This window comes from Heterocephalus glaber, unplaced genomic scaffold (genome assembly GCF_053883595.1).
Source record: "Heterocephalus glaber isolate CG9 unplaced genomic scaffold, H.glaber_assembly_v1.0 deba00001790, whole genome shotgun sequence".
In the NCBI taxonomy this organism is placed as follows: Eukaryota; Metazoa; Chordata; class Mammalia; order Rodentia; family Bathyergidae; genus Heterocephalus; species Heterocephalus glaber.
In genome coordinates, this window is record NW_028258473.1 from 3,634,843 (window position 1) to 3,779,021 (window position 144,179).

Genomic DNA, 144,179 nt, shown 5'->3' on the forward strand with positions numbered 1-144,179 from the left:
ACTTCATAGCTAAGTAGTATTTCACTATGTAGAGATATCACATTATCTTTATCCATTCATCTGTTGATTGGCATACATGCTGCTTCAGGATTTAGCTATTATGAATCATGCTGCTATCCACATTTGTACACATGTCTTTCTGTAATATATGGTCTTTAGCTCTTTGATTAAGCTATCCAGAAGGGAAATAGTTGAGTCAAAAAATTTCCAATTTGAGTCCTTTGAGAAGTCTCCATACTGATTTCCATAAAGATTGCACTAGTTCACATTCCTACCAACTATGTGTGAGGGCTCCTTTTGTACTATAGTCATGGCAGCATTTGTTAGCATTTGACGTCTTAATGGTTGCCATTGTTTCTGGTGCAAGATGAAATCTCAGTGTCATTTTAATTTGTGTTATCTAAAAATCAAAGATGTTGAACACTTTTTCATATGTTTTGTACTCATTTATACTTCTGAGAAGTTTCTATTCATTTTTGATTGGGTCTTTTAGTTTGGGTAGACTAATTTTTTGTGTTCTTTGTATATGCCTTGTATTAGACTGAGAAGTAGCTGGATTATTTTTCCTATTCTTTAGCTTGTCTCTTCACTCTCCTAATTGTTTCTTTGCTGTGCAGAAACTTTTTAATTTGATATAGTCCCATTTATTGATTCTTACTATTGATTTTTTGCTCATTTGGAGTCCTCTTTAAAAAGTCCTTGCCGGGCCGGGGATTTAGCTCAGTGGTTCCGGCGCCTGCCTCGAAAGCGGAAGGTCTCGAGTTTGATCGCCCGGTACCAAAAAAATTTTGGGGCTGGGGATTTAGCTCAGTGGTTTCGCCGCCTGCGGTGCAAGCGCAAGGACCCGAGTCCAATCCCCGGTACCAAAAAAAAAAAAAAAAAGTCCTTGCCTACACCTATAACTTAAAGTTTTTACCTGTTTTAAAATCCAGTAGGTTTCTTGTTCATGTTTTAATGTTTATATATTTGACCCATTTTTATTGTAGTTCAGTTCATGTTGAAAAACATGGTTCAAGCTTCAATCATCTGCAATGCACTGCAAATTTTCCCAGCACCATTTGTTATATAGGCTATCTTTCCTCCAATATATATTTTGATCCCTTTATCAAAGATTAAAGAGCTGAATGTGTCCAGGAATGTTTCTATATTCTCTATTCTGTTCCTTAGATCCGCATATCTATTTTTGCATCAGTGCCATGTAGCTTTTATCACTGTTGCTTTATAGTATAATTTGAAGTCAGGTATTGTGATATTTCAAGTTTTGCTTTTGTTGCCCGAGATTGCTTTTGCTATTCTGGGTCTCTCCTGGTTCCACATGAATTTCAAAATTGCTTTCTCTAGTTCTGTGAGTAATGCTATTGATAACTTGATTGGGATTGAATTGAGTCTATATATCAGTTTGGAAAGTATAGCCACTTTTATAATGTTGCTTCTGCTATCAAAGAACAGGTGATATCTTTCCTTTTTTCTGATGGTCTTTCATTCTCCTTTTTTCAGAGTACTGTAGTTTTCAGTATGAAGGCATTTCACTTCCTTTGTTAATTCCTAGGTATTTAATTTTTCTGAATGCTATTGTGAATGATATGGTTTTCCTAATTTCTCATTAAGTTCATTATTGGTGTACACAAATGCTATTAATTTTTGTGCATTAATTTTGTATCCTGCTACATTGCTGAAACTTATTAATTCTAAGAATTTCTCGGTGGAATTCTTTGGGTCTTCTATATAGAGTATTATATGATCTGGAAATAATGATAGTTTGATTTCTTTCTTTCTTACACATACCCTTTTTTATTTGTCTTTGCTTTTGGTGCTGGCTAATGTTTCAAGAACTATGTTCAAGAGAAATGGTGATAGTGATTATACTTGTCTTGTTCCTCATATTGAAAGGAATGCTTTCATGCATTCCCCATTTAATATGATGTTGGTCATTCATTTGTCATAAATAACTTTTATTGGATTCAGATATGGGCCTTCTATGTCTACTTTTTTCATTCCTTTTTATCACGAATGGGTATAAGGTTTTGTCAGAAGACTTTTCTGCATATATTTACATGATCATGTGGTTTTATTCCTCACATCTGTTTATGTGGTGTATTACACTTATTAATTTGTGTATGTTAACCATCTTTGAAACTCTGAGATGAAACTTACTCTGTCATGATATATGAGCCCTTAGATAATATGTTGCATTCTCTTTGCTTGTATCTTGTTGAACATTTTTCATCTACATGCATGAGGGGGATTGGACTATAGTTTTCTTTGGAGTTGGAGATTTGTCTGGTTTTGGATTTAGAGTGATGCTGGCTTCCACAAATGTGTTTGGAAGCACTCTTTCCATTTCTGTTTCACTCAAGCTTGAGAATCATTGGTGATAGGCCATCCTTAAAGGGTCTGTAGAATTCAGCAGTGAATCCATCAGGTCCTGGGATTTTTTTGTTTAGTTGGTAAGTAATGTATTACTGCCTCAACTTCATTGCATTATTGGGTTGTTCATTACTTTTGGTCTTCTTGGGTTAGCTTTGATAATTTTTATGACTCTAGGAATCTGGCCATTTCTTCAAAATTTTCCAAATATTTACAATATAATTTTTCATTGTTGTATTATGGTCTATATTTTGATGATGTCTTTTGATTTCATTCTTTTAATTTCTGATTGTATTGATGTGATACTTTTCTTAATTTCTTTGGGCAAGTTTAGGTGTGGGTAAATCTATTTTCTTTTTTTTAGTTCTTTTATTGGTACATTTTAGGTATACAATTTGTTTACATTTATCATCGGGTGTTTGGACATGTACATGATATATCTTGGTTCTTATTTTTTCCCCATTACCTGTGCACCCTTCACCCCCTCCACCCTTCCCTATTTACATCGATTTCATTTCCTTTTTTTTTTCTTTTCTCATAGTTTTTCCTTTCCCTCTTTTCCTTTCCCTTTCCCCTTCCTTCACTCCTTCATCTTTGGAACATTTTTACTATTTCAAATTATCAATTATTCATTTTAATTATTTTAACCCTTGTTTACACTATCAGTTTCTCACACTAGAGAAACTATTCGGTATTTACACATGTGGGTCCTATTTATTTCACTTAAGAGTATGGCCTCAATATTCATCCATTTAGCTATAAATGACTCTAGTTTTTCATTCTTTAAGGCTTAGTAGTACTCCATTTTATAAAAAAAAAATCACTTTTTCTTTATCCAGTTTCCAGTTGATGGTCACCTGGGCTGCTTCCAAGCTTTAGCTATTACAAACTGTGCCGCTATGAACGTGGGTGCACATATATCATTGTGGTATGATTCTTTTAATTCTTTTGGGAAGATACCCAGCAGGGGAATAGCTGGGCCAAATGGGACCTCTAGTCCTAGTTTTTTGAGCTATCTCCATACTGCTTTCCACAGTGGTTGCACCAGTCTGCACTCCCACCAACAATGGAGAAGGGTTCCTTTCTCCCCACAACCTTGCCAGCATTTGTTATTTGTTGAATTCTTGACAGCAGCCATTCTTTTTTTTTTTCACCATATAGAACACTCAACTTTATTCGTTTTATTTATATATTTAACAATTCTAAAGTATTTACCTCTTGCTTTGACAAAAAAATGAAAAATATAGGAGCACTGAGTCCTTTTTAGGAGAAAAGGGTTACATGTACAGCTATGGAGAGTTACGGTTCCTCCTTTATTTATAAAGAAAAATATTAATAAAAAAGTGCTTCATTGATCAAAAAAGGGCTAAAAGCTGCAAGCATTTATTCACACTGTACATCAGACCCAAGAAACCCATGTCATAACCTCTTGGCACCTGTCACTAGGAACTGCACAATCTTTAACTATACTGATTTCTCTCTACCTGCACAAAAAGACCACATAGAGTGGAAGAAGAACTACACCCTGTTTCACTAAACATGGACTCTTGAGCAACCTGCTGTTGTGGGAGTCAGGGTCATGCTCAAGATGCTCTGGGATTTGCCTGGACTGACAGTGCCAGGAAAGGTGTCTGGGCCACATGTAACCATACTCAAGGACATGTCGGAGCCACCTTCCTAAGACAGCTTGCCCTTGGCTACGGAACTGCTTCCAAAGGGGAAGAGTACTGGGAAGGGTGGAACTTAAGTGTTTCATGACCTCACACCCACCACCTCACCATGATCTGACCTGTTACCAGTTTTCACCAGAGCCAAGTGTGGCCCTTCCCCAAGAGCGAGGGCAGGCACAAAACATGGAGCCAATCTTACAGAGCACTAACCTAAACTTCTCTCCACCCTTCCCCATACTCATTTTCACCGCAAATATTCTTGATTTAAGGCTCTTTTTGGACCACATGAAATCTCACTGAGGACAGGTACCCTTAATCTCCTCCAAGCCATGTGCCTTCTCTAAGAAACCCTGCAAAATCACCAACTAACACTTCACTGCTGGCCACCAGCTAGTGGGCACGTGCTCACTCTGGTAGCCAGGAATAGGGCAGGGAAACTACTGGGCCCCTTTGTGCTGCCAAAAAGGGAAGGAGGAGAAAGGCTGATTTTGTGGGGACCTTTCTAACTTTAAAGGATGATTCTACCCCTCAAATGGGAGATCCATGATTTGTTTGGTTTGGGAATAGGAATTTTTGAAACCCTGAGTCTGGGTTTCCCTGTGCTAGCTGAGGAAGAGAGATTGTTTGAGGGATCAGGCCCTGGAATGCGGCTCTTGGGTAGGCCTGGGCTCAGGGGAGGCCTTGGCCATAGCAGCAAGACACCACATTGTGGCCAGACTGCACTCGTGACTGAGGAAGCACTACTCAGCCTATCCAGGGAACAGCCCCCTGAAAGTGAAGGGAGTCCTAGACAATGTGAGTCAAGTTTAAAACAGGATCCCATGGGGAACAACATGCTGACCACCCATCCCGAGCCCCTCTCATGTGCCTCAAAGAGCACACCCCTTCCTTCCCAACCTGAGTTTGGAGGTTCCATGCACTATGTGTTGCTCCCTCCAAATGCCATTCCTGTGTATCTGTGAGAGAGGATGAGCCCAGCCTCTCTCAGGAGGGAGAGGCACCAGGGGCAGTGTTCTTGGGAAGATGCTTCCAGCCTCTACAGCAGCAAAGGTTTCCCAACAAGTCTGATGTGGTGGTGGCGTGAGAATGGTCACAAATATTGGTACTGGCTTTCTTTCCTGTTCACTGTCTCAGGCCTCTACTCCTGGTTCTGACCAGTCTCCTCCACCAAGAAGTATCATGCCATCCCTCAGTTTGCCTGACAGAAGGCAGACAGCAGCCATTCTTTCTGGGGTTAGGTGGAATCTCAGTGTTGTTTTCATCTGCATCTCTCAAATGACCAGTGATGTTGAACATTATTTCACATATTTGTTTGTTGCTTTTACTTCTTTGTCTGAGAAATGTCTGTTCATTTCAGATGCCCATTTTTTGAATTGGGTCTTTGAATTTGGGGGGTCTGCTTTTTTTCAATTCTTTATATATTCTAGATAGTAGTCCTTTGTCTGAGGTACAGCTGCTAAAATATTTTCCCATATTGTAGGTTGTCTGATAGCTCTGTTGGTGGTTTCTTTTGCAGTGCAGATGCTTTTTAATAAGATGAGATCCCAGTTGTTGATTCTTTCTGCTACTTCCTCTGCCACTGAGGTTTTGTTCATGAAGTCTTTTCCTATGCCAATGTCATCAAGAGTTCTACCTAACTTATCTTCCAGCAAGTTTAGTGTTTCTGTCTTAATATTTATATCTTTAATCCACTTTGATCTTAGTTTAGTGCATGTTAATAGGTATGGGTCTAGTTTTAATCTTTGGCAGGTTGAAATCCAGTTTTACCAACACTATTTATTAAACAGGCTATCTTTCCTCCAATGAGGGTGGTTGGCTCCTTTGTCAAAGAAGAGGGGGCTGAGGATGTCTGGAGTTGTTTCTGCATCTTCTAATCTATTCCACGGATCTTCAGGTCTGTTCCTTTCCCAGTACCATGCTGCTTTTATCACAGTAGCTTTGCAGTACAGTTTCAAGTTGGGGATTGTGATACCCCAGCCATGTCTCTGTTGCTTAAAATTGCTTTAGCTATTCTAGGTCTCTTTTGGTTCCAAATGAATTTTTGGATTGTTTTCTCTAGCTCTGTGAAGTATATTGTTGGAATTTCAATTGTCATTGCATTGAATCTATACAGTAGTTTTGGAACTATGGCCATTTTCACTATATTGGTTCTTCCTACCCAGGAGCAAGGGATGTCTTTCCATTTTCTTGTATCCTCTTCAATCTCTTTTTTCAGAGTGCTGTAGGTTTCAGTGTAGAGGTCTTTTGCTTCCTTTGTTGGATTGATTACTAGATATTTCATTTTTTTGGATGCTATTGTAAAAGGAATTGTTTCCCTAATTTCTCTCTCAGTGAGTCTGTTATTTGTGTATAAGAAGGCTATTGTTTTTTGAGTGCTGACCTAATATCCAGCTACTCTTCTGAATCTGTCAACTAAGTCCAGAAGTCTTTTGGTAGAGTTTTTGGGTCTTCTATGTAAAGTATCATATCATCACCAAATAATGAAAGGTTAACTTCTTCCTTTCCTATCTTTATTCCTTTTATTTCTTTCTCTTTTAAAATTTCTGTGGCTAATGTTTCCAGAACTATATTGAACAGGAGTGGTGATAGTGGGCATCCTTGTCTTGTTCCTGATTTTAGAGTGAAAGTTTTCAGTTTTTGACCATTTAGTATGATGTTGGCTGTTGGTTTTTCATAGATAGCCTTAATCAGGTTGAGATAAAGACCTTCTATTCCAATTTTCTGTAGGGTTTTTGTCATGAATGGGTGTTGGAATTTGCCGAATGCTTTTTCTGCATCTATTGAGATGATCATATGGTTTTTGTTCTTGACTCTGTTAATATGATGTATTACATTTATTGATTTATGAATGTTGAACCATCCTTTCATCCCTGGGATAAGTCTGACTTGGTCAGAGTGTATGATCTTCTTGATGACCCTCTGTATTCTGTTTGTCAGTATCTTGTTGAAGACTTTTGCATCTATGTTCATTAGGGAGATTGGCCTGTATTTCTCTTTTTGGGTTGGGTCTTTCCCTGGTTTTGGAATCAAAGTAACACTTGCTTTCAGGAATGAATTTGGAAGTATTGCTTCCCTTTCAATTTCCTTGATGAGTTTAAAAAGTAATGGCAATAGTTCTTCTTTAAATGTCTTGTAGAATTCAACAGTGAAGCCATCAGGACCTGAGCTTTTCTTTGTTGGGAATATTTTATTACATTTTCAATTTCACTCATTGTAATTGGGGTGTTTAGAATTTCTGTATCTTCTTCATTTAACTTTGGCAATTCATATATATCTAGGAATCTGCCCATTTCTTCTGTGCTTTCCATTTTATTGGAGTAGAAGTTCTTGAAGTAGGTATTGATGATCCTCTGGATTTCTGTTGGATCTGTTGGGACTTCCCCTTTTTCATTCTTAATTGCATGTGTTTGTGCTTTTTTTTCCTTTTTTTGATAAGGTTGGCTAAAGGTTTATCAATTTTATTTATTCTTTCAAAAATGAACTCTGTCATTCATTGATTTTTTGTATCGTTCTCTTAGTCTCCATTGCATTGATTTCTGCCCTGATCTTTATAATTTCCTCTCTTGTGCAGGCTTTGGATTTGTTATTCTCTTCTTTTTCTAGGAGTTTGAGGTTCTGCATTAAATTATTTATCTAAGTCCTCTCTGTTTTCCTAATATGGGCATTCAGTGCTATGAATTTCCCACATAGAACTGATTTCATTGTGTCCCATAGATTCCTGAATGTTGTACTGGCATCATCATTTACTTGTAGAACCTGTCAAATTTCTTCTTTAATTTCCTCTGTGACCCATTGGTTGTTCAGGAGGGTGTTATTCAATTTCCAGATGTTTGTGGGAGTTTTGCAGTTTCTCATGTTATTGATCTCCAATTTTTTTGCACTGTGGTCTGATAATATACAGGGGGTAATTTCAGTTCTTTTATATTGACTTAGATTTGTCCTATGAGCTAGGATGTGGTATGTTTTGGTGAATGACCCGTATGCAGCTGAAAAGAATGTGTATTCTGATTTTGTGGGGTGGAATACTTGGTAAATATCTGTTAAGTCCATTTGTTCAATAGCTTGGCTCAGTTCTAGAATTTCATTGTTAATATTTTGTCTAGATGATCTGTCTACTCGTGATAGTGGGGTATTGAAGTGCCTCACTACAATTGTGTTATTTTTTCTTTGGTCTTTCAAGTCCATTAATATTTGTTTTGTATAGTTGGGGGCATTCGTATTTGGTGCATATATATTTAGGATTGTCATCTCTTCCTCTTGGATTGTTCCTTTCACAAGGATGTACTGACCATCTTTGTCTCTCTTAATTAGTTTTGGTTTGAAATCTACTTTGTCTGCAAATAAGATTGCTATCCCTGCTTTTTTCTGGGTTCATGTGGCTTGGAGAACTCTTTTCTACCCTTTTACTTTCAGTCTATGAATTTCGTTTTGAGTTAGGTGTGTTTCTTGTGTACAGCATATTTCTAGGATTTTGCTTCTTAATCCATTCTGTCAGTCTGTTTCTTTTGATTGGTGAATTGAGGCTATTGACACTGATAGTCATAATTGGCAGATATTGACTCATCCTTGTCATAATGTTTTACTGTTGTTGGCTCTTATTTCTTTTTCCCCCTTTCTCTTTAGTTTCTTACCTTGCCTGGTGGCTTCCCTCTGCTGAGCCTCATGGAGTTGGGACCTTCATTGCCTTTTTCTAGGATATTGCTTAGAATTGTTTTGCATGCTGATTTGGTGTGCATGAAATTTCTCAGGTGTTCTTTGTCATGGAAGTATCTAATTTCCCCAATGATTTTGAAAGATAATTTTGCAGGATACAACAGTCTAGGTTGGAAATTATTTTCTTTTAGGGCTTGAAATACTTCACTCCAGGATCCCCTTGATTTGAGGGTTTGTGTTGAGAACTCTGCCGTGATTCTGATGGGCTTTCCTTTATAGGTGATTTGTTTTTTTTCTCTAACTGCCCTTAGGATTTTTTTTCTTCTGTTGGGTTTATGGGATCTTGACTATTATATGTCCAGGTGTAGATTTTTTTTTGTCATGGCTGGATGGAGTTCTATATGCTTCACTTATCTGTACGTCCAACTCTCTACCTCTGTCTGGGAAGTTATTTACTATTATTTCTATGAACAGTTTTTTTATGTCTGTTGTACTTTCTCCTGTTTTTTCATGGACTCCTATGAGTCTTATGTTATTCTTCTTTGCACCATCTAGCAGCTGTTGGATTGATTTCTCATGGTCCCTTACTATCTTTAAGAAATCTCTGTTTTCATGGTCCTTAACTGCAAACCTGTCTTGTATGTTTGATATTCTGTCTTCAGATTCTCTTAGTCTGCTTTACATGCTTTCAGTGGAGTTTTTAATCTCCTGAATATCTGTTTAAATCTGTTTCATGGATTCCATTTCTTTCTTATGCTGGGCATTCATGGCTTCCAGCATGTTTCTGATCTGATGTATTTTCTTATCTGTTTCTGCTCTAGAGCTTCTAATCATGTCTTTCACTCAGCTCACCATGTCCAAATTTATCTGGGAACATTTCTGTTTTGAAATTTTCTAGAGCCTCATGCATCTGCTTCGTTACTTCCTGTGTTATCAGTTCAGGGTGTCCAGGTGGTTGATTATCAGACTTTTGCACCTCATTTCTCCCAGAAATTGCCTTTTGTGGGGTGGAAGTCTGGGTTTGTGACTTGCTTAAATGCCTTCTTGTTTTTGTTTTTGGTACTGTCCTTGGTTTAGTTCCTGGGTTGATATTATGAAGTTTTTTTATTGTAAATATCTTTGTTGATCAATTTAAAACCCTTATGGAAAGATTGCTTCTCAGAGGTGTCTACCAGATATAACTGGTCTTTAGGGTTTGAGTGTCTAATGACTCTGAGGCTATCTCATTTTCATTATACCAGGAAGGAAAACTGTTTAGATCAATCACAACACCTTAGCCCAAGTCATACAATCAGCAACACCATAGCATCAAATACCTCTTAAAGAATGACAATTTGTGGTCATTATTAATCTATCACCTTTAAAACATAAAGGACCTCCTTCAAGGTGTGTCTCTGCTGTCATAATAGACAACGTGGGCAGCAGTGTGCAGTTATAAGTCAATGAGTCTCAGTAAGCTAGTCCCAGACCCATGAGATTCAGGCAGATTTCTGGTTGCAATCTCAACTTGAGCTACCTGTCCTCCTGCAGGGTTGCATTCTATAAGTTTCTACTGCAGGTTTCAGCTGCTTTTCCCCTGAAGAAAGTCCAGTTTCTGATGGGAGCTGATAATCCCTCCAATTTACCAATCATGGTGGCCTGCTGTGCCTTTATTACAGAGATTCCCTTCACTTTTCCAGTGGGCTTGTTTTCATTAGGGAGCCTGAGAGAGGCACTCTCTCTGTTGTTCACTTCTGTAGCTGAGGACAACGGCTTTTGTCCCCCTGTGCCTCTGGAGTGTGTAACCAAGTAGCTGCACAGCCAAAAGGCCAGAGGCGGCAGCAGTGGTGGTGGGGTAATTGTTGGAGGTGCCCGTCAGCTGGTGGGCCTGCCCGGGGGGGTCCTCCTCACCCTGTCCTGGTGACTGGTGGAAAGCTGGTGGAGCAAGCCAGAGCAAGCAGGTCCCAGTCAGCCTGCAACCGCTCGTCCCCACTGGGCTCCACTGGCTCCATTTGGCCCAGCTGTCAGCTGGTGGGCCTGCCCGGGGGAGTCCTCCTCACCCTGTCCTGGTGGCTGGTAGAAAGCCTGTCCTGGTGACTGGTGGAAAGCTGGTGGAGCAAGCCAGTCTTTATATATTTTAGATGTTAGTACTCTGGTCTGAGGAATAGATGGCAAATTTTTTTCCTAATCTGTAGGTTGTCTCTTCACTCTTGGATTTTTTCCTTTGCTGTGCAAAAGTTTTCAATTTTGTATAATTTCCTTTGTTGAGTCTCAGTATTATTTCTTGGTTCACTGGGTTTCTGTTCAGAAAGGCCTTGCCTATGCCTCTCTTGAAGAGTTTTATGGGTTATATCTCTCAGCAGATTAAAGGTTTCTATTTTATCACAGATCTTTGATCTATTTTGATTTTAATTTAGTACATGGTGTGAAATATGGGTCTAGACTCAACCTTTTGAATGTTGATGTTTAATTTCCCCAGCACTGTTTATTTTTAAATTAATTTTATTGGTACATTTTAGGTATACAATATAATGACATCATCATTGAAAATTTTTATGTTTACATAATCTATCTTGGTTCTTATTTTTTCCCATTTCCCCGCCCTCCTTTGAACCCCCTCACCCCTCCCTATTTACAAAGATTTTGTTTCCATTCTTTCATTTTCTCGTGTTAATTCCATTCCCTTTCTTCCTTTCCCCTACCCCTCCCACTTCCCCTTCCCCTTCCCCTTTTCCCCTTTTCTTCCTATTTCACCTTATTATACCATTTGGCCCTTTTTTACACTTTCAGTTTCTCACACCAGAGAAACTATTTGATATTTACACGTGTGTCCTATTTATTTCACTTAGGAGTATCACTTCAATGCCCAGCACTCTTTATTAAAGAGAATATTTCCTCCAGTATATGATTTTTTTTGTCCCTTTGTCAAATATTAAATAGTTGAATGTCCCTGGGTTTAGGTTTGCTTCCTCAATTCTGTATCATTAATCTATATGCCAGTTTTTTTGTTTGTTTGTTTTTTTCAGGATCACACTGTTTTAATCACAGTACCCTTGTAGTATAACTTCAAATCTGGGCTTTTGATATCTCCTAGTTTGCTTTTATTATCCAGGATTACTTTTACTATTCAGCATCTCTTCTGATTCCATGTGCATTTTAGGATTATTTTCCCTAGATCTGTGAGAAATAATGTGGTATTTTGATTGGAATTGCATTAAACATATATATATATATATATATACACACACACACATATATATACACACATATATACATATATATGTGTGTATATATATATGAGTTTTGAAAATATAGCGATTTTGAATATATTGATACTACCTATACAGGAAAAGGGGAAATATTTTCATTTTCTGATGTCCATCTTGATTTCCTTTTTCAGAGGGGTGTAAGTTTAATTTTAGAAGTCTTTCAATTTCTCAGTTAATTCCTAAGTATTCAACTTTTTTGATGCATTGTGAATGGTATTCCTTTCTTAATGTCTTTCTCAGTGAGTTCAATATTAGTATATAAAATGCTGTTCATTCTTCTGTGTTTATTTTGTATCCTGCTGCATTGCAGAATTTGGTTATTAATTCTAGGATTCTTTTCATATAATATTATGCACCTTGTAAATAGAGGATCATGTCATCATCAAATAATGATACTTTGATTTGTGCTTTCCTTTTTTCTTCTTTTTTGGGTACTGGGGATGGAACTTTGGACCTTGCACTTGTGAGGCAGGCAATGGCTCCACTGAGCTACATCCCCAGCCCAATTTGTCATTTCTTATATGTATCCTTTTGTGTTTCTTTTACTTGTCTGAATGTTCTAGCTAATTTGTTGAGGACCATATGCAACAAGAGTTGTTATAGAGGACATTCTTTCCTTGTTCTAAATTGTAGAGGAAAATTACCATTTTCCACCCTTTAATATGTTGCTGGGAGTAGGTTGACCATAAAGGGCTTTTATTAGGTTGAAATAAGGTCCTTGTATACCTGTTTTGTAATTATTTTCTTCAGGGTGCTTATTATGAATGGATGTTGGGGTTTTTTAAAGGCTTTTTGTGCATCTATTGAGATGATCATATAATCTTTGCCCTTGCTTCGGTTTACATGATGAATTACATTGCTTTATTTGCATATGTTGAACCAACTTTGCATCCTTGGGATGAAGCCTATTGGCCTTCCTAATGATTTGTTGCATTCTGTTTGCCACTATCTAGTTGAGAATTTCTGCATCTAGGTTCACTAATGAGATTGGCCTGTAGTTCTCTTCTTTGGTTGGAATCTTGTTTGGTTTTGCACCACAGTGGTATTAGGTTTCAGAAATAATTTGGGGAGCTGGGTGAACACGTGCAATCCCAGCATTCTGGCAGCCGAGGAAGGATCATCATGGTTTTGAGGCCAGCTGGTGCTACATAGTGAGTTCAAGGCCAGCCTGAACTGCATAGTAAGATCCTGTCTCAAAAATACAAAACAAAAAAAGAATAATTTAAGAGTATTCCTTCCCTCTCAATTTCTTTGTAAAATATGTGGAGTATTTGTGTTAGAACTTCCCTGAAGTTTCTGTAGAATTTGAAAATGAATACATCAGGTCATAAGCTTTTCTTATTTGGTAGGGTTTTTTTCTATTACTGTTTCAATTTCTTTTGTCTATTATTGGGTTATTCAGAATTTTTCTTTTCTTAGTTCAGTTTTTGTTAATTCATATGTTTCTAGGAATCATTCCTTTTTTTTCTAATTTCTCCTATTTTTGGTACATAGGCTTGTGAAGTTGTTGTGAACATTCTTCAGGATTTTGTTGTATCTCTCACTTCTTTAATTTCATCTCTGACCAATCAATTATTCAGCAGTATGCTCTTTAATTTGCATGTGTTTGCATAATTCTTGTGGATTTTTTCCAAATTTATTTATAGTTTCATTGCACTGTGATCTGATAATATACATGGTAAAATTTTAATTCTTTTTTATTTACTTGAGCATGTTTATTAGATAGTATGTGGTCCATTTTTTAAAAAGTTCTATGTGTTGTATTGTAATGTTGTTGGGTAGGATACTTTATCTACTAAGCTCATTTGTTCAAAGTTTTGTTGCAACTCTGATATTTCTTTGTTGATTTTCTTGCCTAGTTGATTTGTCTATTTGTTTTAGTGGGTTATTGAGGTCCCTTACTATAAATGTATTGTTGTTTATCTCATTATTTAAGCCCATTAGTCTCTGTTATGATGGGGGGTGTACACCATAGTTTGGTGCATATGTTTATAATTTTTAGCTCTTCCTGTTAAATAGTTCTACTCTGCCTCTTTTGATCACCTTTGGTCAGCTTTGTCTGAAAATAGGTGGCTTATTTAATTTTCTCACTGCTAAGACAATATACTTGACACTCACAAGTTAAAGGAGGAAATATTTATTTCACTTCACAGTTTGTAGAGGTTTTCATCCATAGTCAGCTGGCTCTGAGTCAGAGCAGCATAGCAGAGGGGCATCACAGAGGAGAAACAGTTCATGATGGGGTAGGCAGCAACCACCAATCCTGCCTTCATTCTTTTTCTCTTATAGTCCATATAGGTTATAAACCTATGGGTTGGTGCCACCCAGGGTTAGGCCTCCCATTATCCACACCCAGAACTCTGCTAAGCCAGTCAGTGTACTAATTTAGTACCATATACTCTTAGTCCCATTATCACACACTCTAGATTCACCTTGTTCTGAAAAGCCCCACCTAAGAGTGTAAGCGGCTTTGAGAGGGGGGAATCTAGTTGCAAGCCATAGCAACAGGTTAGCTACTCCTGCTTGTTTTTGTGCTCATGTTGTATAAAATAATACATTCCATTCCTGGATTTATTTTATAAATTTTTAGGGAATACATGCATTTCTTGTATACAGTATATCATTGAATTTTGTTTCTTGATACATTCTGCTAATCTGTGTCATTTGATTCATGAATTGAACATTCCCATTGATAGATACAACTGATAAACATTGACTAATTCCTGTCATTGTATTATTTTCTTATTCTGCTTTCCTTTCTTTCCTTTGTACTTAATGTCATATCCTAGCTGACACATTAATCTTATTTGACATTTTGATATTATTAGCTTTATTATACTTGATTTTTTTTAAGTATTGGTTTGGTGACCATGAATTTCTTCAAGTGTTCTTTGTTTTGGAACTATCTTATTTCCCCATCAAATTTGAAAGAAAATGTTGGAGGATTTATCAGTCTGTGTTAGATGTTATTTTCTTTTTCAGCTTGAAAGATTTACCTTCAAGTTCCCCTTCACTTTAATGCTCATATTGAAAAGTTTGGTGTCATTTGGATGAGTTTATTTCTGTTCTCTAACAGCTTGTTAGATTCTCTTATGTGTAATTTCTTGTATTTTAACTATGATATGGTATGGAGTGGTGTTTTTGATCATGACTATTTGGGATTTTATATATGCCTTGCTCATTTTAACTTCTTTTTTTATGTCTGGAAAAGTTTCTGCTATTTATTCTATAAATATACTTTATATGCCCTTTGTGCTGTCTTCTGATTATTCACCTATTTTACTTACTCTTAGATTCATCTTTGTATCTTCTTTCCACTATCAGGTACATTTTTCATGTTCTCTTGGTGTTTTTAAAATATCTTATTAACTCGTCCCCAAGCACAGCTCTAACAGATGTGACTCTGTATTCACATTTATTGCTTATGCTATCCACACTTCAATTTCAATTTTATATATATATATATGTATATATATATATATTATACAGTTTTTCTTAAATTTTTTATTAGTACGTTTTAGTTATACAGAACAATTACATTTTTCATTGGGAACTTGTACCTTTATATGATGCATCTTGTTTCTTATTTTTTCCCCATTCCTAGCCCTCCATTCACCCCCTCCACCCTTCCCTATTTACAAAGACTTTATTTCCATTTTTTCCATTTCTCTTCATTTTTCCTTTTCCTTCTTTCCTTTCCCTTGCCCCTCCCACTACCCCTACCCCTTTGGAACTTTTCTTCCTATTTTGCATTATCAATTATTCATTCTAATCATTGGTACATTTTAGGTATACAATATAATGACATTCATCGTTGGAAATTTGCACCTTTACATAATCTCTCTTGGTTCCCATCTTTCACCCTTGCTGAGCCCTTCTTTCAACCCCTCCATTCCTTCCTATTTACAAAGATTTTGTTTCTATTTTTCCATTTTATCATACTAATTAGATTCCCTTCATTCCTTTCCCCTATCCCTGCCACCTCCTTCCCCTTTGCCCCTTTTCTTCCTATTTCACATTACCTATTGTACATCTTAATCCCCATTTCCACTTTCATTTTCTCACACCAGAGAAACTACTTGGTATTTATACATGTGTGTCCTATTTATTTCACTTAAGAGTATCACCTCAATGTGCATACATTTAGCTATAAATGTCTCCAATTTCTCTTTTTTATGGCTGAATAGTACTCCATTTTATTTTTTTTTAAATTTCTTTATTCAATCTCAAGTTGATGGGCATTTGGGCTGTTTCCAAGTTTGAGCTATCACAAACTGTGCTGCTATGAACATGGGCGGACATATACCATTGGGGTATGATTCTTTTAATTCTTTGGGGAAGATCCCCAGGACTGGAGTAGCAGAGTCAAATGGAACTTCCAGGCCTAGTTCTTTGAGGTATCTCCACACTGATTTCCACAGTGGTTGCACTAGTCTACACTCCCACCAGCAGAGGAGCACGGTTCCTTTTTACCCACAGCCCTGACAGCATTTGTTATTGGTTGATTTCATGATAGCAGCCATTCTTTCTAGAGTGAGGTGGAATCTCAGTGTTGTTTTCATTTGCATCTCTCAAATGACCAGTGACATAGAACATTTTTTCATATATTTCTTTGCTATTTCTACTTCCTTGTCTGAGAAACGTCTGTTCATTTCAGATGTCCATTTTCAGATTGGGTCATTAAATTTGGGAGGTCTGATATTTTTAAGTTCTTTACAGATTCTAGATTGTAGATCTTTGCCTGAGGAAAAGCAGGTGAAGATGTTTTCCCACATTGTGAGTTGACTTTTCACACTGGTGGTGGTTTCTCTTTCTGTGAAGAAGCTTTTTAAGAAGAGGTCCCACTTGTTGATTGTTTGTGCTAGTTCAAGGGCAGCTGATGTTTTGTTCATAAAATCTTTTCCTACACTGATGTCTTCAAGAGTTCTACCTAACCTCTGTTCCAACTGGTTCAGTGATTCTATTTTAATATTTAGATCTTTAATCCATTTTGATTTTAGTTTGGTGCACAGTAAGAGATACAGGTCTAGTTTTAATCTTTGGCAAGTTGAAACCCATTTTTTCCAGCACCATTTATTAAAGAGGCTATCTTTCCTCCAGTGAGGGTGTTTGACTCCTTTATCGAAGATGAGATGGCTGAGGGTGTCTCATGTTGTTTCTGCATCTTCTAATCTGTTCCACTGGTCCTCAGGTCTGTTTCTTTGCCAGTAACATGCTGTTTTTATCACAATGGCTTTGCAGTAGAGTTGCAGGTTGGGGATTGTGATACCCCCTGCCATGTCTCTGTTACTTAGAATTGCTTTTGCTATTATGGGTCTCTTCTTGTTCCAAATGAATTTTTGGATTGTTTTCTCAAGGTCCATGAAGTATGCTGCAGGGATCTCAATTGGAATTGCATTGAATCTATATAGCAGTTTTGGAAGTATGGCAATTTTCACTGTATTAATCCTTCCTACCCAGGAGCAGGGGATGTCTGTCCATTTTCTGATATCGTCTTCAATCTCTCTTTTCAGAGTGCCATAGTTTTCAGAGAAGAGGTCTTTGATTTCTTTCATTAGATTGTTTCCTAGGTATTTCATTTTTTTGGATGCTATTGTGAAAGGAATTGTTTGCACTATTTTTCTAGCAGTGAGTCTGTCATTTGTGTAGAGGAATGCTGTTGATTTTTGTGTGTTGACCTTGTAACCAGCTACTTGCCTGAATTTGGTTATTAAGTCTAGGAGACTTTTGGTGGAGTTCTTGGGGTCTTTTATGTAGAGTAACATGCCCTCTGCAAATAATGACAATTTGACTTCTTCATTTCCTATCTTTATTATTTTTATTTCCTTCTCCTGTCTAATTGCCGTGGCTAGTGATTCCAAAACTATATTGAACAAGAGTGGTGATAGTGGACATCCCGGTCTTGATCCTGATTTGAGTGTGAAGGATTTCAGTTTTTGACCATTTAGTGTGATATTGGCTGCTGGTTTTTCATAGATGGCTTTTATCATTTTGAGGTAGAGACCATCTATTCCAATTTTTTGTAGAGTTTTTATCATAAATGCATGTTGGATTTTGTCAAATGATTTTTCTGCATCTATGGAGATAATGATATGGTTTTTGTCCTTGGCTCTATTGATATAGTGTATTACATTGATTGATTTGTGTGTGTTGAACCATCCCTGCATCCCTAGGATGAATCCCACTTGATCAGGGTGTATGATCTTCTTGATGATCTTCTGCATTCTCTTTGCAGTTATCTTATTAAGGATTCTTGCATCTATGTTCATTAGTGAGATTGGCCTATAGTTCTCCTTTTCGGTTGGGTTTTTCTCTGCTTTGAGGATCAAGGTGATGCTTACTTCCAGGAATGAATTTGGGAGTATTGCTTCCCTTTCAATTTCATTGAAGAGTTTAAACAGTAGTGGCAGTAGTTCCTCTCTAAATGTCTTGTAGAATTCAGCAGTGAAGCCATCAGGGCCCAGGCTTTTCTTAGTTAATAAGTTTTTAATTACATTTTCAATTTCATTGGTTGATATTGGGTTTTTTAGGGTTTTTATGTCTTCTTCGTTCAACTTTGGTAATTCATATGTATCTAGGAATCTGTCCATTTCTTTTGTGTTGTCCATCTTATTGGCATATATTTTCTGGAAATAGGTATTGATGATCCTCTGGATTTCTGCTGGGTCTGTTGTAATTTCACCCTTTTCATTCCTAATTGCATGGATTTGGGCCTTTTCTTTCCTTTTTCTAATAAGGTTGGCTAAGGGTTTGTCAATTTTGTTGATTGTTTTGAAGAACCATCTCTTGGCTTCATTGATTTTTTGTATTCTTCTCTTAGTCTCCATTGCATTGATTTCTCCTCTGATCTTTATAATTTCCTCCCTTGTATGAGCTTTGGGGTTGTCCTGCTCTTCTTTTTCTAGAAACTTGATCTTCAGCATCAGGTTGTTTAATTGGGCTCTTTCTGTTTTCCTAATATGCATATTCTCTGCTAAGAATTTCCCGTGGAAGACTGCTTTCATTGTGTCCCATAGATTCTGATATGCTCTATTGTCATTGTCATTTAATTGAAGGAACTGTCTGATTTCTTCTTCAATTTCTTCTGTGAGCCATTGGTTATTCAGAAGTGTGTTGCTCAATTTCCACGTGTTTATGAAATTTTTCCAGTTTCTTTTGCTGTGGATCTCCAATTTCATCTCACTATGGTCTGATAATGTACAGGGGGTAACTTCAATTCCTTTGCACTTACTTAAATGTGCTCTATGTGACAGCATGTGGTCTATTTTGGAGAAAGACCCATGTACAGCTGAGAAGAATTTGTATTCTGATTTTGTGGGGTGGAAGACTCTCTAAACATCTGTTAAGTTCATTTGTTCAAGAGTTCAATTGAGTTCTAGTATTTCATTACTTATTTTTTGTCTAGTTCATCTATCTATTTGTGACAGTGGGGTGTTGATCTTCCCCACTACAATGCTATTAGTGCATATATGACTTTTCATATCCAATAGTATTTGTTTTATATAGTTGGGTGCACTAGTGTTTGGTGCATAGAAATTTATGATTGTCATCTCTTCCTCTTGGATTGTTCCCTTTACAAGGATGTAGTGTCCTTCTTCATCTCTCTTAATCAGTGTTGTTTTGAAATCTACTTGATCTGCCAAGAGGATAGCTACTCCTGCTTTTTTTCGGGTTCCTGTGGGATGGAGTATTGTTTTCCATCCTTTAACTTTCAGTCTGAGTTTCATTTTGAATTAAGTGTGTTTCTTGTATGCAGCATATTGTGGATTTTGCTTCTTGACTCATTCTGCCAGTCTGTTTCTTTTGATTGGTAAATTGAGACCATTAACATTGATGGATATAACTGAAATGTATTGACTTGTCATTGCCATGACTTTTTCTTTTTGTTGGGTTCTCCCCATTTACATGTAATTTCTTGTCATGCCAGATGGGTTCATTCTGCTTTGCTTCCTGGGGTTGTGATCCTCAATGTCTGTTCCTAGGATATTGTGTAAAATTCTTTGGAGTGCTGGTTTGGTATTCACGAAGTTCCTAAGGTGCTCTTTGCCATGAAAATATCTTATTTCCCCATCCATTTTGAAAGATAGTTTTGCAGGGTACATCAATCTGGGTTGGAGGCTGTTTTCTTTTAGGGCTTGGAATATGTCACTCCAAGCTCTTCTTGCCTTGATGGTTTGTGTTGAGAAGTCTGCTGTGATTCTGATGGACTTTCCTTTGTATGTGATTTGTTTCTTTTCTCTGCTTTTAGAACTTTGTTCTTCTGTTGAGTTTCTGGAATCTTAACAATTATATGCCTATGTGTAGATTTTTTTTGATCAAGGCTATTTGGAGTCCAATATGCCTCACTTATGTGTATGTCAAGCTCTTTTCCCTGCTTGGGAAGTTTTCTGCCATTACTTCTGCGAAGAGTTTTATTTTTTTATCTGCACTCTCTCCTGTTTCTTTATTGAGCCCAATCAGTCTTATGTTATTCTTCTTTGCATCATCTAGAAGCTGCTGGATTGATTTCTCATGTTCCCTTATAATTTTGAAGCATTTTTTCTTTTCCTGGTCATTAATGGCAATCTTATCTTTTATATCCGAAATTCTGTCTTCACATTGCCTCATTCTGCTGTGTAGACTTTCAATGGAGATATTCATCTCCTGGAAATCTATTTGCATCTGTTTTATGGATTCCATTTGTTTCCTATGTTGGGATTCCATCATGTTCCTGAGCTCCTCTCTAGATTTATTAATCATGTCTTGCACTAAGAGCACAATTTCTCCTTTTATCTGAGAAATTCTTTCTGATTTCATTTTTTCCAGATCCCCTTTTGTTGACAGTTCAGTGGGTCCAGGTGGTTGAGTATCAGAGTGTTTCATTTCATTTCCCTTTGGTCTTGCTGTAGGTTATCTGGAAGTCTGGTTTTGAGACTTATTTACATGTTTTCTCATTTCGACTGGGGGGTGGGGGGGTGTTGTTGGTGCCCGTGTGACTCACCTCCTCTGAGCTGGGAGAGGTGGGCCAGGGGCCGGGAGCAGTGGTAGTGATGGTGGCCCAAAATCCCTTTCCTCTGGGCCTGCAGTGGAAGGAGGGATGTTGGCCAGGAAGCCACTTCCTCTTTACCAGGAGCAGTGGGATGCCAGCTCAGAAGCCCCTACCTCTGGGCAGGAATTCTTTAAATGCTGAGCACTTGATTAGCTCCAGTACAGTGGTCTGGTGGTCTGGAGTCCTCTGCGTCTTTGTAGTGTGGAACCACGTGGCTGTACAGAGGAGATGCCAAAGGATCTGGGGGCTCCAGTGGATTGCTGCCAGGGCGGAAGCTGATTCGGTGTTTTCAGCATGACTGGCCACCTCGGGACCACGTCTGCAGACCAACCTGTCTGCAGCAGGCTTTTGGTGTTTTCTGCGTGACTGGTGACCTGGGAACCTCGTCTGCAGACCTGCCTGTCTGCAGTGGGCTGATTTGGTGTTTTCAGCACAACTCAATATTTTTAATCTATAGTTCTGTTTGTTACTTTTTAGTGGACTTCTATTCTTTTCTATGTTCGTCATTCATGGTTTGTATTCCTTTCTTTAGCACCACTCAATTTCTCTTAGTTTCTTCTCTAGACTCCCTGATCATTTGTTTCACTAGGATCATTATCTGTGTAGTTATGTATTCTTTGAATAGAACAACAATCTTATCAATCTGTTTTTTACCTCCATTGATATCCTTTTAGACATTTCTGCTCTGTGGCTTTTGATTCTCTCCCATTTGAGATCCTTTGGATTAGTCTGGGTGGAGCAGGTTGTTTGGGGAAGCATTTTTCTGCCTTGTCTTGCCATATTTCTATTGTTTGTTTATTTTCTGTGCTGGTGTTTTTAGGTTTATTATGGTGGGTAGTTTTGTTGCTGAGCTATCCTCTTGGCGTGGCTAATATTTGCTTTTCTTTTGTCCCAGGATCCAGCTACTTTCATTTGTTTGGGAAGTGATGCTGCAACTTATTTGGTCCAGTACATGGTTCTTTGGGAATGAGCTACAGTTTTGATTTTGACCACCAGACAATCCATATTTTAGCATAAAGAGAATATCATTGGAGAGGAACAATTATGTCATCTTGGCCACAGTAGTAATTTCAGCAACAAAAACAACATTGCCTAAGTATCACACATGACCCACTCTTCACCAAAACAGAGATTTATGATTTCAGTATAAATATTTAGTAACTACTGCTCACCCCTAGATGTAGGCAGCATTGTGGGAATGCAAACAGATCACTGGACTCAATGTCTTCACCTTTAGATGCAGATTCTTCTGAAGATTATACTCACAAAACCTGGCCTTATCACAGAATGCAAGCCCTGTGACATCTCTGGTTTGAGTTTGAACTTCTCAGAAGATCTTAAGGGATCTATGTATAAATCTCACTTTTTCCAAGTATATCTCCTGTGACTTGGTCCCCAGAGTAGGGTAACACTTGAGTCATGAACTGAAATTGTCATCTGTAGCATTGGTCTCATATTCAGTGATGTTAGACATTTGTCTGTCACCTCTCTCTCCCTGTGGTGATGGGAACTAAGGTGTAGAGCTGCTAGGAGTTGATAGTTTGACCCCAGTGGAGGTAGGGCAGGTTAGCAGGCTCCTTTTGCTTTCCACACAATATTAACACTGCAATGGTTGGGCAGGAGGCTCTTCTTACTTATCACATGGAAGGCTCCTCCTCCTACCTGTGCATAGTGAAGCAGAAGCCACAGGACAGGTGGAAGTGTCATGCAATTGTTTAATCTCTTTATTGAGTTCTTCTGTGACCCATTGGTTGTTCAGAAGTCTGGAGTTGCATTTCCAAGTGGTTGTAAATTTTCTGTGGATTCTGCAATGGTTGATTTCTCATTTTCATGCACAAGGGGCTGAGAGAAAATGTGGGGTGATTTCAATTCTTTTGTATTTTTAAGCAGGCTGTGTGGAATAGTATATGATCATAAAAAAGCTCCATGTGCTGCAGAGAATAATCTGTACTCTGCTGTAACAGAGAGAACACTCTTTAGGTATTTATTAAGTCCATATGTTCAAGTATGAGGATTGTCTCTGATATTTCTTTATTGATTATTCATTTAATTGATCTATCTCTTTGTGAAAGTGGGGTAAAAAGATCACCCACTATGATTGTTAGTATTTATTTGATCTTTTCTATCGAACAATATTTGTTTTATGTATATAGGTGCTCCAGCATTTAGTGCATATATATTTACTAGCATTATCTCTTCTGGTTGGATTATTCCCTTATCTAGGTTTTTTATCTCTTCTTAACCATGTTTCTGCTGGTTTCAACCACAGTGGTGCATGCATGACTGTCCCACTTGGTGAACTGAGCAATTCCTGTTCACCCATTTATTCTCTATCTGCTCAGGTTGGAGGAGAATCATTTTTTAGTGAACCCTGGTCTGAGTGTGCTATCAGGCTACAGAATTCCCCAGTGTTTGGATTAGCCCTCATATGGTGAAGGGACTGGTATATACAGAATCCAAGTTCAGTCTATGAAACACTCATTTCTTCAGTTCCTCCATGAGGTTACTTGGGGTGTTCTGTAATGGCTGCTTCCTGGAGAAGCAAAGGGTAGAGAGGTGTAGAATAGTTGCACTGGCTCATATTCCTCACCAGTAATCCAGATATTAGGTTTAATCTACATGTATCATCTTTACAATTAATATTCTGTTTCAGGGTAAAAGATTCTCCTTTAGTACAGTGTAACTGTGGGCTTAGTGAGTCCTCTCTGAGCACCACTGACATGATACCTCCTCTAGTCAGCTATGTTGGATCTCTCTATGTGACCTGTTTTTAAGTTTTCTGATTATTCCTATGCTTGTTCTAGTGTACTGATGAACCCTTCTATTGAATTTTCTACTTCAGTATTTTTCTTCTTCAGCTCCAAAATTTCTATTTGGTTCTTTAAAAAATATTGCATAACTTGTTGAAATTTCACTTTGTTCATATATTTTTCTTTTGAATTTCTTGTCTACTTTATTGTTATTTTGAGTTTTATCAGGTAATTCATCTATCTATGTTTCATTAAATTCAGTTTATGGAGTGTCATCTTGTTTCTTTATTAGGGTTGTGTTTTCCTGTTTTATCACTTTCCTTGACTCTGTACTAGTACTTATGTTTAGGAAAACAAAAACCCAAATCTCTCAATTTTCAAGGATTGGTGTTGTTCTAAAGAAAACCTTAATCAGTCAAACCAGCCCGAGAATCTGTGGGCCATTTATACCTTTGTACTACTTTAAACTGCTGTGTTAGTTCTGAAGAGTCCCAAGCCATCTACAAGATACCTTGAGCATTCTATGATAAGTGAGACAAGTCAATGTTTTGTACAATCCTTAGGAGAGTTGGAACATGTTACATATGGACCAACCCTTTCCCTTCTCAGGAAAAGCTGGGATCTGGTATTTTTCACCTAAATTTCTTGTTGAGCCATCATGAGTTGCTATGGTAAGTGCCTATGTGCTAATTTAGGTCATTATTTTTTTCTTTGTTGGCCCTCCTCCCCAGAAGTCTAGAATATTCTGGGTTCTGTCATCACACCAGGAAAAGCAAAATAGAAGTCAGTTGCTCAGGGAACAATACAAATTAGAATGTTGGATATGCGGTCCAACACTTCCTCTTTTCATGGAGAAACAGAAATGAGAGTATCATCGTGATTATATGGTAAAGGGCCAGGTTTCAAGATTATGGTGCAAAGGTGCCTTCAACTTTCTTACCAGTTTCAATGAATGTTGATGGTTTCATAATCACCTACAGGTGCAGAATCTTTTCAGTAATTTTTTGAATTATTCAAAAGTATTTTGTACATGTTTTATTATTGAATCATTGTGTTCATGGGGAGGCTATAGAAATACTATGGCTTTCTGTTCTACCATTTTTTTTCACTTCACTATTGTTAACTGGTTAAGGATTGTTTTTATTCTTATTAAATGAAGCATGCCAATTTACCCTCCACCTTTCTAAATTGTGATACACACACACACACACACACACACACACTGTGGTGCATTAAACTAGGATTCTGGCAATATACAATTTCACACTGAAGTACCTGTAAGTCTTTCATTCATGGAGCTTCATGAAATTTATTCTTAGGAATGATTTTTCTTAGTAAATCTATCTATTAGTCTCTCCATTCACAAAAACTCAATCCATCTTCCACACTGGACCGAGAGTTCCCTCCACAAGTAAAAAATCTGATCATATCACTCTTGCTCTAAATTCTTTGATATACAAATTATGTGTATGATAAAGTTCAAACTTCTTAGCTTTATATACAAAGGCCTTCATATTCTGACACTATTTATGGTCCCATTTCTAGCCAGTATGTGTGAAACTTAACAATAACTGTGATGTCTTAGATATATTTACATCTCTCAGCCTTTATATGTGCTAGTTCTTCTGCCTGATGAAATCTTAACATTGTGCCAGAGATTTAGCTCAGTGGTTCTGCTGCTTACCTCGCAACCACAAGGTCCCAAGTTCTATCCCAGGTATCAAAAAAAAGAAAAAAGGTAGAAAGAAAGAAAAAAGAGAGAAAGAAAGAAAGAAAGAAAGAAATCTTAGCATTGTAAAATCTAATATTACTTCTTCCATAAAGACTTTATTAACCTAAATCAGAGCTGGCTATTTTCTCTGTTAAGTATCTGCAGCACTTTCACTGTAACTCTTTTGTAAAACTTATTGTAGTTGTAACTCATTTTTGCACTTCTTATCAATATGTATGTCACATAATGTCATATAATGTTTCTTTCCCTTTCTTTTTCTTGCCTACTCAAGATGACCTAAGTATCTCCAAAATATGGTTCCCCACATTCCATAGGTATTTTTATGTATTCTAGGGTGTACCTCCAATGTTCCCAAACAAATCTCCTACCATGTCTTACTGTAGTTGTACCAACCTAGTACATTTCCACTGGCTGCTGTTGCTCTCTTGGAAACAGTTTCTTCTTTGTATACTCCACAGCTCTGCTCACACTTAAGTCATCAGCAGGATTACTACTCTATTGAACACCACTCTCCAAGTATTGGGACACTTGTGAATTTTATCTGAGTGGTAGTTTACAGAAGACTTTAACTCTGTGAAAAAGCTTTCATTTTGGGGGAGAAAAAAGCTACAATTTTAAATTTAAAATATTTTTATTTTAAGTCATTCTTTCATAGGTAGTTGCAGAGAAATATATACAGAGGTCCCATTTACTCTTCTTTTTTATTTCTTCAATTATAATATTTTATCTAAATTTAAAACAATGTCAAAACCAGACAGTTGTCATTGGTTCAATGTGTGTGTATTCTTCTACTTACTTTTTTTCACATGAGTAAATTCAGTTGATCATGGTAATCAAGATATAATACTATTAGGTTACCACAAATAATTCCATAGTCTTAGCACTTTATAGATATATCCACCTCTTTCTACCACAATGTCCTTAAACTCAGGAAAATACTATTCTGTTTTTATCTCTAAATTTTTTATTGTGACATACTATATAAGTGGAATTATTGAATGTGTGATAGTTTTACATTATTTTCCCCCACTCAGGTAATCCACTTGAGACCCATTCAAATTCCTCTATTCTTTATGTTTGAGTAATATTCCATGGTATGTATGCACCACAATTTGTTTAGCTGTCACTTATAGTAGGGCAAATTAATTATGCTTTGGGTTGATTTATCCCCCACCAAATAAGTTGAAATTCTAAACATTACTACCTCAGAATGTGACTTTATTTGGAAAGAGTATCTTTATAGAGATAACTAAATTAAAATGATGCTGTTAGCATAGGCTCTAATTCAGTATACCTGGTTTTCTTATGAAAGGGAGAAATTTGGTCATAGACATGCTCAGAAGAAAAACTATGTGAAAAGAAATAGGGATAATACAATATGATTCTTGAGAGGTGGAACAATGCACCCACAAGCCAAGGAATGTCAAAGATTACCAACAAATCTTCAGAAACTTGGAGAAAAGCATGGAACATACTCTCTGTCATAATTCAATATCAACAACCAATCCTATTGACACTTTGATCTGGGACTTCTAGCTTCCAAGACTGTGAGAAAATAAATTTCTTTTATTTTAAAATAAAAGAAATAAAAGCAGTTTGTTGTAATTTGTTATGGAAGCCCTTGGAAACTAATTGATACAGGTTGTTTTCAGTCTGGGACTTTTAGGTAGTTATTCATATGCAGATTTTTGTGTGGATATACATTTCCATTTCTTTGGTGTAAATAGCAAAAGTTTAAGTAGGAACATTTCCTCCAAGATGCTAGACCACTTTGAAATGATTCAAGTATGGTAATCTTGAACATATTGTTGCTCCTCCAATATAGGAATATTTCTAAGCCACCTTGGCCTCAAGAGCTGAGGAACATTTATCCCCCTGGTCAAATATAATAATCATTTCTAGGGATATGAATTTCTGGCAGTTCAATGGCCAAATGATGACAATAATTATCATGATTATGTCAAACAATTAGAATCCGACATGCCCCAACACAAAGCATCCTCTTTGGAAGTTGCTGGGGATTTAGCTCAGTGGTTCCACCACCTGCCTTGAAAGCTCAAGGACCCGAGTTCAATCCCTGGTACCAAAAAAAAAAAAGGAAAGTGGTGAGTGGTTTTTTCAGGCTTTTCAAAATTTAAGCCATCTCTCAGAGAATGAAAATAAGGAACCATGGGAGTTGGAGGCCATAGAAATGCAGTGGGACTACTTAGGTTTAAACACTATGGGACTCAAGGCTGTCCTTCCTAACCAGAACAAATATGGTTACATGTTGACTTTGTTTCTGTTTGGAGTAAGAACCTTCTCCATAAAGTAAATCCTGCATACCCTTATCAGTTATGTGCAATGAAGTCATCTTAATCTTCAGGCTGAGCTGGAGCAGGGGTTGCTATACAGATGATGTATGTCAGCTAGAACACTCTGGGTAATAGTAGCATTATAGGAGAAGGCTGGGGTCTATTATTCTCACACAGAGAGCCTATGCACCAGACTTGATTTGAAGAATTCTTGAGGCAGTTTGGAGTAGATGTGAAGCTACCAGGAAGCCCTGAAATATACAGTAGTCAGAGAGAATAGGAGCTTCATGAAAATCTTTCATTACTTAGACCCCTTAGCAGAGCCACTTTAAAAAATTTAATTGTAGTCTTGCCTCTGTCCTACCAGGTGACCTTCAGCTAATTTCATTTTACATATAGTAAAAATGCCACATATACTCTTACTTCTTAGTCAACAGTATTTTATGTATTTTCAAATTAGTGGGCTCTATTAAAAATTCCCCGACAATACAATCTCTTGATTTTTCTCACATGTATATCCCCACATTTCATTACTTTTATAGATCTTTGTTCTTAGTCAAAATCCACATTATCAACCAGTATTTTTAGTGCTCCATTACATTTCTATGCATTGAATGATGGCTCTGAGACTTTTTAAGAGGCTGAATGGTGCAGTTACATGTCAACATTTCTTCAGCGGACATCAATTTCTTGGTTTTATGTAGAGGTAGTAGTTTTGACAGCATTAATTCAGTGATGTCCATCAGAATCACTTAAGAAGCTTATAAAAATTTTTAGATCCCAGAGGTACACAGACATATTAAATCAGAATCACTATGGCTGATGCCTAGACATATATATTTTTAACATGATCCTCCAGTGATTCTGATGCACCACAAAGTTTGAGAACCACTGATTTAATGAACTTGTTTCTTGTTGTACCATTTTATACAAAGGAGAAATGAGACCCATAAAGGGAATATGACTTTTTCAATGTACAAATATAAGCAAAGGAATGTTCAGAAGGAGAAATGCAGATATCATTTTAATTTCTAAAAATCCTTTCTGCTTAAAAATTACTTTTTTGTATGCAAAGTTATATTTGATATATAATAGCCAGTTGAATCAGACTTTTGTGGCTTTGACTCTCAAATAAATCAGGCTTGGTCACAAACACATCAGGTTTTCATAATACCAATGCTATAATAAAAATGGAAATGAAAGTCCCAGGTTAAACTACTTCAGCACTAAAAAAAGTTAGGGAATTTAGTCTGAGGAGGCCCAAGGGACTTAAGCATTTTCCTCCAGGTAACCCCTGAAGCCACAAGCCAGTTAATGGCTCTGGGGATTAATTGAGCTAAAAATAAAATACAAATTGTGCTTGAGGTTTATACAGGGTTTGATTAAAAGATATATTTCATGAAGAATCAGATTAGATCTGCGTGGGATTAGATAAAAATGAATAAGAATTTTCCATTCCCCCTGTAGCTCTCCAGCTTCCTCTGTAAAAGACATCTCCCAGGGCTTGAGCCTTGAGCTCAGGTTCTTTCAGAATTTTGAGTGGGTTCAGATATTTTTGAGATGGGCTTTTTCAACCATGTCAGAAGAACAGTTTGGTTCCTTGGTTCCTCTCCAAGTTTAGGGCAGAGTCTATGAGACCATTTTATTTTCTCATTCTGAAGCTTCAATCAGTAGTTTGAGAGAGAAAGAGAGAATTTTCCATCAATGAGTAGCCAGACACACACACACACACACACACACACACACACACACACTGTTAGTTAAGACAAATTTCCTCATAGTGTTAGAAACAAACTCTATAGTGATCTACCAGTAATTCTGGCTTAATAAAGATGGACATAAGTGAATGATCTTCTGGAAATTGGGCAAATAGGGAGTAAAAGGAAGATGAGAGAGGACACTGCTGAAGCAGAAAATAAGTGATCCAATAAGCAAGGATGATTCCTGGAATTTTAAGAGTGACTGAGCTCCAGACAAAGAGGCTTTCCTCATTTTTTAAGTTGACATTTATTTTAAAAGCTGTCCGGGAAAAAGTGGCCTTAAAAAGGATATGTTCTAATTTGATGTCTTGTTACAGTTACACCAATCTGCCCATTTGTCTAAGTCTGTATCTCATTTTATTAGGGAACTCTTCACTTCCTACTAAATCTGGGGAGTGTTGTAATAAAGGCAGACAGTAAGAAACCTAATATTTTGCTTTCATATTCTTCTGAGGCAAAGCTAAGAAGGTGGTGTTGATCCACTGCCTTCCAACATTTCCAAAGAAGGAAAGCATAAGAGTACTGACAAGATGCTCTGAAGAGCCTTGGTAGGGAAAAACATCTTCCCACATGTCTTGGTATTTAGTACAAGCCATTGCTTCTACCTTTCTCTGAATAGTCACGACTGTGAACCATGAATTTTGTTCAAAAGCAAAAGAGAATGCTAAGATCCAACTTTGACTTTCCCATGGACCACATTATGGGATATGTGGCCCTTGGCAATTCACATGACCTTTATAGAATACATATAGGCTTTTCTCTCAGAACAACTGAATATTACAGTCTCCTGATAAGTGAGCAATCTCAAATGATTGGCTATTTCTCTGCCAAATCATCTGGCTTGAACTGAATCTTCTTACTCATCCATTAAACATGCTTTTGATACTCTTTTCCTTCATACCTCACATTACTCTTCCTGTTTGGCCACCCCATTCCCTTCATTTAATCACATCCATATCCTCCCCAAACCCTAGTGAAAGCACCAACTCTACAAAATACTTCTCTTGTGTCCTTTCAGGGCCCTTTCCCTCTCTTCTACATTCAACTGTTAATACCACCATTTTGGTACTTTTATCAATATATTTATGTCTGGCTTTCTCAACTAAACTATAAGTTTCTGGATGCAGGGGCAGTATTCTACTCAATGAATTATGTTAAAAAATGTAAAAGTTCTTTATTATTGTCAAGTACAACAATTAGTTTATGTCAATTATTTTAAAAGACAGTTGTGATATAGTAAAGATTCTTTGATGCACATATATCTGAGTGCTGATACTGGGTACTTTACTTAGGAACTATATAAATTTAAGCATATTGTGTAATCAGTCCAGATTCACTTTTCTGACTTGGCAAATGGAGATAACAATTTGTACTTTCCCAACAAGTTGTTATGAAGATGAAATAACATTCATGAGTGTAGCTATTTTGTAAATTTTCATGCACTGTATAAATGCAAACATTGAGAGGAGGTGAGCCAATCCCAGTGCCCAGAAGAAAGCTCCCCTGCCACCATTCCACCACTTCCAGGGCAGAGGAGGTGAGCCAATCCCAGCACCCAGGAGGAGACTCCCAACCACCATTCCACCACTCCCAGGGCAGAGGAGGTGAGCCAATCCCAGTGCCCAGGAGGAGGCTCCCCACCACCATTCCACCGCTCCTAGGGCAGAGGAGGTAGGCCAATCCCAGCACCAAGGAGGAGGCTCCCCTGCTGCCATTCCACCACTCCTAGGGCAGAGGAGGTGAGCCAATCCCAGTGCCCAAGAGGAGGCTCCCCACTGCCATTCCACCACTCCTAGGGCAGAGGAAGTGAGCTGTGTGGGTGCCACCAGCAACCCTGTACCTGTAGAAATAAGAAGACATGTAAATAAGAAAAAGAAAGGGGTTGCCCAAGGCTACATAGTACATCAGGCAAGGGGACAGAGTGATATAGATTACAATACAGATACATGAACAAATGAAAAATTTTTCTTGATAGGTCCATAGATTTTTGAAATTTCCACTTAAATAGTCCAGTCTAATTACTGAATTTGAGTAGATATCCAAGGTCACACAGAGAAGAAATAAAGGATACAGGACTTTATCCTAGTTCTGTCAGCTTCTCAAGCCCCACTGCTGGTCTCCTCTTCAAATCATGTTCTCTTCTAACATTTCTATCTTTTCATGTTCATCACCCCCAAGCAAGTCAGAATCAAATATTTCCCTCTTTCTCTTCTAGTATTAAGCAATGGTGTGAGAAATGTGGAGGTAAGTTTGGAATAAAGTACAGACTAATCCATACCGAGGACACATAGTTCAGATACAGGTCAAGAGAAAAGTAAAAGTGAATAGTGTTATGCTTAGGCTTAGCCACTCATTTTCTTCCTGTGTATCATTAATGAAGAAAATTACCCAAGTGTTCAGTGTATAAATGAGAAAATACTTAACATCCGCAGTCCTCAAGCTCTTTATCTGGGAAATGAGTATATTAACAGTATCTAGCTTATTAGGTAGTTGAAAGGATATAAATATAGTACCAACTCTCCCAGCACAGAGGAGGAGGCTTCTGGGCCACCATACCACTGCTCCCAGCCCAGAAGAGAAGGCTTCTGGGCCACCATATGAGATCTCCAACCACAGAGGAGGAGGCTTCCTGGTGGCCATATCAGTGTTCCCAGCACAGATAAGGCAAGCCACATGGGTGCCAACAGCCAACATTATACACCCCCCCCGGTCGAAATGTGAAGACACATAAACAAGCCTCAAAACCAGACTTCCAAATCACCTAGAGCAACCACAAAGGGAAACAAGAGGGAACACTCCGATACTCAACCACCTGTACTCTCTGAACTGGCAACAAAACAGGATCTGGAAAAAATGAAATCAGAAATAATTTCTCAGATAACAGCAGAGATTGTGCCCATACTGCAAGACATGATTAATAAATCTAGAGAGGAGCTGAGGAACATGCTGGTATCCCAACATAGAAAAGGCAATCCATAAAACAGATGAAAACAGATTTCTGGGAAATAAAAAACTCCATTGAAAGTTTACTCAGAATGAGCCAATGTGAGGACAGAATTTCACTTATAGAAGACTGCAATTAGTGACCATGAAAAGAAAAAATTCTTTAAAATTATAAGGGAACATGAGAAATCAATCCAACAGTTGCTGGATGATGCAAAGAATAACACAAGACTGATTGGAATCAATGAAGAAACAGTAGCACGTGCAGATGACATAAACTAACTCTTCACAGAAGTGATGGCAGAAAACTTCCCAAGCAGGGGAAAAGAACTTGACATACATATAAGTGAGGCATATAGGACTCTGACTAGCCTTGATCAAAAAAAAAAAAATCTACACATGGGCATATAATAGTTAGGATTCCAGAAACCCAAGAGAAGAAAAAAATTCTACAAGCGGTGAGAGAAAAGAAACAAATCACATACAAAGGAAAGCCCATCAGAATCACAACAGACTTCTCAACATAAACCCTCAAGGCAAGAAGAGCTTGGAGTGACATATTCCAGTCCCTGAAGGAAAACAGCCTCCAACCCATATTGATGTACACTGCAAAATTATCTTTCAAAATTGATGGAGAAGTAAGATAATTTCATGACAAAGTGTATCTTAGGAACTTCGTGAATATGAAACCGGCACTCCAAAAAATTTTAGAAAATGTCCTAGGAGAAAACAATGTGGATCACAACCCCAACAAGTCCAACAGAATGAATTCATCTAGCATGACAAGAAATTAAATGCAAAGGGGGAGAATCCAAGAAAAAAGAAAAAGTCATGACAATGATAAGTCAATACATATGTGTTCTAACCATCAATGTTAATGGTCTCAATTCACCAATCAAAAGAAGTAGACTGGCAGAATGGGTCAAGAAGCAAGATACAAAAATGTGCTGCATACAAGAAACACACTTAATTCAAATAGAAACTCATATGCTGAAAGTTAAATGGAGGAAAGTAATATTCCCTGCAACAGGAACAAATCCCCATAAAAAAGTAGGAGTAGCTGTCCTCTTCACAGATCAAGTGGATTTCAAACCGATACAGAATAAGAGAGACAATGAAAGACACTACATCCTTCTAAAGGGAACAATCCAAGGGGAAGATGTACCAATCATAAATATATATGCACCAAACAATAGTGGACCCAATTATAAAAACCAAAACTAACATACATGAAAAAATCATATTAACACTAATACAATAGTAGTGGGGGACCTCAGTAGTCCACTTTCACAGAGAGATATACAAAAAATAAGCAATGAAATAATAGAACTCAATCAAACTCTTGAAGAAATGAACTGAACAGATTTTTACAGAGTGTTCCATCCCACAAAATCAGAATACACATACTTTTCAGCTGCACACAGGTTGTTCTCCAAAATAGAGCACATACTCACTCATAGAACATGTTTAAGTAAGTGAAAAGGAATTGAAGTTATCCCCTGTATATTATCAGACCATAGTGCAATGAAACTGGAGATGAATAGCAAAAGAAACCACGAGAATTACATAAACATATGGAAATTGAACAACGCGCTTCTGAGTAAACAATTGGTCACAGAGGAAATTAAAAAAGAAATCAGACAGTTCCTTCAGTTAAATGACAATGACAATACAACATATGGTAATCAATGGGACACAGTGAAAGCAGTCTTATGAGGGAGATTCATAGCAGTGAATATTCATATTAGGAAAACAGAGTGATGGCAATTAAACAACCTGATCCTGAACCTCCAGGTTCTAGAAAAAGAAGAGCAGGACAAACTCAAAGCTCATATAAAGGAGGGAATTATAAAGATCAGAGTAGAAATCAATGCAATGAAGACTAAGAGAATGATACAAAAAATCAAAGAAGCCAAGAGTTGGTTCTTTGAAAGAATAAACAAAATTGACAAGCCCTTAGCCATCCTTATCAAAAAAAGTAAAGAAAAGTCCCAATCCATGTGAAATTACAACAGACCAGCAGAAATCCAGAGGATCATCAAGACCTACTTCAAGAATCTATATGCCAATAAGATTGAAAACACAGAATTGGACATATTTCTAGATACATATGAATTACCATAGTTGAGCAAAGAAGAACTAAAAATTCTAAACAACCCAATATCAATCAAAGAAATTGAAAAATAAGAACCAATATACACCATGTACAGGTCCAAGCACCCAATGATAAATGTAAATGTATTGTATACCTAAAATGTATCAATAAAAGAATTTAAGAAAAAAACCCCTTGCCAACTAAGAAAATCATGGGTCCTGATGGCTTCACTGCTGAATTCTATAAGGTATTTAGAGAGGAACTACTACCAGTATGGTTTAAACTCTTCAATTAGATTGAAAGGGAAGCAATACTCCCAAATTCATTCCTGGAAGCAAGCATAACCTTCATCCCCAAAGCATAGAAAGACCCAACCGTAAAGGAGAACTATAGGTCAATCTCACTAACACACATAGATGCAAAAATCCTTATTAAGATACTGGCAAACAAAATGCAAAAATCATCAAGAAGATCATACACCCTGACCAAGTGGGATTCACCCCAGGGATGCAAGAATGGTTCAACATACACAAATCAATCAATGTAATACACTATATCAATAGAGCCAAAGACAAAAACCATATGTTCATCTAAATAGATGCAGAAAAAGCATTTGACAAAATCCAACACACATTTATGATAGAAACCCTAAATAAAAGTGGAATAAACGGTCTCTACCTCAAACTGATAAAAGCCATCTATGAAAAACCAACACCCAATATCATACTAAATGGTCAAAAACTGAAATCCTTCACACAAAATTCAGGAGCAAGACAAGGATGTTTACTATCACTGCTCCTGTTCAATATAGTTTTGGAAACCTTAGCCAGAGCTAAGACAAGAGAAAGAAATAAAAGGAATAAAGATAGGAAATGAAGAAGTCAAATTGTCATTATTTCCAGATGATACGATACAACATAAGGAAGACACCAAGAAATCCACCAAAAGTCTTCTAGACTTAATAACAAAATTCAGTAAAGTAGCTGGATACAAGTTCAACACACAAAAATCAATACCTTTCCATTGCATGAAAAACAGACTCACTGAATGAGAATAGGGCAAGCAATTACTTTCACATTAGCATCCAAAAAACTAAAATACCTAGGAATCAACCTAATAAAAGAAATCAAAGACCTCTTCTCTGAAAACTATAGCACTCTGAAAAGAGAGATTGAAAATGACATCAAAAATGGAAAGACATCCCCTGCTCCTGGGTAGGATCAACATAGTGAAAATGGCCATAATTCCAAAACTGCTATATAGAGTCAATGCAATCCCAATTGAAATCCCAGCAGCATACTTCACAGACCTTGAGAAAACAGTCAAAAAATTCATTTGGAAGAAGAAGAAGAGACCCAGAATAGCAAAAGCAATTCTAGACAACAGAGACATTGCAGGGGTATTACAACCATCATCTTGAAACTACACCACAAAGCTACTGTGATAAAAACAGCATAGTACTGGCAAAGAAACAGACCTGAGAACCAGTGGAACAGATTAGAAGTTGCAGAAAGAACTCCAGACACTCTCATCTTTAACAAAGGAGCCAAACAACCTCACTGGAGGAAAGATAGCCTCTTTAATAAATGGTGCTGGAAAAATTGGATTTCAACCTGCCAAGATTGAAACTAGACCTATATCTTTCACCATGCACTAAAAACAAAATCAAAGTGGATAAAGATCTAAGTATTAAAACAGAAATCCTGAACCACCTGGAACAGAGTTTCGGTAGAACTCCTGAAGACATTGAGGTAGTAAATGATTTTATGAACAAAAACTCAGTTACCTGTGAAGTAGCACAATCAACAAGTGGGATCTCTTCTTACTAAAAAGCTTCTGCACAGCAAGAAGAAACCACCAACAGTGTGAAGAGACAACCTACAATGTGGGAAAAAATTTTCACCTGCTGTTCCTCAGACAAAGATCTACTATCTAGAATCTATAAAGAGCTTAAAAAAATCAGAACTCCCAAATTTAAAGACCCAATCCAAAAATGGGCATCTGAAATTAACAGACATTTCTCAGACAAAGAAGTAGAAATAGCAAATAAATACATGAAAACATGTTCAACATCACTGGTCATTGGAGAGATGCAAATGAAAACAATGCTGAGATTCCACTTCGCTCCAGAAAGAATGGCTGCTATCATGAAATCAACCAATAACAAATGCTGGCGGGGCTGTGGGTAAAGAGGAACTCTGCTCCACTGCTGGTGGGAGTGTAGACTGGTGCAACCACTGTGGAAATCGGTATGGAGATACCTCAAAGAACTAGGACTGGAAGTCCCATTTGACCCCACTATTCCACTGCTGGGGATCTTCCCCAAAGAATTAAAAGCATCATACCACAGTGATATATGTGTGTCCATGTTCATAGCAGCACAGTTTGTAATAGCTCAAACTTGGAAACAGCCCAAATGCCCATCAACTGGAGACTGGATAAAGAAAATGTTGGTTTTTTTCTAAAATGGAGTACTACTCAGCCATAAAAAATGAGTAATTAGAGACATTTATTGCTAAGTGGATGTACACTGAGGCAATATTCTTAAGTGAAATAAATAGGACACACATGTATAAATATCGAATAGTTTCTCTGGTGTGAGAAACTGAAAGTGTAAATAAGGACTAAATGTATAATAGGTAATGTGAAATAGGAAGAAAAGGGGCAAAGGGGAAGGAAGTGGGAGGGCTAGGGGAAAGGATAGAAGGGAATGGGATTAAGATGAGAAAATGGAAAAATAGGAACAAAATCTTTGTAAATCTGGAGGAATGGAGAGGTTGAAGGGAGGGCTGGGCAAGGGTGAAAAATAAGAACCAAGAGAGACTATGTAAAGGTGCAAATTTCCAATGATGCATGTCATTATATTGTATACCTAAAATGTACCAATGATTAGAATGAATAATCGATAATGTAAAATAGGAAGAAAAGGTCCAAAGGGGTAGGGGTAGTGGGAGGGTCAGGGGAAAGGAAAGAAGGGAAAGGAAAAATGCTGAGAAATGGAAAAAATGGAAATAAAGTGTTTGTAAATAGGGAAGGGTGGAGGGCATGAAGGGAGGGCAAGGGAAGGGGAAAAAATAGAAACTAGGAGAGATTATGTAAAGGTGTAAATTTCCAATGATGAATGTCAGTATATTGTATATGTAAAATGCACCAATAAAATTAAATTTAAAAAAGAAAGGAGATATATATATATATATATATATATATATTCTTAAAGCAGAACTGACAAATAGTAAGCACCCAATAAATATTATTTTCTTGTTTTGAGAGCTGTTTTAAATTTTTTAATAGTACATGTTTGCAGTACATGTGTTTATATTTCCTGTGTGGATCTAGTTGGTACATAGCACATCTTAATTCCTCTTTAAATCTCGTTTCCCTCCCCTCCCTCCCCTCCATCCATCTCTTGATGCCCTTCCCATTTGAGAAAAATTTACCTCATAATTTCCTAGTGTCTATCTTTTATTTTGTTCTTTATTATATGAGTTTTGCTTTTTTTGCTATATAATCTGGAAAGTCAGGTGACACACTAAAAAAAGTACAAGTAAATTATGATGGCTAGGTTGCGCTGTTCAGGCTGTATTTAAGAAGTAAATCTAAGTATATTTAATCCACAAAATACTCCTTAAAATATGAATACAGATGGGTTTAATAAAAAATATTTTTAAAGGATTCACCTCACAAATACCAATTAAAATACTTTCAGAGTTTAGAGAGGAAAATTCCTCCAGAAAGCGACAGAGAGGAGAAGGATAGACCTTATGAAAAATGTCAGTTTATATAGTCCTTGTAAAGCAAATTTTAATATTTAGAAAGTCTGAGGTAGGAAAAGAAGAATAAGTGAATCATAAATGCTGATGTGGGAACAGATTATATTATAATATTTCTTGTAGTTTTGTAGGGAGAGATATAGCTGGGAGGTAGATCATGACCAATTTTGGAAGACCTTGGAATGGCTAGAAGTTTGAGGATTTTTTCTAATGGTACTGAGATTTAATTCAAGGATTTTGACCAAGGGAGTAATGTGATAAGTGGGATTTTGTTATTATTATTATTATTATTATTATTATTATTACATTTGTGGCCAGAAGTTGGGAGGCTATTGAAATGATTGAGAGAAGAGGTAAAATATCTGTATTAGAACAAGGTCAATGTAGATGGAGCAAGTAGACTATATGATAGGATACAATAATGTGAAACCAGAATCTTCAGAACTTGGTAACTTGGATTAGATGGTGAAAAGATGTATGATTCTGCACTTTTGAGCCTAGGATATTAATGCAATTGATAATGCCCTCAACAATGACAAGCATGGGTGGAGGAGAACAAGTAAGGGGAGAATATGACCTAGTTTTCTCCATTCTGTCCTGATTTAATGAAGACATTCTGGAGAGATTGCAAAGGCTATTCAGTTTAAGCTTGCCACAATATGGCTTCAATCTTCTCTGCAATGATTTCTACAAGTGGTTATACAGCACCCACATACACACACCTCCAATAACAAGAAGCTCAATGCTTATCAGAGCAGCTTACTTCTCCTTTGGCAATCTCAATATTTCTTTTTCTCTCTTAAATTGAATTCTATATTCCGTGCTGTCTGTGTATTTGTCTGGCTTTATTTTCCTTAGAGTTGAATTGATTATTCATCCTCTGTATGGAAGTCCTTTAAATATTTGAAGGCCGACATAACATCTTTAACCCAGTAATGTCTTCAGACATTGTGACAGTGTGACTTTGTCTCCTGATTGTAGGTCTTTTGGCAGAGTATATAGGACCTCAGATCTTGGAAACATTTTCCTGTTCTGAAAAAGTGTATGAACATCCAATTCAACAAATATTTCCTCTCTTTTGCTCTGGAGACAAAACAATGAATAATCTACTGCCCTTAAGGAATTACAAATCTAATAGGAAGACAAGCCTATTATAATATAGAATGATAATAAATTATGATATAGAATGATAATCACAAAGACAGGGAGAAATATAGGATTCATTGGAATTGAACAAAGACTGGACATTGGCAAGTAGACCATCGAGGTGAATAGCACTACATAAAAACAGTATAGCATTTATTAAGCTTCAGGAGAAAATAGTTAAGGATGACTTCAGTACCTCTATCTACAGTGAGTAAATATATGGTGATGTTATTAAACAAGATGTAGAATACAGGAGAAGTAAGCTTTCTGGGTATTGAGGGACGGTAAATGTGTTTTACTTCAAAATTTTTTCCCAATGATTTCTGTTCCACTCAGTACTTTTGTTTCATTAGTCTAAGACACAATTTTGGCATCCACAATACTGTGAGTGATAGTGCTTTGTATAGTTTCCAGGGGGGTGCTGCTGTCCAGGGCATCAAATTGAAATCCCCTTCTCTTCTAGCAGTTGGCAGTAAGTGGTGATATCAGCTTCTAGACTATTGTTGATGTTTACCAGGGCCTTACACTCCCAGGTCTGGTGCTTTCCCTCTGCCTGTGTGTGTGGCAGTTCTGATTCTAGGTTCAGCATTACCTATGGAGCCATTCTATTTGCATAGCATACTGGGGATCCACATCCCTCAGACTGCTTTCCCAGCTGGTCTTCATATCACTCATCAAGGCCACATCAGTTTCCAAAGAGTAGACACTACCTCTCAGCTCCATGAGTATCTTTTTGGCAGCTCCCATCTCAGCAGACTGTGAAGTGATCACACTGGTGCTCCTCTCAATCTGCTTTGACCAGTAATTGCCCAGCTCTTCTCACTTTGAGAAACTTTGTGATATTGTGTCTAGATGTCTGCCATGATTTTGCTGAGGTTCTGAGATTAGGGGCACCTATCTCCAGTGCTGGCAATTTGGGCTTGGAGGCCTTTGACTTTTCCTTTGTGATGTAGTTCGTCTTCATGAGCAACATCTCTCTGAAAGCCCCAATTTCTGCTTCCAGTTGCAGCTTGTAGATGTTTTACTCTCCACAGATGATGTATGGCCAGCTCCAACTCATACTTGACTCTAAATTCATTAGCAACAGAATAGCCTTGCCCATCTGCAAAATGATGGAATTTTTCACAGAATTTGCCAAAATCTGAGCCCAGTTCTCCAATTTGGATAAAATGATGACTTATAGAGGAAAATCCAAGAACTCCTGGTGAACAAATGTCCCCAGGTCAAAGATGGGGACACTACTTCAAGACCTGGGAATCCTTCTCCAGATGGCCTTAGATTTCAGCTTCTCAACTTGTTCTTTCTCTATGGTATCTGACAATAAAATACTTATAATATCTCCTTGAACCTTTCTATGGGTCCTCTCTGCTACACCATTCCAAATTCTCACCCAACACCACAATCACACAAAATCATATATATGAGTGTGTGTGTGTCTGTGTATGTATATATATATACAAACAAACATATGTACCTATACACATACACCATATAAAGAACAAAACGATGGAGTATAAGTATTAATCCAAGCAAAATTTGAATTCTAGGCTGCCTTATTATTATTTCTTACAAATTTTCTTTTTCTATTTAGAGGTTTTACTCATTATGATCATCAGAAATCTGGCTTACAAACTCTCATTGTTTTGTTGTGTATTATATTTTTACACCAAGCAATAAGTATCAATTGCTCAGTTTATAAACACATGCTGCTTTGCTTTACATTGTACACAAACTGTGAAACTACATTTCTTTATGTAATCAAATTGTACCCTCCCGCAAAAAGAGGCATTAGTTAAAGTTAAAGATGGGATATTTTGCATTTGGTTGTTCCAAGTATTGAGTATTGGAAAATTATTTAGATCATCTCTAAATTTATCCTATCTACACTGGTATAAATGTAAAAATGATAACCAAGAAATTTTAAGTCATTCAGTCTTTCTTCTTCTCATTTGACTGGGCACAACATTTCGGTGTGAGTTTTATGTCATTTGAATAGCTAGCAGTAGTTTCATGACATTTGAGCAGAAATCTTTTCCTTCCTTCTCTTTAAAAGCCATTTGCATAGGGAAATGAACAATTGAAATACTAAATGGTCAAATTTAGTGGAATCAAAATTACTGCCCTCCCTTGGACAGTCTAGGACTCCAGCTACAGTCCAATCCAGTCTCATTTACTATACTGTCACTGTTATCTTTTAAAATTAACTAGAAATTTTAATTCAAGGAATATGGAGCATATAGAGTTTCACCTATTATTTCAACTATGCAAAACTGAGAATCCATGACACAATGCATAAAGAAAGCATATGACTTAGAAAGATGGAATGAAGTAAGCAGGTTAGCTAGGACCTCCAAGACTCAAGGAGCAACATCCAGGTGAGTTTTCTAGATTTTCTTTTTGCCATGCAGAACTCATGCTTGATGCTAAAGAAGTCTGCAACCCTGAAAAGTCATCAGATTCAGATAAAGACTAAATATATTAGCTTTCCAGTCTAGCTAAATTACTAGGAAAGGGACAACCAAACAAGATAAAAAGTTTTGACAACCACCCTCCCCTAGGTAGACATCACCGTGTCAACAAAAATCTGAAAGGAAACCTAAAATTTCAACCTCACCAGGCTATAACAAGGCACTTAAAAACACTTGTCAAGGAGGTATCAGAGAAAGCTTAGCGAGAAACTACATATTTCATCACCCTGGGCGGTATTGACAACCCAATCTACATGTCAAAGAATACTATATAGGAAACCTGTTTCTCTCTCTCTCTCTCTCTCTCTCTCTCTCTCTCTCTCTCTCTCTCCATCCTTCTCTTCTTAAGATTATATCAGAGGGTCAGGACATTCACCAATGTCCAACAGTAATGAATTCAAGTCTACTGGGGTGTCAGTGAAGGACATGTGATGCGAAGTAGCAAGGCACTCCGCCTTCCAGGCAGGGATCAGTGGAGGCCTAGTGGGGGGGTCGGAACTCTCACTGCTAAGCAGTAACATAATGTTCTCCAACTACTGTTGACTTTCAGTGGAATCCTAGTGGGGGATCAATATAACTACTCCCACCTGGCAGTAATGAAGTCATATACACTTTTTCCTCTTCTAGGGTGGTGTGAGAGAGAGCCAGCTAAAATAGTTCAGATAAGATTAAGAACCTCATGACATAATATTGAAAATGTTCAGGTTTTAAAAAAACGTATTTTATCAAGGAACAGTAAGATCTCAGAGAAAATAAAAAGACAAAAGATTCTAAAATTGAGATGATAGTAATATTAGAATTATATGACCAAGATATGAAAACAGTCATCATAAAAATCCTTCAGTGAAAAATTACAAAAACACGAAAAAAGAAAGTCTCAGGAAATAGTTTAAGTACAAAACATAAGTAACAACAACAACAAAAAACCAAATAGAATGTTTAGCACTGAATGACACACAATAATGACCAAAATAAGTGTAAAATGGATTGGCTTAACAGCACAATAGAGGAGAGAGATAAAATAATAAATGAAGTGGAATACAGAAAAATAGAAATTTCTTAATCTGAAGAAACTTCACTGATAAAATGAAGAAGAACTTTAGGGATCTAGAGAACTGTAACAAAGATATAACATTCATGTCATCAGAGTCCCAAAGGAGGGACATAAAAGGTGGAGCAGAATAATGATTTAAAAAATAATGGCTGAGCTATGTGAATTGAGCAAAAGACATAAACCTACAGATTAAAGGAGTTGAGAAAATCCCAAGTAAGATAGAATCAAATAAATCTACACCAGACTTTCAGTCACATTTATTTTTTTATTCCATTCCCTTCTTGCCTTTCCCCTACCCCTCCCAGTTCCCCTTCCCCTTTCCACCTTTTCTTCTTATTTCACATTATATATCATACATTTTGACCCTTATTTAAACTTTTAGTTTCTCACACCGGAGAAACTATTTGGTATTTGCACGTGTGTCCTATTTATTTCACTTAAGCATATCTCCTCAATGTGCATACATTTAGCTATAAATGCCTCTAATTTCTCATTGTCTGTGGCTGAGTAGTACTCCATTTTATTTTTTTTTAAATCCCATATTTTCTTTATCCAGTCTCCAGTTAATGGGCAATTGGGCTGTTTCCATGTTTTATCTATTAAGCAAACAATCCAAAAATTCATTTGGAATAAGAAGAGACCTAGCATAGCAAAAGCAATTCTAGGCAACAAAGATGAGGTAAGGGGTATCACAATCCCCAACTTGAAACTATATTACAAAGCTACTGTGATTAAAAAAAAAAACAAAACAAAACAGCATGGTTCTGGCAAAGAAACAGACACAAAGACCAGTGGAAGAGATTATAGTCACATTGCTTAAAGACCAAATAATTAGAACAGTGAAGGAGAAATTACAACATACTTATAGATTAAAATAATTCAAAAGATAGTGTATTTCTCATCAGAACATAAATTCTAGAAGGAAGTGGCACCATATTTTTAAAAAGCTCAGGAAAATATCTGTCAACCCAGAATTTTGTAGTTAATAAATGTATGCTTCAATAATGAAAGAGAAATTATAATATTATGTGATGGAAGATCACTAATAGAAATTTTTATCAGCTTAATTCTAAAAGATAAGCATGGCCAAAGTTCTCTAAATAGAAAAGGATGGCTAAAGTTCTCTAAACAGTACCTCAATACATCATGGAATAGAAAGAAGATACCAATAAAAATATGAGTAATAAAATAGACTATCCCTTTCCTCTTCCAATTTAAAAGTTGTTTGATGGTTTAAACAAAAATTATTAACTATGTTATCTGATGTGGTTTTGATGCAGTTCTCAATATATGGAGAAGAAATAATAAGATGATTATGTTAAAACTGGGGTAAGGTAACTGGTAGAATGACAGGAACAATATTTGAAAATATTGGAATATGCCTCAAAGAAAGAAAAAGGAAACAGTGAAACAAAAAACAGAAAGGACATAGTAAAAATAAAACCTGAAGTAGGAAATTTAAATCCTAATACATTAATAATTACATGAAATGTGAATACATAAAATGGACCAGAAGTGTGCTTTACTAGTCCCCTAGGCAGCTCAAAAGCCATTCAAATTGAAAATCAAGTTTAACTGTTACAATATCTAAATGTAAAACATAAAAAGTTCAAACTAACCATAGGAGAAAACTTCTGAGATCTCAGGATTGATGAAGTCTTACAGAAGACATAAAATCATACTTCATAAAAGAAATAGCCAAATATTGGATTTCATCAAAATTAAAAACAAACAACTCTTTCACTGTGTGTGTTAAAATACTTCAGTTAGAAGTATGAAAAGTCAAGCTACATGTTAGGATAAAATATTTGTAAATTACATATGTGAGAGAAAGCTGTGCTATGGACTGAATGCTGTGTCTCTCCAGAATTCATATGTTGAAATACTAACCCCTAATATGATGGCAACTTGAGGAGTAATTTGTACAGAAGGTGGAGCCCCCCACTTATGAGGTGGAACCTCATAGTGAGATTAATGTATTCATAAAAGAGGAAGAAACATGAGATCACATTCTCCTTTCTCTTCCTTATGAGGATACAATGGAAAGGTAGCTCTCATCAAAAAGAATCTCACCAGACAATGGATCTGTTAATGTCTTGATCTTGGACTTTTCAAACTCTATAATTCTGAGGAATAAACATCTGTTATTAAAGCCACCCACTCTATGATATTTTTGTTATCACAGCCCAATCCTAGACCATCATATCTAAAATATATAAACAATTCTGAAAACTCAATAGTAACAAAACAAAAAATCCAGGAAAGCAAGAAATATAAACAAATCTTTCATTAAAATTGTCAAATCCATAAAAAGATTTTCCATATTGGTAGTCGTTAAGAAAATGCAAGTTATGAACACAATGCGATATCAAAATGCTAAAATTAAAGAATATTAAATTGTGGTAAGAAGATAGAAAAAACTGCATCACTTATACATTGCTGTTGAATACTTAAAATGATACAGTTACTCTCGGCCAGGCATGGTGGCACACTCTTGTAATCCCAGCACTCAGAAGGTTGAGGCAGGAGGATTGCCACAAGTTTGAATCTAGCCTCAGCTTCATAGCAAGACTCTTTCTCAAGAAAAAGAATGTCACTCTGGAAAACATTCATTAATCTTCACCTGGCCCATGGCAATAAATTCCTAACTTGTATGAATTCCTGACAGTTCTATTTTCTGAATCTTAATTCTCTATTACCACTCTTGAGTTTTTTTCCCCTTAGATTATTTTATTGGTGCATTTTAGGTATACAATACATTTACATTTATCATTGGGTACTTGTACCTTTACATGATATATCTTGGCTCTTATTTTTTCCCCATTTTCTGTCCTCCACCCCCTCCACCCCTCCCTTTTTACAAAGACTTTGATTCCATTTTTTCCTTTCCTCGTAATTTTTCCTTTCCCTTCTTTCCTTTCCCCTACCCCTCCCACTTTCCCTACCCCTTGGGACTTAATTGAGTTTTATCTCCCACTTCCCACCACAACCAGTACTATTAACTGTCTGAGTTTCTTTCTCTTTTTATTTATCAGCACATGTTTTAGTATATAATGCTTACATTCCTTGAATGGAGTTGGTACATGTACATAACACACTTTAGTTCTTTCTTTCATCTTATTTCCCTCCCCCTACTTAATTAAAAGCTGTCCATAGACAGAGAATGTCTGCTTTATCAGATTTCCTATAATCCAGCAGATCTGTTCCTAGGATCTGGAACAGAGCAAAAGCTCAGGGAGTGCTTGCTGTAACTCTCAACTAAATCCACTTCTTACTCCATTTCCCTTGGCTCTCAGAACCTGAAGGGCTGAAAGGTCACTTTATGGATGAAGGTGGGTGGAAAACAGAACTTTGTTCAAACCATGAAAGTACTTCGATCATTGTACAGTAGCCAAACTGGCTGCTTCTTAAGGTGCCCTTGATTTAAGGCCACAATATGGGAAGGCAAGAGTACTGGTAAGGGCTTCTTAAATGAAGAATTGAGTTGGACATCTGTACACAAAGCTCTCCCTTGCAGTTGATCCTTATGATGAACTGGCCTATTTTCTGCTTTGGGTTTGGATTTGTATTCCTTCATTTGAGGATCACTTTACTGTGTAGCACTTTATTTATTATTTATTTATCCTTTGATCTTTAGAACCATGTCTTCTACCTTAAAAGCTTAGCAGCAGAATTCCAATAAAATGTATCATTAAATAAAGACATTTAAAATGATGAGCAGAAATCATAAAAAAGAAGAAAAACAAGTAGGTCAAAAATAGCTGCCTCATCTGTTACACATTTTTGCCCGAGGTTATAAATTGATACCAGTATTCCTTGACATACGGGCTTGTATTGAGTACCTATTTACAGAGTTCTTTGGGTTTTTGATATATACAATAAGAAGGAATATTGGTACAATGAAATAAAAAATTTCTGTTCTCACTTGCTATCTGTGTAATATGGTCTTTACTTGTCAACCTCCAAAAAGGATTTCCTCAGTTGAAGAGATCATCCTTGCTAAGGCCAGGCCTCCTGTTCAGGGTGAAGACAAGAAGTGCCTCCAACAAGTGATATAGGAGGTCATATAAAAGTCTGGCCACATTGCCTCAACTCTGAAGGATCATTCCAGCTTCATATATAACCTAGCATTCTCTGTCCAGTCCTGCTTTATTTCCTTCCCTTACACAGTTGTTCATTTCAGAAGTACTCAATATATTGTACTTCCTCCATGTTAGTCTCTAACTCTGCTTTGCAGAGATGACAACCTATAACATCTTTCTTCAAGATTCCCAAAATGGATTTTTGTTTGTTTAAGTTTTATTTTTATTAGTACATGTTGGCAGCACATAATGATTACTTTCATTGTCTGGAGTTGGTACGTGTACATAATACATCTCAATTCTTTTTACATTCCTTTCTCCTCTGTTCCCTCTCCCCTCCATCTCCTGGTCCTCTTCCCATTTGCAAAAGATTTACATGTTGGACTTTCCTGCTAGGCTGTGACATTTTCATGGGCAATGACTTTGAGGCCTTACCCTTGTTTATCCTATTGCTTAGCAAGCACCTATTACATATTCAGTAAGCTTGGACAGAATTTAGTAGCCCTAATAAAGAAATAAAGTACTAGAGAAAAGAGAAATTTTGGAAATGGGGTGATTCAGTGAAGGTAAGAACTGTGCTGTTTCTTTCTTCCTTTCCATTCCTTTCCTCTCCCTCCCCCACTACCCCCCTCCATTTTTCATTTTACAGTTCAGTTATCCTTAAAGGTAGGCACTTTTAGCCTTCTCATTAGATTTTGGGATTAGCCTGGGCTGGGTTTATGGTCTGTGTTGTATGATAGTCTTGATTCTTGGATCCTCCTTGAGATTTGTGAAGAGGTCCACAGATGGGACTCAGAGTCATAAGATAGTAGTATTCAGCAAGCACTTCATCATATAACAAGCAAAGTACAGTACACTCTAAGCAAGGCTGACTTTTATTGGAGAAGATAAGATAGTACAGTTTGGATAGATTTAAGTGGGTAAATCCAGCAACTTCCTCAGGGACTAGGGTCAGTTTTCCTTTAACTTTCCTAGAATTTTGGAAGTTGTCATGGTCCATGGGTATCCAGCCTTCTTCCAATCAACTGTGAGACTCTGATTTTACCTTGGAAGAGGGAGTTTTTCAACTTATATGGTACTGCTCAGAGAAAACATGGTAGCCAATGTCTGGGTCAATACAACAATGCAAATGCTTGTAAATAAGGTTTATCAGGACAAGCAGGATCAATACAGGTCAATATGGGGTTTGATCTCCTCTCAACAGGTGGTACTGCCTAGGATCCAGGGTTGTGAGGCTGAGTATGTGGGGGAACTTGAGAGAGGCTCTATTAACTCTTCTGAGGAAATCTAAAGGCTACAAGCTCAGGAAACCAGTATTTGCTTGAGAATCTCTTCCCTGGATTCAGCCTCCATTCACACTGTTGCAGAGTATATCTAGCTAACTGGCTACTCTATCAGCCTCACTTTCAGAGGTAGAAACTAAGCCTCATCTTAGTGAGTAAGTAGAAGCAGCCCAGATTTGGGGCGGGGGGGACAGTGTCTCAGAACTATGCAGCCCATGGTGACTCGCGCAGAACATGCCAAATCAGCCCGCACCTCCGCAACAATCCACTGGACACGCCCCCCCATCCTCTGTACAGCCACCTGATTCCACTCTACAAAGACACAAAGGACACTGGACCACAAGACCATGGTACTGAGTCCCACCGCTCTGGCACAGAGGTAGGGGCTTCTGAGCTGCCGTTCCACTGCTTGTGGTCCAGAGGAAGGGACTTCCCAGCCACCATACCTCCTGCTGCTCCCAGCCAGAGCAAAGGAAAAAGCCAGAGGAAAGGGCTTTTGGGCCACCTTCTGTCCTGCCATTCCTGGCACAGAGGAAGGGGCTTCTGGGATACCATCCCTCCCACCACTTCAGGCCCAGAGGTATTGGCTTCTGGGCCAAAATCCCTACTTCTGCTCCCGGCCTCTATCCTACCTCTCCCAGTTTAGAGGAGGTAATCCGTGCAGGTGCCAATAGCCCCACCCCCAGTCGAAAAGAGAAAACACATAAAGAAGTCTCAAAAGCAGACTTCCAGATCACCTACAGCAGCCCCAAAGAGAAATGAGATGGAATGCTCTGATATTCAAGCACCTGGACCCACTGAATTGGCAAAAAAAGGAGATCTGAATAAAATGAAATCAGAAATAATTTCTCAGACAACAGGAGAAATTGTGCTCTTAGTGGAAGACATGATTAATAAATCTAGAAAGGAGCTCAGGAACATGATGGAATCATAACATAGGAAACAAAGGAATCCATAAAATAGATGCAAATAGATTTCCAGCATGTGAAAAACTCCATTGAAAGTCTACACAGCAGAATGAACCAATGTGAGGACAGAATTTCAGATATAGAAGATAAAATTGCAATTAATGACCAGGAAGAGAAAAATTCCTACAAAATTATGAGGGAACATGAGAAATCAATCCAGCAGCTGCTAGATGATGCAAAGAAGAATAACATAAGACTGATTGGACTCAATGAAGAAACAGGAAAGAGTGCAGATGACATAAAAAATCTCATAATATATCAGATAATGGACAGACATCTCCTGCTTCTGGAGAGGAAGGATTAATATAGTGAAAATGGCCATAGTTCCAAAACTGCTATATAGATTTAATGCAATTCCAATTGAGATCCCAGCAGCATACTTCATAGACCTGGAGAAAACAATCCAAAAATTCATTTGGAACAAGAAGAGACCCAGAATAGCAAAAGCAATTCTAGGTAACAGAGACATGGCAGGGGTTAGCACAATCTCCAACCTGCAATTATACTACAAAGCTGCTGTGATAAAAGCAGCATGGTACTGGCAAAGAAACAGACTTGAGGACCAGTGGAACAGATTAGAAGATGCAGAAACAATGCCAGACACACTCAGCCATCTCATCTTCAATAAAGGAGCCAAACACCCTCACTGGAGGAAAGATAGCCTCTTTAATAAATGATGCTGGAAAAATTGGTCTTCAACTTGCCAAAGATTAAAACTAGACCTGTATCTCTCACCATGCACTAAACTAAAATCAAAATGGATTAAAGAACTAAATATTAAAATAGAAACTCTGAACCAGTTGGAACAGAGGTTAGGTAGAACCCTTGAAGACATCGGTGTAGGAAAAGATTTTATGAACAAAACATCAGCTGCCCTTGAACTAGCACAAACAATCAACAAGTGGGACCTCTTCTTAAAAAGCTTCTGCACAGAAAGAGAAACCACCACCAGTGTGAAAAGTCAACTCACAATGTGGGAAAACATCTTTACCTGCACTTTGTCAGACAAAGGTCTACTATCTCAAATCTATATAGAATTTTAAAAGATCAGGCCTCCCAAATTTAAAGACCCAATCGAAAAATGAGCATCTGAAATAAACAGACATCTCTCAGACAAAGAAGTAGAAATAGCAAATAAAGACATGAGAAAATGTTCAACATCACTGGTCATTCGAGAGATGCAAATGAAAACAATGCTGAGATTCCACTTCGCTCCAGAAAGAATGGCTGCTATCATGAAATCAACCAATAACAAATGCTGACGGGGCTGTGGGGAAAGAGGAACCCTGCTCTACTGCTGGTGGGAGTGTAGCCTGGTGCAAGCACTCTGGAAATCAATATGGAGATACCTCAAAGAACTAGGACTGGAAGTCCCATTTGACCCTGCTATTCCACTGCTGGGGATCTTCCCAAAGAATTAAAAGAACTATACCACAGTGATATATGTGTGCCCATGTTCATAGAAGCACAGTTTGTAATAGCTCAAACTTGGAAACAGCCCAAATGCCCATCAACTGGAGACTGGATCAGGAAAATGAGGGTTTTTTGTAAAATGCAGTACTACTCAGCCATAAAAAATGAGAAATTAGAGACATTTACAGCTAAAAGGATGCACATTGAGGCGATAATCTTAAGTGAAATAAATAGGACACGCATGTATAAATATCGAATAGTTTCTCTGGTGTGAGAAACTGAAAGTGTAAATAAGGACTAAAATGTATAATAGGTAATGTGAAATAGGAAGAAAAGGGGCAAAGGGGAAGGAAGTGGGAGGGCTAGAGGAAATGATAAAAGGGAATGGGATTAATATGAGAAATGAAAAAATAGGAACAAAATCTTTGTAAATAGGGAGGAATGGAGGGGTTGAATAAAGGGCTGGGCAAGGGTGAAAAATAAGAACCAAGAGAGACTATGTAAAGGTGCAAATTTCCAATGATGAATGTCATTATATTGTATAGCTAAAATGTTCCAATGATTAGAATGAATAATCAAAAATGTAAATTGGAAGAAAAGGTCCAAAGGGGTAGGGGTAGTGGGAGGGTCAGGGGAAAGGAAAGAAGGGAAAGGAAAAATGATAAGAAATGGAAAAATGGAAATAAAGTCTTTGTAAATAGGGAAGGGTGGAGGGCATGAATGGAGGGCTAGGAATGGTGAAAAAATAAGAACAAAGATGCATTATGTAAAGGTAGAATTCCCAATGAGAAATGTAATTGTGTTGTATACCTACAATGTACCAATAAAAGAATTTAATTAAAAAAAATCTCATCACAGAAGCAATGGCAGAAAACTTCCTAAGCAGGGGAAAACAGTTTGACATACAGATAAGTGAGGCATATAGAAGTCCAAATAGCCTTGATCAAAAAAAATTTACACATAGGCATATAATTGTTAAGATTCCAGAAACTCAACAGAAAAATAAAGTTCTACAAGCAGTTAGAGAAAAGAAACAAATCACATACAAAGGAAAGCCCATCAGAATCACAGCAGACTCCTCAACACAAACCATCAAGGCAAGAAGAGCTTGGAGTGACATATTTCAAGTCCTGAAAGAAAAGAGCCTCCAACCCAGATTGATGTTCCCTGCAAAACTATCTTTCAAAATGGATGGAGAAATACGACACTTTCATGAAAAAGAACATTTTAGGAACTCCATGAACACCAAACCAGCACTACAAAGAATTTTGCACAATATCCTAGAAACAGACATTGAGGACCACAACCCCAGGAAGCAAAGCAGAATGAACCCATCTGGCATGACAAGAAATTAAATGTAAAGGGGGAGAACCCAACAAAAAGAAAAACTCATGGCAATGACAAGTCAATACATTTCAGTTATAACCATCAACGTTAATGGTCTCAATTCACCAATCAAAAGAAATAGACTGGCAGAATGGGTCAAGAAGCAAAATCCAACAATATGCTGAATACAAGAAACACACTTAATTCAAAAGAAAACTCATAGACTGAAAGTGAAAGGGTGGAAAACAATACACCATGTGACAGGAATACAAAAAAAAGCAGGAGTAGCTATCCTCTTTGCAGATCAAGTAGATTTCAAACCAACACTGATTAAGAGAGATGAACAAGGACAATACAACCTTGTAAAGGGAAGAATCCAAGAGAAAGAGATGACAATCATAAATATCTATGCACCGAACACTAGTGCACCAAATTATATAAAAGAAATATTAACAGTCATGAGAAGTCATATAAGCACTAATAGAATTGTAGTGGGGGCCCTCAACACCCCACTGTCTCAAATAGATAGATCAACTAGAAAAAAATAATAATAAAATACAAGAACTCAATCAAACTCTTGAACAAATGAACTTAACAGATGTTTACAGAGTCTTCCACCCCACAAAATCAGAATACACATTCTTCTCAGCTGTACATGGGACATTCTCCAAAACAAACCACATACTCACACATAGAACACGTTTAAGCAAGTGCAAAGTAATTGCAGTTATTCCCTGTATATTATCAGATCATAGTGTGACGAAATTGGAGATCCATAGCAAAAGAAACTCAAAAAATTTCATAAACACGTGGAAATTGAACAACACACTTCTGAATAACAAATGGGTCACAGAAGAAATTAAAGAGAAAATCAGACAGTTCCTTCAATTAAATGACAATGACAATAAAACATATCGGAATCCATGGGACATAATGAAAGCAGTCTTACGAGGGAAATTCATAGCAGTGAATACGCATATTAGGAAAACAGAATGAGCCCAATTAAACAACTTGATGCTGCACCTCAAGCTTCTAGAAAAAGAACAGCAGGACAACCCCAGACCTCATAAAAGGGAGGAAATTATAAAGATCAGAGGAGAAATCAATGCAATGGAGACTAAGAGAACAATACAAAAAAATCAATGAAGCCAAGAGTTGGTTCTTCAAAAGAATCAACAAAGTTGACAAACCCTTAGCCAACCTTATCAGAAAAAGGAAAGAAACAGCCCAAATCCATGCAATTAGGAATGAAAAGGGTGAAATGACAACAGACCCAGCAGAAATCCAGAGGATCATCAATACCTACTTCCAGAACCTATATGCCAGTAAGATGGACAACACGGAAGAAATGAACAGATTCCTAGATACATATGAATTACAAAAGTTGAACGAAGAAGACCTAAAAATTCTGAACAACCCAATCTCAACCAATGAAATTGAAAATGTAATTAAAAACTTATCAACTAGAAAAGCCTGGGCCCTGATGGCTTCACTGCTGAATTCTACAAGACATTTAGAGAGGAACTCTTGCCACTTCTGTTGAAACTCTTCAATGAAATTGAAAGGGAAGCAATACTCCCAAATTCATTCCTGGAAGCAAGCATCACCTTGATCCCCAAAGCAGAGAAAGACCCAACCAAAAAGGAAAACTAAAGGCCAATCTCATGAATGAATATAGATGTAAAAATCGTTAATAAGATACTGGCGAACAGAATGCAGAATATCATCAAGAAGATCACACACCCTGATCAAGTGGAATTCATCCCAGGGATGCAGGGATGGTTCAATATGAAAATCAATCAATGTAATACACTATATCAATAGAGCCAAGGACAAAAACCATATGATTATCTCCATAGATGCAGAAAAAGCATTTGACAAAATCCAACATGCATTTATGATAAAAACCCTACAACAAATTGGAATTAGATGGTCTCCACCTCAAACTGACAAAAGCCATCTATGAAAAACCAACAGCCAATATCATACTAAATGGTCAAAAACTGAAACCCTTCACACTAAAATCAGGAACAAGACAAGGATGTCCTCTACCACCACTCTTGTTCAACATAGTTCTGGAAACATTAGCCATGACAATTAGACAAGAGAAAGAAATAAAAGGAATAAAGATAGGAAATGAAGAAGTCAAATTGTCATTATTTGCAGAGGGCATGTTACTCTATATAGAAGACCCCAAGAACTCCACCAAAAGTCTCCTAGACTTAATAACCAAATTCAGTCAAGTAGCTGGTTACAAGGTCAACACACAAAAATCAATAGCTTTCCTCTACATGAATGACAGACTTACTGAGAGAGAAATAGGGCAAATAATTCCTTTCACAATAGCATCCAAAAGACTGAAATACCCAGGAATCAACCTAATGAATGAAATCAAAGACCTCTTCTCTGAAAACTATGGTGCCCTGAAAAGTGAGATTGAAGATGATATCAGAAAATGGACAGACATCCCCTGCTCCTGGGTAGGAAGGATTTATACAGTGAAAATGGCCATAGTTCCAAAACTTCTATATAGATTTAATGAAATTCCAATTGAGATCCCTGCAGCATACTTCATGGACCTTGAGAAAACAATCCAAAAATTCATCTGGAGCAAGAAGAGACCCAGAATATCAAAAGCAATTCTAGGTAACAGAGACATGGCAGGGGGTATCACAATCCCCAAGCTGCAATTATACTACAAAGCTACTGTGATATAAACAGCATGGGCCCAGGCTCCTAGTGCAGTGAAGCTCAGCCAGTCCCCGCACGTGGAAGGAAGCTCCCCACCTCCATCCCAGGCTCCTAGGGCAGTGAAGCTCAGCTGGTCCCAGGACCCAGAAGGAAGCTCCCCACTGCCATCCCAGGCTCCTAGGGCCAAGAAGGCGATCTGGTCCCAGGGCCCAGAAGGAAGCTCACCACCTCCATCCCAGGCTCCTAGGTCAGTGGCGCTCAGCCAGTCCCAGCACCCAGAAGGAAGCTCCCCGCCTTCATCCCAGGCTCCTAGGGCCAAGAAGGTGAGCCGGTCCCAGCACCTGGAAGGAAGCTCCCCCCACTGCCATCCCAGGCTCCTAGGGCCAAGAAGGTGAGCCGGTCCCAGCACCTGGAAGGAAGCTCCCCCCACTGCCATCCCAGGCTCCTAGGGCTAAGAAGGTGAGCCAGTCAGAGCACCTGGAAGGAAGCTCCCTGCCTTTATCCCAGGCTCCAGGGGCAGTGAAGCTCAGCCAGTCCCAGCACGCAGAAGGAAGCTCCCTGCCTCCATCCCAGGCTCCTAGGGGAGAGAAGCTCAGCCGGTCCCAGCACCTGGAAGGAAGCTCCCCACCTCCATCCCAGGCCCCTAGGGCAGTGATGCTCAGCCGGTCCCAGCATCTGGAAGGAAGCTCCCCCACTGCAATCCTAAGCTACTAGGGCAGAGAATGTGAGCCGCTTGGGCACCAGAAGCACCCCCCACCCATGGAAATGAGAAGACACATAAACAAGCCTCAAAAACAGACTTCCAGATCACCTACAGGAACCCCAAAGGGAAATGAGATGGAACACTCTGATACTCAACCACCTGGACTCTCTGAACTGGCAACAAAAGAGGACCTGGGAAAAATGAAATCAGAAATAATTACTTAGATAACAACAAATATTTTGCTCATGGTGCAAGATATGATTAATAAATCTAGAGAGGACACAAATAAAAAAATAGAGGATCTGAGGAACATGATGGAAGCCCAACATAGGAAACAAATGGCATCCATAAAAGAGATACAAACAGATTTCCAAGAGATTAAAAACTCCATCAAAAGTCTGCACAGCAGAATGAACCAATGTGAGGATAGAATTTCACATATAGAAGATAAGATTGGAATTAGTGAGGAGGAAAGGAAAAATTGCTTTAAAATTGTAAGGGAACATGGGAAATCAATCCAGCAGCTGCTAGACAATGCAAAGAAGAATAACATAAGACTGATTGGAGTCAATGAAGAAACAGGAGAGAGTGCAGATAACATAAAAAAAAAACAAAAACTCTTCACAGAAGTGATGGCAGAAAGTGTCCCAAGGAGGGGAAAAGAACTTGACATACAGATAAGTGAGGCATATAGGACTCCAGCTAGCCTTAATAAAAAAAATCTACACATAGGCATATAATAGTTAGGATTCCAGAAATCCAACAGAAGAATAAAATTCTACAAGCAGTGAGAGAAAAGAAACAAATCAGACACAAAGGAAAGCCCATCAGAATTACAGCAGACTTCTCAAGGCAAATCCTCAAGGCAAGAAGAGCTTGGAGTGATGGATTTCAAGCCCTAAAAGAAAACAGCCTCCAACCCAGATTAATGTACCCTGCAAAGCTATCTTTCAAAATTGATGGAGAAATAAGATGCTTTCATGAGAAAGAGCACCTCAGGAACTTCATGAATACCAAACCGGCACTCCAAAAAATTTTAGACAATACCCTAGGAAAAGACACTGAGGATCACAACCCCAGGAAACCCAGCAGAATGAATCCACTGGGTGTGACAAATTAAACACAAAGGGGGAGAATCCAACAAAAAGAAAAGTCATGACAAGGCTTTTAAAACTTTTTACTTCATCTCCCTAATGAGTGTATAATTCAATCTTATTATTGTACTGATTAGTATTTTTCTGATTCTAGAATTGCACACTATTGCTTGTACTATACTGGCTATTTATTATCTTCTTATGTCTACATTTTAATTGCGTTGTCTATTAATGAGCTCTAAGAATTCTTTATATATTCTGGTCATAGGTTGTATGCATTGTAAATATGGTCTAAAGACTGCTTTTCATTTTAATGATCCCATTTACAGTTCTAAATTTTTTTTTTAAAGTTCTAAATTTTGATGGAATCTCATTTATCAATATTTTTCTTTTATACATCATGTCTTTTGTATCCTAGGTAGTTGTTGCCTACTCAGAATTCATAAATATTTTCCCTTATAATTTCTTCTTAAAATTTTGTACCTTTAGGCTTTCTTATTTAGGTTCTTGAATCCCTTCAATTTATTTTCATGTATGGAAAAAAGTGTTGAGGTTAATTTTTTATATACAGATACCAGGTGTTCTAGTGCCGATTGCTGAAGTCACTCTCTCTTCCTTGGCTCTTGAATAGAGTTTATATTCTATAAAATGCTAATGTTAAACAATCTTTCAAAACTCAGTGGATCATATATGTGTGGTTCTATTTCTAGATTCTCTGTATTATTCCAGTGATCTACAGTCTTTCCTTACACCAACACTCCCTTGATTACTGTAGTTTTAGAAGAAGTCTTAAAATTGAGTGCTAAACTTGGGGATCAAGGTGATGCTTGCTTCCAGGAATGAATTTGGGAGTATTGCTTCCCTTTCAATTTCACTGAAGAGTTTAAACAGTTGTGGCAGCAGTTCCTCCCTAAATGTCTTGTAGAATTCAGCAGTGAAGCCATCAGGGCCTGGGCTTTCCTTAGTTGATAAGTTTTTAATTACATTTTCAATTTCATTGGTTGATATTGGGTTGTTCAGAATTTTTAGGTCTCCTTGATTCAACTTTGCTAATTTATATGTATCTAGGAATGTGTCCATTTCTTCTGTGTTGTCCATCTTATTGGCATGTAGGTTCGGGAAGTAGGTATTGATGATCCTCTGGATTTCGGCTGAGTTTGTTGTCATTTCAACCTTTTCATTCCTAATTGCATGGATTTGGGCCTTTTCTTTCCTTTTTCTGACAAGGTTGGGTAAGGGTTTGTCAATTTTGTTGATTCTTTTGAAGAACCAACTCTTGGCTTCATTGGGTTTTTTTTATCGTTCTCTTAGTCCCCTTTGCATTGATTTCTCCTCTGATCTTTATAATTTCTTCCTTTGTATGAGCTTTGGGGTTGTCCTGCTCTTCTTTTTCTAGAAGGTTGAGGTGCACCATCAGGTTTTTTAATTGTGCTCTTTCAGTTTTGCTAATATGCATATTAATTGCTATGAATTTCCCTTGAAGACTGCTTTCATTGTGTCCCATAGATTCCGATATGCTGTATTGTCATTGTCATTTAATTGAAGGAACTGTCTGATTTCTTCTTTAATTTCCTCTGTGACCCATTGGTTATTCAGAAGTATGTTGTTCAATTTCCACATGTTTATGAAATTTTTTGAGTTTCTTTTGCTATGGATCTCCAATTTCATCACACTATGGTCTGATAATATACCGGGGATAACTTCAATTCCTTTGCACTTACTTAAACATGTTCTATGTGTGAGTATGTGGTCTATTTTGGAGAATGACCCATGTGCAGCTGAGAAGAATGTGTATTCTGATTTTGTGGGGTGGAAGACTCTGTAAACATCTGTTAAGTTCATTTGTTCAAGAGTTCGATTGAGTTCTAGTATTTCATTAGTTATTTTTAGCCTAGTTGATCTATCTATTTGTGACAGTGGGGTGTTCAGGTCACCCACTACAATTGTATTAGTGCATGTATGACTTTTCATGTCCGTTAGTATTTGTTTTATATAGTTGGGTGCACTAGCGTTTGTTGCATAGATATTTATGATTGTCATCCCTTCCTCTTGGATTGTTCCCTTTACAAGGATGAAGTGTCCTTCTTCATCTCTCTTAATCAGTGTTGGTTTGAAACCTGCTTGATCTGCAAAGAGGATAGCTACTCCTGCTTTATTTTGGGTTCCCTTCACATGGAGTATGGTTTTCCACCCTTTAACTTTCAGTCTATGAGTTTCCTTTTGAATTAAGTGTGTTTCTTGTATGCACCATATTGTTGGATTTTGCTTCTTGACCCATTCTGCCAGTCTGTTTCTTTTGATTGGTGAATTGAAACCCCTAACATTGATGATTGTAACTGTTGCATACTGATTTATCATTGTCATGAGTTTTTCTTTTTGTTGGGTTCTCCCCCTTTACATTTAATTTCTTGTCATGCCGGATGGATTCCTTCTGCTTTGCTTCCTGGGGTTGTGATCCTCAATGTCTGTTCCTAGGATATTGTGTAAAATTCTTTGGAGTGCTGGTTTGGTATTCACGAAGTTCCTAAGGTGCTCTTTGTCATGAAAGTATCTTATTTCTCCATCCATTTTGAAAGATAGTTTTGCAGAGTACATCAATCTGTGTTGGAGTCTGTTTTCTTTTAGGGCTTGGAACATGTCACTCCAAGCTCTTCTTGCCTTGATGGTTTGTGTTGAGAAGTATGTTGTGATTCTGATGAGCTTTCCTTTGTATGTGATTTGTTTCTTTTCTCTGACTGCTTGTAGAATTTTGTTCTTCTGTTGTGTTTCTGGAATCTTAACAATTATATGCCTATGTGTAGATTTTTTTGATCAAGGCTATTTGGAGTCCTATATGCCTCACTTATCTGTATGTCAAGCTGTTTTCCCCTGCTTGGGAAGTTTTCTGCCAGTATTTCTGTGAAGAGATTTTTTATATCATCTCCACTCTCTCCTGTTTCTTCATTGACTCCAATCAGTCTTATGTTATTCTTCTTTGCATCATCTAGCAGCTGCTGGATTGATTTCTCATGTTCCCTTATAATTTTGAAGCAATTTTTCTTTTCCTTGCCACTAATTCCAATTTTATCTTCTATATCTGAATTTCTGTGCTCACATTGGCTCATTCTGCTGTGTAGACTTTCAGTGGAGTTTTTCATCTCCTGGAAATCTATTTGCATCTGTTTTATGGATTCCATTTGTTTCTTATGTTGGGATTCCATCATGATCCTGAGCTTCTCTCTAGATTTATGAATCATGTCTTGCACTAGGGGCACAATTTCTCCTGTTATCTGAGAAATTATTTCTGATTTCTTTTTTTCCAGATCCCCTTTTGTTGCCAGTTCAGTGGGTCCAGGTGGTTGAGTATCAGAGTGTTCCATCTCATTTCCCTTTGAGGTTGCTCTAGGTGATCTGGATGTCTGGTTTTGAGACTTATTTATGTGTTTTCTCATTTCGACTGGGGCAGGAGGCTGTTAGCGCCTGCATGGATTACCACCTCTGAGCTGGGAGAAGTGGGACAGGGGCCGGGAGCAGCAGTAGGGATAGTGTCCCGAAACCCCTTCCTGTGTGTTTGGAGCAGCGGGAGGAATGGTGGCCGGGAAGCCCCTTCCTCTGGACCATGAGCAGTGGGATGGCAGCTCAGAAGCCACTACCTCTTGGCCAGGAGCAGTGGGCGGGATGGTGGCCCAGAAGCCCCTTCCTCTGGGCCAGGAGCAGCAGGATAGAAGTTGGCCTAAAATCCCTTTCCTTTGGGCTGGGAGCAATGGGAGGGATGGTGAACAGGAAGCCCCTTCCTCTGCAGCAGGAGCAGCGGGACTCAGTACCATGGTCTGGTAGTCTGGTGTCCTGTGCATCTTTGTAGTGTGGAAGCAGGTGGCTGCCTGTCTGGAGTGGGGTGATTCGGCATCTTCTGCATGACTCGGGACCTCGGTAGGGCGTGCACAGACCTGCCTGTCTGCAGCGGGCTGATTCACCATGTTCTGCATGACTAGGGACCTCGGTAGGGTGTGCACAGACCTGCCTGTCTGCAGCAGGGTGAATCGGCTTCTTCCACCCGACCCATCATTATTTTTAATATGTTGGTCTTAACACTTTTGTGCCACAGTTAAAAGTAATTTGTCTACCATTACATAAATATACTTTCTGTATTTGTCTATATCTTTATTTTACAAATGGGTTTTATATTTTGCCATGCTGTCATGTTACTGTTGGTGAGTTATCTTTTCAAATTAAGAAATCACATTAACATTCTTATAAATCAGTGCTTATGGTAATGAATTTCCTCAGCTTCTGTTTTTCTAAGAAAGAGGATTTTTTCCTCTTTATTTTGCACATATTATTATTACTTTTTCCCATTAAATTCATTGTACATTTTAGGTATAAAATACAGTCACATTCATCATTGGGATCTGGTACCACTACATGAGTATCCTGGTTCTTATTTTTTCCCGTTCCATTGCCCTCCCTTCACCCCCTCCACCCTTCCCTATTTGCAAAGACTTTGATTCCATTTTTATCCTTTTCTCATATTTTTTCTTTTCCCGTCTTTCTTTTCCCCTACCCCTCCCACTTCCACTGCTCCTTTAGACCTTTACTTTCTATTACACAATGTCAATTATACATTTTTAAAATTATAATATCAAGATCTAGGAGACATTACCACAGATTTTACAGAATTTAAAAGGATCTAGAAAGCATATAACAAAAATCTTTTTTGAAATAAATTTGACAACTTCTAAGAAGTACCTTGGAAGACAAATTAATGAAACTAACTCTGGAGGAAATATAAAATTGGAAGAGCACTTATAAAAGAAAGTATATTTCTAGCTTGAAAACCTACCTATATGACAACAGCAGGCTCATATAAATTTTAACTGATAAATTATATCAAACAATTAAAGCAGGAAAAAGAAGGAACACTTCTCCCCTCATTTTTGGAAATCAACATTGTGCTAATCCTAAAACTGGATAAAGATAATAGAAGAAAAAAGTATGAACATAGATAGAAATTTGTTTAACAAAACTATTGGAAGTCAGGTCTGGCAGGATGTAGAATGTGGTTTTGTTATAGGGATGGCAGTGTTGGTTCAGCATTGGAATATCCATCCCCAAAAGTCATCATTTTAACAGAGGAAAGGAAAAAGCCATATGATCTTGTCACTAGTTGGAGAAAAAGTATTGGACTAAATTCCACAGCTGTTCATGGTAAAAGCTATCAGGAGACTAGAAATAGAACAGAACCTTCTCAACAGATTAATGACATGTACTCCATACTTCCAGTGAGAACACCTTATATCAATGGAGAAGATACAATGCTTTCTCCTTAAGGTGGGGAACAAGGGCAGATATGCTTACTCTTCATCTGTCCATTAAACTTTGAAACCTAGGCCCCACCAAAATAGTCTGGCAATAAAACGACAAAATTGGGATAGGTTTGGCAAGGTAGAAGCTAAATCTTTATATGTAGATGAAATGATCATCTACAGAGAAAATACTAAGAAATCTCTAGGAGCCCCTAGAACTTGTACTTGAATTTAGCAGGATTAGAAAACACAATGTATATATAAAAATTAAGGTCTATTTATACTTCCTATAAATAAAGAATTGGATATTGAAATTTAAAAGTTATGTAGGAGTACAAAGGACCTAGAAAAGTTAAAAACAAAACAAAATAAAAACCAAAACAGTGTTGGAAGACGTTTAGTACCTAGTTTTAAGACTTCTTCTAAAGCTACAGTAATCAAGGCAGTCTTGGTGTAAGGAAAGACATATAGATCATTGGAATAAAACAGAGAATCTAGAAATAGAACCATACATATATGGTCCAGTGAGTTTTGAAAGATTATTTAACTTTAGCATTTTATAGAATATAAACTCAATTCAAGAGCCAAGGAAGAGATAGTGTTTTCAGCAAACAGCACTAGAACACCTGGTGTCCGTACATAAAAAATTAACCTCAACCCTTTATTTCCATACATGAAAATAACCTGAAGGGATCTATGAACCTAAATATGAAAGCCTAAAAGTATAAAACTTTAAGAAGAAATTATAAGGGAAAATGTTTATGAATTCAGAATAGTCAAGAACTACCTAGGATACAAAGACATGGTGTATAAAAGAAAAAAATTGATGAATGAGATTCCATCAAAATTTAGAACTTTAAATGATATCACTAAAATGAAAAGTAGTCCTTAAACAGACCACATTTACAATGCATATAACCTATGAGCTGAATATATAAAGAATTCTTGGGCCGGGGATTTAGCTCAGTGGTTTCGCCGCCTGCTGCGCAAGCACAAGGACCCGAGTTTGATTCCCGGTACCAAAAAAAAAAAAGAATTCTTAGAGCTCATTAATAGACAACCCAATTAAAAACTAGACATAAGAAGATGATAAACAGCCAGTACAGCACAAGGAAAGGTGTGCAACTCTAGAATCAGAAAAATTCTAATCAGTACAATAAGAAGGCTGAATTATAGACTCATTAGGGAGATGAAGTTAAAAGTTTTAAAAGCCTTGTCATGACTTTTTCTTTTTGTTGGATTCTCTTCCTTTGGATCTAATTTGTCACGCCCAATGGATTCATTTCGGACCTGCAATATTTGTGCTGAAAAATCTTACAATAGTCTTTTAGACATACCCTTTCATGTGGCAAATCATTTTTATCTTTTTCCCTTCAAATTAACTTTGTTTTTGATTTGACAATCTGATTATAATATGTCCCAGTGATAATTTACTTAAGATGAACTTATTTAAAGTCCTTTGGGCTTGTTGAATCTGGAAATCCATTTCTGTCCTCAGATTTGGGGTTTCAGTTATTTTCTTTTAATAAGCTTTTTGGTCCTTTTTATCTCCCTCCTTCTTGGATAACCCCAATGCTTTGGTTACTAGAATGGATAATGTCTCATAACTCCTTTAAGTTTATTTCAGTGCTTTTATTATTATTATTTTGCTCTTCTAGCTAATCCAAATGACCTGTTTCCTTTTTTTGTGTTTGCAATACATCTTAGAGAATTGGTACATTTACATAACATGTTAACTTTTTTAATCTCCTTCTCTTTCCCATCCATCTCCCTCCCTCCATCTCTAAATCCCCTTTCCCTACTTTCATTATTAGTTTTAGTTTATGTTAATAGAATGTAACATTCATTTTGTGTATTTGGTACCAGTACACATCTTATGTCTTTCTTACTTCCCTTTCCTATTTTCCCCTTCCCTTGCCCTCAGTTTCCTAGCCCCCTTTCCATTTGCAAAAGATCTATCTTCCTGTTTCTTTTCATCCATTCTTTATTTTGCTCTGTATTTGTACTTTTCCCTACTCAAGTGAGAGATATCACACAGTATTCAAGTTTGTGTGTCTGATTTATTCCACTCAATATTATATTTTCCAGGTAAATTCATTTTACTAAAAACGTCTTGAATTTATCCTACTTCATAGCTAAGTAGTATTTCACTATGTAGAGATATCACATTATCTTTATCCATTCATCTGTTGATTGGCATACATGCTGCTTCAGGATTTAGCTATTATGAATCATGCTGCTATCCACATTTGTACACATGTCTTTCTGTAATATATGGTCTTTAGCTCTTTGATTAAGCTATCCAGAAGGGAAATAGTTGAGTCAAAAAATTTCCAATTTGAGTCCTTTGAGAAGTCTCCATACTGATTTCCATAAAGATTGCACTAGTTCACATTCCTACCAACTATGTGTGAGGGCTCCTTTTGTACTATAGTCATGGCAGCATTTGTTAGCATTTGACGTCTTAATGGTTGCCATTGTTTCTGGTGCAAGATGAAATCTCAGTGTCATTTTAATTTGTGTTATCTAAAAATCAAAGATGTTGAACACTTTTTCATATGTTTTGTACTCATTTATACTTCTGAGAAGTTTCTATTCATTTTTGATTGGGTCTTTTAGTTTGGGTAGACTAATTTTTTGTGTTCTTTGTATATGCCTTGTATTAGACTGAGAAGTAGCTGGATTATTTTTCCTATTCTTTAGCTTGTCTCTTCACTCTCCTAATTGTTTCTTTGCTGTGCAGAAACTTTTTAATTTGATATAGTCCCATTTATTGATTCTTACTATCGATTTTTTGCTCATTTGGAGTCCTCTTTAAAAAGTCCTTGCCGGGCCGGGGATTTAGCTCAGTGGTTCCGGCGCCTGCCTCGAAAGCGGAAGGTCTCGAGTTTGATCGCCCGGTACCAAAAAAATTTTGGGGCTGGGGATTTAGCTCAGTGGTTTCGCCGCCTGCGGTGCAAGCGCAAGGACCCGAGTCCAATCCCCGGTACCAAAAAAAAAAAAAAAAAAGTCCTTGCCTACACCTATAACTTAAAGTTTTTACCTGTTTTAAAATCCAGTAGGTTTCTTGTTCATGTTTTAATGTTTATATATTTGACCCATTTTTATTGTAGTTCAGTTCATGTTGAAAAACATGGTTCAAGCTTCAATCATCTGCAATGCACTGCAAATTTTCCCAGCACCATTTGTTATATAGGCTATCTTTCCTCCAATATATATTTTGATCCCTTTATCAAAGATTAAAGAGCTGAATGTGTCCAGGAATGTTTCTATATTCTCTATTCTGTTCCTTAGATCCGCATATCTATTTTTGCATCAGTGCCATGTAGCTTTTATCACTGTTGCTTTATAGTATAATTTGAAGTCAGGTATTGTGATATTTCAAGTTTTGCTTTTGTTGCCCGAGATTGCTTTTGCTATTCTGGGTCTCTCCTGGTTCCACATGAATTTCAAAATTGCTTTCTCTAGTTCTGTGAGTAATGCTATTGATAACTTGATTGGGATTGAATTGAGTCTATATATCAGTTTGGAAAGTATAGCCACTTTTATAATATTGTTTCTGCTATCAAAGAACAGGTGATATCTTTCCTTTTTTCTGATGGTCTTTCATTCTCCTTTTTTCAGAGTACTGTAGTTTTCAGTATGAAGGCATTTCACTTCCTTTGTTAATTCCTAGGTATTTAATTTTTCTGAATGCTATTGTGAATGATATGGTTTTCCTAATTTCTCATTAAGTTCATTATTGGTGTACACAAATGCTATTAATTTTTGTGCATTAATTTTGTATCCTGCTACATTGCTGAAACTTATTAATTCTAAGAATTTCTCGGTGGAATTCTTTGGGTCTTCTATATAGAGTATTATATGATCTGGAAATAATGATAGTTTGATTTCTTTCTTTCTTACACATACGCTTTTTTATTTGTCTTTGCTTTTGGCGCTGGCTAATGTTTCAAGAACTATGTTCAAGAGAAATGGTGATAGTGATTATACTTGTCTTGTTCCTCATATTGAAAGGAATGCTTTCATGCATTCCCCATTTAATATGATGTTGGTCATTCATTTGTCATAAATAACTTTTATTGGATTCAGATATGGGCCTTCTATGTCTACTTTTTTCATTCCTTTTTATCACGAATGGGTATAAGGTTTTGTCAGAAGACTTTTCTGCATATATTTACATGATCATGTGGTTTTATTCCTCACATCTGTTTATGTGGTGTATTACACTTATTAATTTGTGTATGTTAACCATCTTTGAAACTCTGAGATGAAACTTACTCTGTCATGATATATGAGCCCTTAGATAATATGTTGCATTCTCTTTGCTTGTATCTTGTTGAACATTTTTCATCTATATGCATGAGGGGGATTGGACTATAGTTTTCTTTGGAGTTGGAGATTTGTCTGGTTTTGGATTTAGAGTGATGCTGGCTTCCACAAATGTGTTTGGAAGCACTCTTTCCATTTCTGTTTCACTCAAGCTTGAGAATCATTGGTGATAGGCCATCCTTAAAGGGTCTGTAGAATTCAGCAGTGAATCCATCAGGTCCTGGGATTTTTTTGTTTAGTTGGTAAGTAATGTATTACTGCCTCAACTTCATTGCATTATTGGGTTGTTCATTACTTTTGGTCTTCTTGGGTTAGCTTTGATAATTTTTATGACTCTAGGAATCTGGCCATTTCTTCAAAATTTTCCAAATATTTACAATATAATTTTTCATTGTTGTATTATGGTCTATATTTTGATGATGTCTTTTGATTTCATTCTTTTAATTTCTGATTGTATTGATGTGATACTTTTCTTAATTTCTTTGGGCAAGTTTAGGTGTGGGTAAATCTATTTTCTTTTTTTTAGTTCTTTTATTGGTACATTTTAGGTATACAATTTGTTTACATTTATCATCGGGTGTTTGGACATGTACATGATATATCTTGGTTCTTATTTTTTCCCCATTACCTGTGCACCCTTCACCCCCTCCACCCTTCCCTATTTACATCGATTTCATTTCCTTTTTTTTTCTTTTCTCATAGTTTTTCCTTTCCCTCTTTTCCTTTCCCTTTCCCCTTCCTTCACTCCTTCATCTTTGGAACATTTTTACTATTTCAAATTATCAATTATTCATTTTAATTATTTTAACCCTTGTTTACACTATCAGTTTCTCACACTAGAGAAACTATTCGGTATTTACACATGTGGGTCCTATTTATTTCACTTAAGAGTATGGCCTCAATATTCATCCATTTAGCTATAAATGACTCTAGTTTTTCATTCTTTAAGGCTTAGTAGTACTCCATTTTATAAAAAAAAAATCACTTTTTCTTTATCCAGTTTCCAGTTGATGGTCACCTGGGCTGCTTCCAAGCTTTAGCTATTACAAACTGTGCCGCTATGAACGTGGGTGCACATATATCACTGTGGTATGATTCTTTTAATTCTTTTGGGAAGATACCCAGCAGGGGAATAGCTGGGTCAAATGGGACCTCTAGTCCTAGTTTTTTGAGCTATCTCCATACTGCTTTCCACAGTGGTTGCACCAGTCTGCACTCCCACCAACAATGGAGAAGGGTTCCTTTCCCCCCACAACCTTGCCAGCATTTGTTATTTGTTGAATTCTTGACAGCAGCCATTCTTTTTTTTTTTCACCATATAGAACACTCAACTTTATTCGTTTTATTTATATATTTAACAATTCTAAAGTATTTACCTCTTGCTTTGACAAAAAAATGAAAAATATAGGAGCACTGAGTCCTTTTTAGGAGAAAAGGGTTACATGTACAGCTATGGAGAGTTACGGTTCCTCCTTTATTTATAAAGAAAAATATTAATAAAAAAGTGCTTCATTGATCAAAAAAGGGCTAAAAGCTGCAAGCATTTATTCACACTGTACATCAGACCCAAGAAACCCATGTCATAACCTCTTGGCACCTGTCACTAGGAACTGCACAATCTTTAACTATACTGATTTCTCTCTACCTGCACAAAAAGACCACATAGAGTGGAAGAAGAACTACACCCTGTTTCACTAAACATGGACTCTTGAGCAACCTGCTGTTGTGGGAGTCAGGGTCATGCTCAAGATGCTCTGGGATTTGCCTGGACTGACAGTGCCAGGAAAGGTGTCTGGGCCACATGTAACCATACTCAAGGACATGTCGGAGCCACCTTCCTAAGACAGCTTGCCCTTGGCTACGGAACTGCTTCCAAAGGGGAAGAGTACTGGGAAGGGTGGAATTTAAGTGTTTCATGACCTCACACCCACCACCTCATCATGATCTGCCCTGGTGATTCGGCGTATTCTGTGTGACTTGGGACCTCGGTAGGGCATGGGCAGACCTGCCTGTCTGCAGCGGGGTGATTCAGTGTTTTCCACGTGACTCAGGACCTCAGTAGGGCATGCCAAAACTCTTGAAGATATTAGTGTAGGCAAAGACTTTCTGAACAAAACTCCAGTTTGGAAATAATATCAAGAATCAACAACTGGGACCACATCAAGTTAAAAAGTTTTTGCACAGTAAAGGAAACTACTAACAGAGTGACGAGACAACCTACAAAATGGGAAAAAAAATTGAAAGCTATTCCTCAGAAAAAGGACAAATATCTAGAATATATAAAGAACTCATAAAACTTACATTCCTCCCAATTTAAAGACCCAATAAAAGCTGGACATCAGAAATGAATAGACATTTCTCAGATGAAGAAATGCAAATGGTCAGTAAATACATGAAAAAATTTAACCCTTCTGGACATTGGAAAAATGCACAAGGCTGGGAGGTGAAAGAAACCCTTCTCTATTACTGGTGGGACTATAAATGATAAAACACTATGGAAATCTGTATGGAGATTCCTAAAAACACTAAAAGTAGGAATTCTACTTTGATGTATACACACTGATGTTTATAGCCATGCAATTCATAATAGCCAAATCTTGGAAACATCCTATATATTAATCAACAGATGAATGGATAAAAAGCGTGGAATTTATACACAATGGAGTGCTACTCTGCTGTAAAAAGGATACATATGAGTCATTTGTAGGAAAATGGGTACACCATGAGACTATAATGCTAAGTGAAGTAACATACACTCACAAGCATAAATATTACATGGTTTCTCATATTTAAAAAAGCTCTCTCTCCATATATATATATATATATATATATATATATATATATATGGAGAGAGAGAGAGAGATACAGATAATCAGACAAAAATGCTATTGTAATCCAGTGCCAAAAATGTATCTAAAATTGCATCTTATTTTAGTACAATAGTCTTACATATTTTATACATTCTTTTGCCTATTAGTCTGGATATGTGTGTGTGTATATATATATATATATATATATATATATATATATATGATTAACTTTATACAGTCCTATAAAATAAATAAGTGAATCTGATGGTGCAAAAATAAAAAGAGAGTGGAGGAAGGGAGGAGAAGGAAACTGAACTGTATTATGCACATGTACAAATATCCTACAGTAAATGTAATCATTATGTACTGCAAATATGTACTGATATGTCAAAAAATTAAGATTAAAGGTGGACAAACAATATTTCATGCATCAGCACCCGCAAAACCAGCACAAATAGCAAATCTAATATCAGAAGTGATAAAACTGATTAGAAAAGACAAAGAATTTCACTACCTACTAATTAAGGGAACAATCCAACAAGAAGAGATAACATTAATAAATATATATGCAACGAATACTGGACCATCTATCTTCATAAAACAAAAACTGCTGAACATAAAAGAGCAAATAAACACAAACACAACCATACTAGAAGATTTTTAACACTTCACTTTGGCAAAGAGATGTATCAACTAAAAAAAATAAAGAATTATCAGAGCTAAATCACACACTTGGATCATATGGACTTAATAGATATTGACAGAGTATTCTAACCCTCTACAACAAAATGTACATTCTTTTTTGCAGCACGTGGTACTTTTTCCAAAGTAGATCAACTAGTAATCCACAAAGCCTACTTAAGTAAATGTAAAATAATTGAAATCAGCCCATGAATACTATCAGACCACTTTGCAATGAAAATAGAAATCAAGGACAGAAGACATTTCAGAAAAGGTAAAAGCTCCTGGAAAATTAACAACATACTCTCTAAATGTCTTGTAGAATTCAGCAGTGAAGCCATCAGGACCCAGGATTTTCTTAGTTGGTAAGTTTTTAATTACATTTTTAATTTCATTGATTGATATTGAGTCATTTAGAATTTTTAGGTAATCTTCGTTGAACTTTGGTAATTGACACCCACCTAGTACTCTGACCATTTCTTCTGTATTTTCCACCTTATTGGTGTATAGTTTCTGGAAGTAGGTATTGATAATCCTCTGGATTTCTGATGGGTCCATTTTAATATCACACTTTTCATTCCTAGTTGCATGGATTTGGACCTTTTCTTTCCTTTACTTGATAAGGATGGCTAAGGGTTTCCCAATTTTGTTTATTCTTTGAAGAACCAATTCTTGGCTTCATTGATTTTTCTGTATTGTTCTCTTAGTTTCCATTGCATTGATTTCTGCCCTGATCTTTATAATTTCCTCCCTTGTATGAGCTTTGGGTTTGTCCTGCTCTTCTTTTTCTAGAAGCTTGAGGTTAAGCATCAGGTTTTGTTTTATTGAGCTTGCTCTGCTTTCCTAATATGAGTATACATGGTTATGAATTTCTCTCATAAAACTACTTTCATCATGTCCCATAGATTCCTATATGTTGCCCTGGCATTGTTATTTAATTGTAGGAACTGTTTGATTTCTTAATTTCCTCTTACCCATTGGTTATTCAGAAGTGTGTTGTTCAGTTTCCATGTATTTAGGAAATTCTTGTGGTTTATTTTGCTATTGATCTCCAATTTCATCAACTATGGCCTGATAATATACAAGGGATAACTTCAATTCATTTGCACTTACTTAAACATGTTCTATGAGTGATTATGTGGTCTATTTTGTAGAATGACCCATGTGCAGCTGAAAATAATGTGTATTCTGATTTTGTGGGGTGGAAAACTCTGTAAAATATCTGTTAAATTCATTTGTTGTAGAGTTTGATTGAGTTCTAGAACAAAATCTCAGTTGCCTGTGAACTAGCACAAACAATCAACAAGTGCATCTTTTCTTATTAAAAAGTTTCTACACAGCAAGACAAATGACTAACAGTGTGAAGAGACAACTGACAATGTGGGAAAAAATGTTTCACCACCTGTCCCTCAGACAAAGGTCTACTATCTAGAATCTATAAAAAATATTTTAAAAATCAGACCTCCCAAATTTAAAGATCCAATCAAAAAGAGCACCTGAAATGAACAGACATTTCTCAGACAGAGCAGTAGAAATATCAAATAAACATATGAAAAAATGTACAACATCACTGGTCATTTGAGAGATGCAAATGAAAACAACACTGAAATTCCATCTCACTCCAGAAAGAATGGCTGCTATCATGAAATAAACCAATAACAAATGCTGGCATGGCTGTGGAGAAAGAGGAATACTGCTCCACTGCTGGTGCGAGTGTTAACTGGTGCAACCACTGTGGAAATCAATATGGAGATGCCTCAAAGAACTAGGATTAGAGATCCTATTTGACCCGCTATTCCCCTGTTGGGTATCTTCCCCCAAGAATTAAAAGAATCGTACCACAGTGATATATGTGCACCTATGTTCATAGCAGCACAATTCGTTATAGCTAAAACTTGGAAGCAACCCAATTGCCCTTCAACTTGAGATTGGATAAAAAATGTGGTTTTTTTTTAAATAAAATGGAGTATTAGCCATAAAGACTGAAAAATTAGAGACATTTATAGCTAAATGGATGCACATTGAGGCGATACTTTTAAGTGAAATAAATGACACACGTGTAAATACTGAATAGTTTCTCTAGTGTGAGAAACTGAAAGTGTAAATAAGGACTAAAAGGTATAATAGATGATGTGAAATAGGAAGAAAAGCTGCAAAGGAGAAGGGGAAGTGGGAGTGGTAGGGGAAAAGAAATAAGGGAATGGAATTAACATGAGAAAATGAAAAAATGGAAACAAAGTTTTTGTAGATAGGGAGGGGTGAAGGGGTGGAAGGGAGGACAAGGGAGTTAGGGAAAAAAAGAACCAGAATAGATTATGTAAAGGTGCAAATTTCCAATGATGAATGTCATCATATTGTATACCTTAAATGTACCAATAAAATTGATTAAAAATAATAAAATAGGGGATAAAAAAGAAAATTAACAACATAATCCCAAACAACCAATTGGTTACACAACACATCAAAGAAGAAATTTAAAAATTTCTGGAAGTTAGTAATTGAACAACTCACTGAATCTTCTGGGACACTGTGAAAACAATTCTAAGAGGAAGTTTCATTACAATTAATGCTCACATTAGGGAAATGGTGGAAGTCCAAATAAAGAACCTTATGAGAAATTTTAAGATACTTGAGAAATAACAACAAACCAGCCCTAAATCAAAATTAAGAGAGAAATTATCTTAAAAAATCTATAAATTGAAGAGCTGGTTCTTTGGAAGAATACATGAAAGAGATAAGCTAGACTTACCAAGAGAAAAAGACTCGCATTAGTGTAAATAAAAATTTTAAAAGTGCTATCACAAGAGACACCATTGAAATTCAGAAATTAGTAACTTCTTTGAAAAATTATATTTCGACGGATTAGTAAATTTTGAAGAAATGAACAGATTTCTACACTTACAACTTATCAAAGCTAAACCAAGATGATATAAATATACTTAAGAACACAATAACAAGCAGTGAAATTTACACAATAAAAAAGAATCAGCCAACTAAAAAAAGAAGAGGGCCTGACAGATTCACTGCTAAATTCTACAGAATATTTAAGAATATTTTACTACCAATACTTATCAGAATCTACAAAGAAATTGAAATTGATGGACTGCTTCCAAATTCATTTCTGGAAGTCAGAACCACCCTAATCCTCCAATCAGAAAAATCCAACTCAAAAACAGAATTATAGGTTAATCTCCTTAATAAACATAGAATCAAAAGTCCTCAACAAGGTATTAGCAAATAGAATGCAGCAATCATCAAAATCATCATCATGATCAAGCAGATTTCATCTCAGTGATGCAAGAAAAGTTCAACACCCATGTCAATAAATATAATATGTCACATAAACAAAACCAAGTTCAAAAATCACATGATCATAACAATAGATGCTGAAATGCCTTTAGACAAAATCTAACTCCACTTCGTGGTAAAATCTCTGAAGAAAATAAGTATAGAAGGACATACCTGAATTTGATAAAAGCTATTAATGAGAAAACACCAGACAGTGTGATATTAAATATGGAAAATTTGAAACCATTTCCACTAAAATCAGGAATAAAACAAAGATGTTCCCATAACGTCTATTCAATATAGTTGAAATATTAGAGCAATCAAGCAAAAAATAAAAGGGATATATATAAAGGAAAGGAAGATATCAAATTATCATTATTTGCAAATGACATGATATTCTATATAGTAGACCAAGGAACTCCACCAAAAAGCTCTTAGATTAATAATCAACTTCAACTATATTGCAGGCTGAAAGATCAACATACAAAAATCATTAGCGTATGTGCTCACCAATAATGACCTCAACGAGAAGGAAGTTATAAAAACAAAAACATTCACAGTACCTTCAAGAAAAATGAAATACCGAGATTGAAGATGACATCAGAAAACAAAAAGATGCCCTTGATCCAGGATAGAAAGAATAAATATTGCTAAAATAGCCATACATCCAAACTGTTACACAGATTTAATTAAGTCCTAATCAAAATACCAAGGTCATATTTTCAGAACAACCAAAAACCATCCTAAAATTTACCTGGAATCAGAATAGACCTAGAATAGCAAAAGCAATTTTAGGGCAATAAGAGCAAGACAGGAGGCATTGCAATACCAGACTTCAAGTTATATTACAAAGCAACAGTGATTTCAACACTATGGTACTGGAACAAAAACAGATATGTGGATCAAAAGAACAGAGTAGAAGATAAAGAAACAATTTTGTCACACCAAAATTGATTAAAGATCGAAATATTGAAACAGAAACACTAAACTTACTGGAAGATAAAATAGACAAAACACTTGAAAACATGAGCATAGAGAGAACTTGCTAAATGGAACCACAATTGCACAAGAAATAATGGTAAAAAAATCAACAAATGGTCTCTCACCATGCACTAAACTAAAGTCGAAATGGATGAAAAGTCTAAATACTAAAATAGAAATGCTGAATGGGCTGGAACAGAGGTTAGGTAGAACTCTTGAAGACATTGGGGTAGGAAAAGATTTTATGAACAAAACCTCAGTTGCCAGTGAACTAACACAAACAATCAACAAGTGGGATCTCTTCTCATTAAAAAGGTTCTGCACAGCAAGAGAAATCACCAGCAGTGTGAAGAGACAACCCGCAATGTGGGAAAAAAAATTTCACCTCCTGTTCCGCAGACAAAGGTCTACTATCTTGAATCTATAAAGAACTTAAAAAAATCAGACCTCCCAAATTTAAAGAGCCAATCCCAAAATGGGCATCTGAAATGAATAGACATTTCTCAGACAAAGAAGTAGAAATAGCAAATAAATACATGAAAAAATGTTCAACATCACTGGTGAATCTAGAGATGCAAATGAAAACAATGCTGAGATTCCACCTCACCCCAGAAAGAATGGCTGCTATCATGAAATCCACCAATAGCAAATGGTGGCGGGGCTGTGGGGAAGGAGAAACTCTGCCCCACTGCTGGTGGGAGTGTAGACTGGTGCAGCCACTGTGGAAATCAGTATGGAGATACCTCAAAGAACTAGGACTGGAATTCCCATTTGACCCAGCTATTCCCCTGATGGGGGTCTTCCCCAAAGAATTAAAACAATCATACCACAGTGATATATGTGCACCCATGTTCACAGCAGTACAATTTATAATAGCTAAAAGTTGGAAACAGCCCAAATGCCCATCAACTGGAGACTGGATAAAGAAAATGTGTTGTTTTAAAATAAAATGGAGTGCTATTCAGCCATAAAACATGAGAAATTACAGGCATTTATGGCTAAATGGATGCACACTGAGGTGATACTCTTAAGTGAAATAAATAGGACACACATGTGTAAATACCAAATAGTTTCTCTAGTGTGAGAAACTGAAAGTGTAAACACGGACTAGAACATATAATAGATAACGTGAAATAGCAAGAAAAGGGGCAAAGGGAATGGAGAAGTGGGAGGGGTAGGGGAAAGGAAAGAAGGGAATGGAAGTAATATGAGAAAATGAAAAAATGGAAACAAAGTCTTTGTAAATAGGGAGGGATGGAGGGGTTGAAGGGGGGGCAGGGGAAGGGGGAAAAATAAGAACCAAGAGAGATTATGTAAAGGTGCAAATTTCCAATGATGAATGTCGTTATATTGTATAAATAAAATGTACCAATAAAAACATAAATCAAAAAAAAAGAAAGTTCTATCCAAGACGTTTGTCCATTTTTAATTGGGCTGTTTGTCTTTCTGTTTTTGAGTTGTAGGTATTCTTTCTGTGCTCTAAATGTTAGACTATCAGATACATGATTTTCAATATTTTCTTCTGTGGGATTCCTTTTTGCTTTCTTGATGATATTTCTTGCCACATAAAAGTTTTTAGTTTAATTTTTAAAAAAAAATTTAAAAATCAACAAATGGGATTATATCAGACTAAAAAGCTTCTGTACAGCACAAGTATCAATTAGTTGAATGAAGACAGAGCCTACAGCCTAGAAAAACATTTTCCCAGCTACTCCTCAGACAGAAGACTAATATGTAGCATATGTAAAAAGAAATAAACTCAATAAATTTTGACCCCATAAAATTAAAGGCCCAGCCAGGATATGGGCAAGTGAAATGAAAAGACACTTCACAGAGAAAGTACAAGTGGCAAACAAATATATGAATGTTCAATACCTTGGCCATTAGAGAGATACAAGGTAAAACAATGCTGATTGTATCTTATTCCAGAAAGAATGCCAATCATCAAGAAATCAAAGCATAACAAATGCTGGCATGGCCATGGTGAAAAAGGAACACCTTACATTTGTGGTGGGAATGTAAACTAGTACAACCATTATGAAAATCAGTATGGAGATTTCTCAAAGAAGTAGAATTAGAAATTCTATATGAACCAGCCATCCCCCTTCTAGGTATCTCCCCTAAAGAGTTTAAGACATCATACTATAGCACTACATGCATACCAATATTTATAGCAGCACAACTCATAATAGCTAAGCCGTGGAAACAGCCTGTGTACCCATCAACAGATGATTGAATAATGAAATTGTGGTATCTATATATAACAAATACTACTCAACTATAAAGAAAGACAAATTTGAAACATTTGTGGGAAAATGGATGCACCTAGAAAATATAATGTTGAGTGAAATATATCAGACTCACAGACTTAAGTACAATATCATATCTTTCATTGGAATATGGCAAAATATAAACCAGAAGAAAAATAAAGGAAGGATAGATTGAGACAGGGATTGATCTCTTGTAGATGGGAATGGGTCCAGGGGGCCAAGGGAGAGGGGGGAAGGGGCGAGTATGGGAAAATGGGTATTGTAAAAGTATGCCAGGTACAAGGTCCTAAGAATCTCAATGAATGGGAATAGTATATCCCTTAAACATGTACTAAGATTAACAATATCAACAAGAATGAAAATGGAGAAAGGAGAACTAGAGGAAGAGGGAGGCAGGGAAAGAGAAGAGGATTAAAAATCACACACAAAAAACTGTATTATGTACATGTACCAACTCCCCAAGATGATTATCAAATGCATTTGCTGTAAAAATGTACTAATAAAATAAAATTTTAAAAAGAAATATTGGCAACCACTATATGCCACAAAATCATATTTGATAGAGGTATAAGAGTTTTAGACATTCCCAGGTAAAAAAAAATTGAAAGAATTTTTTCTAGCGGCACACTCTAGAAGACTGAAGAAATACTCAACATGTTTCAAAAGAATTGAAACTACACGAACACAATTGAATTTAATTCAAAATAATCATAAGATATATATTTGGGAAACACAAATGTGTGGAAATTAAACACCAGATTCTAAATCACCAATTAATCAAATTTTAAAAAAATAACAAAGGAAATTAGAAATAATTTGACATACATGAAAAATAAAAGATAACATGCAGCTAAAGCAGTGCTTAACAGGAAATTTATAGCTGCAAATTCAACAAGACCATTCCTTAAGTGAGGCAGAAATTAAGAAATTTCAAAATATACCTGACCTTAAATAATTTGTCTCTAGAAATTTTCAGTGAAAAGAATTTCTAAGGAATCTTTAAAGCCCAAAGGAAAGTACGCTAGCAGAAACTCAAATCCACATGAATAAATACAGAATGTTTGTAACTACACTGGAAAATTGAAAAGGTGTAGAAAATATAAAATAATTTTGCTTGTGACTCTGTTCTTTCCATATGGGCTTAAAAAGTACCATAAGTAGTGATTATAAAAACCATGTTTAAAGTGGCTGTATTAAAGGATAGTTTGTATTATAATAGTAGAAAAATATGTTTCCATAATCCCTAAATAAATATAATTTCATATCAACTAGATTGCTCTGGATTGGCCCGAGAAAGCATTGATAAAATAACTAAATGAAGTTAAATAAAATGATACACTAAAAATATTCAACACAAAAAAGCAATAATGAAGGAACGAAAAGAGATATAAGGTATTCATATTACAAATAGCAAAATAACAAATAAAATTTTATTTGTAATTACATGAAACATGAATTAATTCAACATTCCAATGTACAGGGAGGATTTGGCACAGCTGATTAAAAATAATTCAAATATATGTTGTTTACATTATTCAGTTTATTTCCACACATGTAGTTTGAAAGCAAAATTTAACTAGTGGAGAGATGAAACTGTTAAGAATCTAGGAAAAGAAGAATACTCAGAATCCAAAGCAAGCAGAATTAAAGAAATAATAAGTATTAGGGTGACCATAAATGAAATAAATGCTAGGAAAATTATTGAGAAAATTAACAACATTGAATGTCAACTCTCAAAAAGATCAAGAACATTCACCTACTTTCAATTAGACTGACAACAAACAGTGGAGATTCAACTTATTAAATTCAGAATGAAAGAAGTTCCATTACTATAGACATTTTACAAAATAGGGAATACTATGAATAATTGTATACCAGCAAACTATATAAATTAGATAATGAACAAATACATAGAATTATAAACCATGATGAAAGTGCCTAAAGAAGAGATGGAATGTATAAGTAAGATTTTAATAATGTAGATATATTAAAATGGCCAAAATATTCCCCAACTTATTGAAAAACTTTAGTCAGCCTATCCTTGAAGTCAGAAAATTCCAAATAGCATAAAGTTAAAATGATCTGCATCTAAACATATGAGTCAAACTGCCAGAAGACAAAGGATATCTTGAAAACAGCAAAAGAGAAATAAATCACTACATAAATGGGAATTTCAATAAAAATAACAAATAAAACTAATTTTCATCAAAAACATGAAAGCCAAAAGGCAATAAAATAACCTACTTAAGTGCCAAAATGAAAAATCTCTGTCAACAAAGAATTCTATATTTAAAAAATGTCTTTTGATCATGAAGAATAAATTAAGACATTCACAGACAAACCTATCACTTGTAGACCCACCCTACCAGAAATACTAAAGAGAGTTCTTCAGTGTTGTCTTACGTTTTTCGTTGCTGAGACGAAATACCAAGCAACCAAAGTCAAACAAGGAAAGATTTATTTTGGCTCACAGTTTGTAAAGGTTTCAGTTCATAGTTCACTGGTTCCAAAGCGGGGTGGCATGGCAGAGGGGCACCACAGAGGACAAGCAGTCCATGGCATGGCTGGGAAGGCAGAAAGCATAAAAGTATCAAGGATCAGGAGCAAGCCTGCCTTTCCCTTTTATCTCATCCAGGCTATCAGCTTTTTGGGTGGTGCCACACAGAATTATGCTAATTCCAATCAATGAGCTAATTTAGTCTATTCCTGTAGCACCATCATTGGTTGTAGCTCTCACAGCATCTCTCTTGAACTGGCTTTTCTCACTCCTTGCCGCTTTCCCCAGACAATCCATGTTACTGGCTTCTCCAATCTTCTGGGGTCTCCACGGCACCTTTAGCTTTACAATCCCATCTTCATAGACTGCCCCCTCAGGAGCACACTTCCTGGACTCCTGGCCCTTCTTCTGAAACCTAGGTGGAAGCTTTCCTGACTTCACAACTCTTGCATTCTGCATGCACCTAAAACCAGCATCATGTGGATGATGCCAAAGTCTTCCCCCACCTGGAGCAATAGCCAGGCTTCCTCCTCTCTTGGTTTTAGGGATTGAGTGCCTGGGTTGCTGAGTACTTTAAACCCAATGCCAAAGAACAAACATGGTTTTCTGGGTGTGTCTTCTCAAAAAAAGTTTTTAACTTTTGCAATTTTGAGGCTGCAACGTGTGGAGTCCTGTTTGTGCTTGTGATGTTCTCAGGACATCTTTTCTATTGTCCTTTTCCTTTTTGGCAACCAAGGTCTCCTCTGAAATCTTCTATATCTATGTAGTCAACAACTTTACTGGCTTCTTTTCTGGCCAAATTAAAAATATTTCAAATCATTCTGCTGGAATCTTTGTTCTTGGTTTGTAACATAGATTTGGCTAAAAGCCTCCAACTTTAACCATGCTACTGCCTCAACATTAGACTGCTTTGGAAATTTTTTCACCACTTTAAATAGTCTTCCACATTTAGTAGCAGACAAAGTCTCCAGACAAAAGCAAAATGCAGACAAATTTTCTGTCAAAGCGTAGTATATATGATTTGGAGTTCAACAGCCTATGCAGTCCATCTTACCAACAGAGACCTTTTGTACTTGGTCTTTACTGGCAGCAATTCTATCAGCATTCTGGTGTTCTGAGCTCTGACCAGAATCTTCCATCAAGTTCAGGTTACAGCATTCCAGGGATGCTTTGTCAGTTGGCACCTCAAAACCTCCCCAAACTCTCTCCACAAGCCAGTTCCAAAGATTCCAGAACCACTTGGTCAGGTACAGTCACAGAAATGGCTCCACTCCGGGTACCAAAATGTGTCTTAGTTACTTCTCTTGTTGCTCAGACAAAATACCTCTCACACACCCACGGGTTAAAGAAGGAAAAGTTTATTTCAGCTCACAGTTTTTAAGGGTTTTAATTCATAATTGGCTGTCTCCAAAGCATGGTGGCATGGCAGAGGGGCATTATAAAGCAGGCAAGAGACAGCAGAAAAAAGCAGAAGTAACAGAAGCAACAGGAGCAAGCAAGGGCAGCAGCCCCCTTTCTGTCACTTATATTCTCTCCAGGCTACCTATCCTTAAAGTAGGTAGCACTTACACCCAGGCTTGGGGACACTTAATCCCAGCACCAAACTCTTAATCCTAGCATGACATCTTTAATCCCAGCGTCATACACCTTATCTCCAGCCAACTCTGAAAAGCCCCACCTATGACCATGTGAGGCTTTTGGGCACATCTAGACACAATCCATAACAAGTATATAATGGAAGTACATCCGATAGTAAGTACTATCTATGTGTGTGATAATGAAACTTGGTAAGATTAAATTTGTAATGAAATCTGAAATTAGGACAAATGTATTTTATTTATAATATATTTTTCTACCTTCTGATTTTAAATACATGGAATAAAGCAAGATTATTTAGTAAATATGCATTAAGATATAATTTCTGATTATAACATGGTAAAGGAGGGGTAATAGAGTTACATAGAAAAAATTGGGGCATATTATTGAAATGAAATTATTAATCTGAAACTAATTGTCATAAATCAAAATGTTAATGGTAATACACAGAATAACCTGTAAGAAAATACCTCAAATTCCAGTCAGGCATCTTGTTGTATGCCTGTAGTTCCAACACTCAGATGGCTATGGCAGTAGACTAACTTGAGGTAAGGAGGGAGATGAAAAGAGGAGGGAGAGGGAGAGGAGAGAGAGAGAGAGAGAGAGAGAGAGAGAGAGAGAGAGAGAGAGAGAGAGAGAGAGAGAGAGAATAAAGAATGAGGAGGGAATGGAAGGGAGGAATGATGAGTTCCTACAAAACAGACTTGAAGACTTCCAAGAAGATGATGGAGTGGTGAGCAGCACAGAAACAGCCTCTAGGAGGTTTGCAGTTCACATGCTGGAATATAGCAACATGAGGAAGAGAAGAAAGTAGAAAGTGGGTCTCTGGGATCCAGCAAGGATTTGGAAGGATAATTGGAGCCCACAAGGAGAGCAAAGAGAGGGACCTCAAGGTAGAAAAGTGAGGTGGCAAGCAGTGCTTTCTTTCTGAGCACTAGCTTGGGGCATGGGACAGGTGGTTCAAACCTGCAGAGATGTGATGATTACTGGGCACCTCAGAGACCTCCATGGAAAAACATACCATTGAAACAGGAGTGGTTGCTTCAGACTGCAGTGTCTGGTGAGTGATTCCATTTGTTCTGGCTAGGGCATCCACAGGAGAGAGCAATTGGTTGTTCACCATATTGGAAAGGGGCCAGCTGAATTTAAAACTCAGAGCAGCTGCAGGTTGGATGCATCTAGGGGCTCCCAGGGTCAGGATGAAGTGCATCCCTGGGAGACACCCACAGTTGGGGAGTAGAGTTCAAGCTGGCAGGAGGCACCCAGGGTGCTGTGGGCTGAACAACTCAAGTCCCAGCCTCACAACCAGAAACTAGGATGAACCTAAACTTCAGTGGTGCTGAAGGTGCACACTTGCTTGGATTATCCACCACACTACCATAATTCTGCTGCTGGCTTGCTGGGAATCAGTCATCACAGACAGGAGTTCTGTCTGATTCCTTTGTATACCAGTAACAGCAGAGACATGCCTCAAACTGGACTTTTTTTCCTTTTTTTCCTTTTCTTCCTTTGTTGTTGTTTTTCTCTTGATCATGTCTTCTTGTTTTTGTGTTATCATTGTTTCTAGGTTTTTTATTTCTGTTTTTCCTCCTTTCTTTCCCTCCAGACTTTTTTTGCAGTTTCCTAAAGCTTGTGTAATCTTCCTTTGTCCTTCAACCTTGCTTCTAATTTCTTTCTCTTCTTCAATTTCTCCCCTCACCAATTTTAAATCTTCTCCCCTGAAGGTAAAAATCACCATATTGAGGGTATTCTTACTGTGTACAAATTTCTGATTTGTTTTAAATTTAGTTATATAACTACAAATTGTGTTCATACAGTTAAAGTTGGGAAATTAATAGTTGCCACAATTTGTCCTTTTCTAAACTGTGGTGGATGCTATTGTTATTACTGATTTTACTACATTAGCCAAGGTGACATCATTGTTCTAATCAGTTGTTCTTCCTTTTATGACGAGACCAAGATTGACTGAGGGTTATAAAAAAAATACTATAGTCAGTGCCAAAGAGCCAGGGGATAGGACAAATAGGTAAACACTTCTCATCCTCAATAAATTCAAGAAGTAAGATCTTGCAACAGTCATTTCATAATCAAGGATTCTCAATACTCACAATAAAACTACCTACCATAACAATTTGCAGGCATCTATGCAGAAATTAAACTAAACAAAAGTACAAAATGACAAGTCCCAGAAGCAAGATGCAAACCCACACTTCTAGCTTGCCCAGGGCAAACTCAACAGTCATTTCATAATCAAGGATTCTCAATACTCACAATAAAACTACCTACCATAACAATTTGCAGGCATCTATGCAGAAATTAAACTAAACAAAAGTACAAAATGACAAGTCCCAGAAGCAAGATGCAAACCCACACTTCTAGCTTGCCCAGGGCAAACTCAACAGGCAGTGAGGTGGAACAATTTGAAAGCCACCCACATGGACTCTCTGACATAGTAACATTGGAAGTAACAAAGCAGATGGATGAGACTCTAGAAAAATTCTAATTAGAAATAATTTCTCAGAGAACTGCAGAGATGATAATCATAATGAATGACATGGTTGGTGAATGTAGAGTAGATACAGATAAAAAAAATAGAGGATCTTAGGAAAATGATGGAAAACATGAATGCCCAACATAGGAAAGAATTGGAATACATAATACAGATATCTAGGAGATTAAAAATTCTATTGAAAGTATACCTAGCAGAATCAATGAATGTGAGAACAGAATGTCAAATCTAGAAGACAGGTTTGAGGTAAGCAATTATGAAAAGAGAGATTTCTTTTATTTAATTAAGTGTATTATTACAATTTAGATATACAGAATGATCACATTCATCTTAGAGATTTTGTACCTGTACATGGTATATATTTATTTTTCTTTTTTCCCATTCTCCTCCCCTACCTTCAACACTTCTTTCCCTCCTTATTTACACAAGCTTTGTTTCCATTTTATCCTTTATTCTCTTTTTTCTTTTCTCTTCTTTCCATCTCCTCCCCTCTGCTTCCCATTTGAACAATTTCTTCATATTTCATAATATATATTATATATTGGGGTCCTTATTTGCACTTTCAGTTTCGCACATCAGAGAAATAATGCTATATTTACATATGTGTGCTCAAATTATATTACTTAAAAGTATGACCTCAAGGTCCATCCATTTACCTGGTGACCATGAAAAGAAAGATGTTTTTTAAATAGCAAGGAATCATGAAAAATCCATTTAATAGTTGGTAGATAGTGCAAAGAAGAATAACATAAGATTGATTGGAGTCGAAAAAACATGGATAGCACAATGACATAAAAACTTTTCCAGAAGTAATGGGAGAAAACTTCCAAGCTTGGAAAAAGAATTTGATGTACAGATAAGTGGCACATATAGATCACCAATTAGCCATGATCAAAAAAGCTACAATGAGGCATATATTAGTCAAAATTCCAAAAATTCAACACAAGAAAAGCAAGACAAAAGCCATATGATCCTCTCAATAGATGTAGAAAAAGCATTTGACAAGCTCCAATACTCATTTATGATAAAAAAAAACTCACAGAAAATTGGTATAGATTGTTTAATCTCCATCATATAAAAGTCATCTATGATAAACTAACAGCCAATATCATACTAAATGGACAAAAACTGAAAGCATTGAATCTAAAATCAGGAAGAAGAAAGGAATGTCCACTGTCATCACTCTAGTTCAATATAATTTTTGAAATACTAGCCAGAGCAATTAGACAAGAGAAAAAAATAAAAGGAATAAGGATAAGAAAGGAAGAAGTTAAATTATCATTATTTGCAGATGGCATGATACTCTACAGAGAATCAGCAAATGGGATCTCTTCTTAAAGCTTCTACACAGCACGAGAAACCACCAGCAGTGTGAAGAGATTACCAGCTGTTCCTCAGAAAAGGACTATTAACTAGAATCTATAAAGAAATTAACAAAATCAGATCCCCTAAATTTAAAGACTGAATCCCAAAATGGGCATCTGAAATGAACAGACATTTGTCAGACAAAGAAGTAGAAATAGTAAATAAACATGAAAAAAAAAGTTCAACATCACTGGTCTTTCAAGAGATAAAAATTAAAACAATGCTGAGATTGCACCTCACCCCAGAAAGAATGGCTGCTATCATCAAATCAACCAATAACAAATGCTAGAAAGGATGCTGAGAAAAAGGAAAACTTCTCCACTGTTGGTGGGAGTGTAGACTGGTGCAACCACTGTGGAAACCAATGGGGAGATTTCTCATAAAACCTAAAACTAGAGTTTCCATTTTACCCAGCTATTCATCTTCTAGTTATTTTCCCAAAAGAATTAAAAGCATCATACCAGAACCATATATGCACATCCATGTTTATAATGGCAGAATTTGTAATAGGTGAATGTTTGAAACAGCCCAAATGCCCATCAACCAAAAAATGGATACAGATGTGTTCTTTAAAAACAATGGAGTACTACAATGCCATTAAGAAGGATAAGTTTCAAACATGTAGAGTTAAATGAAAGGACTTTGAAACTATACTCTTATTTCCTATTTTTCCCCATTCCCCTGCCGTCCCTTCAACTTCTTAACCCCTCCCTCCTTATAAAGACTTTGCTTCCATTTGTTTCAGTTTCTCATGTTAAATCCATTCCCTTCTTTCCTTTCCACAACCCCTCCCACTTCCTTCCCATTATCAATAAAATGTTTTTTTGGTAATTCTTTTATTGGTACATTTTAGGTATACAACACAATTACATTTCTCATTGGGAACTTGTACCTTTACATGATGTCTCGTGGTTCTTATTTTTTCCCCATTTCTAGCCCCTCCCTTCACCCCCTCCACCCTTCCCTATTTACAAAGACTTTATTTCCATTTTTTCCATTTCTCATCATTTTTCCTTGCCCTTCTTTCCTTTCCCCTGCCCCGCCAACAATCCCTACCCCTTTGGAACTTTTCTTCCGATTTTGCATTATCAATTAGTCATTCTAATCATTGGTACATTTTAGATATATAATATAATGACATTCATCATTGGAAATTTGCACCTTTCCATAATCTCTCTTGGTTCTTATTTTTCACCCTTGCTCAGCCCTCCCTTCAACCCCTCCAGTCCTCCCTATTTACAAAGATTTTGTTCCTATTTTTCCATTATCACATATTAATTCCATTCCCTTCTTTCCTATCCCCTAACCCTCCAAGGTCCTTCCCCTTTGCCCCTTTTCTTCCTACTTCACATTACACATTATACATTTTGGCCCTTATTTACACTTTCAGTTTCTCACACCAGAGAAACTATTCAGTATTTATACATGTGTGTCCTATTTATTTCACTTAAGAGTATTGCCTCAGTGTGCATCCACTTAGCTATAAATGTCTCTAATTTCTCATTTTTTATGGCTGAGTAGTACTCCATTTTATAAAAAACCCACATTTTCTTGATCCAGTCTCCAGTTGATGGGCATTTGGGCTGTTTCCAAGTTTTAGCTATAACAAACTGTGCTGCTATGAACATGTGTGCACATATATCACTGTGGTGTGATTGTTTTAATTCTTTGGGGACTATCCTCAGGAGTGGAATAGTGGGGTCAAATGGGAATTCCAGTCCTAGTTCTTTGAGGCATCTCCATACTGATTTCCACAGCAGTTGCAACAGTCTACACTCCCACCAGCAGTGGAGCAGAGCTCCTCTTTCCTCACAGCCCTGCCAGCATTTGTTATTGGTTGATTTCAAGATAGCAGCCATTCTTTCTGGACTGAGGTGGAATCTCAGCATTGTTTTCATTTGCATCTCTCAAATGACCAGTGATGTTGAATATTTTTTTCATGTATTTATTTGCTATTTCTACTTCTTTGTCTGAGAAATGTCTCTTCATTTCAAATGTCCATTTTGGAATTTGGTCTTTAAATTTGGGAGGTCTCATCTTTTTAAATTCTTTAAGATATGAGGTAGTAGACCTTTGTTTGAGGAAAAGCAGGTGAAGATTTTTTCCCACATTATGGGTTGTCTCTTCACACTGCTGGTGATTTCTCTTGCTGTGCAGAAGATTGCTTGTGCTACTTCACAGGCAACTGAGGTTTTGCTCATAAAATCTTTTCCTACACCAATGTCTTCAAGAGTTCTACCTAACCTCTGTTCCAACTGGTTCAGAGTTTCTATTTTAAAATTTAGATCTTTAATCCATTTCAATTTTAGTTTAGTGGATGGCAAGAGATATAGGTCTACTTTTAATCTTTAGCAAGTTGAAAACCAATTTTTCCAGAACCATTTATTAAAGAGGCTATCTTTCCTCCAGTGAGGGTGTTTGGCTCCTTTATTGAAGATGAGATGGCTGAGTGTGTCTGGCATTGTTTCTGCATCTTCTAATCTGTCCCACTGGCCCTCAGGTCTGTTTCTTTGCCAGTACCATGCTGTTTTATCACAGTAGCTTTGTAGTATATTTGCAGCTTGGGGATTGTGATATCCCCTGTCATGTCTCTGTTACCTAGAATTGCTTTTGCTATTCTGGGTCTCTTCTTGTTTCAAATGGATTTTTGAATTGTTTTCTCAAGGTCCATGAAGTATGCTGCTGGGATCTCAATTGGAATTGCATTAAATCTATATAGCAGTTTTGGAAGTATGCCCATTTTCACTATATTAATCCTTTCTACACAGGAGCAGGAGAAGTCTGTCCATTTTCTGATATCATCTTCCAACTCTCTTTTCAGATGCTAGAGTTTTCAGAGAAGAGGTCTTTGATTTCTTTCTTTAGGTTGATTTCTAGGTATTTCAGTTTTTTGGATTGTATTGTGAAAGGAATTATTTGCCCTATTTCTCTCTCAGTGAGTCTGTCATTCTTGTAGAGGAAAGCTATTGATTTTTGTGTGTTGACCTTGTAACCAGCTACTTGACTGAATTTGGTTATTAAGAATAGAAGACTTTAGGTGCAGTTCTTGGGGTCTTCTATATAGAGTATCATGTCATCTGCAAATAAAGACAATTTGACTTCTTCACTTCCTATCTTTATTCCTTTCATTTCATTCTCTTTTCTAATTGCCATGGCTAATGTTTCCAAAACTATTTTGAACAAGAGTGGTGATAGTGGATATCCTGGTCTTGTTCCTGATTTTAGTGTGAAGGATTTCAGTACTTGTCCATTTAGTATGATGTTGGCTGTTGGTTTTTTATAGATGACTTTTATCAGTTTGAGGTAGAGACCAACTATTCCAATTTTTTGTAGGATTTTTATCATAAATGCATGTTGGATTTTGTCAAATGCTTTTTCTGCATCTATGGAGATAATCATATGGTTTTTGTCCTTGGCTCTATTGATATAGTGTATTACATTGATTGATTTGCATACAATCAACCATCCCTGGGATGAATCCCACTTGATCAGGGTGTATGATTTTCTTGATCATCTTCTGCATTCTATTTGCCAGTATATTATTAAGGATATTTGCATCTATGTTCATTAGTGAGATTGGCCTATAGTTCTCCATTTTGGTTGGGTCTTTCTCTGCTTTGGGGATCAAGGTGATGCTTGCTTCCAGGGATGAATTTGGGAGTATTGCTTCCCTTTCAATTTCATTGAAGTGTTTAAACAGTAGTGGCAACAGCTCCACTCTAAACGTCTTGTAGAATTCAGCACTGAAGCCATCAGGGCCCAGGCTTTTCTTCATTGATAAGTTTTTAATTATGTTTTCAATTTTATTTGTTTGATATCGGGTTGTTCAGAATTTTTAGGTCTTCTTCATTCAACTGTGGTAATTCATATGTATCTAGGAATCTGTCCATTTCTTCTGTGTTGTCCATCTTATTGGTGTATAGGTTCTGGAAGTAGGTATTGATGATCCTCTGCATTTCTGCTGGGTCTTTTGTAGTTTCACCCTTATCATTCCTAATTGCATGTATTTGAGCCTTTTCTTTCCTTTTTCTGATAAGTTTGGCTAAGGATTTGTCAATTTTGTTGATTCTTTCGAAGAACCAACTCTTGGCTTCATTGATTTTTTGTATCGTTCTCTTAGTCTACATGGCATTGATTTCTCTTCTGATCTTTATAATTTCCTCCCTTGTATGAGTTTTGGGGTTGTTCTCCTCTTCTTTTTCTAAAAGCCTGAGGTTCAGCATCAAGTTGTTTAATTGGGCTCATTCTGTTTACCTAATGTGCATATTCACAGTTATGAATTTCCCTCATAAGACTGCTTTCATTGTGTCCCATAGATTCTGATATATTGTATTATCATTGTCATTTAATTGAAGGAACTGTCTGATTTCTTCTTTAATTTCCCCTGTGACCCATTGGTTATTCAGAAGTGTGTTGTTCAATTTCCACGTGTTTATGAAATTTTTACAGTTTCTTTTGCCATGGAGCTCCAATTTCATTGCACTATGGTCTGATAATATACAGGGGATAACTTCAATTCCTTTGCACTTACTTAAACGTGTTCTATTTGACAGTATGTGGTCTATTTTGGAGAAAGACCCATGTGCAGCTGAGAAGAATGTGAATTCTGATTTTGTGGGGTGGAAGACTCTGTAAACATCTGTTAAGTTTATTTGTTTAAGAGTTCGATTGAGTTCTAGTATTTCATTACTTATTTTTTGTCTAGTTCATCTATCTATTTGTGACAGTGGGGTGTTGAGCTTCCCCACTACAATTTTATTAGTGCATATATGACTTTTCATGTCCATTAGTATTTGTTTTATATAGTTAGGTGCACTAATGTTTGGTGCATAGATGTTTATAATTGTCACTCTTCATCTAGGATTATTCCCTTTACCGGGATGTAGTGTCCTTTGTCTCTCTTAATCAGTGTTGGCTTGAAATCTACTTGATCTGCAAAGAATATAGCTATTCCTGCTTTTTATCAAGTTCACATCACATGGAGTACTGTTTTCCACCCTTTACCTTTCAGTCTATGTGTTTCATTTTGAATTACATGTGTTTCTTGTATGCAGCATATTGTTGGATTTTTCTTCTTGACCCATTCTGCCAGTCTATTTCTTTTGATTGGTGAATTGAGACCATTAACGTTGATGGCTGTAACTGAAATATATTGACTTGTCATTGCTATGACTTTTTCTTTTTGTTGGGTTCTGCCCCTTTTTATTTAATTTCTTGTCATGCCAGATGGGTTCATTCTGCTTTGGTTCCTGGGCTTGTGATCCTCAGTGTCTGTTCCTAGGATATTGTGTTCAATTTTTTGTGGTGCTGGTTTGGTATTTATGAAGTTCCTAAGGTTCTCTTTGTCATGAAAGTATCTTATTACTCCATCAATTTCGAAAGATAGTTTTGCAGTGTACATCAGTCTGGATTGGAGGCTGTTTTCTTTCAGGGCTTGAAATATGTCACTCCAAGCTCTTCTTGCCTTGGTGGTTTGTGTTGAGGAGTCTGCTGTGATTCTGATGGGCTTTGCTTTGTATGTGATTTGTTTCTTTTCTCTAACTGTTTGTAGAACTTTGTTCTTCTGTTGAGTTTCTGGAATCTTAACAATTATATGCCTATGTGTAGATTTTTTTTGGTCAGAGCTAGTTGAAATTCTATATGCCTCACTTATCTGTATGTCAAGTTCTTTTCCCCTGCTTGAGAAATTTTCTGCCATTACTTCTGTGAAGAGATTTTTTATGACATCTGGACTCTCTCCTGTTTCTTCATTGACTCCAGTCAGTCTTATGTTATTCTTCTTTGCATTATCTTACAGCTGCTGTATTGATTTCTTGTGTTCCCTTATAATTTTGAAGCAATTTTACTTTTCCTGGTCATTAATTGCAATCTTATCTTCTGTGTCTGAAATGGTATCCTCACATTGGCTCATTCTGCTGTGTAGACTTTCAATGGAGTTTTTCATGTTCTGGAAATCTATTTGCATCTGTTTTATGGATTCCATTTTTTTCCTATGTTGGGATTCCATCATGTTCCTGAGCTCCTCTCTAGATTTATTAATCATGTCTTGCACTAGCAGCACAATTTCTCCTGTTATCTGAGAAATTATTTCTGATTTCATTTTTTCCAGATCCCTTTTTGTTTGCCAGTTCAGTGGGTCCAGGTGGTTGAGTATCAGAGTGTTCCATCTCATTTCCCTTTGGGGTTTCTGTAGGTGACCTGGAAGTCTGGTTTAGAGACTTATGTATATGTTTTCTCATTTAGACTAGGAGGGCAGGTGGGGTGCTGTTGTCACCCAAGCAGTTCACCCCCTCTGAGCTGGGAGAGTTGGGACAGGTGCTGGGAGCAGCAGTACAGATGGTTGCCCAGATGCCCCTTCCTCTGTGCTGGGAGCTCTGGGAAGGATGGTGGCTGGGAAGCCCCTTCCTCTGGACCATGAGCAGTAGGAAGATGGCTCAGAAGCCTCTACCTCTGGGCCGGGAGTGGCGGGACATATCCCATCCCAAAAGCCCTTTCCACTGGGCTGGGAGTGGTGGGCTCAATAAAATATTTTTTAAAAGAAATTTTACTCTTAAGTGAAATAAATCAGACACAAGAAACAAAATACAATTATATCTTGCATAAAAGAAACACATTTAACTCAAAAGTAAATTCATAGCCTGAAAATCAAAGGATGGAAAACATTACTTTATGCAAAAGGAACCCATTAAAAAGCAGAGTTAGCTAATTCTATTTGGAGACAAAGTGGATTTCAAGCCAAGACTTATCAAGAGAGACAAAAAAAAGTCACTACATACTTGTTATGGGAACAATCCAAGAGGAAGAAATGACAATCATAAACATATACACACCCAGCTATATAAAGCAAATATTAATGTACAGGAAAAAGTCAAATAAGCATTAATATAATAGTAGTGATGGACTTCGATACACCAGTGCAAAAAATACATATATTAACTAGACAAAAAGTCGAAAAAGAAATAGTGGAACTGAACCAAACTTTTGAACAAATTGACTTAGCTGATTCCTCCAGAATATTCCACCATAATATTAGAATGCATATTATTCTCAGTTGCACACAGGATGTTCTTCAAAATAGAACACATACTATCTCATAGAATATACTTAAGTAAATGCAAAAGAATTGAAATTGTCCAATGCATATCATGAGATCATAGTACAATGAAATTAGAAATCAAAGGTTAAAAAAAGCACAAAAACTGCATAAACATATGGAAATTAAATAAATCCCTCCTAAACAATCAATGGGTCACAGATAAAATTAAAGAAGAAATTAGACAGTTTCTACAATTAAATAACTTGAGTACAACATACAGTAGCTTATGAGAATCAAGGAAAGTATTCTATGTGGGGAAATTTTAGTGGTGAATTCCCATATCAGGAAAACAGAGTGAGCTCAAATAAACAATCTAATGTTGAATGTCAAGCTTCTAGAAAAGAAGAGCAAGTCAAGGGAAACTTCAAGTGAGGGAGGAAATTATAAATATCAAAACAGAAGTTAATGCAATTGGGACTAAGAAAACAATACAAAGAATAAGTGAATTAATGAGTTGACTCTTTGAAAGATTAAATAAAATTGACAAACCCTTAGACAACCTTATCAAAAAAAAAGGAATGAAAAGACTCAATCCAGGGCCAGGGATTTAGCTCAGTGGTTCTGCTCCCTGCCTCAAAAAGACTCAATCCATGCAATTAGGAATGAAAAAGTTGAAATTAAAATAGATCCTAAAGAAATCCAGAAGATTGTCAATACCTCTTTCAAGAACCTGTATTCCAAATAAATGGAAAACACAGAAGAAATGAACAGATTCCTACATACATAGAAATTACCACAGCTGAATTAAGAAGATATAAACATTCTAAATAGACAAATGTCAATGAAATTAAAAACCTATGAGCATAGAAAAGTCCAGGTCCTGATGGATTGATTGCTGAAATCTACAAGAAATTTAGAGAAGATCTAATAGCACTACTCTGCAATTCTTTAATGAAATCACAAGGCAAAGAATACTCCCATACTCATTCCTGGAAGCAAAACTTACCTTGATACCCAAACAAGAGAAAGATCCAACCCCCCCCCCCCCAAAAAAAACTATAGGCCATTCTCCATAATAAACAAAGACACAAAAATCTTCAGTAAAATACTACCAAACAGAATGCAACAAATCATCAGAAAGATTATACAACATGAACAAATAGGCTGCATTCCAGGGATGCAGGGATAGTTCAACATGTGAAAATTAATACAAGTAACAACCCATTTTAACACAATCAAGGACAAAAACATCATGATCACATCAATAGATGCAGAAAAGCATTTGATAAAGTTCAATACCAATTCATGATAAAACCCTAGAAAAAATTGGAATTGGAATAGATGGTCTTTATCACAATCTGACAAAAGACATCACTGTCAAACCCAACTGCCAATATCATACCAAATAGTCAAAAACTGAAAGCTTTCACTCTAAAATCAAGAACAAGATAATAATGTTCACTATCACCACTCTTATTTAATACAGTTCTGGAAACATTAGGGAGAGCAATAAGAAAAGAGAAAGAAATAAAAGGAATAAGGATACAAAAGGAAGAAGTTATCATTATTTGTGAATTATTTGATACTCTATGTAGAAGACCCCACAAACTCCACCAAAAGATTTAGCTCTAATAAACAAATTTAGTAGCTTAGCTGGATATAAGTAAAAAAATCAAGAATCAATAGCATTCCTGTACACAAATAATAAACTTATTGAAAAAGAAATTAAGGAGACAACATTCACAATAGCATTAAAAAATAAAATACTTAGAAATCAATCAAAAGAAGGAAATAAAAGACCTTTACATTGAAGACTACAGTAAGCTAATAAAGAGATCAAAGACAATATCAAAAATCAAAATATAGACCTTGTTCTCGAGTAGGATGAAACAGCATGTTAAAAATCGACATACTCCCAAAATTGTTAGAGAGTCGAAAGAAAACTTCTTCAAGATTTCAGTAGAAAACCTCATAGAATTGGAGAAAAAAGTCCTAAAATTCCTTTGAATCAGAAGAGACCTAGAGTAGTAAAAGCAATTTAGCCAAAAAAAGGAACACTTGGGGACATCACAATCCCCTGAATTGAAATTATACTACAAAACTACTGTGATGGGAACAGCATGGTACTCTCCAAAAAAAAGAAAGAAAGAAAAAAAACAAGATCTGAGGATCAATAGAACAGATTAAGAGATTCAGAAATAACTCCAAACATACCTTAGTTTTGACAAAGGGGCCAAACATTTTCACTAGAAGAAAGATAGCAACTTTAATAAATAGTGCAGGAAAAACTGGCTTTCAACATGCTGAAGATTAAGACTAGACCCATATCTCTCACCATGAACTAACCTATTATTGAAATGAATCAAAGATCTAAATATTAAAACAGAAACACTAAATCTCCTGGAAGACAGAATAGGCAGAACTCTTGAAGTCATACATATAGGCAAAGTCTTTATGAACAAAAGCCCAGTTGCACAGGAAATATTACAAAGAATCAGAACCTGGAATATCATCATAATAAAAAGTTTTTTCATAGCAAAGAAAACCACCAACAGAGTGAAGAAACAACCCATAGAGCAGGAAAAAAATTTTTCAGCTATTCTTCCAACAAAGGACTACTATCTAGAATATATTAAAAAAAATAAAAAATTATATTCCCCCAAACTTAAAGATGGAACCCAAAAGTGGGAATCAGAAATGAATAGACAACTATCTTGAATCTATATAGAACATAAAAAAATCAGACCTCCCAAATTTAAAGACCCAACCCGAAAATGGGCATCTGAAATGAACAGACATTTCTCAGAAAAAAAAGTAGAAATAGCAAACAAATACATGAAAAAGTGTTCAACATCACTGGTCATTCAAGAGATGCAAATGGAAACAAGGCTGAGATTCCACCTCACTCCAGAAAGAATGGCTGCTCTCGTGAAATCAACCAATAACAAATGCTGGTGGGGCTGTGGGGAAAGAGGAACCCTGCTCCACTGCTGATGGGAATGTAGAATGGTGCAACCACTGTGGAAATCAGTATGGAGATACCTCAAAGAACTAGGACTGGAAGTCCCATTTGACCCTGCTATTCCACTGCTGGCAATCTTCCCCAAAGAATTAAAAGAATCATACCACAGTGATATATGTGTACCCATGTTCATAGCAACAGAGTTTGTGATAGCTAAAACTTGGAAAAAGCCCAAATGCCCATCAACTGGAGACTGGATAAAGAAAATGTGGTATTTTTATAAAATGGAATACTACTCAGCAATAAAAAATGAGAAATTAGAGACATTTATAACTAAGTGGATGTACACTGAGGCGATATTCTTAAGTGAAATAAATAAGACACACATGTATAAATACTGAATAGTTTCTCTGGTGTGAGAAACTGAAAGTGTAAATAAGGACTAAAATGTATAATAGGTAATGTGAAATAGGAAGAAAAGGGAAAAAGGGGAAGGAAGTGGGAGGGCTAGGGGAAAGGATAGAAGGGAATGGGATTAAGATGAGAAAATGGAAAAGTAGGAACAAAATCTTTGTAAATGTGGAGGAATGGAGGGGTTGAAGGGGGGGGAGGCTGGGCAAGGGCGAAAAATAAGAACCAAGAGAGATTATGTAAAGGTACACATTTCCAATGATGAATGTCATTATATTGTATACCTAAAATGTACCAATGGGTAGAATGAATAATTAATAATGCAAAATAGGAAGAAAAGGTCCAAAGGGGTAGGGGTAGTGAGAGGGTCAGGGGAAAGGAAAGAAGGGAAAGGAAAAATGATGAGAAATGGAAAAAATGGAAATAAAGTCTTTGTAAATAGGGAAGGGCGGAGGGGGTGAAAGGAGGGCTAGGAATGGGGAAAATATAAGATCCAAGATGCATTATGTAAAGGTACAATTCCCAATGAGACATGTAATTGTGTTGTATACCTAAAATGTACCAATAAAAGAATTTAACAAATAAAAAAAAGAAATGAATAGACACTTCTCAGATGAAGAAGTAGAAACACTAAATAAATATGTAGAAAAAATTTTCATTGCCACTGGTCATTCATGACATGCAAATTAAAAGAAAACTGATATTCAGTCTCACTCCAGAAAGAATGGCTACTATCAGGAAATCAACTAATAACACATATTGGTGGGGACGTGAGGAAAAGGGAACCTTTCTCCACTGTTGGAGAAGTGTAGACTGATACAGCTACCATGGAAACCAGTTTGGACATTCCCCAAAAAACTAAAACTAAAGTTTACATTTGACCCTGCTATTCTCCTTCTTGGTATCTCCCCTAGAGAATTAAAATATTATACCACAGCAATACATGAACATTCATGGGTTTTTTTGCCATTAAGTTTATTGGTACATTTTAGGTATAAAATACATTTACATACAACATTGTGATCCTGTACCATTACATCAGTATCTTGGTTCTTATTTTTTCCCCTTCCACTGCCCTCCCTTCACACTCTCTACCCTTCCCTATTTGCAAAGATTTTTTTCCATTTTTTTCCTTTTCTCATATTTTTTCTTTTCCTTTCTTTCCTTTTCCCTACCCCTCCCACTTCCCCTGCACCTTTAGGCCTTTTCTTCCTATTGCACAATACCAATTATACATTTTTAAAATTAAAATAACAAGACCTAGGAGACATTACCACCTATTTTATGGAATTTAAAAGGATATAGAAGGCATATTTCAAAAATCTGTTTTGAAATAAATTTGACAACTTCTAAGAAGTACCTTGGAAGACAAATTAATGAAACTAAACCTGGAGGAAATATAAAATTTGAATAGCACCTATTAAAGAAAGTATATTCCTAGCTTGAAAACCTACCTGTATGACAACAGGCTCATGAACATTTTAACTGATGAATTATATCAAACATTTAAAGCAGAGAAAAGAAGGAACACTTCTCCCCTCATTTTTGGAAACCAACATTGTGCTAATACTAAAACTGGATAAAGATAACAGAAGAAAAAATTATGCACATAGGTAAAAATTTGTTTAACCAATCAAACTATTAAAACTCAGATCTGGCAGTATGTAGAAAGTGGTTTTATTATAGTGATGGCAGTGTTGGTTCAGCATTGGAAAATCCAACCCCAAAAGTCATCATTTTAACAGAGGAAAGGAAAAAGCTATATGATCCTGTCACTAGTTGGAGAAAAAGTATTGGACTAAATTCTACAGCTGTTCATGGTAAAAGCTATCAGGAGACTAGAAATAGAACAGAACCTTCTCAACAGATTAATGACATGTACTCCATACTTCCAGAGAGAACGCCTTATATCAATGGAGAAGATACAATGCTTTCTCCTTAAGGTGGGGAACAAGGGCAGATATGCTTACTCTTCATCTGTCCATTAAACTTTGAAACCGAAGCCCAAACCAAAATAGTATGGCAATACAATGACACAATTAGGATAGGATTGACAAGGTAGAAGCTAAATCTTTATATGTAGATGAAATGACCATCTACAGAGAAAATACTAAGAAATCTCTAGGAGCCCCTAGAACTTGTATTTGAATTTAGCAGGATTAGAAAACACAAGGTATATATAAAAATTCAGGTCTATGTATACTTGCTATAAATGAAGAATTGGATATTGAAATTTAAAAGTTATGTAGGAGTACAAAGGACCTAGAAAAGAAAAAAAAAACAGTGTTGGAAGATGTTTAGTACCTAATTTTAAGACTTCTTCTAAAGCTACAGTAATCAAGGCAGTATTGGTGTAAGGAAAAATATATAGATCATTTGAATAAAACAGAGAATCTAGAAATAGAACCACACATATATGGTCCACTGAGTTTTGAAAGATTATTTAACATTAACATTTTATAGAATATAAACTCAATTCAAGAGCCGAGGAAAAGATAGTGTTTTCAGCAAATGGCACTAGAACACCTGGTATCCGTACATAAAAAATTAACCTCAACCCTTTTTTTCCATACATGAAAATAACCTGAAGGGATCTATGAACCTAAATATGAAAGCCTAAAAGTATAAAACTTTAAGAAGAAATTATAAGGGAAAATGTTTATGAATTCCGGGTAGGCAAGAACTTCCTAGGATACAAAAGACATGATGAAAAAAAGAAAAAAAATTGATGAATGAGATTCCATCAAAATTTAGAACTCTAAATGACATCATTAAAATGAAAAAGTAGTCCTTAAACAGACCATATTTACAATGCATATAACCTATGACCAGAATATATAAAGAATTCTTAGAGCTCATTAATAGACAACCCAATTAAAAAGTAGACATAAGAAGATGATAAATAGCCAGTATAGCACAAGGAATGGTGTGCAACTCTAGAATCAGAAAAATACTAATCAGTACAATAATACGATTGAATTATACACTCATTAGGGAGATGAAGTCAAAAATTTTAAAAGCCTTGTCATGACTTTTTCTTTTTGTTGGATTCTCCACCTTTGCATTTATTTTGTGACTCCCAATGGATTCATTCTGCTGGGTTTCCTGGGGTTGTGATCCTCATTGTCTTTTCCTAGGATATTGTCTCAAGTTTTTTGGAGTAACAGTTTTATATTCATGAAATTCCTGAGGTGTTGTTTGTCATGAAAGTATCTTATTTCTCCATCAATTTTGAAAGATAGTTTTCAGGGTACATCAATCTGGGTTGGAGGCTGTTTTCCTTTAGGGCTTGAAATCCATCACTCCAAGCTCTTCTTGCCTTGAGGGTTTGCATTGAGAAGTCTGCTGTGATTCTGATGGGCTTTCCTTTGTGTCTGATTTGTTTCTTTTCTCTCACTGCTTGTAGAATTTTGTTCTTTTCTTGGGTTTCTGGAATTCTAACTATTATATGCCTATGTGAAGATTTTTTTTTGATCAAGGCTATTTGGAGTCCTATAAGCCTCACTTATCTGTATGTCAAGTTCTTTTCCTCTGCTTGGGAAGTTTTTTGCCATCACTTCTGTGAACAGTTTTTTTATGTTATCTGCACTCTTTCCTGTTTCTTCATTGACTCTGATTGTTCTGATGTTATTCTTCTTTGCATCATCTAGCAGGTACTGGATTGATTTCTTTTGGTTTCTTACAATTTTTAAGAAATTTTCTTTTCCTTGTCACTAATTGCAATCTTATCTTCTGTATCTGAAATTTGGTCTTCACATTGATTCATTCTGCTGCACAGACTTTCAGTGGAATTTTTAATCTCCTGGAAATCTGTCTGCATATACTTTATGGATTCCATTTGTTTCCTATGTTGAGATTCCATCATGTTCCTCAGGTTCTCTATTTCTTATCTGTGTCCTCTCTAGATTTATTAATCATATCTTGCAATATGAGCACAATCTTTGCTCTTATCTGAGTAGTTATTTCTGATTTCATTTTTCCCAGATCCTTTTGTTGCCAGTTCAGAGAGTCCAGGTGGTTGAGTATCAGATTGTTCCATCTCGTTTCCCTTTGGTGTCGCTGTAGGTGATCTGGAAGTCTGTTTTTGAGGCTTGTTTATGTGTCTTCTCATTTCCACTGGGGAGGTGCTTCTGGAACCTATGCAGCTCACCTTCTCTGCCATAGGAGTGTGGAATGGCGGCGGGGGATCCTCCTTCCTGGTGCTGGTATTGGCTCATCTTCTCTGTCCTGGGAGAGTGGAATGGCAGTGGGGGAGCCTCCTTCTGGGTTCTGGGACTGGCTCACCCTCTCAGCCCAGGAGCATGGAATGGCGATGGGGGAGCCTCCCTCTGGATCAAAAGAGGCTTTTTTCTTTATCTTTGTCAATTGGTAGAGGTTTCAGTCCCTTGTTGGCTGGCTCCAAGGCAGGGTGACAAGGCAGAGGGGCACTGCAAAGGGGAAACTGTTCTTGGCAGGCAGAAGGCAGCAAAGTAGCGAAGTCTGAACATTCATCTTTATAGGACAGTTTATAACAGCTAAATCTTGGAAACAGTCCACATGCCCATCAATGGATTAATAAATAAAGAACATTTTTTAATATAATGGAATATTTCTCTGCCATAAAAGGATAAATAGGACATTTTTAGGTAAATGGATGCATCTCGAGACTGTACTCCAAAGTGAAATAAATTGCACACACATATTTAAATATTGCATTGTTTCTCTGGTGTGAGAAACTGAAAGAGTAAATAAGGACCAAACTGTATAATAAGTTTTGTGAAACAGGAAGAAAATGTTCACATGGGAAATGAAACAAAGGAGGGGAAAGCAGGAAAGGAATGAAGGGAAAAGAATAAAAAGAGAGACTAGAAGGATAAAATGAAAACAAAGCTTTTGTAAATAAGTAGGAGAACAGAGATTGAGTGGAGGGGAGGGGATTCTGGTGATAAAAGTATCAAGCTATATCATGTGCAGGTACAAATTCTGTATGATGAATTTAATCTTTGTGTATATGTAAAATGTACCAATAAAATTAATAAATAATAAAAATAAAATAAAGCATGTAAAAACCACAAAATAGAGTTCAAGAAATAATTTCTAGAGATAAAATGAGAAGTTATATAATTATAAAGTATTTAAACATTGAATTTATTGCAATAGATATAACAGCAGAAGATTTGTAAAACACAGCAGACTTGTATTATAGTATAAACCAGCTGGACCAAACATACATTTATTGAAGAATCTACCCAAAATATTGATCTAAACAATAGCAAAATGAACATTATTCTCAAATGAACATGTAGAATTATAAAAAATTGACTGTAATATTGTAATATAAAAAGTTTCAAGAAGTTTAATAATATTTAAATCATGCAAAGGTGTTTTCTGATAATAATGGAATAAAATGAAAAATCAATAAGAAAAGTCTCTTTGGAATATTTTATAAATATGGAGAAATTCAATAACACAATCTTAGACAAACAATGAGTGAAGGTATATATCACAAATAAAATAATAAAATAATTTTAAATTAATAAAAATTGCATGCAATATATCAAAATTCATGGGATGCATTTTAAAGGAATTATCAGAGACAAACCCATAGCTGTAAAGTACTATAATATGAAAGGAGATAATCCTCAAAGCAACATCCTAAATTTCCACTTTAAGAAACTTCAAAAAGAATACCAAACTAAACTAAACTCAAACAAGTAGAATTTTAAAAATAATAAAGATTAGAATGAAAACAAGTGAAATGGTAAATGCAAAAAACAAATAGTAACATTAAGAAAACTAAAGTTGCTTCTTTGAAAGATGAACAAAAATATGAACAAAGAAATAGAATGGTAAAAGAATACTATTAACAATTCTATATCAAATATTAGGTAACTTGATTACATGAAAAAATGCTTGGCATAACAAAAACTATGAGGACTGGCTTTAGAAGAATTACAACATCTGGATATAGTTATAAAAAGAGTAAAGGGACTGACAAGATTTACCCAATACACATGAAGTCCAGTTAGCAATCCCAAAACTTGCCACAATGAAAATTCCAGGAACAGACAGCTTCACTTGTGTATTTTACCAAAGATTTAGTTAATACCAGTCCCTTACAAATTCTTCCTAAATATGAAATAAGGAAATACTCATTCACTCTTTGTCTGAGGTCCATATTACTCTGACATCAAAATTATGTAAAGACACAAGTGTAGAAAACTATAAACATAGATATCCTATATGAATATAGTTAGAGAAATTCTTCAATGGAAATGAACAAATGTTCAACTAACTCTTTAAAGATCACTAGTCGGGAAGAAATGGGAAAATGAATCCACAATCAAATATCCCTTCACTACCATAAGATGGCTATCATAAAATAATCACAAAGTTTGGAGAAGTGAAGAATTTTCAACTCTCATACATTGTTAGTAGGAACATAAAATGATTCAGCCAACTTTGGAAGACAGTTTGGCAATACTTCAGAAGTTAAACACAAGGTTACCATATGATGTATTTCATAGCAATTCTACTCCTAGGTACATAACCAAGAAAATTGAAAAAATACATTCATAGTAAGGATATTTATATAATATCTCCCAAATGGAAACAACCCAAGTGTAAATTGATGATGAATGGATAAACAAAATATGACATATTGAAAATTGTAATGTTTTTACACCATAAAACTTCATATAACACTGATTCATGCTATAGCATTGATAAAACTTTAAAAAATTATGCTAAGTTAAAGAAGGCAAATACAACAGATGACGTGTTATATAATTCCATTTATGATGTATACATAATAGGTAAATTCATAAAGACACAAAGTATATTAATGTTTGCCAGGGACAAAAGCATGGAGATTTGGAAATGACTACTAGATGCTATGGAGTTTCTTTTTGAAATGATGAAATGTTCTGGAATTTGATTATTTTGCACAACACATTTGTATTTCATAATAATATTGCACAACTGCATGAATGTTAAAATTCACTGAACTGTACTCTCAAATGTTGAATTTTTATCATATGTGAATTTTATATCAGTAGAAAATTACAAAGCCAAATTCCAGTAGGACTTTTTGTGTAAATTACTAAGCTGACTCTAAAATTAACATGAAAATACAAGTTTTAGAGAGGCTAAAACAACATAGAAAAAGAACAAAGTTGAAAGACATTTACCTCCTGACCTCAAGAACTTGTATAAAGCTTGAAACAATATAAGTCCCAATCTTGCAGTAATCCATTATTTTAACCATTCTACTAGGTAAAAAGTGATACCATGTTGAGATTTTAATTTAAATTTATTTAATAAGTGATTATGTACAATACATTTTTAGGTAGAATGAGTGATTATGTAGAGTGATTATGTAGAATACATGTTTACATGTCATTGAACTTCTTTCCTTACTGTATTATTTACTCAAATTTTCCCCTTTAATTGGATTGTTTTTCTTTCAGTTGCAAAATTTATTTCTATAATGTAGACCTATATTCTTTATAATATATGAGACTTACAAATATCATCTGCCAGGTTGTTACTTACCCTTTTCTTTTCCTGTGTATTCTAAAAAGAAATTTTTTAAATTGTGTGAATTCCAGTTTATCAAACCTTCTTTTATAGTCTGTGGTTGCAGTATAATGTAATATTGACACAAAGATACATATCTAAATATAAGAAAAAATTTAGGAATAGACTTATCTATATAATAATTTAAGTTTTGATGAAAATGCTAAGGAAATTTGCTGAGGAAAGGATGATCATTTCAACAAATTGTACTGAGAAAAATTTATACCCTTGGAAAAACAAAAATTCAACTCATACCAAATTATACCAAAATAACTTGAAATGGATCATAAACCTAAATATGAGAGCTAAAACTACAAATCTTTAAAAAAGAAGGGAAAAGTCTTGATGACTTTTAGAAAATATTTTTAAATGGAATGCAGAATCCACAATGAACTTATCTAAAGATGTAAGGTAAGTAGAGATAAAAATGTTCACATATATAAAGAACTATAATATGATAAAATGAGAATATAATGTCAAAGGATCACACACATGCATCTATATAATTGGAAAATAAATATTTACAATTTTTTCGTTCAGCTTCTTAAATTAAATCTAAGTTAATTTGCTTCCTATTTTTGTTTTACTAATATATTTAAGAATCAAAATTTCATCAGTATTGCTTTGGCTATGACTTATGGATTTTGACATGTCATTTATAATTGATTAAAGAGCTAAAGAGAAAATGTGAATACAATTACCTAAATATCAATAGTGGTTATTTTGGGAGGTTATAAGTTACTTTTTTCATTTAGTTCATTTTCACTATTTCATGAAAAGAGATATTGCTAGTTTTTCTGAAGTTAGAAAAATCAAGAGCTTTTGCAAAAATACACCTTAAGTTTTGTTTAATTAATGGAAAGGAAGGAAATTTGTTTGTAGAAAAAAGTATTTTTTAACTTTTACTTTTCTATTTTTCTACATTTTTATAGTGTATACATTTGAGGGGGGGGTATTGGGGATTGAACTCGGGACCTTATGCTTGCAAGGCAGGTGGAAGAACCACTGAGCTAAATCCCTGGCCCCAATGTATACATTTTTAACAAATGGTTGTGTTATGGCTTGTATTTTGATGACTCTCAAAGACCCATGCTCTCATAGGTGAGGCTATTCTGGGATTAATGATACCAGGATTAAGGATGTATGGTACTAAATTAGTTCACTGATTGGAATTAACATAGTTCTGGGTGGCATCACTCAAAAGGCTGATAGCCTGGATGTGATAAAAAGATAGCAGGATTGCTGCTAATGCTGCTGCTCTCTACATTCTCCCTGCCAGGCCTTAAATTATTTTTCCTTTGTGATGCCCCTTTTGCCATGCCACCCACCCTTGGAGACAGTTGACTATGGACTGACACCTCTACAAACTGTCAGTAGAAATAAACCTTTCTTCCTTCAACTTGTCAGTGTCAGGTATATTGCCTCAGCAATGACAAAAGTAACTAAAACAGATTTTGGTATGAGAGAAGTGGGTCATTCCTGTGATGTTACCTGGCCATATGGTTGTGGAATCTTTGGAATTGGCTTGCAGGAAGAGATTGGAAGGGTTTGGAGATGCTAGCTAAAGAAGCAGCTCTGGAACTCTGTAACTTGACCCTGATGGAAGATTCTTGTCAGCTCCAAAGACCAGAATGCTGATAGAAATGAAGCTGGTAAAAACCAGACTCAGGAGGTTTCAGTTACAAAGAAGGATTGCATTAGCTGTTGGACTCCAAACCATGTGTGTTATAGTTCAGCAAAAAAGATTGTCTACATTTTGCTCATGTCCAAAGACTTTGCCTGAGACTGAGATTAAGCATGGTTGACTAATCTTGCAGAAGGCATTTAATGGCAGTCTAATGTTGAGGCAATGCCATGGTTATTGTTGGGTGCTTTTTGCCAGATCTGTGCAGAGAACCAAGGGCAAAGGCCCAAGCAGAATGATTTTAAATGCTATCTATGAGTTTAGCTAGAAAGAAAGTTCCTGTACAGTTATGGCCTGCAAAGATGGAACTGAGGAGAAATTGGTTGCTGAAAAGTCTAGAAAAAAAGCCAAGTATTTCAGAAGAGGAATATAGAAAAAATAACCAGAGGAAAAACTAGTAGAATTCACTCTTTGCAAGCTCAAAATTGCAAAGGTGAAATATCTTGCTTTGAGAAGATGGCCCCAGAACACCATGTTCCAGAATGGTGGCAGCCTAGTGAATGTGTTCCTCATGATTGGGTTCAGAATGCTCAACAACCCAGGCACTCAACCCCTAAAACCAAGAGAGGAGGAAGCCTGGCTATTGCTCCAGGTGAGGGCAGACTTTGGCATCATCCACATGATGCTGGTTTCAGGTGCATGCAGAATGCAAGAGTTGTGAAGTCAGGAAAGCTTCCACCTAGGTTTCAGAAGAAGGGCCAGGAGTCCAGGAAGTGTGCTCCTGAGGGGGCAGTCTATGAAGATGGGATTGTAAAGCTAAAGGTGCCGTGGAGACCCCAGAAGATTGGAGAAGCCAGTAACATGGATTGTCTGGGGAAAGCGTCAAGGAGTGAGAAAAGCCAGTTCAAGAGAGATGCTGTGAGAGCTACAACCAATGATGGTGCTACAGGAATAGACTAAATTAGCTCATTGATTGGAATTAGCATAATTCTGTGTGGCACCACCCAAAAAGCTGATAGCCTGGATGAGATAAAAGGGAAAGGCAGGCTTGCTCCTGATCCTTGATACTTTTATGCTTTCTGCCTTCCCAGCCATGCCATGGACTGCTTGTCCTCTGTGGTGCCCCTCTGCCATGCCACCCCGCTTTGGAACCAGTGAACTATGAACTGAAACCTTTACAAACTGTGAGCCAAAATAAATCTTTCCTTGTTTGACTTTGGTTGCTTGGTATTTCGTCTCAGCAACGAAAAACGTAAGACAACACTGAAGAACTCTCTTTAGTATTTCTGGTAGGGTGGGTCTACAAGTGATAGGTTTGTCTGTGAATGTCTTAATTTATTCTTCATGATCAAAAGACATTTTTTAAATATAGAATTCTTTGTTGACAGAGATTTTTCATTTTGGCACTTAAGTAGGTTATTTTATTGCCTTTTGGCTTTCATGTTTTTGATGAAAATTAGTTTTATTTGTTATTTTTATTGAAATTCCCATTTATGTAGTGATTTATTTCTCTTTTGCTGTTTTCAAGATATCCTTTGTCTTCTGGCAGTTTGACTCATATGTTTAGATGCAGATCATTTTAACTTTATGCTATTTGGAATTTTCTGACTTCAAGGATAGGCTGACTAAAGTTTTTCAATAAGTTGGGGAATATTTTGGCCATTTTAATATATCTACATTATTAAAATCTTACTTATACATTCCATCTCTTCTTTAGGCACTTTCATCATGGTTTATAATTCTATGTATTTGTTCATTATCTAATTTATATAGTTTGCTGGTATACAATTATTCATAGTATTCCCTATTTTGTAAAATGTCTATAGTAATGGAACTTCTTTCATTCTGAATTTAATAAGTTGAATCTCCACTGTTTGTTGTCAGTCTAATTGAAAGTAGGTGAATGTTCTTGATCTTTTTGAGAGTTGACATTCAATGTTGTTAATTTTCTCAATAATTTTCCTAGCATTTATTTCATTTATGGTCACCCTAATACTTATTATTTCTTTAATTCTGCTTGCTTTGGATTCTGAGTATTCTTCTTTTCCTAGATTCTTAACAGTTTCATCTCTCCACTAGTTAAATTTTGCTTTCAAACTACATGTGTGGAAATAAACTGAATAATGTAAACAACATATATTTGAATTATTTTTAATCAGCTGTGCCAAATCCTCCCTGTACATTGGAATGTTGAATTAATTCATGTTTCATGTAATTACAAATAAAATTTTATTTGTTATTTTGCTATTTGTAATATGAATACCTTATATCTCTTTTCGTTCCTTCATTATTGCTTTTTTGTGTTGAATATTTTTAGTGTATCATTTTATTTAACTTCATTTAGTTATTTTATCAATGCTTTCTCGGGCCAATCCAGAGCAATCTAGTTGATATGAAATTATATTTATTTAGGGATTATGGAAACATATTTTTCTACTATTATAATACAAACTATCCTTTAATACAGCCACTTTAAACATGGTTTTTATAATCACTACTTATGGTACTTTTTAAGCCCATATGGAAAGAACAGAGTCACAAGCAAAATTATTTTATATTTTCTACACCTTTTCAATTTTCCAGTGTAGTTACAAACATTCTGTATTTATTCATGTGGATTTGAGTTTCTGCTAGCGTACTTTCCTTTGGGCTTTAAAGATTCCTTAGAAATTCTTTTCACTGAAAATTTCTAGAGACAAATTATTTAAGGTCAGGTATATTTTGAAATTTCTTAATTTCTGCCTCACTTAAGGAATGGTCTTGTTGAATTTGCAGCTATAAATTTCCTGTTAAGCACTGCTTTAGCTGCATGTTATCTTTTATTTTTCATGTATGTCAAATTATTTCTAATTTCCTTTGTTATTTTTTTAAAATTTGATTAATTGGTGATTTAGAATCTGGTGTTTAATTTCCACACATTTGTGTTTCCCAAATATATATCTTATGATTATTTTGAATTAAATTCAATTGTGTTCGTGTAGTTTCAATTCTTTTGAAACATGTTGAGTATTTCTTCAGTCTTCTAGAGTGTGCCGCTAGAAAAAATTCTTTCAATTTTTTTTTACCTGGGAATGTCTAAAACTCTTATACCTCTATCAAATATGATTTTGTGGCATATAGTGGTTGCCAATATTTCTTTTTAAAATTTTATTTTATTAGTACATTTTTACAGCAAATGCATTTGATAATCATCTTGGGGAGTTGGTACATGTACATAATACAGTTTTTTGTGTGTGATTTTTAATCCTCTTCTCTTTCCCTGCCTCCCTCTTCCTCTAGTTCTCCTTTCTCCATTTTCATTCTTGTTGATATTGTTAATCTTAGTACATGTTTAAGGGATATACTATTCCCATTCATTGAGATTCTTAGGACCTTGTACCTGGCATACTTTTACAATACCCATTTTCCCATACTCGCCCCTTCCCCCCTCTCCCTTGGCCCCCTGGACCCATTCCCATCTACAAGAGATCAATCCCTGTCTCAATCTATCCTTCCTTTATTTTTCTTCTGGTTTATATTTTGCCATATTCCAATGAAAGATATGATATTGTACTTAAGTCTGTGAGTCTGATATATTTCACTCAACATTATATTTTCTAGGTGCATCCATTTTCCCACAAATGTTTCAAATTTGTCTTTCTTTATAGTTGAGTAGTATTTGTTATATATAGATACCACAATTTCATTATTCAATCATCTGTTGATGGGTACACAGGCTGTTTCCACGGCTTAGCTATTATGAGTTGTGCTGCTATAAATATTGGTATGCATGTAGTGCTATAGTATGATGTCTTAAACTCTTTAGGGGAGATACCTAGAAGGGGGATGGCTGGTTCATATAGAATTTCTAATTCTACTTCTTTGAGAAATCTCCATACTGATTTTCATAATGGTTGTACTAGTTTACATTCCCACCACAAATGTAAGGTGTTCCTTTTTCACCATGGCCATGCCAGCATTTGTTATGCTTTGATTTCTTGATGATTGGCATTCTTTCTGGAATAAGATACAATCAGCATTGTTTTACCTTGTATCTCTCTAATGGCCAAGGTATTGAACATTCATATATTTGTTTGCCACTTGTACTTTCTCTGTGAAGTGTCTTTTCATTTCACTTGCCCATATCCTGGCTGGGCCTTTAATTTTATGGGGTCAAAATTTATTGAGTTTATTTCTTTTTACATATGCTACATATTAGTCTTCTGTCTGAGGAGTAGCTGGGAAAATGTTTTTCTAGGCTGTAGGCTCTGTCTTCATTCAACTAATTGATACTTGTGCTGTACAGAAGCTTTTTAGTCTGATATAATCCCATTTGTTGATTTTTAAATTTTTTTTTAAAAATTAAACTAAAAACTTTTATGTGGCAAGAAATATCATCAAGAAAGCAAAAAGGAATCCCACAGAAGAAAATATTGAAAATCATGTATCTGATAGTCTAACATTTAGAGCACAGAAAGAATACCTACAACTCAAAAACAGAAAGACAAACAGCCCAATTAAAAATGGACAAACGTCTTGGATAGAACTTTCTTTTTTTTTGATTTATGTTTTTATTGGTACATTTTATTTATACAATATAACGACATTCGTCATTGGAAATTTGCACCTTTACATAATCTCTCTTGGTTCTTATTTTTCCCCCTTCCCCTGCCCCCCCTTCAACCCCTCCATCCCTCCCTATTTACAAAGACTTTGTTTCCATTTTTTCATTTTCTCATATTACTTCCATTCCCTTCTTTCCTTTCCCCTACCCCTCCCACTTCTCCATTCCCTTTGCCCCTTTTCTTGCTATTTCACGTTATCTATTATATGTTCTAGTCCGTGTTTACACTTTCAGTTTCTCACACTAGAGAAACTATTTGGTATTTACACATGTGTGTCCTATTTATTTCACTTAAGAGTATCACCTCAGTGTGCATCCATTTAGCCATAAATGCCTGTAATTTCTCATGTTTTATGGCTGAATAGCACTCCATTTTATTTTAAAACAACACATTTTCTTTATCCAGTCTCCAGTTGATGGGCATTTGGGCTGTTTCCAACTTTTAGCTATTATAAATTGTACTGCTGTGAACATGGGTGCACATATATCACTGTGGTATGATTGTTTTAATTCTTTGGGGAAGACCCCCATCAGGGGAATAGCTGGGTCAAATGGGAATTCCAGTCCTAGTTCTTTGAGGTATCTCCATACTGATTTCCACAGTGGCTGCACCAGTCTACACTCCCACCAGCAGTGGGGCAGAGTTTCTCCTTCCCCACAGCCCCGCCACCATTTGCTATTGGTGGATTTCATGATAGCAGCCATTCTTTCTGGGGTGAGGTGGAATCTCAGCATTGTTTTCATTTGCATCTCTAGATTCACCAGTGATGTTGAACATTTTTTCATGTATTTATTTGCTATTTCTACTTCTTTGTCTGAGAAATGTCTATTCATTTCAGATGCCCATTTTGGGATTGGCTCTTTAAATTTGGGAGGTCTGATTTTTTTAAGTTCTTTATAGATTCAAGATAGTAGACCTTTGTCTGCGGAACAGGAGGTGAAATTTTTTTCCCACATTGCGGGTTGTCTCTTCACACTGCTGGTGATTTCTCTTGCTGTGCAGAACCTTTTTAATGAGAAGAGATCCCACTTGTTGATTGTTTGTGTTAGTTCACTGGCAACTGAGGTTTTGTTCATAAAATCTTTTCCTACCCCAATGTCTTCAAGAGTTCTACCTAACCTCTGTTCCAGCCCATTCAGCATTTCTATTTTAGTATTTAGACTTTTCATCCATTTCGACTTTAGTTTAGTGCATGGTGAGAGACCATTTGTTGATTTTTTTACCATTATTTCTTGTGCAATTGTGGTTCCATTTAGCAAGTTCTCTCTATGCTCATGTTTTCAAGTGTTTTGTCTATTTTATCTTCCAGTAAGTTTAGTGTTTCTGTTTCAATATTTCGATCTTTAATCAATTTTGGTGTGACAAAATTGTTTCTTTATCTTCTACTCTGTTCTTTTGATCCACATATCTGTTTTTGTTCCAGTACCATAGTGTTGAAATCACTGTTGCTTTGTAATATAACTTGAAGTCTGGTATTGCAATGCCTCCTGTCTTGCTCTTATTGCCCTAAAATTGCTTTTGCTATTCTAGGTCTATTCTGATTCCAGGTAAATTTTAGGATGGTTTTTGGTTGTTCTGAAAATATGACCTTGGTATTTTGATTAGGACTTAATTAAATCTGTGTAACAGTTTGGATGTATGGCTATTTTAGCAATATTTATTCTTTCTATCCTGGATCAAGGGCATCTTTTTGTTTTCTGATGTCATCTTCAATCTCGGTATTTCATTTTTCTTGAAGGTACTGTGAATGTTTTTGTTTTTATAACTTCCTTCTCGTTGAGGTCATTATTGGTGAGCACATACGCTAATGATTTTTGTATGTTGATCTTTCAGCCTGCAATATAGTTGAAGTTGATTATTAATCTAAGAGCTTTTTGGTGGAGTTCCTTGGTCTACTATATAGAATATCATGTCATTTGCAAATAATGATAATTTGATATCTTCCTTTCCTTTATATATATCCCTTTTATTTTTTGCTTGATTGCTCTAATATTTCAACTATATTGAATAGACGTTATGGGAACATCTTTGTTTTATTCCTGATTTTAGTGGAAATGGTTTCAAATTTTCCATATTTAATATCACACTGTCTGGTGTTTTCTCATTAATAGCTTTTATCAAATTCAGGTATGTCCTTCTATACTTATTTTCTTCAGAGATTTTACCACGAAGTGGAGTTAGATTTTGTCTAAAGGCATTTCAGCATCTATTGTTATGATCATGTGATTTTTGAACTTGGTTTTGTTTATGTGACATATTATATTTATTGACATGGGTGTTGAACTTTTCTTGCATCACTGAGATGAAATCTGCTTGATCATGATGATGATTTTGATGATTGCTGCATTCTATTTGCTAATACCTTGTTGAGGACTTTTGATTCTATGTTTATTAAGGAGATTAACCTATAATTCTGTTTTTGAGTTGGATTTTTCTGATTGGAGGATTAGGGTGGTTCTGACTTCCAGAAATGAATTTGGAAGCAGTCCATCAATTTCAATTTCTTTGTAGATTCTGATAAGTATTGGTAGTAAAATATTCTTAAATATTCTGTAGAATTTAGCAGTGAATCTGTCAGGCCCTCTTCTTTTTTTAGTTGGCTGATTCTTTTTTATTGTGTAAATTTCACTGCTTGTTATTGTGTTCTTAAGTATATTTATATCATCTTGGTTTAGCTTTGATAAGTTGTAAGTGTAGAAATCTGTTCATTTCTTCAAAATTTACTAATCCGTCGAAATATAATTTTTCAAAGAAGTTACTAATTTCTGAATTTCAATGGTGTCTCTTGTGATAGCACTTTTAAAATTTTTATTTACACTAATGCGAGTCTTTTTCTCTTGGTAAGTCTAGCTTATCTCTTTCATGTATTCTTCCAAAGAACCAGCTCTTCAATTTATAGATTTTTTAAGATAATTTCTCTCTTAATTTTGATTTAGGGCTGGTTTGTTGTTATTTCTCAAGTATCTTAAAATTTCTCATAAGGTTCTTTATTTGGACTTCCACCATTTCCCTAATGTGAGCATTAATTGTAATGAAACTTCCTCTTAGAATTGTTTTCACAGTGTCCCAGAAGATTCAGTGAGTTGTTCAATTACTAACTTCCAGAAATTTTTAAATTTCTTCTTTGATGTGTTGTGTAACCAATTGGTTGTTTGGGATTATGTTGTTAATTTTCTTTTTTATCCCCTATTTTATTATTTTTAATCAATTTTATTGGTACATTTAAGGTATACAATATGATGACATTCATCATTGGAAATTTGCACCTTTACATAATCTATTCTGGTTCTTTTTTTCCCTAACTCCCTTGTCCTCCCTTCCACCCCTTCACCCCTCCCTATCTACAAAAACTTTGTTTCCATTTTTTCATTTTCTCATGTTAATTCCATTCCCTTATTTCTTTTCCCCTACCACTCCCACTTCCCCTTCTCCTTTGCAGCTTTTCTTCCTATTTCACATCATCTATTATACCTTTTAGTCCTTATTTACACTTTCAGTTTCTCACACTAGAGAAACTATTCAGTATTTACACGTGTGTCATTTATTTCACTTAAAAGTATCGCCTCAATGTGCATCCATTTAGCTATAAATGTCTCTAATTTTTCAGTCTTTATGGCTAATACTCCATTTTATTTAAAAAAAAACCACATTTTTTATCCAATCTCAAGTTGAAGGGCAATTGGGTTGCTTCCAAGTTTTAGCTATAACGAATTGTGCTGCTATGAACATAGGTGCACATATATCACTGTGGTACGATTCTTTTAATTCTTGGGGGAAGATACCCAACAGGGGAATAGCGGGTCAAATAGGATCTCTAATCCTAGTTCTTTGAGGCATCTCCATATTGATTTCCACAGTGGTTGCACCAGTTAACACTCGCACCAGCAGTGGAGCAGTATTCCTCTTTCTCCACAGCCATGCCAGCATTTGTTATTGGTTTATTTCATGATAGCAGCCATTCTTTCTGGAGTGAGATGGAATTTCAGTGTTGTTTTCATTTGCATCTCTCAAATGACCAGTGATGTTGTACATTTTTTCATATGTTTATTTGATATTTCTACTGCTCTGTCTGAGAAATGTCTGTTCATTTCAGGTGCTCTTTTTGATTGGATCTTTAAATTTGGGAGGTCTGATTTTTAAAATATTTTTTATAGATTCTAGATAGTAGACCTTTGTCTGAGGGACAGGTGGTGAAACATTTTTTCCCACATTGTCAGTTGTCTCTTCACACTGTTAGTCATTTGTCTTGCTGTGTAGAAACTTTTTAATAAGAAAAGATGCACTTGTTGATTGTTTGTGCTAGTTCACAGGCAACTGAGATTTTGTTCTAGAACTCAATCAAACTCTACAACAAATGAATTTAACAGATATTTTACAGAGTTTTCCACCCCACAAAATCAGAATACACATTATTTTCAGCTGCACATGGGTCATTCTACAAAATAGACCACATAATCACTCATAGAACATGTTTAAGTAAGTGCAAATGAATTGAAGTTATCCCTTGTATATTATCAGGCCATAGTTGATGAAATTGGAGATCAATAGCAAAATAAACCACAAGAATTTCCTAAATACATGGAAACTGAACAACACACTTCTGAATAACCAATGGGTAAGAGGAAATTAAGAAATCAAACAGTTCCTACAATTAAATAACAATGCCAGGGCAACATATAGGAATCTATGGGACATGATGAAAGTAGTTTTATGAGAGAAATTCATAACCATGTATACTCATATTAGGAAAGCAGAGCAAGCTCAATAAAACAAAACCTGATGCTTAACCTCAAGCTTCTAGAAAAAGAAGAGCAGGACAAACCCAAAGCTCATACAAGGGAGGAAATTATAAAGATCAGGGCAGAAATCAATGCAATGGAAACTAAGAGAACAATACAGAAAAATCAATGAAGCCAAGAATTGGTTCTTCAAAGAATAAACAAAATTGGGAAACCCTTAGCCATCCTTATCAAGTAAAGGAAAGAAAAGGTCCAAATCCATGCAACTAGGAATGAAAAGTGTGATATTAAAATGGACCCATCAGAAATCCAGAGGATTATCAATACCTACTTCCAGAAACTATACACCAATAAGGTGGAAAATACAGAAGAAATGGTCAGAGTACTAGGTGGGTGTCAATTACCAAAGTTCAACGAAGATTACCTAAAAATTCTAAATGACTCAATATCAATCAATGAAATTAAAAATGTAATTAAAAACTTACCAACTAAGAAAATCCCGGGTCCTGATGGCTTCACTGCTGAATTCTACAAGACATTTAGAGAGTATGTTGTTAATTTTCCAGGAGCTTTTACCTTTTCTGAAATGTCTTCTGTCCTTGATTTCTATTTTCATTGCAAAGTGGTCTGATAGTATTCATGGGCTGATTTCAATTATTTTACATTTACTTAAGTAGGCTTTGTGGATTACTAGTTGATCTACTTTGGAAAAAGTACCACGTGCTGCAAAAAAGAATGTACATTTTGTTGTAGAGGGTTAGAATACTCTGTCAATATCTATTAAGTCCATATGATCCAAGTGTGTGATTTAGCTCTGATAATTCTTTATTTTTTTTAGTTGATACATCTCTTTGCCAAAGTGAAGTGTTAAAAATCTTCTAGTATGGTTGTGTTTGTGTTTATTTGCTCTTTTATGTTCAGCAGTTTTTGTTTTATGAAGATAGATGGTCCAGTATTCGTTGCATATATATTTATTAATGTTATCTCTTCTTGTTGGATTGTTCCCTTAATTAGTAGGTAGTGAAATTCTTTGTCTTTTCTAATCAGTTTTATCACTTCTGATATTAGATTTGCTATTTGTGCTGGTTTTGCGGGTGCTGATGCATGAAATATTGTTTGTCCACCTTTAATCTTAATTTTTTGACATATCAGTACATATTTGCAGTACATAATGATTACATTTACTGTAGGATATTTGTACATGTGCATAATACAGTTCAGTTTCCTTCTCCTCCCTTCCTCCACTCTCTTTTTATTTTTGCACCATCAGATTCACTTATTTATTTTATAGGACTGTATAAAGTTAATCATATATATATATATATATATATATATATATATATATACACACACACATATCCAGACTAATAGGCAAAAGAATGTATAAAATATGTAAGACTATTGTACTAAAATAAGATGCAATTTTAGATACATTTTTGGCACTGGATTACAATAGCATTTTTGTCTGATTATCTGTATCTCTCTCTCTCTCTCCATATATATATATATATATATATATATATATATATATATGGAGAGAGAGCTTTTTTAAATATGAGAAACCATGTAATATTTATGCTTGTGAGTGTATGTTACTTCACTTAGCATTATAGTCTCATGGTGTACCCATTTTCCTACAAATGACTCATATGTATCCTTTTTACAGCAGAGTAGCACTCCATTGTGTATAAATTCCACGCTTTTTATCCATTCATCTGTTGATTAATATATAGGATGTTTCCAAGATTTGGCTATTATGAATTGCATGGCTATAAACATCAGTGTGTATACATCAAAGTAGAATTCCTACTTTTAGTGTTTTTAGGAATCTCCATACAGATTTCCATAGTGTTTTATCATTTATAGTCCCACCAGTAATAGAGAAGGGTTTCTTTCACCTCCCAGCCTTGTGCATTTTTCCAATGTCCAGAAGGGTTAAATTTTTTCATGTATTTACTGACCATTTGCATTTCTTCATCTGAGAAATGTCTATTCATTTCTGATGTCCAGCTTTTATTGGGTCTTTAAATTGGGAGGAATGTAAGTTTTATGAGTTCTTTATATATTCTAGATATTTGTCCTTTTTCTGAGGAATAGCTTTCAATTTTTTTTCCCATTTTGTAGGTTGTCTCGTCACTCTGTTAGTAGTTTCCTTTACTGTGCAAAAACTTTTTAACTTGATGTGGTCCCAGTTGTTGATTCTTGATATTATTTCCAAACTGGAGTTTTGTTCAGAAAGTCTTTGCCTACACTAATATCTTCAAGAGTTTTGGCATGCCCTACTGAGGTCCTGAGTCACGTGGAAAACACTGAATCACCCCGCTGCAGACAGGCAGGTCTGCCCATGCCCTACCGAGGTCCCAAGTCACACAGAATACGCCGAATCACCAGGGCAGATCATGATGAGGTGGTGGGTGTGAGGTCATGAAACACTTAAATTCCACCCTTCCCAGTACTCTTCCCCTTTGGAAGCAGTTCCGTAGCCAAGGGCAAGCTGTCTTAGGAAGGTGGCTCCGACATGTCCTTGAGTATGGTTACATGTGGCCCAGACACCTTTCCTGGCACTGTCAGTCCAGGCAAATCCCAGAGCATCTTGAGCATGACCCTGACTCCCACAACAGCAGGTTGCTCAAGAGTCCATGTTTAGTGAAACAGGGTGTAGTTCTTCTTCCACTCTATGTGGTCTTTTTGTGCAGGTAGAGAGAAATCAGTATAGTTAAAGATTGTGCAGTTCCTAGTGACAGGTGCCAAGAGGTTATGACATGGGTTTCTTGGGTCTGATGTACAGTGTGAATAAATGCTTGCAGCTTTTAGCCCTTTTTTGATCAATGAAGCACTTTTTTATTAATATTTTTCTTTATAAATAAAGGAGGAACCGTAACTCTCCATAGCTGTACATGTAACCCTTTTCTCCTAAAAAGGACTCAGTGCTCCTATATTTTTCATTTTTTTGTCAAAGCAAGAGGTAAATACTTTAGAATTGTTAAATATATAAATAAAACGAATAAAGTTGAGTGTTCTATATGGTGAAAAAAAAAAAGAATGGCTGCTGTCAAGAATTCAACAAATAACAAATGCTGGCAAGGTTGTGGGGGGAAAGGAACCCTTCTCCATTGTTGGTGGGAGTGCAGACTGGTGCAACCACTGTGGAAAGCAGTATGGAGATAGCTCAAAAAACTAGGACTAGAGGTCCCATTTGACCCAGCTATTCCCCTGCTGGGTATCTTCCCAAAAGAATTAAAAGAATCATACCACAGTGATATATGTGCACCCACGTTCATAGCGGCACAGTTTGTAATAGCTAAAGCTTGGAAGCAGCCCAGGTGACCATCAACTGGAAACTGGATAAAGAAAAAGTGATTTTTTTTTTATAAAATGGAGTACTACTAAGCCTTAAAGAATGAAAAACTAGAGTCATTTATAGCTAAATGGATGAATATTGAGGCCATACTCTTAAGTGAAATAAATAGGACCCACATGTGTAAATACCGAATAGTTTCTCTAGTGTGAGAAACTGATAGTGTAAACAAGGGTTAAAATAATTAAAATGAATAATTGATAATTTGAAATAGTAAAAATGTTCCAAAGATGAAGGAGTGAAGGAAGGGGAAAGGGAAAGGAAAAGAGGGAAAGGAAAAACTATGAGAAAAGAAAAAAAAAGGAAATGAAATCGATGTAAATAGGGAAGGGTGGAGGGGGTGAAGGGTGCACAGGTAATGGGGAAAAAATAAGAACCAAGATATATCATGTACATGTCCAAACACCCGATGATAAATGTAAACAAATTGTATACCTAAAATGTACCAATAAAAGAACTAAAAAAAAGAAAATAGATTTACCCACACCTAAACTTGCCCAAAGAAATTAAGAAAAGTATCACATCAATACAATCAGAAATTAAAAGAATGAAATCAAAAGACATCATCAAAATATAGACCATAATACAACAATGAAAAATTATATTGCAAATATTTGGAAAATTTTGAAGAAATGGCCAGATTCCTAGAGTCATAAAAATTATCAAAGCTAACCCAAGAAGACCAAAAGTAATGAACAACCCAATAATGCAATGAAGTTGAGGCAGTAATACATTACTTACCAACTAAACAAAAAAATCCCAGGACCTGATGGATTCACTGCTGAATTCTACAGACCCTTTAAGGATGGCCTATCACCAATGATTCTCAAGCTTGAGTGAAACAGAAATGGAAAGAGTGCTTCCAAACACATTTGTGGAAGCCAGCATCACTCTAAATCCAAAACCAGACAAATCTCCAACTCCAAAGAAAACTATAGTCCAATCCCCCTCATGCATATAGATGAAAAATGTTCAACAAGATACAAGCAAAGAGAATGCAACATATTATCTAAGGGCTCATATATCATGACAGAGTAAGTTTCATCTCAGAGTTTCAAAGATGGTTAACATACACAAATTAATAAGTGTAATACACCACATAAACAGATGTGAGGAATAAAACCACATGATCATGTAAATATATGCAGAAAAGTCTTCTGACAAAACCTTATACCCATTCGTGATAAAAAGGAATGAAAAAAGTAGACATAGAAGGCCCATATCTGAATCCAATAAAAGTTATTTATGACAAATGAATGACCAACATCATATTAAATGGGGAATGCATGAAAGCATTCCTTTCAATATGAGGAACAAGACAAGTATAATCACTATCACCATTTCTCTTGAACATAGTTCTTGAAACATTAGCCAGCGCCAAAAGCAAAGACAAATAAAAAAGCGTATGTGTAAGAAAGAAAGAAATCAAACTATCATTATTTCCAGATCATATAATACTCTATATAGAAGACCCAAAGAATTCCACCGAGAAATTCTTAGAATTAATAAGTTTCAGCAATGTAGCAGGATACAAAATTAATGCACAAAAATTAATAGCATTTGTGTACACCAATAATGAACTTAATGAGAAATTAGGAAAACCATATCATTCACAATAGCATTCAGAAAAATTAAATACCTAGGAATTAACAAAGGAAGTGAAATGCCTTCATACTGAAAACTACAGTACTCTGAAAAAAGGAGAATGAAAGACCATCAGAAAAAAGGAAAGATATCACCTGTTCTTTGATAGCAGAAACAATATTATAAAAGTGGCTATACTTTCCAAACTGATATATAGACTCAATTCAATCCCAATCAAGTTATCAATAGCATTACTCACAGAACTAGAGAAAGCAATTTTGAAATTCATGTGGAACCAGGAGAGACCCAGAATAGCAAAAGCAATCTCGGGCAACAAAAGCAAAACTTGAAATATCACAATACCTGACTTCAAATTATACTATAAAGCAACAGTGATAAAAGCTACATGGCACTGATGCAAAAATAGATATGCGGATCTAAGGAACAGAATAGAGAATATAGAAACATTCCTGGACACATTCAGCTCTTTAATCTTTGATAAAGGGATCAAAATATATATTGGAGGAAAGATAGCCTATATAACAAATGGTGCTGGGAAAATTTGCAGTGCATTGCAGATGATTGAAGCTTGAACCATGTTTTTCAACATGAACTGAACTACAATAAAAATGGGTCAAATATATAAACATTAAAACATGAACAAGAAACCTACTGGATTTTAAAACAGGTAAAAACTTTAAGTTATAGGTGTAGGCAAGGACTTTTTTTTTTTTTTTTTTGGTACCGGGGATTGGACTCGGGTCCTTGCGCTTGCACCGCAGGCGGCGAAACCACTGAGCTAAATCCCCAGCCCCAAAATTTTTTTGGTACCGGGCGATCAAACTCGAGACCTTCCGCTTTCGAGGCAGGCGCCGGAACCACTGAGCTAAATCCCCGGCCCGGCAAGGACTTTTTAAAGAGGACTCCAAATGAGCAAAAAATCGATAGTAAGAATCAATAAATGGGACTATATCAAATTAAAAAGTTTCTGCACAGCAAAGAAACAATTAGGAGAGTGAAGAGACAAGCTAAAGAATAGGAAAAATAATCCAGCTACTTCTCAGTCTAATACAAGGCATATACAAAGAACACAAAAAATTAGTCTACCCAAACTAAAAGACCCAATCAAAAATGAATAGAAACTTCTCAGAAGTATAAATGAGTACAAAACATATGAAAAAGTGTTCAACATCTTTGATTTTTAGATAACACAAATTAAAATGACACTGAGATTTCATCTTGCACCAGAAACAATGGCAACCATTAAGACGTCAAATGCTAACAAATGCTGCCATGACTATAGTACAAAAGGAGCCCTCACACATAGTTGGTAGGAATGTGAACTAGTGCAATCTTTATGGAAATCAGTATGGAGACTTCTCAAAGGACTCAAATTGGAAATTTTTTGACTCAACTATTTCCCTTCTGGATAGCTTAATCAAAGAGCTAAAGACCATATATTACAGAAAGACATGTGTACAAATGTGGATAGCAGCATGATTCATAATAGCTAAATCCTGAAGCAGCATGTATGCCAATCAACAGATGAATGGATAAAGATAATGTGATATCTCTACATAGTGAAATACTACTTAGCTATGAAGTAGGATAAATTCAAGACGTTTTTAGTAAAATGAATTTACCTGGAAAATATAATATTGAGTGGAATAAATCAGACACACAAACTTGAATACTGTGTGATATCTCTCACTTGAGTAGGGAAAAGTACAAATACAGAGCAAAATAAAGAATGGATGAAAAGAAACAGGAAGATAGATCTTTTGCAAATGGAAAGGGGGCTAGGAAACTGAGGGCAAGGGAAGGGGAAAATAGGAAAGGGAAGTAAGAAAGACATAAGATGTGTACTGGTACCAAATACACAAAATGAATGTTACATTCTATTAACATAAACTAAAACTAATAATGAAAGTAGGGAAAGGGGATTTAGAGATGGAGGGAGGGAGATGGATGGGAAAGAGAAGGAGATTAAAAAAGTTAACATGTTATGTAAATGTACCAATTCTCTAAGATGTATTGCAAACACAAAAAAAGGAAACAGGTCATTTGGATTAGCTAGAAGAGCAAAATAATAATAATAAAAGCACTGAAATAAACTTAAAGGAGTTATGAGACATTATCCATTCTAGTAACCAAAGCATTGGGGTTATCCAAGAAGGAGGGAGATAAAAAGGACCAAAAAGCTTATTAAAAGAAAATAACTGAAACCCCAAATCTGAGGACAGAAATGGATTTCCAGATTCAACAAGCCCAAAGGACTTTAAATAAGTTCATCTTAAGTAAATTATCACTGGGACATATTATAATCAGATTGTCAAATCAAAAACAAAGTTAATTTGAAGGGAAAAAGATAAAAATGATTTGCCACATGAAAGGGTATGTCTAAAAGACTATTGTAAGATTTTTCAGCACAAATATTGCAGGTCCGAAATGAATCCATTGGGCGTGACAAATTAGATCCAAAGGAAGAGAATCCAACAAAAAGAAAAAGTCATGACAAGGCTTTTAAAACTTTTAACTTCATCTCCCTAATGAGTCTATAATTCAGCCTTCTTATTGTACTGATTAGAATTTTTCTGATTCTAGAGTTGCACACCTTTCCTTGTGCTGTACTGGCTGTTTATCATCTTCTTATGTCTAGTTTTTAATTGGGTTGTCTATTAATGAGCTCTAAGAATTCTTTTTTTTTTTTGGTACCGGGAATCAAACTCGGGTCCTTGTGCTTGCGCAGCAGGCGGCGAAACCACTGAGCTAAATCCCCGGCCCAAGAATTCTTTATATATTCAGCTCATAGGTTATATGCATTGTAAATGTGGTCTGTTTAAGGACTACTTTTCATTTTAGTGATATCATTTAAAGTTCTAAATTTTGATGGAATCTCATTCATCAATTTTTTTCTTTTATACACCATGTCTTTGTATCCTAGGTAGTTCTTGACTATTCTGAATTCATAAACATTTTCCCTTATAATTTCTTCTTAAAGTTTTATACTTTTAGGCTTTCATATTTAGGTTCATAGATCCCTTCAGGTTATTTTCATGTATGGAAATAAAGGGTTGAGGTTAATTTTTTATGTACGGACACCAGGTGTTCTAGTGCTGTTTGCTGAAAACACTATCTCTTCCTTGGCTCTTGAATTGAGTTTATATTCTATAAAATGCTAAAGTTAAATAATCTTTCAAAACTCACTGGACCATATATGTATGGTTCTATTTCTAGATTCTCTGTTTTATTCCAATGATCTATATGTCTTTCCTTACACCAAGACTGCCTTGATTACTGTAGCTTTAGAAGAAGTCTTAAAACTAGGTACTAAACGTCTTCCAACACTGTTTTGGTTTTTATTTTGTTTTGTTTTTAACTTTTCTAGGTCCTTTGTACTCCTACATAACTTTTAAATTTCAATATCCAATTCTTTATTTATAGGAAGTATAAATAGACCTTAATTTTTATATATACATTGTGTTTTCTAATCCTGCTAAATTCAAGTACAAGTTCTAGGGGCTCCTAGAGATTTCTTAGTATTTTCTCTGTAGATGATCATTTCATCTACATATAAAGATTTAGCTTCTACCTTGCCAAACCTATCCCAATTTTGTCGTTTTATTGCCAGACTATTTTGGTGGGGCCTAGGTTTCAAAGTTTAATGGACAGATGAAGAGTAAGCATATCTGCCCTTGTTCCCCACCTTAAGGAGAAAGCATTGTATCTTCTCCATTGATATAAGGTGTTCTCACTGGAAGTATGGAGTACATGTCATTAATCTGTTGAGAAGGTTCTGTTCTATTTCTAGTCTCCTGATAGCTTTTACCATGAACAGCTGTGGAATTTAGTCCAATACTTTTTCTCCAACTAGTGACAAGATCATATGGCTTTTTCCTTTCCTCTGTTAAAATGATGACTTTTGGGGATGGATATTCCAATGCTGAACCAACACTGCCATCCCTATAACAAAACCACATTCTACATCCTGCCAGACCTGACTTCCAATAGTTTTGTTAAACAAATTTCTATCTATGTTCATACTTTTTTCTTCTATTATCTTTATCCAGTTTTAGGATTAGCACAATGTTGATTTCCAAAAATGAGGGGAGAAGTGTTCCTTCTTTTTCCTGCTTTAATTGTTTGATATAATTTATCAGTTAAAATTTATATGAGCCTGCTGTTGTCATATAGGTAGGTTTTCAAGCTAGAAATATACTTTCTTTTATAAGTGCTCTTCCAATTTTATATTTCCTCCAGAGTTAGTTTCATTAATTTGTCTTCCAAGGTACTTCTTAGAAGTTGTCAAATTTATTTCAAAAAAGATTTTTGTTATATGCTTTCTAGATCCTTTTAAATTCTGTAAAATCTGTGGTAATGTCTCCTAGATCTTGATATTATAATTTTAAAAATGTATAATTGACATTGTGTAATAGAAAGTAAAGGTCTAAAGGAGCAGTGGAAGTGGGAGGGGTAGGGGAAAAGAAAGACGGGAAAAGAAAAAATATGAGAAAAGGATAAAAATGGAATCAAAGTCTTTGCAAATAGGGAAGGGTGGAGGGGGTGAAGGGAGGGCAATGGAACGGGAAAAAATAAGAACCAGGATACTCATGTAGTGGTACCAGATCCCAATGATGAATGTGACTGTATTTTATACCTAAAATGTACAATGAATTTAATGGGAAAAAGTAATAATAATATGTGCAAAATAAAGAGGAAAAAATCCTCTTTCTTAGAAAAACAGAAGCTGAGGAAATTCATTACCATAAGCACTGATTTATAAGAATGTTAATGTGATTTCTTAATTTGAAAAGATAACTCACCAACAGTAACATGACAGCATGGCAAAATATAAAACCCATTTGTAAAATAAAGATATAGACAAATACAGAAAGTATATTTATGTAATGGTAGACAAATTACTTTTAACTGTGGCACAAAAGTGTTAAGACCAACATATTAAAAATAATGATGGGTCGGGTGGAAGAAGCCGATTCACCCTGCTGCAGACAGGCAGGTCTGTGCACACCCTACCGAGGTCCCTAGTCATGCAGAACATGGTGAATCAGCCCGCTGCAGACAGGCAGGTCTGTGCACGCCCTACCGAGGTCCCGAGTCATGCAGAAGATGCCGAATCACCCCACTCCAGACAGGCAGCCACCTGCTTCCACACTACAAAGATGCACAGGACACCAGACTACCAGACCATGGTACTGAGTCCCGCTGCTCCTGCTGCAGAGGAAGGGGCTTCCTGTTCACCATCCCTCCCATTGCTCCCAGCCCAAAGGAAAGGGATTTTAGGCCAACTTCTATCCTGCTGCTCCTGGCCCAGAGGAAGGGGCTTCTGGGCCACCATCCCGCCCACTGCTCCTGGCCAAGAGGTAGTGGCTTCTGAGCTGCCATCCCACTGCTCATGGTCCAGAGGAAGGGGCTTCCCGGCCACCATTCCTCCCGCTGCTCCAAACACACAGGAAGGGGTTTCGGGACACTATCCCTACTGCTGCTCCCGGCCCCTGTCCCACTTCTCCCAGCTCAGAGGTGGTAATCCATGCAGGCGCTAACAGCCTCCTGCCCCAGTCGAAATGAGAAAACACATAAATAAGTCTCAAAACCAGACATCCAGATCACCTAGAGCAACCTCAAAGGGAAATGAGATGGAACACTCTGATACTCAACCACCTGGACCCACTGAACTGGCAACAAAAGGGGATCTGGAAAAAAAGAAATCAGAAATAATTTCTCAGATAACAGGAGAAATTGTGCCCCTAGTGCAAGACATGATTCATAAATCTAGAGAGAAGCTCAGGATCATGATGGAATCCCAACATAAGAAACAAATGGAATCCATAAAACAGATGCAAATAGATTTCCAGGAGATGAAAAACTCCACTGAAAGTCTACACAGCAGAATGAGCCAATGTGAGCACAGAAATTCAGATATAGAAGATAAAATTGGAATTAGTGGCAAGGAAAAGAAAAATTGCTTCAAAATTATAAGGGAGCATGAGAAATCAATCCAGCAGCTGCTAGATGATGCAAAGAAGAATAACATAAGACTGATTGGAGTCAATGAAGAAACAGGAGAGAGTGGAGATGATATAAAAAATCTCTTCACAGAAATACTGGCAGAAAACTTCCCAAGCAGGGGAAAACAGCTTGACATACAGATAAGTGAGGCATATAGGACTCCAAATAGCCTTGATCAAAAAAATCTACACATAGGCATATAATTGTTAAGATTCCAGAAACACAACAGAAGAACAAAATTCTACAAGCAGTCAGAGAAAAGAAACAAATCACATACAAAGGAAAGCTCATCAGAATCACAACATACTTCTCAACACAAACCATCAAGGCAAGAAGAGCTTGGAGTGACATGTTCCAAGCCCTAAAAGAAAACAGACTCCAACACAGATTGATGTACTCTGCAAAACTATCTTTCAAAATGGATGGAGAAATAAGATACTTTCATGACAAAGAGCACCTTAGGAACTTCGTGAATACCAAACCAGCACTCCAAAGAATTTTACACAATATCCTAGGAACAGACATTGAGGATCACAACCCCCGGAAGCAAAGCAGAAGGAATCCATCCGGCATGACAAGAAATTAAATGTAAAGGGGGAGAACCCAACAAAAAGAAAAACTCATGACAATGATAAATCAGTATGCAACAGTTACAATCATCAATGTTAGGGGTTTCAATTCACCAATCAAAAGAAACAGACTGGCAGAATGGGTCAAGAAGCAAAATCCAACAATATGGTGCATACAAGAAACACACTTAATTCAAAAGGAAACTCATAGACTGAAAGTTAAAGGGTGGAAAACCATACTCCATGTGAAGGGAACCCAAAATAAAGCAGGAGTAGCTATCCTCTTTGCAGATCAAGCAGGTTTCAAACCAACACTGATTAAGAGAGATGAAGAAGGACACTTCATCCTTGTAAAGGGAACAATCCAAGAGGAAGGGATGACAATCATAAATATCTATGCAACAAACGCTAGTGCACCCAACTATATAAAACAAATACTAACGGACATGAAAAGTCATACATGCACTAATACAATTGTAGTGGGTGACCTGAACACCCCACTGTCACAAATAGATAGATCAACTAGGCTAAAAATAACTAATGAAATACTAGAACTCAATCGAACTCTTGAACAAATGAACTTAACAGATGTTTACAGAGTCTTCCACCCCACAAAATCAGAATACACATTCTTCTCAGCTGCACATGGGTCATTCTCCAAAATAGACCACATACTCACACATAGAACATGTTTAAGTAAGTGCAAAGGAATTGAAGTTATCCCCGGTATATTATCAGACCATAGTGTGATGAAATTGGAGATCCATAGCAAAAGAAACTCAAAAAATTTCATAAACATGTGGAAATTGAACAACATACTTCTGAATAACCAATGGGTCACAGAGGAAATTAAAGAAGAAATCAGACAGTTCCTTCAATTAAATGACAATGACAATACAGCATATCGGAATCTATGGGACACAATGAAAGCAGTCTTCAAGGGAAATTCATAGCAATTAATATGCATATTAGCAAAACTGAAAGAGCACAATTAAAAAACCTGATGGTGCACCTCAACCTTCTAGAAAAAGAAGAGCAGGACAACCCCAAAGCTCATACAAAGGAAGAAATTATAAAGATCAGAGGAGAAATCAATGCAAAGGGGACTAAGAGAACGATAAAAAAAACCCAATGAAGCCAAGAGTTGGTTCTTCAAAAGAATCAACAAAATTGACAAACCCTTACCCAACCTTGTCAGAAAAAGGAAAGAAAAGGCCCAAATCCATGCAATTAGGAATGAAAAGGTTGAAATGACAACAAACTCAGCCGAAATCCAGAGGATCATCAATACCTACTTCCCGAACCTACATGCCAATAAGATGGACAACACAGAAGAAATGGACACATTCCTAGATACATATAAATTAGCAAAGTTGAATCAAGGAGACCTAAAAATTCTGAACAACCCAATATCAACCAATGAAATTGAAAATGTAATTAAAAACTTATCAACTAAGGAAAGCCCAGGCCCTGATGGCTTCACTGCTGAATTCTACAAGACATTTAGGGAGGAACTGCTGCCACAACTGTTTAAACTCTTCAGTGAAATTGAAAGGTAAGCAATACTCCCAAATTCATTCCTGGAAGCAAGCATCACCTTGACCCCAAACCAAAGAAAGACCCAACCGAAAACGAGAACTATAGGCTAATCTCACTAATGAACATAGATGCAAAAATCCTTAATATGATACTGGCAAACAGAATGTAGAAGATGATCAAGAAGATCATACACTCTGATCGAGTGGGATTCATCCCAGGGATGCAGGGATGCTTGAATATATGAAAATCAATTAATGTAATACACTATATCAATAGAGCCAAGGACAAAAACCATATCATTATCTGCATAGTCACAGAAAAAGCATTTGACAAAATGCAACATCCATTTATGATAAAATCCCTACAAAAAATTGGAATAGATGGTCTCTACCACAAACTGATAAATGCTATCTATGAAAAACCAACAGCCAATATCATACTAGATGGTCAAAAACTGAAATCCTTCACACTAAAATCAGGAACAAGACAAAGATGTCCACTATCATCACTCTTGTTCAATATAGTTCTGGAAACATTAGCCTTGACAATTAGACAAGAGAAAGAAACAAAAATAATAAAGATAGGTAATGAAGAATTCAAAGTGTTATTATTTGCAGATGACATGATACTGTATATAGAAGACCCCAAGAACTCCACCAAAAGTCTTCTAGACTTAATAACCAAATTCAGTCAAGTAGCTGGTTACAAGGGCAACACACAAAAATCAATAGCTTTCCTCTACACCAATGACAGACTCACTGAGAGAGAAATAAGGCAAATAAGTCCTTTCACAAGAGCATCCAAAAAACTGAAATACCTCAGAATCAACCTAACGAATGAAATCAAAGACCTCTTCTCTGAAAACTATGGCACTCTGAAAAGAGAGATTGAAGATGATATCAGAAAATGGACAGACATCCCCTGCTCCTGGGTAGGAAGGATTAATATAGTGGAAATGGCCATACTTCCAAAACTGCTATATAGATTTAATGCAATTCCAATTGAGATCCCAGCAGCATACTTCATGGACCTTTAGAAAACAATCCAAAAATTCATTTCGAACAAGAAGAGACCCAGAATAGCCAAAGCAATTCTAGGTAACAGAGACATGGCAGGGGGTATCACAATCTCCAGCCTGCAACTATACTACAAAGCTACTGTGATAAAAACAGCATGGTACTGGCAAAGAAACAGACCTGAGGACCAGTGGAACAGATTAGAAGATGCAGAAACAATGCCAGACACACTCAGCCATCTCATCTTAGATAAGGGAGCCAAACACCCTCCCTGGAGGAAAGATAGCCTCTTTAATAAATGGTGCTGGAAAAATTGAACTTCAACCTGCCAAAGATGAAAACTAGACCTATATTTCTCACGATGCACTAAACTAAAATCAAAATGGATTAAACATCTACATATTAAAATAGAAACTCTGAACCAGTTGGAACAGAGGTTAGGTAGAACCCTTGAAGACATCAGTGTAGGAAAAGATTTTATGAACAAAACCTCAATTGCCCATGAACTACCACAAACAATCAACAAGTGGGATGTCTTCTTATTAAAAGGCTTCTGCACAACAAGAGAAACTACCAGCAGTGTGAAGAGACAACCCACAATGTGGGAAAAAATCTTCACCTGCTCTTCCTCAGACAAAGGTCTACTATCTCGAATCTATAAAGAACTTAAAAAGATCAGACCTCCCAAATGTAAAGACCCAATCCAAAAATGGGCATCTGAAATGAATAGACATTTTCCAGATAAAGAAGTAGAAATAGCAAATAAATACATGAAAAAATGTTCAACATCACTGGTCATTTGAGAGATGCAAATGAAAATAACACTGAGATTCCACTTCACTCCAGAAAGAATGGCTGCATTCATGAAATCAAATGCTGGTGGGGCTGTGGGGAAAGAGGAACCCTGCTTCACTGCTGGTGGGAGGGTAGCCTGGTGCAAGCACTGTGGAAATCAGTATGGAGATACCTCAAAGAACTAGGACTGGAAGTCCCATTTGACCCCCCTATTCCACTGCTGGCAATCTTCCCCAAAGAATTGAAATAATCATACCACAGTGATATATGTGCGCCCATGTTCATAGCAGCACAGTTTGTAATAGCTAAAACTTGGAAACAGCCCAAATGCCCATCAACTGGAGACTGGATTAAAAAAATGTGTTTTTTTAATAAAATGCAATACTACTCAGCCATAAAAAAAGAGAAATTAGAGAGATTTATAGCTACGTGTATGCACATTGAGGGAATACTCTTAAGTGAAATAAATAGGACACACATGTATAAATCCTAAATAGTTTCTCTGGTGTGAGAAACTGAAAGTTTACATAAAGACTAAATGTATAATAGGTAATGTGAAATAGGAAGAAAAGGGGCAAAGGGGAAGGAAGTGGGAGGGCTAGGGGAAAGGATAGAAGGGAATGGGATTAAGATGAGAAAATGGAAAAATAGGAACAAAATCTTTGTAAATAGGGAAGACTGGAGGTGTTGAAGGGAGGGCTGGGCAAGGGTGAAAAATAAAAACCAAGTGAGACTATATAATGGTGCAAGTTTCCAATGATGAATGTCATTATATTGTATACCTAAAATGTACCAATGATTAGAATGAATAATCGATAATGCAAAATAGGAAGAAATGTTCCAAAGGGGTAGGGTAGTGGGAGGGGCAGGGGATAGGAGAGGAGGGAAAGGAAAAATGATGAGAAATGGAAAAAATGGAAATAAAGTCTTTGTAAGTAGGGAAGAGTGGAGGGCGTGAAGGGAGGGCTAGGAATGTGGAAAAAATAAGAACCAAGATGCATTATGTAAAGGTACAATTCCCAATGAGAAATGTAATTGTGTTGTATACCTACAATATACCAATAAAAGAATTTAATAAAATAAAAAAAGAGTTTTACCTGTTTTTTCCTCCACAGAGGAAGTGTTTCTAATGTTTAGATCTTTGATCCATGTTGATTTTTGTGTTGTATATGCTGAGAGATATGGTTCTAGCTTCAACCTTCTTCATTTGTACAGCTAGTTTTCACAATACCATTTGGTAAAGAGTCAATCTGCAATCTAGTGAAAAGATGTGGTCTCTTTGTCAAAAGTAAAAGGTGAGTGTGCCTGGACTTGTTTCTTTACCTTCTGTTCCATTGATTATGTGTCTATTTATTGCCAACACTATGCTGTTTTATCATTGTAGCTTTGTAGTGTAATTTGAAATCCAGGATTGTGATGCCCTTTGCCTTATCATTATTGTCCAGAATTTCTTTGGCTATTCTAGGTCTCTTCTGACCTATATATATGATTTTAAGATTGCTTTCACCAGCTTTGTAAGGAATGTTATTCCTATTTTCATTGGAATTGCATTAAATCTATATAATAGTTTTGGAAGTACAATGGTACCTTGGTACATGAATGCTTTTGTTTGCAAACAATTTAGTTTACAAACAAATGTGTTTGGCAAAATTTTGTTTTTGTTTGCAAACTCTGCATTGTGTGACCACCACAACCGGAGCCATGTTTCCCACACAAACACAAACACGGCAATGTATTCCAAAATCATAAAACAAATTAAATTCATAAACCAAGGTACCACTCTATGGCATTTTTTTACTATAATTGTTCTGCCTATCCAGGAAGAGGGGATTTTTCCCCCATTTTTGGCATCCTCAATTAGTCACCTTTTCCAGAGTGCTATAGTTTTCATTGTAGATGTCTTTTACTTCCTTGGTTAAGTTAATTCTCATTTCATTTGCTATTTTAAAGGGCATTGCATCTCTAATTTCCCTCTGAGTGAGTTTGTTATTGGTGTTCAAGAACACTATTGATTTTTGAGTGCTGACTTTGTATCCTGCTACACTGCTGAATTTTGATATTAGTTCTAGGAGTCATTTGGTGGAGTAGATGATCATGTCATCAGCAAATAGTGATAATTTAAATTCTTCATTTGCTACTCATATCCCTTGTATTTCTTTCACTTGTTTTATTGCTTTAGCTAATATTTTGAGAACTATATTAAACAAATGTGGTGAGGGTGTACATCCTTGTTTTGTTCTTGATTTTAGAGGGAAAATTTTTCAACATCTCACCATTATGTATGATGTTTGCAGTTGATTTGTCATAGATAACTTTTATGAGGTTGAGATAAAGATCTTTTAATCCTATTTTGTTCAGTGCTTTTATCATGAACGGATGTTTGATTTTTTAAAATGCATTTTCTGCATCTATTGAGGTGATCATGAGATTTTTGTCCTTGCTTCTGTTTATGTGGGGTATTAATTTATTGATTTGCATGACTTGAACCATCTTTGCATTCCTGGAATGAATCCTATTTGGTCATGATGTATGATCTTTATAACAATTTTCTGCTGTATTTAGCCCTTCTGCTATTTGTTTTAATTGATTGGGTCTCTGTCTCTAGGTTTTGCAGAGAACATTACTTTTGTTTATAACAGCATCATCTTTTCAGAATTGTCCCCATTGGCCTTTGAGTCTACATCAGAATCCTACTACTTTCTTTTGTCAGAGAAGAAAGGTGGCAACCTGTTTAGTATAGTACAGTACCCAGTTCTTTGGTAATGGACCATAGCAATGTTTATGAACATGGTCATTCTGAATACACAGAACACCAATTGATAGCAATAACTAAGTCCCCTTGGCTAAAATATTGCAATCATCAATAACAAGAGTCTCAAGCACAAAGTGGGTAATGATGATTTATCCAGATATTTTTATATAATACATATAGAAGAGTACATAACCATAGCAAGATATAGTTAACTATATCTATTTGTAGGGGTAAAAGCTGTAGCTATGCAAGCATGAAGAATAAAGAAATAGGTTATAAAAATTGAACAATGTCCTTCAGAAGGAAAAGAGTATGATTGATGTAAAAAGTTCTATTAAGTAGTAAAGGAAAATTAGTAATATTAGAAAATAGTAACAGAAAAAAAAACTATGATAAGAATCAATAAAAGGAATGGAAATTAAACTAGAGGAAAAAAGAATAAGAAGAAATTCTCAGCAAACAGATTGAAAGAGAGATAATTAGAAACAAAACAGAGAAAAAGGGAGGATCAATTCAAACAAATAAAACAAAGTTATATTTTTATTTTTCTATTTTTATTTTTTTGCTTAAATTCTTTTATTGGTACATTTTAGGTATACAATAAGTTTACATTTATCATTGGGTGCTAGTACCTATACATGATGTATATTGGTTCTTATTTATTCCCCATTCCTTGTGCTCCCTTCACCCTCTCCACCCCTCCCTATTTACATAGACTTCATTTCCATTTGTTTTACTTTTCTCATAATTTTTTCTTTCTATTCTTTCTTTCCCCTTCCCCTACCACCACACCTTCCACTTTGGACCTTTTCCTATTTCAAAGTATCAATTATTTGTTATTAATCCTTTTAATCCTTATTTACACTCTCAGGTTCTCACACTAAAGAAACTATTCGGTATTTACACATATGTGTCCTATTTATTTCACTTAAGAGTATGGCCTCAATATGTATGCATCCACTTAGCTATAAATGACTCTAGTTTTTCATTCTTTAAGGGTTAGTAGTACTCCATTTTATTTAAAAAAATCACATTTTCTTTATCCAGTTTCCAGTTGATGGCCACTTGGGCTGCTTCCAAGCTTTAGCTATTACAAACCGTGCCGCTATGAACGTGGGTGCACATATATCATTGTGGTATGATTCTTTTAATTCTTTTGGGAAAATACCCAGTAGGGGAATAGCTGGCTCAAATGGGACTTTTAAGCCTAGTTCTTTGAGGTATCTCTACATTGATCTCCATAGTGGTTGCACCAGTCTGCACCCCCACCAACAATGGAGAAGGGTTCCTTTCTCTCCACACCCCCACCAGCATTTGTTATTGATTGATTTCTTGATAGCAGCCACTCTTTCTGGGGTGAGGTGGCATCTCAGTATTGTTTTCATCTGCATCTCTTGAATGACCAGTGATCTTGAACATTTTTCGTATGTTTATTTGCTGCTTTTAATTCTTTGTCTCAGAAATGTCTATTCATTTCAGATGCCCATTTTTGAATTGGGTCTTTGAATTTGGGGGTTCTGATTTTTTTTCAGTTCTTTATATATTCTAGATAGTAGTCCTTTGTCTGAGGTACAGCTGCTAAAATTTTTTTCCCACATTGTATGTTGTCTGTTAGCTCTGTTGGTGGTTTCTCTTGAAGTGCAGAAGCTTTTTATATGATGAAATCCCAGTTGTTGATTCTTTCTGCTAGTTCCTGTGCTATTGAGGTTTTGTTCATAAAGTCTTTTCCTATGCCAATATCTTCAAGAGTTCTACCTAGCTTATTGTCCACCAAGTTTAGTGTTTCTCTCTTAATATTTAGATCTTTAATCCACTTAGATCTTAGTTTAGTGCTTGGTGATAGATATGGGTCTTGTTTTAATCTCTCGCAGGTTGAAATCCAGTTTCTCCAACACTATTTAATAAGTAGGCTATCTTTCCTCCAATGAGGGTGGTTGGCTCCTTTGTCAAAGATGAGGTGGCTGAGTATGCTTGGAGTTGTGTCTGCATCTTTTAATCTATTCCACTGATCCTCAGCTCTGTTTCTTTGCCAGTACTGTGCTGTTTTTATCACAGTAGCTTTGTAGTATAGCTTCAAGTTGGGTATTATGATACCCCTGCCATGTCTCTCTTGCCCATAACTGCTTTTGTTATTCTAAGTCTCTTCTGGTTCCAAATGAATTTTTGGATTGTTTTCTCTAGTTCTGTGAAGTATATTGTTGGAATTTCAATCAACATTGCATGAAATCTATATAGTACTTTTGGAAGTATGACCATTTTCACTATATTGGCTCTTCCTACCCAGGAACAAGGGATGTCTTTCCATTTTCTTATATCCTCCTCGATCTCATTTTTCAGGGTGCTGTTGTTTTCAGTGTAGAGGTCTTTTGTTTCCTTTGTTAGACTGATTCCCAGATATTTCATTTTTTTGGATGCTATTGTAAAAGGAATTGTCTCCCTAATTTCTCTCTCAGTGAGTCTGCTATTTGTGTATAAGAAGGCTATTGTATTTTGAGTGTTGACCTTATATCCAGCTATTCTACTGAATCTGTTGATTAAGTCTAGAAGTCTTCTGGAGGAGTTTTTTGGGTCTTCTATGTAAAGTATATCATCAGCAAATAATGAGAGTTTAATTTCTTCTTTTCCTATCTTTATTCCTTTTATTTCTTTCTCTTTTCTACTTGCTATGGCTAATGTTTCCAGAACTATTCTGAACAGGAGTGGTGATAGTGGGCATCCTTGTCTTGTTCCTTGATTTTAGTGTGAAAGTTTTCAGTTTTTAACCATTTAATATGATATTGGCTGTTGGTTTTTCATAGATGGATTTCATCAAATTGAGGTAGAGACCATCTATTCCAATTTTCTTTAGGGTTTTTATCATGAATGCGTGTTGGATTTTGTCAAATGCCTTTTCTGCATCTATTGAGATGATTTATGGTTGTTGTCCTTGACTCTGTTAATATAGTGTATTATATTTATTGATGTATGAATATTGAACCATTCTTGCATCCCTGGGATAAATCCTACTTGGTCAAGGTGTATGATCTTCTTGATGACTCCCTGTATTCTGTTTGCCAGTATCTTGTTGAGGATTTTTGCATCTATGTTCATTAGAGAGATTGGCCTGTAGTTCTCTTTTTGGGTTGGGTCTTTCCCTGGTTTTGGAATCAAAGTAACACTTGCTTCCAGGAATGAATTTGGAAGCCTTGCTTCCCTTTCAATTTCCTTGATGAGTTTAAAGAGTAATGGTGATAGTTCTTCTTTAAATGTCTTCTAGAATTCAGCAGTCAAGCCATCAGGCCCTGCACTTTTCTTTGTTGGTGACGTTTTAATTACATTTTCAATTTCACTCATTGTAATTGGGGTGTTTAGAATTTCTGTATTTTCTTCATTTAATTTTGGCAATTTGTATGTATCTAGGAATGTGGCCATTTCTTCTATGTTTTCCATTTTATTAGAGGACAGGTTCTGGAAGTAGGTACTGATGATCCTCTGGATTTCTGCTGGATTTGTTGTGACTTCACCTTTTTCATTCTTAATTGCATGGATTTGAGCCTTTTCTTTCTTTTTTTTTTGATAAGGTTGGCTAAAGTTTTATCAATTTTATTTATTCTTTCAAAAAAACCAACTCTTTGATTCATTAATTTTTTGTATCATTCTCTTAGTCTCCATTGCATTGATTTCTGCTCTGATCATTACAATTTCCTCTCTTGTGCAAGTTTTGGGTTTGTTATCCTCTTCTTTTTCTAGGAGTTTGTGGTTCTGCATTAGGTTATTTATCTGAATTGTCTGTTTTCCTAATATGGGCATTCACTGCTATGAATTTCACATGTAGAACTGATTTCATTGTGACCCGTAGATTCCTGTATGTTGTAGTTGCATTATCATTTACTTGTAGAAACTGTCTAATTTCTTCTTTAATTTCCTCTGTGACCAATTGGATGTTCAGGAGGTGTTATTCAATTTCCATGTGTTTGCGGGAGTTTTGACATTTCTCATGTTATTGATCTCCAATTTTATTGCACTATGGTCTGATAATATACAGGGGGTAATTTCAATTCTTTTACATTGACTTAGACATGTCCTATGATCTAGCATGTGGTCTATTTTGGAGAATGACCCATGTGCAGCTGAAAAGAATGTGTATTCTGATTTTGTGGGGTGGAACACTCTGTAAATATCTTTATGTACATTTGTTCAATAGCTTGGTTCAGTTCTTGAATTTTGTTGTTAATTTTTTGTCTCAATGATCTGTCTATTTGTGATAGTGGAATATTGAGGACCCTACTTCAATTGTATTAGTGCTTATTTGCTTTTTCATGTCTATTTATATGTTTTGTATAGTTGGGGGCATTCATATTTGGTGCATATATATTTATGATTGTCATCTCTTCGTCTTGGATTGTTCCCTTCACAAGGATGTAGTGACCATCTTTGTCTCTCTTTATTAGTTTTGGTTTGAAATCTATTTTGACTGCAAATAAGATTGCTACCCCTGCCTTTTTCTGGGTTCATTTTCCATCCTTTTACTTTCAGTCTATGAATTTCTTTTTGAGTTATGTGTGTTTCTTGTATACAGCATATTGCTGGATTTTGCTTCTTAATCCATTCTGTAGTCTACTTCTTTTGATTGGTGAATTGAGGTCATTAACATTGATAGTTATAATTGATAGATATCGACTCTTCCTTGACATGATGTTTTACTGTTGTTGGCTCTTATTTCCTTTTCCCCCCTTTCCTTTAGTTTCTTACCTTGCCTGGTGGCTTCCCGCTGTTGAGCCTCATGGATTTGGGACCTTTGTTGCCTTTTTCTTGGATATTGCTTAGAATTGTTTGGAGTGCTGGTTTGGTGTTCATGAAATTTCTCAGGTGTTCTTTGTCATTGAAGTATCTAATTTTCCCCATCCATTTTGAAAGATAATTTTGCAGGATACAATCATCTATGTTGAAAGTTATTTTCTTTTTGGGCTTGAAATACTTCACTCCAGGCTCTTCTTGAGTTGAGGGTTTGTGTTGAGAAGTTTGCTGTGATTCTGATGGGCTTTCCTTTATAGGTGATTTGTTTCTCTTCTCTAACTGCCTGTAGGATTTTTTTCTTCTGTTGGGTTTCTGGGATCTTGACTATTACATGTCTAGGTGTAGATTTTTTTTATCATGGCTGGGTGGAATTCTATATGCCTCACTTTTGTGTATGCCCAATTCTCCAGCTCTGTCTGGGAAGTTTTCTACTATTTCTTCTGTGAACAGTTTTTTATGTCAAATGTACTTTCTCCTGTTTTTTCATGGACTCCTATCAGTCTTATGTTACACTTCTTTGCATCATCTAGCAACTGCTGAATTGATTTCTCATGGCCCCTTACTATTTTTAAGAAATATTTTGTTTTCATTGTCCTTCACCACAATCCTCTCTTCTATATCTGATATTCTATCTTCAGATTCTCTTAATCTGCTCTGCATGCTTCCAATGGAGTTTTTAATCTTCTGAATATCTGTTTGAATCTGTTTCTTGGATTCCATTTCTTTCTTATATTGGGTGATCATGGTTTCCATTTCTTTCTTATGCTGGGCATTCATGGCTTCCAGCATGCTCCTGAGCTCATCTCTTTATCAGTTTAATTTCTAGAGCCTCTAATCATGTCATTCACTCTGCTCACCATCTCTATAGTTATCTGGGAGATTCTTTCTGCTTTGAATTTTTCTAGAGCCTCATTCACCTGTTTTGTTACTTCCTGTTCAGGGTGTCCAAGTGGTTGATTATCAGGCTTTTCCACCTCATTTCCCCCAGAATTTGCCTTTTGTGGGGTGGATGTCTGAGTTTGTGCCTTGCTTAAATGTCTTCTCATTTTTGTTTCTGGCACTGTCCTTTGTTTAGTTCCTGGGTTGATATTTTGAAGTTGCTTAATGTAAGTATCTTTGTTGATATATTTAGAACCCTTATGGAATGACTGCTTCTCAGAGGTGTCTACCAGATACAGCAAGTGTTTAGGTTTTGAGTCTCTAATGGCTCTGAGGCTATCTCATTTTCATTATACCAGGAAGGACAGCTGATTAGATCAATCACAACACCTTAGCCCAAGTGATACAATCAGCAACACCATAGCATCAAATACATCTTAGAGAATGACAATTTGTCGTAGTTTTTAATCTATCACCTTTAAAAATGAAGGGCCTCCTTCAGGGTATGACTCTGCTGTCACAATAGACAACATGGGAAACAGTGTGCAGTTATAAGTCAATGAGTCTCAGTAAGCGAGTCCCAGACCAGTGAGATTCAGGCAGATTCTTGGCTGCAAGTCCCAAGTTGAGCTCCCTGCCCTCCTGCAGGGTTGCACTCTGCAATATTCTATTGCAGGTTTCAGCTGCCCTTCCCCTGAAGAATGTCCAGTTTCTGATGGCAGCTGATGATCCCTCCAACTTACCAATCACAGTGGTCTGGTGTGCCTTTATTGCAGAGATTCTTTTCACTTTTCCAGTGGGCTTATTTTCATCAGGGAGCCTGAGAGAGGCCCTCTCTCTGTTGTTCACTTCTGCAGCTCAAGACAATGGCTTTTATGTCCCCCCTGTGCCTCTGTAGTGTGGAACCAAGTAGCTGCACAGCCAGAAGGCCAGAGGTGTGGAGGGGGGCTATTGTTGGAGGACCCCACTTGGCCAAGCTGGTGGATGGTGGTCATGCCTGCAGGGGTCCCACTCACCCTGTCTTGGTCTCAAGCCTGTCTTGGTCTTAAGCTGATGGAGCAAGCCAGAGGAAGCAGGTTCCAGTCAGGCTCCAACTGCTCCCAAAGTTATATTTTTAAAAGGGTGAATAAGAAAATGGGTGATATTACTCCAAACACTCCACCAATAGTAAATAATAATGATAATAATAATAATATAAGAAGAACAACAACAAGAATAATAATAATATTAATGGAAAACAGAAGGAAAAAGGGGTAAGTGAAGGGAGAAGAGAAAAAACGCAAAAGAAAACAAATTCCTACATATTTCCAGAAGAATGTTTCTTCCCAACCCTGCAGTCTTTAATTTTACACATCACATTCCTCTTTGCCCTTCTTTATAGTCTGTAGGATTATGTAGATATTTCTCTTTTCACTGGGTCCCCTGTCTGTATCCCACTGTTTGGGGTAACTGTCCAAGCTGTCAAAATAGCCCAGAAAACCTTAACCTTTGCTGCTAAGTAGGTCAGGACTGGACTGTTGCAACAGGCAGGGACTGTACCTGGGACTCTGGCAAAATAAAGGGTGGGACTCCACTGCACCCACATTGGGGGCAGTGTGCCTGGTGCTGAACAGATAGATGCTGTCATAGTCCGAGTGTACCAGGCAGAGACTCGTGTGTGATTATAGATCCATGCTGCCCACAACTCTTGCTGGGTATCAGACAGCAAGGTCTAGGATTGGAGCAGGTCACTGAGAGCTGTGTGTAGACTCAAGCAAGGCCACAATCCCAGGTTGAGACTCAAACAGGAGCAATATTAGCTCTGTGTGGCAGATGAATGTCCCAGTTGGCATGGATAAACTTCAGGCTCCCAGCATGCCAAGTGTCCCGTAATGAAGACTCTTTATACAAACAGTGATTGCTTATTTTTCCTGTCTGAGTCTGATCAGACAGGTGGGGAAGGAGCATCTCATGCCACTGATCACTTGCCCCTGGTTTGTCCTGGTGCAAATGCTGCAGCCTCGTCACGGTTTGGAGAGGAACCGGCTCATATACTCCCAAGTTTATCTTATGAGGCTAGTCCTTGCCACATTTGTAATCCTGACAGCTATTTGGGAAGTTCTCAAAATGGCTGTTCCCTTGGTGTGTGAAGTCAGAGGCCCTGCAGGTCAGCCCTATCAGTCTACTGTCCTCTTTATAACTCCTATGCTTGCTGTGGATTTATCCCAGTGGTTCCTCCCAATTACGTTGTTTTTAGTTGATCATCTTTGAGTCTCTCAGACATTACTCCTCCGTTCAGCCATGTTGGATCACCTCTGCCAATATTTTTCTTTCAGCACATTGATAATTTCATTATACCTACTTTTGGCCTTCATTGTTAATAATGTGTAATCTGTTATAAATACTTTGAGAATTCGTGGATGTGTGTGTGTGTGTGTGTGTGTGTGTGTGTGTGTGATTTTCTCTTCTCTTGTTGCTTTCAAGATCGTGTTATCGTGTTTTTGGTAATTTTACTATTATGTATTTGGGTTTGAACTTCTCTGAGTTTATCTACTTAGAGTTTGTTGAATTTCCTTGATGGTAGATTACTACATTTAAATCAATTTGGGAAGTTTTTGACCACTATTTACTTAAATATTCTTTCTGCATCTTTCAATCTTCTCCTTCTAGTGTGCCATTTACCATTTATTTTACAAGTGCTATTTGTGGGCTGAGGATTTAGCTAAGTGGCACCAAGCCTGCCTGACAACCTCAAGGTCCTGAGTTCAATTCCTGGCACCAAAACCAAAACAAACAAACAAATAAAAAATAAAAATGCTCTTTGTATTATTTCAAACCTTTTTTTTCAATTTTAGAATTCTAAGAAAGTTGATTTGCATACATTTTTAGTGATCTCATTTTCTTTACTGAAGTATAGACATTCATATGTCCTCTCTATGAATTCAGAGATCCCATGATGATCTCATCTCTTCCAATCTATTTTTGTGTTAGTTTTTAAAATATTCACCTAGACTACTGGTTTGTACAACACCAAGTAATCCAGTGTTCCATATAATACATCTTATTAATTATTATATAGAAATTATGTTTAAATAATTTTAGTCAACCTATCTCTTTAAAACTGCTAAAATAGCCCTTTATTAATTATCAAAGCACCTTTGTAAAGTATCATTTTCTTACAGTGTCTTTTAACAACCTCAATAAAATACGAGGTTTGTTCACTTCTTATATGCAAGGAATTAAACAACTTGAATGGAAAAAATAGGGGCAAAAGATATTTTATTCCTACTTTTAACTGTGACAATTCAAACTTCCAGTTTTATGCTATTTCAGATTCTTATTCATGGAAAATATTTTATATAGTTGTGATCATAAGAAATATTCTGTTTTATATCTGTTTCAAACACTGAATTTTGTAAGAATTTTCTGTGTTTTCTACACAGTTTTTTTATTATAAGTTTAATGATATTTTATCCAGGACGTGTAATGTACTATACCAATTCCTGGGAATTATTTTAAATAGCAATAAAATGAGCAACTTCATGCACATATTTTATTCTTTATTGGTTGACTTTTCTTTGCATGAATTTGTAGAACTGTGGCTACTAGTTGAAAGAGAATGTACATTTTATTTTCTTAAATAATCACTACCTAATTGTTTTCCACGAAAAAGTAATACCAAGTCAAAGGGCATATTAATAAGAATGAACCTATGAATTTCAAACCAAAGTAGCTATGTATTATAATGTTTGACCTAATTTAATACATGTGTAGCATAATAAGGAAGCTATCATTTAAATATCTAAATACTATGGACTTTACACATGTGTATACATTTATACCTAGTTGTGGTTTCTTCTTGTGTGAATATCTTATTTATGATCGTTTCTGATGTTATGGCTATTATAAATAGGTTTAAATAATTAGATTAAATATCTTTATATTTGCATCATTTTTTGTAGATCCACATTTTAATCTGGTATCATATTTCCTCTGTTTAACAAACTTAATGTTTTTTACAAAGAAATTTCATTAATTTTTTGTTTTAAAATATATTTATTTCATTTTTAGATATATATTTCACTGTGTGAAGCACTTCATAAGACAGCATTTTTCTTTCAGAACATTAGCATATTTTTATTATCTTTTTACTTACATTATTTCTGAGAAGAAATCTCATATTATTCTTATCTTTTGTCTTAGTTACTTTCTCATTGCGGTGATCCAATACCTGACACCCACAATTTAAAGGAGGAGAGATTTATTTTGGCTCATGTTTTTAGTCTATAGTCAGCTCACTCCAAGACATGAAGGGCATATAGATCTGTGGACCTATCATTCATTAATTCAACACTTAAAGGAAATCTACTATGTGCGTGGAATTGTACTACGGAGTATGAAAAGAGTGTTGATTACCATCATTTATTAGACAGTAACAAATAGATCCACATATAAACACAGTTAAAAATTTCCTAAGTGTTTCAAAGGAAACAAATATATTACCTGTAAGTAACATAGCTCTGATGGAAGACATAGTGGTGGTAGTGAAGAGTTGAGAACAGAGGCTAAAACTTGATACCCATCTGTGATCTAAAGCTTTTATCACAGTCTAACTCACATTTTTCTTCTCTCTTTGTCAAAAGTCATAAGATCTTTCAGCCGTTTTGGCCTATATCCTGTATTGTCAGGTGCTCAAGGGAGCCTATTTACTCTGCTTGAGTTTTTGGCAAAAAATATACTCTGTACCCTTACGTCTCACAACTAATATCCCGAGCACTACTTAGCCTAGAATTCTCATAACTCAAACTCATGTAGCATGGATGTTATTTCAACTAACATCTACATTCTTACAACACTTTCTGCTTTAGATATGGAACCATTTCGAGTTCCACGTGTCCCTTCATTTTCTTATTCTTATGTAGCTATGTCAGGGCTCTTGTTTAGGCACAATTCATTGCTGCCTTTTCTTCCAGGAAAGGCTCAGTTAATCAATAATCCATATCAGCAGAGACCTAGGGAAGCTCAGTCGGTTCTGCATTGCTCCTTCCACACCATTTTAGGAGTTACGACTACTCTTGAAGACTGTTCTCCTTTCAGTTTCCCCTGTGCCCTGTGCATCCTCATAACAGTGAATACACTGTATTAAAAGTGACTTTTTCTCTCTCCTTTTATTCTTTGTAATGAATACAACTATTATGCATAACAAATATATAAAAATAAAAAAATTAAAAGTGTCTGTTACTCATAGGCTTTCCCTGTAAACTGTGAGTTCTTTGAAGGCAAAGATAAGATTTAATTTAGTTTTGTTTTCCAAATTCCTAGAACAGGGTTTGGTGAATGAAGTAGGAATAAAATTAAATTCCCAGCTAGTATTATGGCTGATAATGTTGCTTTCTATAATTTGAAAGTATTTTTGCCTTTTGACAAAGTAATTTTACATTTAGGAAAATATCTTAATGGTACAATCATATACACAAATAGATTTTAGCACAAGATTTTTTGTTGCGATATTATTTTTAATTGTAAAAAATTGTAACTAATATAAATGCCTAATAATAGAGGAATGGTTAAATTCATGAGTACTACAAATCCATTTAAATTAGGATTTTGAAGACTATTAGCATGAGAACTTATTTTATGTACATTAATTGATAAGTTGTATAAACCCATTACAAAAAATTCAGTATGCTGTATGATCTTAAGTTTTTAACAAACACATACACACCCAAAAAAAAATACACATATATCCACAGAAGAAAAAAAATCCATCATTTTAACAGTGGAATCTAAACTAGGAAGCAACCCAATTAGAGGAGTGCTGATCTTCTCTTAGGTCCATGGTGTGGTATAGGAGCTGGTTGAGTTAACTACCTAAGGATGGATCCCTAGAGTAGATAAAGACTGAAGGGACTCATTCATGGTGGTGAGTGGAACACAGAAGTGGTATGAATTAAAATATTCTCCTGAAGAGAAACTAGAGGCATAAGTAGCAAGGATAGGATGAGAAGAAATGTCAAATTTTGAACTTGGTGTTGTGAAAATAGTACCGTACTGGATTAAACTTTGAATTCCAGCACAGATTTTGTGTGATTTGGGGTGAGTCTCTCTTCTTTCTCTCCACTACAACATTCTATCCAGGTTTCAATTCTCTATCTTTATTTTGAGAGTATTGAAGTAGATGTTTTATCAATGGTACTCCCTTCTTTGACATTTAAAGTATCCTATTATTACAAAAGCAGACACGACTCTTGCCAGTGTCTTTGTCCTAGGACATTTCAGCCTTGTAGATGGAAACTACCACATTTTAATCAATAACAAAGATGGGAACACATCAAATAGTGTGTGGACTTTTCTGTAACTAAAAAAATGACAGAAAGAAGTTTATTCTGGTGTACTTGGCTTCAGAGAATTAAAGGCAGATTGTAGATGGGAAAAGAGAGAGACAGGGAAAGCAGAGCCAATGAGAATAAGGGGAAACTGGTTAAAAAAATGCTGGACTGAAGCGTGTACTTTGTGAAGTATTTACTTTGTGAAGACTTTTTGCCCCTATCCACAGCAGCTACTTAAGGTTTTTTGTGCCAAGGGACATCAGTAGTGAGAGTCTGCTCCTAACCTAGTATTGGAAATCACAATGAAGAGCCAAGACAAAAAGAATGGACCTGCCAAACAGTTCAATTAAAAAAGCAAAGAAGAGAAATGGAAGCAGGACCAAAGGAAACCCAAGAGCAGTCCAACTAGTCATCTTCTGGAACAGAAGCTAAAGATTGCACAAATCAGGCTCCTAGGAAGTTTGATGGGAATGAAGCCAAAACTTCTCTATGTGGGGCTCTCTGTGATATCTCTGCTGATCTGAGCCTCCAGTTGGAAGGTATATTGAGTATAAACTATAAAGACAATAATCAAGGAGGCCCAGGTGTGCTTGGGACACAAGGTGAAATCATTGAAGCCAAAGATGCAAAAAAGTCTGAGACTTATACAGTGAGAAATGGGGAGCCTGAGTCAGAGACACTAATAGTCAGTGGAAATAAGACCTCCAAGGGGAGCTAGGCATACAAGAGATTTGTGTGAGTGACCAGGCCTAAGACTGAGACACCCCAAAACTATAGGAGAAAAAGAAAGAAAATTGTCTGGGGAAGGGAACCACATTGCTAATGTAGACACTGAACTCCTCTGAGTACCCCAGAGAAGAAGCTCCGTTTAAGAAGTATGTTGAATTGCTAGAAGAACACTGGAACTTGAAGAAACAGATGAAGCTTCTGCATAAAAGCTGAACCAATTGGTGAAGTAAACACAAGGTCATTATTACCCTCAGCAAGCTCCAGAGTTTGTGCCACCAGTAGCATCAGCACAGTGCCTCCCTTAAGAGGGAAGGTATACAGTGGCCCCAAGAGGAAAAGTGTCAGAAAGTGACTTCACACTTCCAAAAGATGCTGAATGAGATTCAGATGCAGATGGAATAGTACAATGACTGCTACTTCAAGCTTTGCCAAGAGAGCAGGGAGCTGCTGATAGGCTCAAGAAGTTGACTGAGGGCCAGGGATTTAGCTCAGTGGTTCCGCCGCCTGCCTCGCAAGCATAAGGACTCAAGTTCAATCCCTGGTACCAAAAAAAACAAAAAGAAAAAAACAATTATGGGCCAGGGATTTAGCTCAGCGGTTTCGCTGCCTGCTGCACAAGCGCAAGGACCCAAGTTCAATCCCCGGTACCAAAAAAAAAGAAAAGTTGACTGAGTAGTATGAGTTATGAGAGAAGAACTTCAACAGTGTCTTCAAACACAAGTTCATGCAGCAATGTCTGACAGACATCAGGCTCCAGTGGGCCCA